The 131511-nt window shown below is 36.6% G+C and overlaps 22 protein-coding genes, 4 long non-coding RNA genes, 2 other non-coding genes and 7 pseudogenes across 48 annotated transcripts in view; 14 read left to right on the forward strand and 21 right to left on the reverse strand.

Moving 5' to 3' along the window:
• Window positions 1-633: 633 nt before the first annotated feature.
• On the forward strand, window positions 634-2720 carry LOC104699988 (putative F-box/LRR-repeat protein At3g58920). Its single transcript, XM_010415420.3, has 3 exons — window positions 634-1697; window positions 1914-2057; window positions 2134-2720. Exons 1-3 carry the CDS (start codon window positions 789-791, stop codon window positions 2461-2463), a joined length of 1383 nt encoding a protein of 460 aa, XP_010413722.1. The 5' UTR covers window positions 634-788; the 3' UTR covers window positions 2464-2720.
• Window positions 2721-3034: 314 nt separating this feature from the next.
• Window positions 3035-5416, forward strand: LOC104699990 (F-box/LRR-repeat protein At3g59250-like). Its single transcript, XM_010415421.3, has 4 exons — window positions 3035-3255; window positions 3568-4556; window positions 4665-4820; window positions 4914-5416. Exons 2-4 carry the CDS (start codon window positions 3615-3617, stop codon window positions 5235-5237), a joined length of 1422 nt encoding a protein of 473 aa, XP_010413723.1. The 5' UTR covers window positions 3035-3255; window positions 3568-3614; the 3' UTR covers window positions 5238-5416.
• A 497-nt stretch (window positions 5417-5913) lies between these two features.
• On the forward strand, window positions 5914-8027 carry LOC104704214 (putative F-box/FBD/LRR-repeat protein At3g59240). Its single transcript, XM_087458252.1, has 4 exons — window positions 5914-6840; window positions 7044-7133; window positions 7228-7489; window positions 7891-8027. The coding sequence occupies exons 1-4, from the start codon at window positions 5926-5928 to the stop codon at window positions 8025-8027; spliced, it is 1404 nt and encodes a 467-aa protein (XP_087314378.1). The 5' UTR covers window positions 5914-5925.
• Window positions 8028-9417: 1390 nt separating this feature from the next.
• On the forward strand, window positions 9418-10428 carry LOC109125562 (uncharacterized). Its single transcript, XR_002032667.2, has 3 exons — window positions 9418-9491; window positions 9555-9621; window positions 10329-10428. It is a non-coding gene; the product is annotated as an uncharacterized LOC109125562 (long non-coding RNA).
• A 268-nt stretch (window positions 10429-10696) lies between these two features.
• LOC104699991 (putative F-box/FBD/LRR-repeat protein At3g59240) lies at window positions 10697-12887 on the forward strand. The gene is made up of 4 exons (XM_010415422.3): window positions 10697-10901; window positions 11045-12024; window positions 12112-12252; window positions 12335-12887. Exons 2-4 carry the CDS (start codon window positions 11068-11070, stop codon window positions 12713-12715), a joined length of 1479 nt encoding a protein of 492 aa, XP_010413724.2. The 5' UTR covers window positions 10697-10901; window positions 11045-11067; the 3' UTR covers window positions 12716-12887.
• A 4524-nt stretch (window positions 12888-17411) lies between these two features.
• Window positions 17412-20668, forward strand: LOC104699992 (putative F-box/FBD/LRR-repeat protein At3g59240). 4 transcript variants are annotated; one of them, XM_087458108.1, is made up of 4 exons: window positions 17412-17611; window positions 17816-19796; window positions 19928-20068; window positions 20159-20668. In XM_087458108.1, exons 2-4 carry the CDS (start codon window positions 19758-19760, stop codon window positions 20477-20479), a joined length of 501 nt encoding a protein of 166 aa, XP_087314234.1. In that variant the 5' UTR covers window positions 17412-17611; window positions 17816-19757; the 3' UTR covers window positions 20480-20668. The 4 variants fall into 4 exon arrangements, 2 of the variants coding, with proteins under 2 accessions (XP_087314234.1, XP_087314233.1); XM_087458107.1 differs by having other exon boundaries at window positions 17424-17669; XR_015561814.1 differs by having other exon boundaries at window positions 17477-17611.
• A 312-nt stretch (window positions 20669-20980) lies between these two features.
• LOC104699993 (pirin-1) lies at window positions 20981-22753 on the reverse strand. Its single transcript, XM_010415427.2, has 6 exons — window positions 22351-22753; window positions 22194-22243; window positions 22061-22099; window positions 21881-21972; window positions 21692-21792; window positions 20981-21613 (listed from the first exon to the last, which is right to left on the reverse strand). Exons 1-6 carry the CDS (start codon window positions 22458-22460, stop codon window positions 21136-21138), a joined length of 870 nt encoding a protein of 289 aa, XP_010413729.1. The 5' UTR covers window positions 22461-22753; the 3' UTR covers window positions 20981-21135.
• A 2316-nt stretch (window positions 22754-25069) lies between these two features.
• On the reverse strand, window positions 25070-27268 carry LOC104699994 (F-box/LRR-repeat protein At3g59210-like; annotated as a pseudogene). The gene is made up of 3 exons (XR_015562082.1): window positions 26017-27268; window positions 25792-25932; window positions 25070-25720 (listed from the first exon to the last, which is right to left on the reverse strand). The product of XR_015562082.1 is annotated as an F-box/LRR-repeat protein At3g59210-like (transcript).
• A 950-nt stretch (window positions 27269-28218) lies between these two features.
• LOC104699995 (F-box/LRR-repeat protein At3g59200-like) lies at window positions 28219-29786 on the reverse strand. The gene is made up of 3 exons (XM_087458808.1): window positions 29649-29786; window positions 28463-29440; window positions 28219-28365 (listed from the first exon to the last, which is right to left on the reverse strand). Exons 2-3 carry the CDS (start codon window positions 29405-29407, stop codon window positions 28219-28221), a joined length of 1092 nt encoding a protein of 363 aa, XP_087314934.1. The 5' UTR covers window positions 29408-29440; window positions 29649-29786.
• Window positions 29787-33171: 3385 nt separating this feature from the next.
• Window positions 33172-35883, forward strand: LOC147940758 (uncharacterized). Its single transcript, XM_087457264.1, has 3 exons — window positions 33172-33352; window positions 33600-34541; window positions 34629-35883. The coding sequence occupies exons 1-3, from the start codon at window positions 33348-33350 to the stop codon at window positions 35695-35697; spliced, it is 2016 nt and encodes a 671-aa protein (XP_087313390.1). The 5' UTR covers window positions 33172-33347; the 3' UTR covers window positions 35698-35883.
• LOC147940759 (uncharacterized protein At4g04775-like) lies at window positions 35851-36543 on the reverse strand. Its single transcript, XM_087457265.1, has 2 exons — window positions 36333-36543; window positions 35851-36260 (listed from the first exon to the last, which is right to left on the reverse strand). Exons 1-2 carry the CDS (start codon window positions 36456-36458, stop codon window positions 35985-35987), a joined length of 402 nt encoding a protein of 133 aa, XP_087313391.1. The 5' UTR covers window positions 36459-36543; the 3' UTR covers window positions 35851-35984.
• A 1158-nt stretch (window positions 36544-37701) lies between these two features.
• LOC104699996 (F-box/LRR-repeat protein At3g59190) lies at window positions 37702-40105 on the reverse strand. The gene is made up of 4 exons (XM_010415436.3): window positions 39896-40105; window positions 38825-39805; window positions 38525-38668; window positions 37702-38431 (listed from the first exon to the last, which is right to left on the reverse strand). Exons 2-4 carry the CDS (start codon window positions 39794-39796, stop codon window positions 37982-37984), a joined length of 1566 nt encoding a protein of 521 aa, XP_010413738.1. The 5' UTR covers window positions 39797-39805; window positions 39896-40105; the 3' UTR covers window positions 37702-37981.
• Window positions 40106-40260: 155 nt separating this feature from the next.
• LOC104699997 (F-box/LRR-repeat protein At3g59190-like) lies at window positions 40261-42478 on the reverse strand (annotated as a pseudogene). The gene is made up of 4 exons (XR_015562554.1): window positions 42344-42478; window positions 41160-42101; window positions 40935-41075; window positions 40261-40844 (listed from the first exon to the last, which is right to left on the reverse strand). The product of XR_015562554.1 is annotated as an F-box/LRR-repeat protein At3g59190-like (transcript).
• Window positions 42479-42638: 160 nt separating this feature from the next.
• LOC104699998 (F-box/LRR-repeat protein At3g59190-like) lies at window positions 42639-45131 on the reverse strand (annotated as a pseudogene). Its single transcript, XR_015562553.1, has 4 exons — window positions 44992-45131; window positions 43805-44779; window positions 43449-43589; window positions 42639-43355 (listed from the first exon to the last, which is right to left on the reverse strand). The product of XR_015562553.1 is annotated as an F-box/LRR-repeat protein At3g59190-like (transcript).
• A 325-nt stretch (window positions 45132-45456) lies between these two features.
• LOC104699999 (F-box/LRR-repeat protein At4g14103-like) lies at window positions 45457-47731 on the reverse strand (annotated as a pseudogene). The gene is made up of 4 exons (XR_015562083.1): window positions 47625-47731; window positions 46462-47520; window positions 46173-46313; window positions 45457-46091 (listed from the first exon to the last, which is right to left on the reverse strand). The product of XR_015562083.1 is annotated as an F-box/LRR-repeat protein At4g14103-like (transcript).
• A 393-nt stretch (window positions 47732-48124) lies between these two features.
• Window positions 48125-50289, reverse strand: LOC104700000 (putative F-box/LRR-repeat protein At3g59170). Its single transcript, XM_010415440.3, has 4 exons — window positions 50157-50289; window positions 48980-50030; window positions 48717-48857; window positions 48125-48623 (listed from the first exon to the last, which is right to left on the reverse strand). The coding sequence occupies exons 2-4, from the start codon at window positions 49994-49996 to the stop codon at window positions 48366-48368; spliced, it is 1416 nt and encodes a 471-aa protein (XP_010413742.2). The 5' UTR covers window positions 49997-50030; window positions 50157-50289; the 3' UTR covers window positions 48125-48365.
• On the reverse strand, window positions 50246-52295 carry LOC104704217 (F-box protein At3g59150). 2 transcript variants are annotated; one of them, XM_019227392.2, is made up of 4 exons: window positions 51677-52143; window positions 51077-51457; window positions 50832-50987; window positions 50246-50754 (listed from the first exon to the last, which is right to left on the reverse strand). In XM_019227392.2, exons 1-4 carry the CDS (start codon window positions 52025-52027, stop codon window positions 50443-50445), a joined length of 1200 nt encoding a protein of 399 aa, XP_019082937.2. In that variant the 5' UTR covers window positions 52028-52143; the 3' UTR covers window positions 50246-50442. The 2 variants fall into 2 exon arrangements, with proteins under 2 accessions (XP_019082937.2, XP_010418642.3); XM_010420340.3 differs by having other exon boundaries at window positions 51077-52295.
• A 5809-nt stretch (window positions 52296-58104) lies between these two features.
• Window positions 58105-63931, forward strand: LOC104700002 (ABC transporter C family member 10). Its single transcript, XM_087458175.1, has 11 exons — window positions 58105-60613; window positions 60714-61034; window positions 61111-61197; window positions 61280-61855; window positions 61942-62106; window positions 62198-62492; window positions 62577-62791; window positions 62866-63171; window positions 63254-63317; window positions 63408-63647; window positions 63731-63931. Exons 1-11 carry the CDS (start codon window positions 58625-58627, stop codon window positions 63841-63843), a joined length of 4371 nt encoding a protein of 1456 aa, XP_087314301.1. The 5' UTR covers window positions 58105-58624; the 3' UTR covers window positions 63844-63931.
• Window positions 63876-67814, reverse strand: LOC104700001 (putative receptor-like protein kinase At2g42960). The gene is made up of 8 exons (XM_010415441.2): window positions 67133-67814; window positions 65875-66597; window positions 65677-65781; window positions 65427-65549; window positions 65156-65326; window positions 64949-65078; window positions 64662-64871; window positions 63876-64519 (listed from the first exon to the last, which is right to left on the reverse strand). The coding sequence occupies exons 2-8, from the start codon at window positions 66546-66548 to the stop codon at window positions 64388-64390; spliced, it is 1545 nt and encodes a 514-aa protein (XP_010413743.2). The 5' UTR covers window positions 66549-66597; window positions 67133-67814; the 3' UTR covers window positions 63876-64387.
• A 673-nt stretch (window positions 67815-68487) lies between these two features.
• Window positions 68488-79835, reverse strand: LOC104700003 (putative callose synthase 6). 4 transcript variants are annotated; one of them, XR_015560837.1, is made up of 42 exons: window positions 79364-79835; window positions 79099-79199; window positions 78896-79008; window positions 78714-78801; window positions 78498-78608; window positions 78246-78395; window positions 77752-77841; window positions 77570-77661; window positions 77328-77451; window positions 77074-77211; window positions 76901-76977; window positions 76735-76822; window positions 76358-76480; window positions 76157-76274; window positions 75714-76045; window positions 75559-75611; window positions 75394-75454; window positions 75158-75239; window positions 75026-75075; window positions 74853-74939; window positions 74607-74699; window positions 74375-74469; window positions 74186-74267; window positions 73754-73917; window positions 73526-73649; window positions 73315-73418; window positions 73096-73207; window positions 72879-73030; window positions 72595-72704; window positions 72401-72514; window positions 72240-72308; window positions 71953-72142; window positions 71771-71853; window positions 71408-71530; window positions 71210-71328; window positions 71015-71098; window positions 70777-70889; window positions 70439-70668; window positions 69494-70291; window positions 69341-69391; window positions 69065-69250; window positions 68488-68971 (listed from the first exon to the last, which is right to left on the reverse strand). XR_015560837.1 is itself a non-coding variant. In XM_087456613.1 (42 exons), the coding sequence occupies exons 1-42, from the start codon at window positions 79572-79574 to the stop codon at window positions 68726-68728; spliced, it is 5760 nt and encodes a 1919-aa protein (XP_087312739.1). In that variant the 5' UTR covers window positions 79575-79835; the 3' UTR covers window positions 68488-68725. The 4 variants fall into 4 exon arrangements, 3 of the variants coding, with proteins under 3 accessions (XP_087312739.1, XP_087312740.1, XP_087312741.1); XM_087456613.1 differs by having other exon boundaries at window positions 71771-71882; XM_087456614.1 differs by having other exon boundaries at window positions 71771-71882; window positions 77947-78395; window positions 79364-79706.
• Window positions 79836-80464: 629 nt separating this feature from the next.
• Window positions 80465-83979, reverse strand: LOC104700004 (tobamovirus multiplication protein 1). 5 transcript variants are annotated; one of them, XM_010415446.3, is made up of 13 exons: window positions 83649-83979; window positions 83121-83171; window positions 83000-83033; window positions 82819-82905; window positions 82670-82721; window positions 82377-82560; window positions 82192-82287; window positions 82016-82076; window positions 81757-81821; window positions 81583-81657; window positions 81419-81494; window positions 81170-81333; window positions 80465-80845 (listed from the first exon to the last, which is right to left on the reverse strand). In XM_010415446.3, exons 1-13 carry the CDS (start codon window positions 83775-83777, stop codon window positions 80822-80824), a joined length of 1098 nt encoding a protein of 365 aa, XP_010413748.2. In that variant the 5' UTR covers window positions 83778-83979; the 3' UTR covers window positions 80465-80821. The 5 variants fall into 5 exon arrangements, with proteins under 5 accessions (XP_010413748.2, XP_087315253.1, XP_010413749.1 ...); XM_087459127.1 differs by having other exon boundaries at window positions 80465-81072; XM_010415447.3 differs by having other exon boundaries at window positions 83121-83200; window positions 83649-83923.
• Window positions 83980-85167: 1188 nt separating this feature from the next.
• LOC104724981 (uncharacterized) lies at window positions 85168-86589 on the reverse strand. Of its 2 annotated transcripts, none has more exons than XR_015562699.1 (4): window positions 86282-86589; window positions 85878-85940; window positions 85685-85749; window positions 85168-85400 (listed from the first exon to the last, which is right to left on the reverse strand). It is a non-coding gene; the product is annotated as an uncharacterized LOC104724981 (long non-coding RNA). The 2 variants fall into 2 exon arrangements; XR_015562700.1 differs by having other exon boundaries at window positions 85168-85435; window positions 86282-86558.
• Window positions 86590-90526: 3937 nt separating this feature from the next.
• LOC109125561 (uncharacterized) lies at window positions 90527-91137 on the reverse strand. The gene is made up of 3 exons (XR_002032666.2): window positions 91020-91137; window positions 90778-90906; window positions 90527-90657 (listed from the first exon to the last, which is right to left on the reverse strand). It is a non-coding gene; the product is annotated as an uncharacterized LOC109125561 (long non-coding RNA).
• Window positions 91138-102610: 11473 nt separating this feature from the next.
• Window positions 102611-103512, forward strand: LOC104700006 (protein S40-1 pseudogene; annotated as a pseudogene). The gene has a single exon (XR_015562551.1). The product of XR_015562551.1 is annotated as a protein S40-1 pseudogene (transcript).
• A 1458-nt stretch (window positions 103513-104970) lies between these two features.
• Window positions 104971-105743, reverse strand: LOC104700008 (uncharacterized). Its single transcript, XM_010415451.3, has one exon. The coding sequence runs from the start codon at window positions 105610-105612 to the stop codon at window positions 105172-105174; it is 441 nt and encodes a 146-aa protein (XP_010413753.2). The 5' UTR covers window positions 105613-105743; the 3' UTR covers window positions 104971-105171.
• Window positions 105744-108139: 2396 nt separating this feature from the next.
• LOC104700009 (uncharacterized) lies at window positions 108140-109142 on the forward strand (annotated as a pseudogene). Its single transcript, XR_015561819.1, has 3 exons — window positions 108140-108294; window positions 108558-108698; window positions 108793-109142. The product of XR_015561819.1 is annotated as an uncharacterized LOC104700009 (transcript).
• LOC147940760 (uncharacterized) lies at window positions 108394-109331 on the reverse strand. Its single transcript, XR_015561820.1, has 2 exons — window positions 109236-109331; window positions 108394-108810 (listed from the first exon to the last, which is right to left on the reverse strand). It is a non-coding gene; the product is annotated as an uncharacterized LOC147940760 (long non-coding RNA).
• On the forward strand, window positions 109305-111508 carry LOC104700010 (uncharacterized). Of its 2 annotated transcripts, none has more exons than XM_010415456.3 (4): window positions 109305-109563; window positions 110029-110501; window positions 110581-110676; window positions 111248-111508. In XM_010415456.3, exons 1-3 carry the CDS (start codon window positions 109461-109463, stop codon window positions 110668-110670), a joined length of 666 nt encoding a protein of 221 aa, XP_010413758.1. In that variant the 5' UTR covers window positions 109305-109460; the 3' UTR covers window positions 110671-110676; window positions 111248-111508. The 2 variants fall into 2 exon arrangements, with proteins under 2 accessions (XP_010413758.1, XP_010413757.1); XM_010415455.3 differs by having other exon boundaries at window positions 111253-111508.
• On the forward strand, window positions 111500-115661 carry LOC104700011 (putative methyltransferase PMT25). Its single transcript, XM_010415457.3, has 8 exons — window positions 111500-111864; window positions 112287-113262; window positions 113566-113715; window positions 113812-114082; window positions 114165-114275; window positions 114374-114548; window positions 114632-115096; window positions 115197-115661. The coding sequence occupies exons 2-8, from the start codon at window positions 112324-112326 to the stop codon at window positions 115423-115425; spliced, it is 2340 nt and encodes a 779-aa protein (XP_010413759.2). The 5' UTR covers window positions 111500-111864; window positions 112287-112323; the 3' UTR covers window positions 115426-115661.
• A 1456-nt stretch (window positions 115662-117117) lies between these two features.
• On the forward strand, window positions 117118-118223 carry LOC109125560 (F-box protein At2g34280 pseudogene; annotated as a pseudogene).
• A 530-nt stretch (window positions 118224-118753) lies between these two features.
• LOC104700012 (WD repeat-containing protein 55) lies at window positions 118754-121711 on the reverse strand. The gene is made up of 14 exons (XM_087459607.1): window positions 121393-121711; window positions 121261-121293; window positions 121110-121174; window positions 120922-121009; window positions 120761-120833; window positions 120403-120509; window positions 120200-120299; window positions 119962-120038; window positions 119802-119850; window positions 119664-119710; window positions 119499-119569; window positions 119333-119388; window positions 119130-119259; window positions 118754-119026 (listed from the first exon to the last, which is right to left on the reverse strand). Exons 1-14 carry the CDS (start codon window positions 121485-121487, stop codon window positions 118956-118958), a joined length of 1062 nt encoding a protein of 353 aa, XP_087315733.1. The 5' UTR covers window positions 121488-121711; the 3' UTR covers window positions 118754-118955.
• A 3079-nt stretch (window positions 121712-124790) lies between these two features.
• On the reverse strand, window positions 124791-124875 carry LOC147940761 (small nucleolar RNA Z195/SNORD33/SNORD32 family). The gene has a single exon (XR_015563029.1). It is a non-coding gene; the product is annotated as a small nucleolar RNA Z195/SNORD33/SNORD32 family (small nucleolar RNA).
• A 65-nt stretch (window positions 124876-124940) lies between these two features.
• Window positions 124941-125028, reverse strand: LOC147940762 (small nucleolar RNA U31b). The gene has a single exon (XR_015563032.1). It is a non-coding gene; the product is annotated as a small nucleolar RNA U31b (small nucleolar RNA).
• A 321-nt stretch (window positions 125029-125349) lies between these two features.
• Window positions 125350-127893, reverse strand: LOC147940763 (uncharacterized). The gene is made up of 3 exons (XM_087458253.1): window positions 127866-127893; window positions 127505-127794; window positions 125350-125784 (listed from the first exon to the last, which is right to left on the reverse strand). The coding sequence occupies exons 1-3, from the start codon at window positions 127891-127893 to the stop codon at window positions 125425-125427; spliced, it is 678 nt and encodes a 225-aa protein (XP_087314379.1). The 3' UTR covers window positions 125350-125424.
• A 381-nt stretch (window positions 127894-128274) lies between these two features.
• Window positions 128275-131511, forward strand: part of LOC104700013 (uncharacterized) — a 5803-nt gene continuing 2566 nt past the window's right edge. The window contains exons 1-5 of one of the 2 annotated variants that reach the window (XM_010415461.3): window positions 128275-128890; window positions 129091-129134; window positions 129330-129447; window positions 129538-129652; window positions 130706-131253. In XM_010415461.3, the coding sequence (XP_010413763.1) occupies window positions 128671-128890; window positions 129091-129134; window positions 129330-129447; window positions 129538-129652; window positions 130706-131253 (1045 nt within the window). In that variant the 5' untranslated portion in view covers window positions 128275-128670. The remainder of the gene's footprint in view (window positions 128891-129090; window positions 129135-129329; window positions 129448-129537; window positions 129653-130705; window positions 131254-131511) is intronic. The other variant, XM_087456616.1, reaches the window with a different exon arrangement.

Consider the following 131511-nt stretch of genomic DNA (forward strand, 5'->3'; position numbering starts at 1 on the left):
CTAACAATAGATTCTGACAGTCATTTAGATGCGCTTGACGAGACATCCTGAGTATGTGATGTAGATACTGTTCACCATCAATAGTTAAGTCTCTTAAGGGTTGGGGAACACACTGACGCAGAGCTCCAACGGGGCCAATTTATACAATTTACGATCAACTACTCAAGCATAGGGCATTCAGATAGAAGCCGGGCAAAACTCCCACTATCAGGACCGAAGTAAATAGAATCAAGATGCAGAGTTCTAAGATTGGTAAAGATAAAACCTCTTAGAAATGAGAGACCAAGTCCACATCCAAGTTTCAGCTTAAGCAAGTTGCGGCTCTTGTCGAAGACTCTAGAAGGCAGTGAAGGTATTCGGGAAAGTAAGATCTGTTGCTCCACGTGTCAGAGCTATGCGTGTCCAATCCGTAACAAGATTTTTGTCAACCCCCCCCCCCCCCCTCTTGATGGTATATGAGAGATGTAAGCCAATTTATACATTTTAGCATATCATGAAGGAAAAGCCCATTACGGCTTAAAACAAAATTGAAAGCCCATTAAGGCTTAAAACAAAATTAAAAGCCCATGGCTTCGACTAGTCCAAGCGGTGCGTTTTTTTATCATAAGGGCCAAAACGTAGCGTTTTGTAGACACCAACCTAACCTTTGTTTAATCAAGAATGTTCAAGAAAAAAATGAAGCAGTTTCTTATTTTCTTCACTCTCCGTCTTCAGGATTAAATTCCAAAGTCGTGATCTCATCATCTTCGTTGAGTTTGTGGTTCGCTAGGGTTTTTAATTCGAAGAAGATGGATCGGATCAGCGGTCTACCAGATGAACTTATCATGCTAATCGTGAGTTTTCTTGCTGCAAAGGATGCTGCGTCTTTGATTACCTCAAGGAGGTTTAGGAATCTCTATACCATCATACCAGATCTTGAGTTCGATGACACAGCTCAGTTTCAGGGGAGGTTCACGGATCTTGTGAGTAGAGAAATGGCTGCTCGGCTGAAAACTACTACGCGCATAAGGAGATTCTCTTTGAAATCTAAAAGGGGTATTGATCCAGATCGTATCAACCCCTGGCTACGTGATGTGTTGAATCATCGTGGTGTCATGGATATTAAGATGGGCATATATGGTGATAATGGGTATACGTTGCCTTTGGAGATCTTCACTTGCAAGACACTCAAGAACCTGAAACTTGGGAGGGAAATTGAGATCAGTCTTGTCCCTGAGAATGCTTTGTTACCAAGCCTTGAGACTCTCGTTTTAGATGACTGCGTTAGGTTCTGTAATCCTGTTGATTGTGCGTTCAAGGCGTTTCTTTCGGCTTGCCCTGTGCTTAAGGAGCTAACCATTGATGGTATGTGCTGGGAAACTTGGGAATGGTCAGGGATCGTGTCTAGTCAAAGTCTTCAAAGACTTACAATTGGTCGTGAGCTTGTAGATTTTGAAGGGCCTAATCCACAGTACATTACTTTTGATACCCCAAGTCTTGCCTACTTAGAGTACGGTGATTTTGTCCCGGATGGGTATACAACTGTTAGTTTCGAGTCCCTTGTGGAAGCTAAGCTCAATCTTCTTGTGGTGGTAAATCGCCGATGGCATGGTCGGTTTGCAAATGATGGTGATGTCTTGTCTAGCGATGCAACAAACCTGATTCAAGGGATAAGAAATGTTCAGATCCTGGAATTATCATCTCCTTATACTTTTGAGGTAAGTGTGTTATTTTGTAGTTTGAGGTGTAATTACAGTTTGAGACAACAATAGAACATGAATATGTGAATCCAAGAGCGTGCATCTTAAGTTCCATAACATGTTGCAAACGTGTTTCCTTAGGCTTTGTTCCAAACATCTGAAGTTCCATAACATGTTGCAAATATGTGAATCAAGAGCGTGCATCTTAATTAGTTGATTTGATTTGATTTTCAGACGCTTTACTTCTTCCGTGAAGCAATTCCAGTATTAGAGAAGCTACATCATCTAACTATGATAAATGATGATATGGGTTTCTGTTGGAGGTTTCTTCCCTTTTTGCTAAACAAGGCTCCGAATTTGAAGACCCTTGGTATCGAGGTATGATAATAATGTATTTTGGACAAACCATTATTTCCAAAACATCCTTGTGTATATTCTCAACCTATTGCTGCAGGGTGGAGTGCACTGTCTTGAACCTGACGATGCTGAAGAAGAAGCTGACAATGTTGATGAAGAACCTGACTATGTGTGCGAGTGTTTGTCGGGATATTCTTGTCTATTGACATGTTCAGTAGAGGTCTTGGAGATAACTTTATGGTATGGCGGGACGACTGGTGAGTTGCAGCAAGCAAAACATTTCTTAGGAAAGTTGCCACGTCTGGAGCTGCTGAAAGTTCGTACTTGGAGAAGAATAAGCGATAGTGACAAGTTAAGAATCCACACGGATCTTCATATGTTTCCGAGAGCTTCATCCAACTGCAGGGTCCAGCTCAGTTTTGTTTGAAAAACAAACGTTGGTCCTCCCTAGTTGCTTAAGTCTGTTGGAACATGAATCGGTTTTTGTGCACATTCTTGGTCACTTTTATCTCCCTGTGATCTTTTATTAACTGGATTCTCCTAGTTATATTCAGTCTGATTCTATCTAGTTTCTAGGCATGATATATGATGTGTAACTCAGTGTGCTTCGATGGGCTCTTAGTTTATGTCTCAGATGATCAAATTGATTTTTTTTTTTAATATAAATTCTCCTAATTTTAAAAATTCACTTGGTCAATTGACCCACATACTCCTACACACTACACTACCCTGCCCCTGAATGGATAGGAATGAGATCATGGAAAGAAAAAAACGAGACCAATTGAGCATCCCAAAATTCATTGTTCATATAAATTGAAAATTAGTAAGATTCATAAAATTTTGTAAGTAAACTTCCTAAAAATAACACGTACTGTATATTCTAAACTCTTAAATACGTTTTCTTCATAATTGTTAAGGAAAATTTTCTTTTATATTTTTTGTTAAAATTACAAAAGTAGAGTATCAATATTAAAATATTAGGTAAGAAACTAAAAATTAGGAAGTGGGGGTTTTATCACAAAAACAAGAATACCACTTGAACGACAGCGTTTTTAGGAGCCCTCACTCATCTAGAATGAGAGAGTGTTCCCGTCCCGCCACAAAAACTATTTCAGAAAACCCTAATTTCTTCTGTGACCTACTACCAAGTAATAACATATGTGTCAGTAGCAACGTTTGTGTAATTTTGATGGACTCTGCGCTAAAACCCAAGTAAAAGGTTCCTCATTTCTTCTTTTTACTCTTTTAATTCTGTCGAATTTTAATTGTTTCTTCTGGCAATTTGTTTCTGTGTGTGTGTGTTTGAAACTGGTTTTGCAATGTGAGATTTATCATATATGAAAGAGCGTATTTGGAACCAAGTAAAGTTTCCTGTACTTTCTCTAGTGTCGAGTTTGAACTTTTTTTTTCTAGCAATTTTGATTTTCTGAAAGACAAGAGACTTTGAAACTGGTTTTGCAATTTGAGATTTGAGGAAGGCGTATTTGGAATGAAGCTTCTTGATTTCGATGATTTTTTTATATTTTTGTAGGTGTTGTAACTCTTTGTTGAGATAGATAGATACATAGATCTGTCACTATGAAATCGAAAGAGACGGACTTTGGTCCCAGTAGAGATATAATAAGTGGTCTACCAGAAGCTCTGCTTTGCCACATTTTGTCATTCCTTCCCATTGAAGACTCTGCTTTGACTTCAGTTCTCTCCAAAAAGTGGCGCTATCTCTTTGCTTTCAGACCAAATCTTGATTTCAATGGCACTGTATATCTAAAACATCCTGAAGTACTGGTTGACTACAACGACATTGATCGGAGTTTTATAGATTTCGTGAATAGAGTTTTGGAGTTGCAAGGGGATTCTACTGTCAACAAGTTCTCTCTTATGTGTGGACGTGGCGTTGTTCGTTCCGAATTTGTCATAGAATGGATATTAAACGTGCTGCGACGTGGTGTTACGGATCTTGATTTACGCGTTACTCTGGATGAGGGTCGTCTGCCTTCAAAGATCTTCGAGAGCAAGTCACTGGTTAGGCTGAGGATAGAATCTGGAAATGTTTATGGTATTGATTTTGAACATGTTTCTCTTCCGAAGCTTAAGACTCTCTACCTTAATAAAGTTATGATAGGAGACACTGGAGATTGTTTTCACAAGCTTACATCTGGTTGCCATGTCCTCGAGGAATTACTTCTCATTAGAGTTTACTCCGATTTGTGGAACCGCTCTCTGTCTTCCAATTCACTCAAGAGACTAACGCTACATCATTGTGGTGAAGAATATGACCATAATCCAGATACTGTTTCGTTTGATACACCAAATCTTGTTTATTTTGACTACTCTGATCATATTGCACGCAAGTATCCAAAAGTGGACTTTGGTTCCCTTGTTGAAGCTACTATCGATCTTGCAATGACATCTCATCAGTATGCACATGCAAACTATGGAAATTTGGTCGGCAATGCATCAGATTTTCTTAAGGGAATCTGCAATGTTCAGATCCTTTACTTATCTGCCAGCACTCTCGAGGTATGTTAGCTTAGCATCGATAAATTAAATGTTTATTTTGGGTTAATGATTGGATATAGATGAAGAATGATGATATCTCTCTCTATATATATATGGCTGCTGTTTCAGGTTCTTACTTTCTGCTGTAAACCAGTGCCGGTATTCAACAACTTGATTCATTTAACTGTGGAGACCCATAGAGTAGGATGGGAATCTGGAATCGGATGGGAATCACTGCCAACTCTACTCAAGAACTGCCCAATTCTAGAAACTCTTGTATTCGACGTACCAAACACATATCCTTTTAACTGCATCTGCTATAACTCACTTTTCAAACAAACTAGATTTTTTTTTTATGTTGTTTACTCTGTGTTTCAGGGACTCCTCCACAAATATACAATCAAATGCGGGGATGTTGACGGGTGCCTATGCAAATTTTCAGGGGAGGTTCCTACTTGCTTATCTTCAAGTCCAGTGAAGGCTTTAAAGGTACTGAGATTTGGTGAAACTGGTATAGAGAATCAGATAGAGCTGATCAAGCACTTCCTAGAGACAATGCCACGTCTTGAAAAACTGACAGTACACTACGATACATCCATAGATGATGATCTGATGAAAGTGTCAAGCCAACTTAACAACTTTGCAAGAGAAGCTTCACCAAACTGCGAGATCCATGTAATCTCTGATCGCCTCCTCAACTAAAACAAGATCCTCTTCTTTCTGCCTTTTGTTCTTTAGTTATTGTGACTTGTGTACGTGTCGGTTTATTTGTCATTTTGATTGGGAATACTCGGTTCTTAGCTCCAGTTTCGGTTCTTAGCTTGAGTAGCTAATTTGTCATACAATACGTAAAGAAAATATGTCTTATTAATTTTCTGAAACAGAGCATTCTTCTTTTAATCCAAAATTAAAGAACGCATCGCACACACACACAAAAAGAACACGCGGAGCACGTGGACACCGATAAACAGACGTGGAAACCCCAAAACCTCCGATTTCGTCACCGCCACGTCACAGTTAAGAATTTGTGTTGTAAAACAAACTGACCAAGGATTGCAAAAAAAAAACCCTAATCTACTCTTCCGCCTCACCTCTCGCTATCAATCTTCAGAGTTGTTGATTTTGATATCGTTGCCAAGTGAGGTTCACGATTTCTTCTAATGATGATTTTGTGATTCCTTAATTAGTTTCGAATTAATTTTATTGTTTATCTAGCAAATTTTGCTTTTATGCGGGTTGTCTCTGTTCCATTCGTAACTTTATTTGTTCGTCAAGCATGTGTGAAAGAAACCCTTTTACGTACTTACTCGAGATCTATCTATCGTATTATATATATATATATATATATATATATTTTTAATCAGGTTTGTCACTATTGAATTCAACAAAGATGGATATAGATACAATCAGTGATCTACCAGAAGCTCTGATTTGCCACATATTGTCGTTTCTTAACATAAAGGAAGCTGCTTTGACCTCACTTCTCTCCCAAAAGTGGCGCTATCTCTTTGCTTACAGACCAAATCTTGATTTCGAGGATTCCGTACCTTTCCATCCGATAATGGTTTACCGAGAGAGGAATGAGGTTCAAAGGGAATTTATGGATTTCGTGGATAGAGTATTGGGTTTGCAGGGGAACTCTACAATAGATAGGTTCTCTCTCAAGTGTAATGGTCATTATCCTCCAGTTCGCGTGTCTAGTTGGATATCAAATGTGATAGAACGTGGGGTATCGGATCTTGATTTACACGTTACTGTGGTTTCGAAACATTCCATGCCTTCAAGTGTCTTTGCGAGCAAGTCACTTGTTAGGCTGAGAATAGAAATTGTATGTGCTTTCGTCATTGATTCGGCACATGTTTTTCTTCCCAAGCTTAAGACTCTCCATCTCAAGTCTGTTGGAGATGTTGACAGTTTCCTCGTCAAGCTTATCTCTGGCTGTCATGTCCTTGAGGAGTTAGTTATGATTGATCTACATTGGCGTGGTTACTGGAACCGCTCTGTGTCTTCCAAAACTCTCAAGAGGCTAACGGTACACAGTGTAGCAGGCGTAGCAGGGGATGCAGGTCCTTATCGTATATCATTTGATACGCCGAATCTTGTCTACTTTGAATACGATGAATATGTTGCGGAAAAGTATGAAACAATGAATTTCGACTCACTTGTTGAAGCTAGAATCGGTCTTGTAATGACAAGTCGTCAGATTGCACATGCAAGCTATGAAGATTTGGTCGTTAATGCAACAAATCTATTTATGGGGATAAGCAATGTTCAGATCCTTCACTTGAGTTCCGACACTCTAGAGGTTTGTGTCTTAATCCCATTTTTCAGGTTTTCTTTTTTTTAATCATATCTTTCGGTTACCTAGAAATTTAAGGAAGACAAACAACCAACCAACCTAGTAATCTGAATACCCTTTGTTTTAGGTTTGTATTGATTTGGTTTTTGTTTCATCTGGTACTTACTTTCTGTTGTGAACCAATACCGGTTTTTAAAAACCTGATTCAGCTAACTGTTACGACTCACGAAGACTTGGGATGGGAATCATTGCCGGCTCTACTCAAGAACTGTCCGAAACTAGAAACCCTCGTCTTTGAAGTACCAAACACATATCCTTTTTACTGCATCTGCTAACAGAATTTTTCAAACAAAACTAAGATTATAAAAGTATTTTTTCATGACTATAATTTAGGGACTCTATCACAAAAGCACAATTAAATGTGAGGACGCTGACGGGTGCCTATGCAAATCTTCAGAGGTGGACATTCGTAGTTGCCTATCATCAAGTCCGGTGAAGGTTTTGAAGGTACTCGATTTTGGCTATCTTCCTTGTTACAGTGAAGAAAATGAAACGAGGAAGGTGCAGGTCAAGTATTTCCTGGAGACAATGCCGAATCTTGAACAAATGATACTGTTCCACCATTCTCTAATTGATGAAGATTTGAAAAGCCAAGGTTAGTTCCTAGAGGAGCTTCATCCAAGTGCAGAATCCAATTAATTAATAATGGATAACGACATCTCACCAACTTATCTTTACTCTTTGTTCTAGCTTTTAGCACAAAAGCATCTATGTTCCGTTAATGGTCCCTCATAACTCTTTCAGCTTCTTGACATGCGTTTTTCCCTCTCTTTTTTTTCGTGTGTTGTATACTTCGTGTTTTCGGGTTTTCAAGTTGTTTAATTAACATAGCTTTTGTTCTAGTTCGTAGTCCAAAATTATTTAGCGTCTCTGTTATGTAATATGTTCAGCTTCTCAGTATATGCATTTTCACTTTTCTTTATGTGTTGTATACACTTCATGTTCTTTCTCAACGCAAATAATTTATTAAGATGTGATTTTTTATCCATTTATTAGGTATTCAACAATCACTAACGTCAACCCGTAGTCTTGATTTTTTCGTTGCTGTTGTTGTTGTTGTTGTTGTTGTTATATTTGGCTTCTATAAAACCTATACAGTATTAGGAAAAGAGGTTTATATAAAGGACTACTAGAAGGAAGATATATACAACGAGAGCTACGTGAAGGAAGATACGACGAGAGATGTATATAGCTGAGTATCTTTGTTTCCACAGCTTGGACTTAACTTGGAGCCAGCAGTTGAGGTTCTCTAATGGCACAACGAGATTAAACTTTTGGGAAGCATCACGAAGACAAGAATAGAATAGAGAAAGAGTGTCAAACACTATCTATGCTCTTTGTATTGGTGAAGGTGAAATGATTTGTTTTTAAAATAATCAATTCACAGATTTGCCAATATTATGGTTGCTCATGTGTTTGATTTGATTCAAGTTTATCTTATCTCCTTCAACCAATGATCCTTCAACCAATATTATGGTTGCTCACGTGTTTGATTTGATTTGCCAATATTATGGTTGCTCATGTGTTTGATTTGATTCAAGTCCCAATTCTTACATGACAAGTGATCCTGGTGTTGTGACTTGTAAGGAACTACTTACTTCTTTTAGTATAGAGAAGAAGCTCAATCGTCAAGTCAGGCAAGTCAGACTCATTACTCACAATCACTCAAACATTCGTTTCAGTTCCCCATCCATATATATGTGAGACTGAGATTTCTTTTTTTTTCCTGCTTTTTGGTTTTCTTTTTCCTGCTTGTGCTTCTCTAGATGATGGATATATTATTAGGGATGATGCTGAACTCGTGGACCCAAATGATGGTAGAATCCTCTTCAATGTAAGTCATCTCAAAATCCTCTGATTTTCCTTATTTTCTTCTGTTTCAAGTTTATCTATCTCCCTCAACCAATGATCCTTTTGTTTTTTTTTTTTGTTGAATAACAAGGTACTACTGGGGAATTTGGCGACAAGGCACCAGAATTCTAAGCAAAACCCTTTTTAACAAAAATTCCCTTCCACAGGTAATAAACAATTGAGGTAATAAATAACTTCTTGGATGTTTGTTAGGATTAGATTCATCTCTTCACTTATATTTTTTTAGATTCATCTTGTAGTCAATGTAATTGTTAGTTTATAAAAAAAAACTCATCACTGGGGACAAGACGCAAAGGCTCCGTTACTGTTTTCGAACAAGTGAGGCAAGTTGTTCCATTACTAAAGAAAATCACTCATTGAGTTCGGTTCAGTTCCACATCCTTAAGTGAGACTGATATTTTTGGTTTTGTTGTTGCTTCTTGTGTAGACTTATATGGAGGTTCACTTTCTTCCCATTAATGTTAGGATGATGCTGAATTATGGTCCCAGTCGATGGAAAATAATCATCTTCTTATTGCTCTGTAAGTCATCTCAACATCCTCTCTGCTTTTCTTTATTTATTTATTTTTGTTTTGTTTCAAGTTTATCTATCTCCCTCAACCAGTAATCTTTTTGTTTTGTTTTTGTGTTTATTGAACAACAAGGCACCAGAATTGTCTCAAGCCAATGGAAGTAACCAGAAAAATGTATAAAGGTGATGGAAGTAATCAGAAAAATGTATAAAGGTAGTTGACACTCACGTGCCTCTTGTTATAGTTTTTCTTATGTGTTGATTCTTTTCACTGCAGGGAAACGACTGTTGAAAACGTAGCTAGCACTACCAATCTGACTCAGCAAAATCAAAGCCATCACAAGGTAGCTCACATCCTTAATTCACAACCGTTCTAATACCCAAATCTGGTTTCAAATTCCTCTTGTAATAGTTTTTTTTTGGCGCGTTCATTGCCTCACTGCAGGGAAACAAGTGTTAAAAACATAGCTAGCTCTACGAAACTGATTCAGGAAAATAAAGCCCTGACAAGGCAAAAGCTAGATGATGCAGAATCAAGATAGGTGAGCCAAATTGTTACAAAATCAGCATGATTCACTCGTAATCTCACTGCATAACTGAAACACACAAGTCTTAAAGCTCGACATGTGTAACAGCAATGAACAACAAGGCAATGCATCTAGTTTCACTGAGGTATAATTGTACTTCAAAAATTGAATACTAAACGAAACCAATGCCTTCTGTCATTGATGCAGGTTTTGGCGGCTCCAGCTTTCATCTGCATTATGTGATGGAAAAAATCATCTTCTGCTCTGTAAGTAATCTCCAAATCCGTTGCGTTTTCTTTATTTCGTTCTGTTTCAAGTTTATTTATCCCGCAACCAATGATCCTAGAATTGTAGACATCAACGAAGGTAATCTCAATCCAAAACCAACAACTCTGCTCCACGGTCATGTATGCCCTTCAGTCACTAAGTGCACTCGCGGAGGAGAATAGAAAAGTCGTTGTGCTTCACGGTTGCTTGTATAACTTTCTGTTAGTCTCTCTCAACTCTTGTCATCTCTTTTTCAGGTTTATGTCCGAGAGTAAATTGCACCTTACGTTTCAACGGCTGAATTTATGAAGAAGTTCCAAACAAACACCAGAGACTCTTTAACAAAAAAAACAGAACCATACAAGACCAGACAAAAAGATTAATTAAACAAAGGAAAGCTACAAAAAAAATGTTTGAAGAAAAAGAAAAGATCACAAGAGAAAGTACAGACAAAACCGAACAACACTACACATCAGATGATAAGAAGAACAAAAAGACAAGAGAAAGTACAGACAAAATAAGAACATCATTGACACGCTTGACACGTAGTCATGATGAGAACACGTGGAAGCCCCAAAAGACTCTTTGCCTTTACACGCGGACATGAGAAGAACACTTTTGAGTTGACACCCAAAGAGTGTTCGCCTTAACTCTCTAACCGACGTGACCCTCACAAATCTCAATTCAATTATACGAAAATCGGAATTCACCAAATATCTCGGCCACGATTTTAGAAAAATAAAAATAAGAACATCCTGATCATTCCCTCTCTCAATCAATCTCCCATTTATGCTCTTTTAAGTCAGATGGTCACTGATCCTAATTACCAAGTGAGTTCTCTGATTTTGTGGTTTCTTTTAGAGTCCAAAATTAATGACAATATGTCTTCTTTTCGAGGACGAAGATCGTACAAATGGCTTTACAATTGTTTTTGTGTTCTTTTGAGTCAAGATCATGTCTTTTTTTTTTTAAGGTTTGAGATCTCATTATGCCACTATGAATTCTAAAAAGATGGAAACATGGAGCAGGCGCAAAGATATAATCAGCGATCTACCAGAAGCTCTTCTTTGCCATATAGTGTCGTTTCTTTCCACAAAAGAAGCTGCGTTAACATCTCTTCTCTCTAAGAAATGGCGTTATCTCTTTGCTGCCAAACCAAATCTTGATTTCGATGATTCCGAATGCTCGCGTCCTGAACTGGTCAACCAACTAGAGACCAATGAGGTTCATATAACTTTTATGAGATTCGTAACGAGAGTTCTGGCTTCACAGGGGGATTCTACTATCAGAAGTTTCTCTCTTAAGTGTGGACATGGTATCTATCCAGTTTTTGTCTCTCGTTGGATATCAAATGTGATGCTACGTGGGATATCGGATCTTGATTTACGCGTTACTGTTGACTGGAAGGATTTGATGATGCCTGCACGTGTCTTTACGAGCAAGTCACTAGTTAGACTGAGAATTGAAACTGGAAATGGTACTATGATTGGTGGTATGCATATGGAACATGTTTTCCTTCCAAAGCTTAAGGCTCTCTATCTTGATACCATTACCTTTGGAGACGGTGATAATTACCTCGTCAAGCTTATCTCTGCCTGTCCTGTCCTTGAGGAGTTAGTTATGATCAATCTATGTTGGGATGGTTATTGGCACCGGTCTGTGTCTTCCAAAACCCTCAAGAGACTAACGCTACGTTGTCAAGGCTATGACCAGAATCCAGATAGTGTTACATTTGATACACCGAATCTTGTCTACTTTGAATACTCTGATCATGTTGCGCAAAAGTATGATATTGTGAAATTCGATTCACTTGTTGAAGCTAGTATCGGTCTTCGAATGACACGTGATCAGCATACACTTGCGAGCTACGGAGATTTGGTCGGTAACGCAACTGATCCTCTTACGAGGATAAGTAATGTTCAGATCCTTTACTTATATGCCAGCACTCTTGAGGTTTGTATCTTAGTACCTTCCCTTGTTTCAGTAAGTGCTACATGGGCTTGCAGCAAATGAAGTTGATCTGTTTTTTTTTTGTTTCAGGCTCTTACTTTCTGTTGTAAACCAATACCGGTATTCAAAAAACTGATTCATTTAACTGTCAAGACTCACCGGCAAGTAGGATGGGAATCATTGCCGGCTCTACTCAAGAAGTGTCCAAGTCTAGAAACCCTCGTTTTTGAAGTACCAACTCATATCCTTGGCCTAGAGCATAAAATATTCAAACAAAATTATAGGCTTTGAAGTTATTTCCTCTGTTATATAGGGACTCCATCACAAGAAAACAGTCAAGTGTGAGGATGGTGACGGGTGCCTATGCAAATCGTCGTCGGAGGACATTCGTAGTTGCCTATCATCAAGTCCGGTGAAGGTTTTAAAGATACTTAAGTTTGGCGAAATTTCTTTTTACTGCGATGACACGGAGAAGCAGAAGCAGATGGAGCAAGTCAAGCATTTCCTGGAGACAATGCCGAGTCTTGAACAAATGATTGTCTGCTACAATACACGAATTGATGAAGATTTGAAAGGCCAACTTGAGAGACTAGTTCCTAGAGGAGCTTCATCAAAGTGTAGTATCCAACTAATATGTGATCACGTACTCGCACCAGTTTATCCTTATTCCGGTGTCATCGACTATATCGAATAATTGGGACTTGCAGAGCTATGGTTCTAGTTTTTAGCACAGAAGTATATAGTTTGGTCTATGTTCTGTTATTGGTCCCTTCTTACTTTTTCACTTTTTTGTATGTGTTTGTTGTATACTTGATGTTTTCTCAAGGGTTTGAAGTTTTATATATATAACATAGCTTTTAGTTCTAGTTCGCAGTACAAAATATTCCTACTTGCCCATCACTAATCAAGTCCGGTGAAGGTTCTAAAGATATTGGAGTAGAAGAAGCATCAAGTAGCACCACTATGCATATTTTACCCGTTTCAATTCTGAGTGATTTCCTTTTTATTGTTGCTCGTTGAACGTTCCTTTTACCCGTATAACTCATCACCGATGAGCAAAAAAAAGTTTCAGTTGTTAGGATTGGTTTTCCGGCGATGATCACTTTCACTGGAATTGGGCTCTCGTGGCGGCGGAGGTTGGTGGAACAACACAGACTCTTGAGAGAGCGAGAGTCTGTGTTTAGTCCTTAAAAAAGGATGTATTTGGTTTCTCCTTAAAAAAGAATGTATTTGGGTTCTCCATATTAGAAGGTCTTTGTTTAGTCCTAAAGAAAATAAAATTAGAACACAGACTCTTGAGAGAGCGAGAGAGATAGAGAGTGTGAGAGATTCTAGTGGCGACGACGAGAGAGAAAGCGACGAGAGATGGAGAGTGTTCGATTCTACTGGCGGCGAGATCACGGTCGATTCTAATGGCGACGAGAGATACATGTGAACTAAGTCAGCGGAGGTAACTTTCCGTGTTCTTCAAAACCCTAATGATCGATATTTGTATCGGGGATTGCACAACTTAAACAAATAAAGATTTTGTGTGAAAGAGAAGCAAATTCTTTTATTAATCGGGGAAAACGTGAGATCGTCACTTAAAACAAGTCGGGATAAAGCTTGCTAGTTCGTTTGACGAACTGAAAATAGGAATGAATTATACGAAAGACAATAACAGTTTTTGATGCAAAGTATTGCTTTGTAGGTATTGTTCGCGGGTCAGGATGATCTTTCCAATAAATGTCTTGAACTATTTATAGCTGAGTGTAGAGTTAGGGCACTCTAGGGTTTCTGCGCGAAATCCCGAAATTGTCCTCTGCGGAGTGTTAATGGACTTTCTATCAATTTTGTCGGGCCGAAATCACAATTAACAAGTCTTGTTGGGCCGAGTGGCATATTGGGCGCAGCCCATATCCAACAATCGATTTGATTATTCGTGTGAATGTTTCGCTTTTGAAATTAAGAGTTTGCGCTTCGTATATAGGATCTTATTAGTTAAGGAATGGGTTTATTTGTTTCTTTTAGGTGAAACGAAACAGGTCTTTGTGTTCGTGTTCCAGCCAGGAAGGACTGATACAAAAAGGGTCGCCGGCTGTGTTCAAACTGATCGATGTAAAGGTAATCTAGGTCTTTGTCTTGTCTGCTTCCTCGAATTTTTTCTCACTTAGGCTGGTTGTTTTAACGAAGCTGCTTCTATGCAGATCGGAGATATGCTATTGTTTGAAGAATGAAGAAGATTCAAGATTCAGAACCAAACAATAACAAAACCTTCGCCTATACGGTAACAACGTCAATCTTGAGTTCTTTTCATTGTTTTATTTGTTGCTTCTCTTGATGATGAAGATACATATATAATATGGTTCACTCTCTTTCTTCGCATGTATAATTTTTGGGACGACCGGCCCAACAGCAAGTCACCTACAATGAGAAAATCCTCTGTAAGTAAACACTTTAAGATCCTTATCATCATGATATTATTACCATCTGTTTCAAGTTCTATGATCCCTCAACCAATAATAATATCTCTTATCTTTTTTATTCTCTACGCTCAGAATCCAAGATGAATAATGTCTGGTGGAAGTATTGTTTTCGTGCCTTTCTTTTTCACAAGAAACTCCACAACGACATAGAAAGGTAAATATTCTTGGGGCTTACTGTGTGTTTCTTCAACTCTCATCTGAATGTTTTGCTTTCTTAAACATGACGTTTGTTTTATATATAGGATCTTAATTAATGGGTTTGTTTATTTTGGAGATTCTGTGAAACAGCCTTCCACATAAAACAACTCGTCACCGGAGGAGAGAAGAAGCTCATTGATGTTTTCCAACAAGTCAGGCAAGTCGTCCCATTACTCAACCAAATCACTCAATACGTTCGCTTCAGTAGTTCCCCATCCATAAGTGAGTCTAAGATTTTTTTTGGTTTTCTTGTTTGCTGCTTCTCTAGATGATGGGGGACATATGGAGGTTCACTCTTTCTTCCTGTTAAAAACATTAGGGATGATGCTGAATTATGGACCCAAACGATGGAAAACAAATCCTCTTCTTATTGCTCTGTAAGTTATCTCAAATTCCTCTCTGCTTTTCTTTATTTTATTTTCTTCTGTTTCAAGTTTATCTATCTCCCTCAACCAGTAATCGTTTTGTTTTTGTGTTTGTTGAACAACAAGGTGCTACTGAAGTGGAACTCGACAATGCACCATAATTGCCTCAAGCCAAAGGCAGTAATCATAAAAATGTATAAAGGTATTTGCCATTATTTATTACTTTCCTGATACCCAATTTGCATAAAGGTAGTTGACATTCTTAATAACCATTCTGATAACCAAATGTGGTCTCACGTTCCTCTTGTTATAGTTTATTTTAATGTGTTGATTCCTTTCACTGCAGGTAAACGAGTGTTTAATACTTAGCTAGCACTACCAATCTGAGTCATCAAAATCAAAGCCATCACAAGGGAAAAGCTAGATGACAGGTGCGTCATTTATTGTTTCAAAATCAGCAAGCCCTTCACTCCACAACTCCAGCTTTTGCCTGCACCACAAAGAAGTACACCACGTCTGCCATAATTCAAGGTAAATACCTTCCATCAGAGATTATAGTCTTAATTAATAACGATTCTGATACCCGAATCTGGTTTCACGTTCCTTTTGTAATAGTTTTCCCCCCATTTATTGCCTCACTGCAGGAAATCATAGCTAGCTCTACCAAACTGATTCAGGAAAATAGAGCTCTCAAAAGGCAAAAGCTAGATGATGCAAAATCAGACAGGTGAGCCCAATTGTTACAAAAACAGCATTTTTCACTTGTAATCTCACTCTGCATAACAGAAACTCTTTCCTCCTCATCTGTAATTTATGTAGTTTCTCTCAACGACAACAACAAAACAAGTCAACAACAACAACGGATAAAACCTCTGTAAGTAAATTAAAGATCCTTATCATGATTTTATTTTCTTCTGTTTCAAGTTTATCCCTCAACCAAGCATTGTTGATGAGTAATATCTGGTGGAAGTACTGGCTTCGTGTCTTTGCAGGTGATGATCAGAAGAGGACGTTGTTTTCATGGCATTTCTTCAACTCTTATATGATTTGACGAGAAACTCCTTAACGTGAAAAAGGTAATTATTCTTGGTGTTTCTTCAACTCATCCGAATGTTTTGTTTCTTAAATGGGATCTTGATTGATGGGTTTGTTTCTTTTTGGAGATTCTGTGAAACAGCTCTCAACAACAACAACTCATCAGCAGGGAGAAGAAGCTCAATCGTCGGCCCCAAGACTCTGTGCTACTCGAACAAGTCAGGAATGTTGTTCCATTACTCACAATCACTCAATACGTTTGTTTCAGTTCCCTATCCATTAGTTAGACTGAGATTTTTGGTTTTGTTGGTTGCTGCTTCTATAGATGATGGTTTTCTTCCCATTATGATTATCATTAAGGAAGATGCTGAATTATGGAACCCAAACGTTGGAAAACAAATCCTCTTCTTATTGCTCTGTAATTCATCTCAAATTCCTCTCTGCTTTTCTTTATTTTTTCCTTTTTCAAGTTTATCTATCCCTCAACCAATAATCCTTTTCTTTTTGTTGAACAAAAATTTGCTACTGAAGTGGAACTCGACAAGGCTCCAAAGGCAGTAATCAGAAAAATGCATAAAGGTAGTTGACATTCTTTATAACTATTATGATACCCAAATGTGGTCTGACGTTCCTCTTGTTATAGTTTATTTTAATGTGTTGATTCCTTTCACTGCAGGGAATTTTTTTTTTTTAATGGTTATGGTCTGTGAATTAATTCATGTCAAGGTTATTCTGCTTCTATTTTTGGTTAGCTAACTAAATGTTATAGACGTTGCACTATGAGTCCTCTATCAAAAATTCAAAGAAAGTGATTAAATTTTGTATTTGAACTGCAGGGGAAAAACGGCTCAAGGTATCGATTTTGATGTCTTATGGAAGACTGGTTGTAATGTCCGGAGTAAGTGCAACTTCCAGGAAGAAGAAGAAGAAGAAAACCCCGCTCAAGGTTTTGTTTCAATATATCCATCACTATTTGTTTGAAAGGTCCAATTGCTTATAATCATTCTTATTGTTTGCAGGATAAAAGAACCGTTTTAGAACCATGTCTTATTCACAAAGGACGCCTCAGGAAAATAACAAGTTCCGAGGATGCAGAGGACAACAACAAGACTGCTTGTGATGATATGCTTCACGGTTGCTTTGTTATAACAATTTTAAGACACGAACGGACTCTATAACTTGTGGGACAGGAAAATAAATTACAAGTACAATACATTAAAATTTGATGATCTAATTAAAACAAAAAGCCAAATTAAGAAGAAAAATTGCGAGATGAGATCCAAGTAACTAATCTCTGAAAACCTCAGCTAAACCAATATATCTCCTCGGCTTGTACGATGTCGTTTCAGGGCTGAGACTTCTGTCTTGTTTCTTGCTTGAACCATCGTCCCCAAACAACATTGCAAACCTAACAAACTTTAGGGTTTTGGCCAAAGATTGCAAAATTCCAGTCTTTCCACGCTCCTCTCGCAATCAACCTCTGAGAAGTTGTCAGATTTGATGGGGTCTGTGCTCTGATACCCAATAGTGAGTCTCGTCGACACTGACACCCTCTTTTGCTGTTGACACTGCCCGTATTTTTTTAGTAAGCTTCTGAAGTTTATATCTTTCGCTCGAAATCATCATGTCATTTGCCTGATTAGAAATCCAGTGTTTTTGTTTTTGTATTATTACTGCAAGCATCTGACTTTTTTCCGGGTTTGTAACTGTTTGAGATCTGTCACTTTGTAGGGCACCCGACAAAGATATGGATATATGTTGCAAAGATATAATCAGCAATCTACCCGAAGCTCTGATTTGCCACATATTGTCGTTTCTCACCACAAAGGAAGCAGCTTTGACTTCACTTCTCACCCAAAAGTGGCGCTATCTCTTTGCTTGCAGACCAATTCTTGATTTCGATGACTCGGTATTACATGAAGTGCCTATCCTAGAATTGGATGCGAAACACAGCATGTTTATGGATTTCGTGGATAGAGTGCTGAGTTTGCAGGGTAATTCTACTATTAAAAGCTTCTCTCTTCAGTGTCAAGATGGTGTTTATCCAGATTGTGTCACTCGTTGGATAACTAGTGTCATGGAACGTGGAGTATCAGATCTTGATTTACGCGTTACTTTGAATTGGCATGATGATTCGATGCCTGCAAGTGTTTTTGTCAGCAACTCACTGGTTAGGTTGAGAGTGGAAGCTGGAAATGGTGTTATCATTCATGTGGGAGATGTTTTTCTTCCAAAGCTTAAGACTCTCTATCTTGATTTAGTTTTGTTAACATATTGTGGTTTCTTTGAGAACCAAATTCCTGATTAAATCTTCTTTCTTCTTCCTTTTATCCCTTATTTTATTATTGGAAGAAGAAGAAGAGGTAATTCGAGTGAGATTGTCATGGCGCAAAAGCAGATACTTTGGTACAGAATGGTTTCCAGATTCTGGTGCCTCCTCTCACATTACCAATTCTGCTCATCACCTCCAACAGTCACAACCTTATGTGGGATCCGACAGTGTGATGGTTGGGCCCCTGCTGAGTAGGGTCGGTATAGGTAACCATCGATATAGATCAGCGTAGTAAGCGGTTCCAAAAACTTTCTAGCAGCTTTTTTTCTCCTCTCCTTTCAGTCGCTCGTTGAGACCTCATCAACTAGTTAATGCTCGTCGAGACGCCAAGCTCTCGGTGGATTCGAACCACCAAACAAGCCACTTCCCCTTTTTTCGTGGTGTTGTTGACGTTGTTGAAAGCTACAGTTTTTGGTGGGCCAAGAGTCATAGTTAGTTGCTGTTTCCTAGGGAGACTCTCTCCTTATGGGCAAGGGAGGCAGATTTTGACGGGGAGAAGGATTCGGAATATAGTTACATAAGTTTCGGTAGGATGAATTTCATTTTATGTTTGACGCATCGCGATCTCGTTCCCACTGAAACCCCCTACTTCAAGGGGAATCGAAGAAGTGAAAGAGATAGTGAAACTGGGGCAAAAAGAACTTAAGGCTCAAAAGATTCAATTCTTGCTGCTGGTAGCCGGTCTGCCGGTCGATAAGCAGCAGCTACAGGACGAGAGCTAAGCTAGCCAGCCGCCAACCAAGCAAATGCGCTATCCCTATCCCTTCCCGATGCGATGTCGCTTACTTTGATTTGAATTAATGAGGAACGAAGGCGCATGCACATTGTCTATCTCGTAATCATTTGATTCCGTCTGACTCCTCCTACTCCTCCTTTCCGAAAAGATCATCCTTGGTCCTTTTTCTTTTTGATGCTGCGATTACATAAAAACATAAACTTTGAGGCTCAATAGCTAAATACATGGCAATTAAATCATGAGCCGAGATCATAAAGATAATGCCCTTGGAAAGCTTATCTCATCTTGTCCTGTGCTTGAGGAACTAGTCATGATCAATCTATCCTGGCAAGGTTATTGGAGGCGTCCTTTTTCTTCCAAAACCCTCAAGAGATTAACTTTCCACTGTCAAGTGATTGATAATAATCCGTTTACTGTTACATTTGATACGCCGAATCTTGTCTACTTGGAATACTCTGATCATATTGCTGACGAGTATAAAAAGTTGAATTTTGATTCACTTGTTGAAGCAAGTATCGGTCTTCAAATGACAAGTGTTCAGTATGCACATGCAACCAACGGGTATATGGTAGCTGATGCAACGGATCTTATTATGGGGATAAGCAATGTTAGGATCCTTCACTTATTTGGCAACACTCTTTAAGGTTTGTATCGTAATGGGATCCTCTTAAAAGTCAGTTTGTTGTCTTCTTACTAGCAACCTGTAATTTAAATACCCTTGTTTCAGTTAGTGTTTCATGGCTTGCAAATGAAGTTGATTTGGTTTTTGTTTCAGGTTCTTACTCTCTGCTGTGAACATATACCGATATTCAAGAACCTGAATCATTTAACTATTATGACTCACTGGGAAGTGGGATGGGAATCATTGCCGGCTCTACTCAAGAATTGTCCAAATCTTGAGACTCTCGTCTTTGAAGTACCATTACATATCCTCCTTTTACTGCATTTGTTAACATACACCTTCAAACAAATTTAAAACTTTGTAGCTGTTTCCTCTATGATTCAGGGACTCCATCACAAAAATACAATTAGATGTGAGGACTTTGACGGGTGCCTATGCAAATCTTCGGAGGACAGACCCACTTGCTTATCATCAAGCCCGGTAAAGATTCTGAAGATATTGAATTTTGGTGAGATTTGTGATTACTATGGTGATGACATGGAGAAGCAGATGGAGCAAGTAGAGTATTTCCTGGAGAAAATGCCGAATCTTGAACAAATGATATTGTACTACAATGCACCGATCAATGAAGATGTGGAAAGCCAACTTCAGAGGCTAGTAGCTTCAGCCAAGGCCAGTGTCCAAGTCCAACTAATCTCTGAATAACTTCACCGTATATACTAATCTTCCCTTCCTTGTCATGTAAATGGGAGATTATACTCTCTTTTTTAATCTCGGAGAAGATCAACAAAGCTTTTATTCTAGTTTGTTCGAGTTCTGTTATGTGTTTGTATGTACTTTATGGTTTCTCAAGACTGCCAAGATATATATTAATTATCAAAGCTATTGTTCTAGTTTGGTGTCTGTCTTGTTATATACTCTGTCGGCTTCTTAATATGCATTTTCACTTTTCACTTGATATGTCTTATTATACACAATGTTTTTCATAAGGTTTCCAAGTTGTTGATTTAATTCACTATGAGATGCATCTCTAAAAATTAAGATGTGATGATTAACTAACCAAGTTACATCAAAGCTCACTCTCCATCTTAATTATGTTGACACTGAAAACAGAATGTTTGCAAAGCTTCTTTCTGGATGTGACGAGCTTTTTTTTATGTTAATCGTTGCTCAGAAAAATAAAAAGAACAACCAAAACAATTTCAGTTTGTTGTCAAATTCGAAATACTATTTGAAGAGTAATCAACTTTCTCAAACAGAGCATCGTTATTATTGCTCCTTACATTGATTTGAATGTGAAATAAAGAAAACAAACCCCAAAAATTCAAATGGTTTTTGTTTACACTATTCACTATGACCTTTTAACACTTGGCCATTTCAAACCCATTCTTAGCATTCTGATAATCGTCAAAAGCCAAATCGATCTCCGCCTGTGAGTTCATCACAAACGGACCACACTGAACCACAGGCTCACCTATTGGTTCCCCTGCAATCAACAGAAACCTCAACGACCTCGATGTTGACTTGTTCCACACGCTAACTAAACCCCCTGGTCCAAACACTACAACATGATGTGCCGATATAGCGGAAGAGTTCAAGGAACCGAACACACCCTCGTCGCCTTCAATAATGTAGGCGAAAGTGGTCCATGATTCTGGAACGGTCTTGTGGGTTTGAGATCCTGGCTTGAGGGTAAAGTCAAGGAACATAGTTGGTGTTCTAGTGTAGACTGGAGTTTTGATTCCCATGGATTCTCCGGCTATTACTTTGACCTCAACTCCGTTTTCTTCTGCTCGCGGGATGTCAAAACTCGATACCTCTTTATATTTTGGTTCGATCCTGTCAAAATCAAAGAAGAGAGAGATTCAAAAACTGTGAACTCTTTTATGAGATGAAAGTAAAGAAATCATCTTTTACATTTTGTCAGTGGAAGGCAGATTGATCCAAAGCTGTAAACCATTGTTGACTTCTTCTTCCGGGAACTCGGAGTGAATGATTCCTCTTCCTGCTGTCATCCACTGTCAGATCAAAGACTCAAAATTGAGTGAAACCAGTCTCGGAGAGGATTCTATGTTTTTCTTTGGGTGTTCTGTTTCTTGTTATTACCTGAACATCTCCGGCTTGGATTGTACCTTTATGACCTTTGGGATCTTTATGAATGATTCCTCCCTGTAGCATGTATGTAACACTCTCAAAACCTGCACCACAGTTGACCAATTATACATTAGAGACAACATTTCAAAACATATTTATTCGTGTGTAAGAGAAGGTATAGATGATATTGACCTCTGTGAGGATGATCTGGGAATCCAGCTGAGAGTGAAACTGATCAAGAAACAGAGAAAGGTTTGGATTAGCCTATAACATACATAGAATCAGACATATTTAATATACAGATTTGACGAAGGAAGGAACTTACAGGAAAAATCAACTAGCAACACGAACGGGTCTAATAACTTCTGGTCAATCCTGAATCAACCCAAAAAAATAAGAAAAATATATATGAGACTTGAAGGTGAAGCCATAGGATCACTTTCTTGAGAAAAAAGAAGAAGAAGAAGAAGAAGAAGACTCACTCTGTGATCCCGTTTCTAATGACAGCGCTTTCACCTTCCTTTTGAAGCTTTGCTAGAACTTTCTTGATCACAAGTCTCGGTACCCTACTGTTGTCGGAAGGAACAGGCATGGCGATGATGATTCTGTTACTGACCTTCTCCTTCTTCCTAAAATCTTTTTTGGTTGTTAATGGAGGAAGTGAGTTCTTTGTATTTGGGTTAGTGGCGTGCGTGTGTATAAATAATATATATAGCGAGAGAGCAATGCAGAGGATCGACTACTGCAACTGGAGAAGTTGTAAGTGAGTGGGTCCTTTGTGTGGACGTCCAAACGTGATTGTTGGTCAATAATTTGATTACATTACGGATTGATTCATTAGCCTGATTAGATTACGAATTTATATAAAAAGTTATTAAGATTGCTAAAAGTTTCCGTTTGTTGTTTAATCTTTAAGAGACGTTGGCAAATCAAAAACATAATTGCGTTCACACCATATAAGGAAGTTCTCATGCCACGTATATACGCATAGGCCTAGAAATCTTGACAAGTGAAAACAAGTGCATGTAGTAGACATTGATGTAAATAAATACACAACACAGAATTTTTAAGTCATACGAGTGTGAATATGTAATCGTATGCTTGCAGATTTGATATTTTAATATTCGCTTCGATATTCAATACAGATTTTCGAAATCTAAAGAGAATCCCCTAATTAAAATTAACATGATCGCAATATTTTCCTTTAAAAAACAAAAATGAAATGATAAGAATATAACTTGGCAAAAATAGCATCTTCATTTTTCTCGGTCTGTTTCATAATTCATATCATGTAGCCATGATTTGGCCATTACTATTTTTAATGAGATAATGAAAGTAACAAATCTCTTCCTCTCTGTCTAATGACAAACGAAGGCCTTCAAAAATATATTAAGTCGACGGCCTTGTAAAATAGTTGTTATCCATCTGGTTATTCATGTTACTTTGCAATTCAACTGGGGTGTTGATACTAAAATTCTAAATTATGTTGCGGAATAACGACGATTCATTCACATCTTATTTGTTTTACCACTCTAAGCAATTCATCTGTGTGAAATTAGTTCTTTTATATATCGGTTTAGATCCATATTGTAAAAGAAATATTCATAACAAGGAAACGGAAATTGAGTAATACTACCATAAACTTATAAATGTGAAATCTCATTATCATACTCATGATGTCTTAACTCTCGAGTGCCGACAATGTTTGAACCACTATTAAATGTATCTTCATTGGGTGTTCACACTCTACCTCTAATTATTTACTATATAAATATAAGACAATGTTTGTCAAACCTAACTTTTTGATTAATTAAAAGGCTTTTCTGTTCGTTGTCGTGCTACGTTCAATAATAATAAAATGGCTGCTTAAGCAGCTAATAAAGACAAATTTAATATTCTTCATTAACCAGGTCATATATTAATTGTATATACGACAACAAAATATTACTATTGAATGTTAAAATATTTACAATTCATCAACCACATGTTGCAGTTGTTGTATATAAAAATACGGCTGATGATTTTGATGTCCGCTCCTAGTATGAACGTCCGCGTTTTCATTAAGGGGGATACGAAACATAAACAATAAATTCCAAGATACATGCATATAGTAGAATGAGGCGAAAGATCTTTTGAGTTTCTCCATGTTGATCTCTAGGCTACTTGTGGTTTCTAATAGGAGATAGAAATGGGCAAAGATCTGCTCTGGCAAGATTATATAGGATTTGAAAAATATTGGGGGCGTTTCGTGTTCATATTGAAAGTTGAAACTACTCAAAAGAACAAAACTTTTGGATATATACCAATACCCGACATTACAAGATCCATTCTTTAAAATGAACAATATCCCAATAACAATGTGCCAGTCTAGAAAGAAAAAATATGGTTTTTAGAACAGTAAAAACAAGCAATAATATACTACTGCTCAAAACGGTTGATTTGGCCATGAGTTTTAGTGGCTATATATTGACAATTTGTAGTCCGTAGGTGTTCATGAATCATGATGATTTGGCCATCAGATAACTAATAACACATATTTTATTATATTGTGGCTAATTAGTGAATAAGAAAATAGTTTTTGAATATTTGTTGATTCTGTTTGTGTACTTTGTGTGGAAAGGTGAGAACAAAAGAAGATTTCACTTTTTAGTTTAATAGAACGTTCCAAATTCCAAAACTTTTTAGAATCTCTTTTGATGGTGCTTCCACCATTTACTACGGCTGTGGGGTTCTTCTATCCCCCCACCAGTCTATCACACGCACCCATTATCTCAACAATACACATACGCATTAAGATAGAAAGATATACATATCTATATAGAGAGGGTAAGATGTGTATATCTAAAGAAGATGTGAACATAGTTTTGTATTCATTTGACTTTTATTTAACATTTCTGTAAATCCAAAATGGCTTCAAAGGTCCACCATTTCCACTTGTTTCTCTTGTTTTGGCCTAAGTACTCTAACCCAACATTGTTTGGTTTCTCACCAATGTGGTTCGTGATTTACTTAACTTTTTGAGACGAAAAAGAGAAGTCATTCATTCACACCATTTAGAGAATGCAGCATCACAAGAAGGATCCTATGAATTGAACCAGTTTGAGAGAGCAACAGGAATTTTGTTTAGTTTCTTCTCCATTCAATTAAGAAGAGTATTAAGATAACAAAAAAATGTCTATGGCAAGTTAAGTCTCATGTTAGTTTCTTTCTATACTCAAACAATTTAACACACCAAAAGAAAGAAACTCAAACTACAACTCAAGTTTCTCACAACAAAAGCATAAATTTACAAGGATGAGAGATCTTTAATCAGCAAAGTACAAACAACAGAAATAAGATAATCTTGATTTGAGTTTAAAGGTATTGTTTAGTAACTACAGATACTTGTAGCCAAGAGACACATCCATATATAGCTTCCAAATGGTATATGAGACATGACCGCATTATTGATTCCACAAAACCAGTAAGGTTCTTCTATAGGTGCAATCCATATTTCATCGACAAGGAAATGGGCAAAGTGGATGACAAGCTAAGGTTTTCAGAGATTACTTGAATCTTGCACTTGAGTGAAGCTACTGCGGGAACCATCTGAAGTTGGCTTGCCACTTCAACTAGATCATACTCGGTTGATGTATTGTAGTATATTATGAGTTGTTCAAGATTTGGTGTTTTCTCCAAGAAATTCTCTATCTGCTCTATCTCTTTCTCCATATCGTCACCATTATTGGTTTCTCCAAATTTCAATATCTTTAGAAGCTTCACCGGACTTGAAGATAAGCAAGATGGACTATTCTCCAAACCTTGGCACAAGCACACATCCCCACATCTGTCTGTTGCTTTGTGAAGGAGTCCCTACAACATAAAAAGAAACATCTCAAACATGTAAAATTAGTAAACAGAGTTATTTTCAAGGCTTTGCTCACTTGGAAGATAAGGGTTTCAAGATTTGGACAATTTTTTAGCACATTTGGCAGTGATTCCCATCCTAGTTCCGGATGACTCTCAATAGTTAGATGAGTCAAACTGTTGAATACCGGTATCGCTTGACAGCAAAAATTTAGTGTCTAAGACAAAACAAACGATTAGCACTCACTTCCAGATACACTTTAACACAAAAAAAACCTCGACTAATGTTATACTTAACATACCTCAAGAGTGTCACAAGATAAGTAAAGGGTCTTCACAGTGCATATTCCCATAAGAAGATTCATTGCATTGCCAACCATCTCTGTTTCCTCATCAACATCTGATACGTATCTCACATTTGCTTTCTGATCATTCGTCATACGAATACAGATACTAGCTTCAACCAGCGAATCAAAATTCACTTTCGGATACTTTAGCGCAATATTATCAGAATATTCAAAGTAGACAACAGTTGGAGTATCAAATGATACACTCTTTGGATTTCCGGCATAGTGTGCACAACAAAGCGTTAGTCTCTTGAGGATTTTGGAAGACATAGCAAGAACCCCAATGATCCCAAGCAAGATTAAGCAAACTTAATTCCTCAAGCAGGGGACAACCAGAAAGAAGCTTTGCAAACCCAATCTCACTCTCTTCAAACACAACTGAATCTAGATTTAGTGTCTTAAGCTTTGGAAGACAAACATTTCTCAGTTTAATTCTGGGACCATCTTTAGGTCCTATTTTCAGCCTAACCAGTGTCTTACTCGCAAAAACCTTTGAAGGCAGCCAATAAACCAATGAGGGAGAGACATGTAGAGCAAGATCTGATACACCATGTCTCAAAGCATTTAATATCCAAGGGAAGACGTCTTCATCTTCAATACCATCTCCACATTTTAGAGAAAACTTGTTGATATGATCTTTCCCTCGCAATTTCAATACTCTATCCACAAAATCTATAAAACTCGTCTGGTCTTGCATTTCAATCTCGGGATGCAGAGAAGAAAAGACATCAAAATCAAGATTTGGTACAAGAGCAAACAGATACCGCCATCTTTTTGAGAGAAGTGATGTCAAAGCAGCCTCTTTAGTAGACAGATTTGACAAGATTTGGCAAAGAAGACTATCTGGTAAACAATTGATTACAGCTTTGGATCTATCATCCATGCTTCTTTCAAAGACAGATCAGCACTCTCAAAACCACAGATTAGCACTTACGAAACCTAACCAAGAAGATTTCAGAAGCTGAAGTCACGGTACAAAAATACACGGTCCTAACTCCAAACCAGTTTCAAGGTCTAATCCTTACAAAATCGAGGATAAACTCAAACCAGTCAAAAAAAAAAAAAAAACAGATCTTATAGGAGGAACACAAGGTCAAAAGCAGAGAATAGAAAACTTACCTTTGTTGAGTGTAAAAGCAGAGCCCATCAAAATCACCATACAGCTTCAAACAGACGGTGAGGGTTCATAAGGTATTAAACAATGTCTGGACCAAAAGAGCTGCAGCAACTTGGTACTATTAAACAATGTCTTGGAAACATGAAGGAGCAAGTAAAGTCTATCCGTCATTCAATTATTGGACTATCTTGTTAATTAATAATTTAATCTGATATAGACATATAGTATTAGCCAAGTCGTATGATCTTGTTAACGACCAGTAGAAAAATCTAAAGATATATGCGTTCACACTATAAAAGAGAACTTCTTACAAGGCACGTGCAAGCATGTTTTGAAGTTGGAACAACCAGTTTTAACATAACAGAAAAAAGGGGAAACAAACATCACATAAAGTTTTAACATTCTCAGTTTCAAAAAGGACAAAAGCCAGAGTGAAAAAGTACAAAACGACAGAAACAGAGGAAATCTTTAATTGTTTTGAGTTTAGATCAAAGCCTAGTTGAACCAGTAATCTTCGTCTTCTGGAGAAGAACAATACATAAGCATGGGATCTTTTATCTCGGTAGGAGGAGGAGACTCAGGCCAGCGATGTTCTTCTTCGGGAGGAAGAGCAGACCATTTTGTTGTTAAGAAAGAAGGAACAGTGCATGACAAACTAAGATTCTCAGAGACTACCTGGATCTTGCACTTTGGTGAAGCTACTTTAGGAATCTTCTGAAGCTTCTTGGATAAGTCTAACACAGCAGGGTCATAATCAACTGTTCAAGACGCGGCATTTTCTCCAAGAAATACCTAATCTGCAGTATTTCTGACCCGTCTTCTTCATCATTGTCATCAAACAGAAAAATCTTAAGCACCTTCACCGGAGAAGATGAAAGGCAAGAAGGATGCTTCGGACGTTTACAACAGCACACGTTCCCACATGCCTTGTTATACTTGTGGATAAGACGCTGAAGAAGTATAAAAGAAAGGTTTCATAGTTAAGTTGTATTTGTTTTTGTGACTGATAAACAAAAAGATATGCTTTAATGGGTTTTGTTCTATACCTTTAAAACAAGGGTTTCGAGATTTGCACAATTCTTGAGTAGACCTGGCAGAGAATCCCATCCAATTTCCGAGTGACTCTCAATCGTTAACTGAATCAGGTTGTTGAACACCGGGATTGGCTCACAGCAGAAAGTAAGTACCTAAAACCAAAAAAAATGAATCAATAACTATCTCATCACACACTTGTGAACATCAACTCAAGCTATATTAACCAATGGGATTGATTGAAATACAAACCTCAATAGCTTTGGCAGATAAGTAAAGGATCTGAACATTGCTTATTCCCTTGAAAAAATCTGTTGCATTAGCGGTCATCTGTCTTTCCTCATCATCTTCCGGGAAATAGTCGTCGTCTTCTGAAAAGTTTGCAGCTGCAGTCTGATCATCAGTCAGTCGAAGACCGATATGAGCTTCAACAAGCGAACTGAAGTTCACTTTTGGATACTGTCCCGCAACAGCGTCAGAGTAGTCTAGGTAAACAAGATTTGGAGTAACAAACGACACGCTCTTTGGATTCTCATCAGTGTACTCCTCCTCACGGAAAAACGTCAGCGTCTTGAGAGATTTAAGAGACACAGTGCAAAACATCCAATACTCCCATCCGATATTCATCAGAACTAGTTCCTCGAGCACAGGACAGCCAGAGAGAAGCTTCACAAAACCAAAACCACGCTCTTCAACCAAAACAGAATCAAGAAAGAGAGTCTTAAGCTTTGGAAGAAAAACATCTTTCCTATCAAGGGTGAGACAGAGATCCTCTCCTGGTCCTAATTCCAGCCTAACCAGCGTCTTACTCACAAAGATCTCAGAAGGCAAGGTATACTCCAAGAGGCTTAGATCAAGATCAGATACACCGCGTCCCAACACATTTAATATCCAACCAGTGACACGATCAAGATCAGTATCAAAACTACTACAGTCTAGAGAGAATCTGTTCACGGTAAGATTGCCTTGCAAAGCCAACACTCTGTCCACAAAGTCCATAAAACTTGTACTGATTTCAGCATCGCTTCTTCCTATATCATTCTGATAGTCGGAGTCGTCAAAATCAAGATTTGTTACAAACGCGAACAAGTAACGCCATTTCTTCGAGAGAACAGATGTTGAAGCTGCTTCTTTCGTTGGAAGGAAAGACAAGATGTGTGAGATTAGAGGATTTGGTAGATTGCTGATCAAATCCATTTTCGAACGGAGAAGATCAACAACACTTGCAACCTAAGACAGTTGGAAGAGGAAACAGGATTGTCAGAGCGGAAACTCGAAACCTAACACACCCCCAAAATACGACAATTTCTCAAACTAGAAAACAGTTCCCAAGTTCTTGTCTTTCTTTTGACACACAACTCCTAACTGGAAACAAAGAAAGCTGGTAGACACTGAGTCAGAACAAGTATCAGAAGAAGAAAGAAATGAGGAAACTTACTTGAACCCATAAAAATCGCCAGAGTCGGGAGGTATTGTGTGTGGGATCAGAGCCGCAAAATGAAAATTAGGGTTTTTTTGTCAATCTTTGCCGTCAGTGAGATAGGTGGGCGATGTGGCGGGATGGTGTGAATTCCAATGCTGGAACCACTAAACGACGACGTTTTTTTAGTGAATCACCAAGAATTGCTTTCCAATTTTGTTTGCTTCTTAATGTAAGATTATCTTATTATATAATTTGATGTGAGATTTACTGGTTAACAAGATCGTACACGTGTCAAATATATTAACTAGATCCTGACACATATCAAAAGTTTTTATTAATTTTTATTTGTATTTTCAATTCTTACTAAAATATAGATTTGATATGATGTATTAATTATATAAATATAAAATATTTATTTCTATGCATTTAGATGAAATGTATAATTAAACTTAAAATATGGTTTATTATGTTGGTATAGAATATAGCTATTTAAATGGTACTCTCTGTCCAATAATAGTTTTGGGTAAAAACACAAAGATTAATAAACAATAAATATTATGTATTTTATAATACTTCAACCAATAGGAAAATATACTTTATAGTTCAAATAGTCATAAATTGTTATAATAATAAAAATTGTACATAGAAATTTGAAAAAATATTATAAAATATAGAGCAAAAAAAGTCTTAAAACTTTTATATAATGGAACTGAGAAAGTATTAAAATGAAATATGAGAGGTTCATATTCAATATTAAAATATTACAAGATAAAATCTAAAAGCATGTATATTACTATTTAATTATTCTTTATTTTTTTTAGCCGCGTAATAACGCGGACCTTATCATAGTTATTATTATACAAGTCAATCCTGAATTTACTCCTAATTTTCTGCTATTATTATTATAATAAACTTCTCTGATAAACTTGTCTGAGATGAAGAAGAGGAATCCATTAGTCGATGAGGAAGAGTGCACAGTAGATGAGTGGCTGATGTTATCAGAGGTTACTTGCAGCAATTAGTGATGCTCTAAGTAGAGAGCAAGCTGTAACAGAGTATCGATTGGTTAAGAAAGAAAGATTCACAGTTTCGATCTTAACACACAATATGGAGAATAACAAAGGACCAATATATTGATTCCCTCTACTAATATATATGATTAAACTAGATTTTAACCCGCAATACACCGAGGAACAATATTTTTACAAAAAAAAAAAAAAATTAAAAAACTGTATTTGTTTGTTAATTTTGTTTAGTGTTTAAGATTGTATAGTTGTATTTTAATTGTTAATTATAAAATTTGATCAGCTGTATACCGCAGACACGTGATAATTATTTAGTTTTATTTATACTAATGCTACATTTGTACCGTATCGAATTTCTTATGGTTATAAAAATAGAAATTTTTACTGCTTTTTAGATTTAACCCGTGAAAAAATTATTCTTACATTATTATACTTTAAATTTTTAGTGTTTTTAAATTTAATCCGTAAGTTTAAAGTTATTTAGATTTAACTTGTGAAAGAATTATATCCATAAAAGTTGTTATGCAGTATACCGCATATTAATTTATATTATAAATACTCCAATTTATTAGATTTAACCGGTGAAATAATTATTTTTGCATTTTTTATCAGCATATTAATAACCATTAAAGTTTTAATTGTTCATATGAAACAATATAGTTATTACTGAATATTAGAGTTTTTAAAAGAAGAAAATATTGTATAGATATTTTTGGCATATGTTATTAAGTGTAACAAATTTCTTAATATATAAATTGTTTTAGGAAATTATAAACCAAATTTGTAGAGACATTTTAGGAATCTAATTGATTCTGTTTGTATGTGCAACTTTTTTTCAACCAAACATTAAATAAAACTAAAACAGAACTCCAAGATTGGTAGTCCAAACCGGAGGTATGTGCAATTTTTTAAGGATTAACTTTGTAAATAAGTATGACTTAAAGGACATCAAATGTACTTCAATTTATAGAAATACCACGTAATAATTATTTAGTTTTATTTATTATAATGTGAGAAATCTGAGGAATCAATCCCTAAGTACCTCAAATCAAGTAATGTAGATGACTAAATCTACATTTTACAATCAAAATATGTAAAGCAAAAATTTCTATAGAAAGTCTATACAAACAAAATCTATAAAGATAGTTTTGGTGATTTTATGGGATTAAAATTTTAATGGGTAAAACTGTTTTTGGAAAAATCGGAATGTATAGATATTGTTAAGATTTTATGACAATAAATGTAAAAAATGTTGTCGATTTAAGAAAATTAAGTATTTGAGCTTTTCTACAATGTTATTTATGGAATTTTTTTAGAGATTAATGTTGTAAATAAAAATTTAAATAAACAAAACTTAAAGGACATAACAAAAAAACGTACTTCAAAAATGTTATATAGATGTATCGGCTTTATCCAAGTGATCAAGAAGAAATTTAAAGAGAGAGAGAACGACGCAAACAGTAAATAAGCAGCAACAACTTGGCATATTACAGATTATAGGAAATAATTCATCAAATTCATACATAATTGATCTATGGATTGGGGGGGGGGGGGGGGTTAGTACAGAACTATAGATAGAAAAGAAAGAGATTGAAAAGTTAAAAGAACAAAAACAAGATAGCCTTCTTCTAGTCTTTTGGGCGGTGAAGAACTCTGCATCCTGCAGTGCTTCAGTCTGTTTTTTTAGGAGTCTTTGAACGTACTCCACCTGTGTAAAAAAAGAAACAAAAATAAATAAAAAAGGAGGTGATTGATAGATAGCCAAACAAGCACAATCAGAATCCATTTAACGAGAAACATATATATATAACCAAAAAAAAAAAACTTATATATAAAAATGCTCTCACTTCATATCCAAGAGCCCGCACCCAATAGCCATGGTAACTAGCACCACGAGCAGCTACGTCCTTATATGTCAAAAGTACTGAAGTAGTTTTACATGAAAGAATGAATTGAATGTAAAAATCAGTAGAGGAGGTATAGTAATAGATCAAACATTGCTACACAGCAGTACAGAGCAAGTAAAAAAAAGATGGGGTCGTACACATTTTTGTGGATTCAAACACGGATTTGCCAAGTGCCTCAAGCTTTCAGGATTTGCTAAGTGCCTCAAGCTTTCTGGATGTGTCTGCAGCCATGTCCAGGTAGTATTTCTCATCTTTTGCATACTCTTCAATCGACTGAGAGAGATGACCGACCGTAGTGAACCATTATTGAGAAAGGCAGACACAATATACGGGAAAAGGGTATATTTCTACCCGTACTATTTGTAAAGTGTATATTTCTACCTAAACAAAAGAGAAGTGTATTATCCAACCGGAACGCCAATAAAATTCAAAATTACTACCCAAACTTTGAAGCGTTATCGATAATACTACATTGACACAAAAACTGTTAGTCAACCGTTAAATATGAGTGATTCGTATGACACATAAGCAATGATGTGGCAAGAGGTTTTGGAATCAAACTCAAAACGACGTCGTTTTGATTTGGGGGAAAAACTTCAATTAGGGTTTTTTTTTTTTTTTGATTTCACGATTCATTTCTCTCTTTCTCTTTCTCTTTCTCTGCGAAGTCGAAAATGAAGAACGAGGATTGAAGTTAATTGCGAGGGATAAGTGTAGAGGAAACAAGGCGTGAATCGTGGGAGTTGTTAGCATTACCCATAATCGTTTCTACAGAAGCGAAAATGAGGTATTTTTAGTTCGTATTTTGTCGTATTTTTGGTATTAAATCTTGTATTTTTGGTAATACACAATCGATTTTTGGTATTAAATCTTGTATTTTGTCTTGTTTTTGTTTAATAGTTGCATAATGTAGATATTTGGAGACAATAATTTGAAGTTTTATCTTTAAAGAGTCGTATTTGTTTACTGCACACTAAGTGTTTGATTAAATGCTTGAGTGTTTGAAACTTTGTATAATTTTTTTTTGTTGACAGCAATCCGGATCATGTGACATTCCTTGTGTATTTTGGAGGGTATTGGGTGAAGAATCATGTAGGAGATGTTGCTTATCTCAATGGTAAAGATATAGCTATAGAATGTAAACCAGAAGAGTTTTTCATCAAGTTGTCGGCGGAGTTGGGGGAGGGATTATATGGCCAAAACATGTGGTATAAGTACCCTTTTGAAGAGCATAATGAAAGAAAGAGATTGAGGTCTGCGGATTTGAGTTTTAAGAGGATGTGTGATGCAGGCAGATGGACTGGAGTGATGAATGTTTTTTTGGTGAACTCAACAGAGCATCCTAATGATATCGAGTCATCTGAGCCATGTGAAGAAGAGATCCGGGTTGAAAGAAATGTGGCTTCTTTTGTTGATGAGGATGAGGATTTCGATTATCATAACACACCTCCTAACTCTGATGGTGAAGAAGAAGAGGAGCATTTGGTTAGATACAAACGAGGTAGTGGTCAGCTAGAGATAGAACAAGTATTTGATAGTCTAGAGGAGTTCAGAGAAGCTTTAGTAGCTTATGCATTAAAAGAGGGTTGTAACATAAAGATAAGTAGATGGGGGAAAGACAAGTCAGCGGCTGTGTGTGGGACTAAAGAGCCTTGTCCATGGTATATCTACTGTTCTTATGAGGAGTGCGTTGGCAAGTGGAAAGTGAAAACTTTTGAAGATCAGCACAGTTGCACAAATGATAACTATTGTAAGATATTGAAAGCACCTGTGATTTGCAAGATGTTTTTGGATGAGATCAGAACTGATCCTGATTATGGACCAAAAAGGATGCAACAAGAGATTGAGAAGAACTACAATCTGATAGTAAGCATAGACAAATGTAAAAATGCTAAGAAAAAAGCTGTAGAGATCATCGACCGTGAGCACAAGGAGCAATTTTCTAGGCTGAAAGATTACCGTTTAGCACTTCTTCAGTAAGTTCTTCTTTCATTACTGAAATTTTAAATTTAACAAGTGTTTTCCAATCTGTTAACTAGGTTTCCATTTTGATATTTTGCTAGATCTAACCCTGAGTCAACAGTAGTGCTAGACACAGTGCTTGATGATGATGGATCAGAGATCTTCCATAGACACATCTATGGGAACCTAAAGAAGATATTTCCCCATCAAGGTGACATGAAAAAGCTCTTTTGGCAAGTAGCGGAAAGTTATACCACGAAAGAGTATGAAGCAAATTTGGAATTGGTAAAGAGCTATGATATGCGTGTTTATGAAGCCATGATGGAGAAGAACCCAAAGAATTGCAGCCTTGCTTTTTTCACGCCAACATCCTCCTGCGTAGATGTTCATAACAACATCTCTGAATCTTTCAACAATGCAATAGATCCTGCAAGGTATATGCCAATGGTAGAGATGTTGGAGACGATAAGGAGAAGAACCATGGTGCGTATTGATATGAGGAAGACAAAAGCTGACAAGGATCTAAGCAGAGTACCTCCTAGAATAAAAGAAATGATAGCGTTGGAGCAGAAAAGGCTTAAGTTCTGCAAGGTTATCCCTGGATCAGACGGTAGAAATGAAGTCCGTGAGTCAGGTACATCTTACTCTGTGAACATTACAATGAAGACATGTGCCTGCAGGAGATGGAAAATGAGTGGAGTTCCATGTCGGCATGCATTACGCATCATCGCAGAAAAGAAGCTAAATCATGAAGATTACATCTCTAGTTGGCTTCTCAATGGAAGGCAACAACAAATTTATAGGGACTCAATTCGGCCAGTAAATGGTATGTGTTTCTGGGATAACTCCGGTTCTGTGATATTGCCACCTCCAAATCTGGTTGAAGAACTTGAAAACAGAAAAGGAAGAAAGCCAAAGCCAAAAAGGAAGAAAGGGAAGAATGAGTCTCCAAAAAAGAAAAAGGCTAGTAGAGAGAGGAGAATCATGCATTGTCGTCGTTGCAGTTTAACTGGACACAATGCAGCTAAATGTCCAAATATGGAAGTGGAAAGGTCTATGCCACCTAAGAAGAAGAAGAAGACTAAACCATCGGCAGATGGAGGAGGACCAAGTAAACCAACACAAGACACATTTTCAAGTCAACCAACACAAGACACATTTGAAGTATGAAGCGGTTTAGGACTATTTCTTTTTCTCTTTTTGATGTCATGGTCTGTTTTTGGGGACATGTAACAACACAATGTCTTTTGATTTCATGGTCTGTTTTGTGACATGTACCACAACCAAATGTCTCGGTCTATTTTGGATTCTATCACAGTTGGATTGGGTTTGAGCAATGTCATATGTCTTGTTCTTTTTCCATTACCTTTCATACAAACAAACAGTCTTACAAGCCATATTTTTCTCTAAACATCCAAACTAGTTACTCTCATACAACCACTTTTTAACTCACATATTCAATACATACACATGAAAAACAAAACCATAGCCATAACAAAGCCAACAATGTTCTTCAAGCTTCTTAGTTGCATTTTCATCTCTTCGACCTCCTTCTCAACCACACCCAAATGCACACGAGTCTCCATGGCGAGAGTATCAATCTGAGATTCGCAAGCATTGACACCCTTCTGCAATGTCATTGCAGCTCCATCAATGTTCTCCACTTTCTCAATCAAGTCCTCGATCTCTTCGACCATAGACGTATCGGTCCATTTAAATGTATGATACCAATTCTATAACATTTACAGACTTTTAGTTGCAGACACAGCCAAACTATACAACAAAATTTAGAGAATCACACTTACCCCATCCCTTCCAAACGGACACCCATGAAACAATCTTCCAGGATTTTTAGCAGTTGTCGATGTCTTCAAAACAACAGGTTCTCCACATTGACATCTCTTGGGGAAACCTCTTCTTTGATTATCCATTTGATTTCTTCGAAGAGAAAGAACCCTAATTGAAGAACGCCTTCGCAGAGAAAGAGAAAGAGAAAGAGAGAAATGAATCGTGAAATCAAAAAAAAAAAAAAAACCCTAATTAAAGTTTTTCCCCCAAATCAAAACGACGTCGTTTTGAGTTTGATTCCAAAAACTCTTGCCACATCATTGCTTATGTGTCATACGAATCACTCATATTTAACGGTTGACTAACAGTTTTTGTGTCAATGTAGTATTATCGATAACGCTTCAAAGTTTGGGTAATAATTTTGAATTTTATTGGCATTCCGGTTGGATAATACACTTCTCTTTTGTTTAGGTAAAAATATACACTTTACAAATAGTACGGGTAGAAATATACCCTTTTCCCCACAATATACTAACCAGTATAAAAGACTTTGCTCTAAAAAAAAATGGATTCTCAAATAGCCATATATATATATATATATAGTTAAATTTCAAAAAAAGATATAAACAACATTATTGTACCTTGTTAAATAAGTCTATAATTTTTTGAAGATCTCTAATCTGCTTCTTGGGATTGCCCGAGTTGAAGAAACCCGTTCCTCTCCGACCATAACAAATTTTGCATCCAACCAACTAAAAAAAGAAAAAAAAATCAAAACTTTGACCCAATCAAATCAATCAATCTGTCTGAAAAAAAAGTTAGGGTTTTTTTTTTTTTGGCAAACAAAAATTAGGGTTTTTATATGGTTCCATCTCTATATATAACTACACAAATCCAAAGACCAAAGTAAATCACAAAACCCTTACATATGCTGAAGCAATTTAGATCTGAGCCTGGATGGGAGTGTTCTGAAAGAAGGTACATAATCATCAAGAGAAGGGCTTCTTCTTGTTTCCTCCATCGGTTATGATTTCCTACTAATCCCACCACTAAATGATCAAAGAAAGAGAGAGAGAAGTTATAGTTATTCCGGAAAAAGAAGTTATATTTAAGCAGAATTTTTATAATTCTCAAAATAAAAAATGTCAACTATTTTTATTTTGGAAAATAAGCTACATCATTGTTTTCTTCACTTTTTCCTGTTTTCCAAAAATATGTTTTGAAGAAGAAGTTATAGAAAAAATAAATAAATATAATCTTTGTTTTCCTTATAAGTCTTTATTAATTTGAGCAAATATATAGTATATATCAAACACTCTACTAAGCACATCGGTTAACTAAGAGTTGCTTGGAGCAACTTTAACACTGAAGCCTTACGAAAATATGTGAACCAAAAAGTAGAATGCATATTTTAGAAGCTTAAACAGTAAGACAGAGCATAAATACAACAAGTCTTTCAATGACAAAAACAGAAGAAGCTTGCTTAGAGTTTTAGCAAACTATACAAAAAAAACTTTCTTCTAGGCAAGACAAGTCCCATGGTTTACGCATATCACCAACATGGATAACCAGAAAATGAACATCGACAAGCTGAAAGGGCAGAGACAAGACAGGAAATAACTACCAATGCTTTGATAAACTTCTCTGAGACAAAGCATGATGATCTTCAAACCGGGAAGGTGTTTTTGAAGAAGACGAGTCCACTTGTAGATGATGAAGAGTGCACAGTAAATGAGTAGCTGATGTTATCAGAGATTATTTGGATCTCGCATTTGGTTGAGGCTACTTTTTTAAGCATCTGAAGGTCGGTTGATACTATTTTCAGATCATCATCAAATGGAGTGTCATAGTATAATATCACTTGTTCAAGATTTGGCATTGCCTCCAAAAAGTGCTTGATAAGATCCGTCTGCCTATCCATGTCATCTTTGTAATTAGAGATTTCTCCAAACTTCAGTACCTTCAGTATCTTCACTGGACTTGATGATAGCCAAAGTGGAGTGCCGTACCATGGTTTGCACTGACACGTGTCACCTTGATCGCTAAAACATTCGTTTGTGTCCTTGAAGCGGTAATCCGTGTCAAAACATTGATTTAAATCTCCGTAATGGAGTCCCTGAAGTATATATAACAAAGAAAATGATTTTTCTAGAAGTGTGTTTGAAAAGAAATGTGTCAGCTGATGCAAGAAAAAGATATGTGATGTTACTTTGAAGACGAGGGTTTCTAGATTTGGAGAGTTCTCAAGTATTTTCGGCATTGATTCCCAGTCCACCATTTGGTCAGTTTCAATTGTTAAATGAATCAGGTTGTTGAAGACTGGTATTGCCTTTTTACAGCAAAAAGTAAGGACCTGAAAGAAAGAAAAAAAGATCATCAGTATTCAATTCATTTGCAATCATCAACTCGAATATAACTAATGGAACTACTGGTTCGAAAATAGGCTTCATTCAGAGGTTTAATTAAAGAAATACAAATATGAAGATAAAGATGGGATTCATATGCAAACCTCAAGAGCCTCGGACGATAAGTAAAGGATTTTAACATTGCATATTCCCTTGAAAAAAACGGCTGCATTTGCGCCCTTACATCTTTTATAACCACGATGACTATGTACAAAATCTCTTGCGTCCCAGACCTGATCATCTGTCATTCGAATGCCTACGCTAGCTTCGACAAGCGAATCAAAATTGGCTTCTGGATACTTGGCCGCAACAGTATCAGTAAACTCTAAATAGACAAGGTTTGGAGTGTTGAATGATACACTCTTTGGATTCTCATCAATGTTCTGGCAATCAATTGTTACCCTCTTGAGGGATGGGTTGGAGACAGAGCAATATTCCCAGTAATCCCACATCATTTTAATCATAACTAACTCCTCAAGGGCGTGACAACCAGAAATCATCTTGGCAAATTTAGGACCACCCTCATCACCGAACGAAACATCACTAAAATGCAAAGTCTTAAGCTTTGGAAGAGAAACCTCACCAACATCAATAGTGAACTCATCTGTACCTGCTAGTTTAAGCGAAACCAATGTCTTGCTCATCAAGACCTTTGGAGGCAACGGATACTCATATTCCGAAGCTATGAACAGATCAAGCTCTTGGACACCACGGTCCAACACATTGAGTACCCAACCATTGACACGAGATGGATCAGAACCAATTTTACACTTGAGAGAGAACTTTTTTAACGGAGCTGTCCCTTGCAAAGCCAACACTCTATCCACAAAAAGCTTGAAACTTTTACGCATCTCAAGCCTTTTTCGTCTACCCATTGTGGGACGGTCGTCATAGATGGTGTTATCAAAATCAAGATTAGGCACAAAAGCTAAAAGATACCTCCACCTTTTTGCGAGAACCGATGTGGAAGCAGCCTCTGTTGTGGGAAGGAAGGACAAGACATGACAAAGAAGAGCGTCTGGTAGATTGCTGATCAAATCTTTGGAACCAATGTCCATCTTTTTCGAATTCATCATATATTTCACCTGGACGATGATTAGTCAGAAGCTAACACACAACTAATTTTGGGAAAACGAAGGCACAGGTTTGACAGGAAGAAGAAATTGGGAACTTACTCGGGAATAAAAGCCAGCAGTAAGGATTTAGAATCAGATGTTGAGTGGTAGAGGTAACACTGGAAGAGCAGATTAGGGTTTACACTTTTTGGAACCGTCGCCGAGACCCGAGAGTGAGTACTGTGGCGGGACGGGTGAGTTCCGATGCTGACAAGTGATAATTTTCTCTAATTTTTATTATTTTTGGCCAATCAATCACTAATTTGTTGTGTTCTTTTAGGCTAATAAATTCATTATATCTTTTCCTAATGGGCTACGATTGTTACAAAGTATGGGCCTGAGTTTATGTCTTTTTCTTAATGGGCTATGATTAGTCTCACTCACCAACATCCTGATTAAATTGGTAAATGAGGGCATATGAAAAATTCAGAAAGACTGTTAGATAAAAACAGAACCGAGACCAAACTACTACATACCACCTGTTATTGTTGTTTTAAGCTAAAACTTAAACAAACCAAAGCTTTGCTAATCTTCTCTGAGATGGAAAGAGGAACAATAATTAGACCGGAAAGGTATTTTTAAGGAAGAAGAGTCCACTTTTTGAGGAGGAAGAGTGCAGAGTAGATGAGAAGCTAATGTTATCAGAGATTACTTGGATCTTGCATTTAGGGGAGGCTAGGTTTTCAAGCAGTTGAAGTACGCCTGATACCATACTCACATCTTCATCATATGGAGTATTATAGTATAATATCACTTGTTCGAGATTCGGCATTATCTCCAAGAAGTACTTGATCACCTCCAGTTGTCTATCTATGTCATCTTCGTAACTAAACATTTCTCCAAACTTGAGTACCTTTAGCATCTTCACCGGACTTAATGAGAGGCAAGTAGGAGTGCCTTCCCAAGGTGTTCCAACGCAATTGCCCTCATGGTTCTCCCAACATTTGTTTCCATCTTTGAAACAGTATCTCACATCCTCACTCTGATTTGTATCTTTGTAATGGAGTCCCTGAATTATAATAAACGAAATGAGAATTTTAGAATATAATTGTGTTGGAAAAAAATTGTGTTAATGCAAACGAAGGATAAATGTATGTACTTCGAAGACAAGGGTCTCAAGATTTGGACAGTTTACGAGTAGATTCGGCAAAATTTCCCATCCTACTTTTCGGTCAGTCTCGATGGTTAAATGAATCAAGTTCTTGAAGACCGGTATTACTTTGCAGCAGATAGTAAGTACCTTAAACAAAACAAAAACCAAATCACTCTTTTGCGATCCTTAACTCAACAATATATCTTTAAGCAGTGTTTTACACCAACATACCTCAAAAGTGGCAGCAGATAAGGAAAGGATCTCAACATTGCCTATTCCCATAAAGAAACCTGTTGCATCGGATGAATCTCCTGCTGGCTCGTTCTGATACAGTGTGGTTCGAAGATCGACACTAGCTTCAACAAGCGAGTCCAAATTCACTTTTGGATACTTGATCGCAACAGTATTAGTAAATTCAAAGTAGACAAGACTTGGAGTATCAAATGAAACACTCTTTGGAATTCTCTTCAATGTAATCACAACAGAGTTTTAGTCTCTTGAGGGTTGGGCTAGACAAAGAGCAAGAATCCCATATCACACCAATCATGACTAACTCCTCTAGCAACTGACAGCCAGAAATTAGCTTTGAAAAGACAGCACCACTACCTTCGAATGTAACATCATCAAGATACAAAGTCTTGAGCTTTGGAAGAAAAAACTCTCCCACATCAGGGGTGAAGTAGTCTGTACCTTCTACTTTCAGCCGAACCAATGTCTTGCTGATCAAGACCTTTGAAGGCAGGGGATAACCATAGTCTGGAGAGATGTATAGATCAAGATCAACAACACCAAGCTCCAACGCATTGGTTATCCAGCCATCAACACTAGATGGATCAGAATCAGTTTCACAAATTAGAGAGAATTTGTTTAACGGAGCATTCCCTTGCAAAGCCATTATTCTATCAACAAAAACCTTAAAACTTTGACGCATCTGTAGCCTTTTTCTTCTACCCATTTCAAGATTGTCATAGATGGAGTTATCAAAATCCAGATTTGGCACAAAAGCCAACAGATACCTCCACCTTCTCGAGAGAACTGAAGTCAAAGCAGCATCTCTTGTGGAAAGGAAGGACAAAACATGGCAGAGAAGAGCGTCTGGTAGACTACTGACTAAATCTTTGAAACCAATATCCATCTTTTTCGACGTCATTGAGACACGTCAGTAGTTAAGACCTAAAAGATGATGTTAAAAAAAATTGTGTATAAGTTGACTTAATCAGAGGTTTTTCAGAAGCAAAACTCAAAAGACAACAAACAAATACAATGTTATCAATGGCAAACCAGTCGCAAGGGTTATAGTGTTTTTGCACAGTCAAGAGGTTTCAATTCAAGCAAGAACCCTCAAAAAAAAACTACTAGAGAAAACCCAAATAAGACATTCCAAAAGCACAAATAAGAAATACTATGAAACTTACCCGAGAATCTGAGAACTGAGAACTTCCAGTGCCTCGGATTCGAGATTAAATGCTTAGAGGGAAGTGGAAGGGTCCGGTCCATGCAATCGTCATCGGGAGTGAGGTAGTAATTAGTAGTATTGGGGCGGATGGGTGAGTCCCGATGATGTCATTAATGATTAATATAACAAAATCCATCTTGGTTATTAAATTTGTTACCAATGGAACGCCGAAATACTATTCTCTGATATACTCGAGGATTACTTATACGTCATTTAATTTAAGCAATATAAAGCACATGGGACACAGGGACAGCTTGTTACCAAGTCGAAAATGCATACTATTAAGAAGTTTGAGCCAAAGACGAAGCATTTAACACAAGTCTTTAAAAATACGACCAAATACAAGAGAAGCTATGCTTGCAATAAAGTATACAACTTGGACGCATACGGATAAACACATGCAACCTACGAACCTGATGAAAGGGCACATGGCACAAATTAACAGAACAGAGACCAAACAACTCACATGCCACAGTTTTTTAAGCTAAAACTAGCAACCAAAGCTTCGCTAAACTTCTCCTGGATGAAACAATATGATCTTTAAACCGGAAAACCGTTAGTAAAGAAGACGGGTCCACCTGTTAATGAGGAAGAGTGCACAGTAGATGAGAAGCTGATATTATCAGAGATAACTTGGATCTTGCATTTGGGTGAGGCTACTTTTCCAAGAGTCTGAAGTTCTGTTGATAGTATACTCAGATCATTATCAAATGGAGTGTCAAAGTATAACGTCACTTGTTCACGATTTGGCATTGTCTCCAAGAAGTACTTAATCACCTCCGTCTGCCTATCCATGTCATCTTTGTACCTAAGGATTTCTCCAAACTTCAATACCTCTAGGATAGACCAATAGGAGTCCATTCCCAAGGTTTGCAGACACACCTTTCCGCATCCTCTTCAAAACATTTGTTTGCGTCTTTAAAGCGGTATCCCTCGTCCCAACATTGATTTGTATCTCTGTAATGAAGTCCCTGAAGTAGAATAAAGGAAGTACTTTTTTTAGAATTTACATGTGTATGAAAATAATGTGGCAGCTGATGAAGGAAAGAGATATGTGCTGGTACTTTGAAGACAATGGTTTCCAGATTTGGACAGTTCTCGAGTAGATTCGGCAATGATCCCCATCTTACATCTCTGTCAGTCTCAATAGTTAAGTGAGTCAAATTGTTGAAGACCGGTATTGTTTTGCAGCAGAAATTAAGCACCTGCAGCAAAAATGAAATCAACTAGAATATCACTCAATTGCAATAATTAACTCAATATACATGATGGAACTAAACATGGTTCGAATATAGGCCACAGTAAATAGTTTGATTCTTGCAAATTACCAAACTGAACAAAGGAATCTAAGGTCTGTTTGCCTTTGTTTACTTTCGGAGAAACAAAAATATGAAGATAAAGATGGGACTGATATGCAAACCTCAAGAGTGTTGGATGATAAGTACAGGATCTTAACATTGCTGATACCCATAAGAAAATCAGTTGCATTTCCCACCATTTCTTCTTCCACACCATCTACTGAATCTCTTGCCTTAATGCTTTGATAAGGTGTCAGTCGAAGACCGAGCCTGGCTTCAACAAGCGAATCCAAATTCACTTTTGGATACTTGATCGCAACAACATCAGTAAATTCCAAGTATACAAGATTTGGAGTATCAAATGATACACTCAGCGGATTCTGATCAATTACCTCGCAACAAATTGTTGCGCTCTTGAGGGTTGGGTTAGAGACAGAGCAAAAGTCCCCACATCAAATCAATCATAACTAACTCCTCAAGGACATGACAACCAGAAATGAGCTTGGCACACGCAACACCACTATCTTCAAACAAAACGAAACCATGAAGAAACAAAGTCTTAAGCTTCGGAAGAAGAACTTCTTGCACATCAATGATCAACTCACCTTCACCTCCTAGTCCTACTTTCATTCCTAGTTTCAGCCTAACCAATGTCTTGCTCGTGAAGACCTTTGAAGGCAGCTTATAATCACATTCCGAAGAGATGTTAAGATCAAGATCTAGAACACCACGATCCAACACATTGAAAATCCAACGATCGACACAAGCTGAATCACAGCGAACTTTGCACTTAAGAGAGAATTTGTTTAACGGAGCATTCCCTTGCAAAGCCATTACTCTATCAACAAACACCTTAAATCTTTTATGTATCCATTCCCTTTTCGTTTCTCCACTTTACGACGCTTGAAGATGGAGCTATCAAAATCCAGATTTGGTACAAAACCCAACAAAAAGCGCCACCTTTTGGAGAGAACTGGAGTCAAAGCAGCGTCCTTTGTGGAAAGAAAAGACAATATGTGGCAAACAAGAGCATCCGGTAGGTTGCTGATCAAATCAGTCGAACCCATATCCATCTTTTTCGAATTCATGAATACCTCCTGCACAATGATGTGAGCAAGCTTGCGTAAGTAATTCAATCAAGAATTTTTTCGAAGCTAAAACTCAAAACACAACAAATGCAATGTCCTCAATCAATATTTCAAAGTATCACCAACAAAGATAATAATCAAACAGGAACCCACAAAAACAAAAAACAAAAAATCAGACACTGCAAAGCACAGAGAATTAGATGAAGAACTGGGAAACTTACTCCAGAATAAAAGCAGAAATTAGGAACATTCAGCACTAAGGATTCCCAGATGTTGAATGCTAGAGAAGGAAGTGGAAAAGTAAATTAGGGCTCATGCAATCGTCGCCGTGAGAGTGAGTGATGTAGTAGGATAAGTGAGTCACGGCACGGCGGCGTTTGTTCTTAATAAAATTTGTTTTTTCGTCGAACTGTTCTAATTACTTTTAGTTACGGCGAGTGAACTTAAATGGGCTATGATCTGTTACAAATTATGGGCCTGGCTTTACTATCTCTTTGTCCGCATGGGCTATGATGCTAGCTAGGATTATTGATTGAGATTACTCTCTCTTCTTTAATTTATTTTATTTATTAAAAACACAATACAAAAATCAATTAGATTATCCACTCAATTTTAATCTGTGTAATATTCTTAATCCTTCCATGTGATCATCAATAGATAACTCATTAAGGTAACTACAATGACAATTGACAAAGCTAGGTCGGTCTCATGTTTACATTTCTTTTCCAAAAAAACTGTTTAACATAACATACGAACTGAAACGAACAAAACATGGAGTTAAACATTGTCAGCCAAAAAGGACAAATCCTAAAACAGAAACACATGTCTTTAGAACAAAATAAAGCCGAAACAAGAGAAGTTCAAATTAGCAACTATATAGGTTACTCCCAAAGCTTTGTTAATCTTCTCTAAGATAAAGGAGGATACTCTTTAAACCGGAAAGGGACTCCTAAAGAAGAGGAGCCCATTTGCCGATAAGGTGGATGACAAGCTGAGGTTGTCAGAGATTACTTGAACTATGCACTTGGATGAAGCTATTTTAGAAACTAGCCTCTCAAGTCCACTTGAAACTTCAATCACATCTTCATCAACTGGTGTATCGTAGTACAATATCATCTGTTCAAGATTTGGCATTGTCTCCAAGAAATACTTGATCTGCCTTATCTCTATGCCATCATAGTAATGACCAATTTTCACCAAAATTCAGTATCTTTAGAACCTTCACCGTACTTGAAGATAAGCAACTAGGAATCCCCTCCTCATCACAAGGTTTGCACAAGCACACGTCTCCACATCTATCCATGGCTTTATGGACGAGTCCCTGAAACATAGTGGACACATCTCAAAACTTTCAAAAAAGGAGTCAAGTGAACAGATGCTTTTAAAGAGTTTGTTTTCATACTTGGAAGACAAGCGTTTCCAGATTTGGGGAATTCTTGAGCAAGGCCGGTAATGACTGCCATCCTACTTCTGGATTACTCTCAATAGTTAAATGAGTCAGGTTGTTGAAAAGCGGTATCGCTTCACAACTGTAAGTAAGTACCTGAAACAAAACCATATTAACTACATCATTATCACTCCACTGCAATCACTAACTCAAATCCTTACGCAATGTTAAAAAGATTCGAGGCTATTTGTCTTCTTCTAAGTAGCATTAATTTAAAGACTAGAAGGAAGAATGAAATACTAACCCGAAGAGTATTGGCAGACAAAGAAAGGATCTTCACATTGCATATTCCCATTATAAACTCTGTTGCATTGCCAATCAAATCATTTTCCCCATAACCCTCAGAGTAATGTATCTGTAAATCTGCAAAAGTTGCCTCCTCTAAAAAATCTGTCAAACCCATCTGCTCTTCTGACATCCGCAGATCAATATCAGCTTCAACAAGCGAATTAAAATTCACTTTTGGATACTTGTCCGCAATAGTATCAGTAAACTTCAAGTAGACAAGATTGGGAGTATCCAAGGACACACTCTTTGGATTCTCATCTCGCTCTTCCCAGAAAAACCTTAGTCTCTTTAGTGTAGTGGTAGACACAGAAGCAAAATCCCATATAAACCAAGATATATCATCCAGAACTAGATCCTCAAGTACGTGACAACCAGAAAGAAGCTTGCTAAGCCCAATACCATGCTTTTCAAAGTGGACTGGGTGAATATAGAGAGTCTGAAGCTTAGGGAGATGAACATCTTCAACATCCAAGGTGGGACTATATCCAAAATTTAATTTCAGCTTAACCAGTGTCTTGCTCAAGAAGATCTTGGAAGTAAGCAGAAATTCTGATTCCAACCAAATGTCTAGATCAAGATCGGACACACCGCGTTCCAACACATTGTCTATCCAAGAATTGATATGGACTGGATCAACACCATCTCTGACCTTTAGAGAGAACTTGTGTAGTGGAGAATTGCCTTGCAATGACAATACTCTGTCCACAAAATCCATAAAACTTGTAGAAACCTTATTCGTTCTTTCATCAAACATTTCCATGACTTTGTCTCTAGGACTAGTAGGAAATTTTCTCTCTTCCCTAGGATTCACATAGACAGAGTCATCGAAATCAAGATTAGGGACATTAGCAAAGAGATACCGCCATTTTTTGGAGAGAACCGAAGTAGAAGCAGCTTCTTTAGTGGGAAGGAAAGACAAGATGTGGCAACAAAGAGCTTCTGGTAAACCGCTGATTACATCTCTAGGACCACCACGACTCATCTTTTTCAACAGCAACACTGAGTGAGTGACAACCTGAAAACCAAAAACACGAGAGCTCGATTTAATAGCAAATTTAAACAGAAGAATCAAAAGAATATATTGGAACGTAGTTGGAGATAAAATAAAGCAAAGCCTACCAAAATCACTCTCAACTGTTGTAGAGATTTAGGGTTTCGGCGACTGTCTTGGTACTTGGTAGGCAAGAGGGAAGAAAAAAGAGTGAGTTCTTTAAGAAGTCTTTTCAAGTGACATGTCAAGAAGTCTAAAAAGACTTTGTAAGATATTTTGAATCCCGTTATTTAGATTAAACTATAATTTACTTACAAAAGTTTTTGACAACTGTTGTTGACTCATCTTAATGGTTAATTTATTATTATTATAAAGAAGGTTTTGTTTTCACTTGGAAACACTCCAAATGATTTCATTATGAAACATATTGAAACATATGCTGAATAAATGCAAGTCATTATCTATCAAGATTTGTGATCTCATCATAGTTCTCGTAGAAGAAAACGACTGGTGAGATTACTTATGGCAAGGTAGGTCTTTTTGTTTTACTTTTGTTTTTCCCCTGCACTAGAACTAAATTAGCAATACAGAGGAAAAAACTGAAACAAGCAAAATACGAAAGTTATCATTGTCGGCCAAAACTAAAACATGTATTTAGAAACTTTGATGCTAAAACGAAAGAAGGAAGAACCTGTACTAGTCTTGGTAAGAGTATATATATCTTTCAGCAAGTGTATATGAAGAACTTGTAGACACATCCATATATGGTTTTGATATAACCACAAAGTCAGAAACTATAAATGTTCTCCTAAAGAAGAGGACCTCCCTCATTTCGTCAATACCCAAGTGGCAACTGTAGATGATACGAATCAGAGGTTACTAGGGATAAGGTGGATCTTGCACTTTGGTGAAGCTAACCTACTAAGCATCTGAAGTTGCGATGACACTTTCACTCCATAGTATAAAACCAGTTGTTGAACATTTGGCATTGTCTCCAAAAACAGCTTGACCTTCTCTATTTTCTTTTCTATTTTTTCAGCATCACTGATGAATATCTTTAGCACTTTCACCGAACTTGATGATATAGCAACGTCCTCCTCCTCCTCTGTCTCTATGTGAAGGAGGTCCTGAAACATAAAAAGGATAGGTTTCAACGTTAAGTTGCATTAGTCATTGTGTTTGTTTGCACGATGCTTTAAAGTGTTTTAGCTCACTCATACTTGGAAGACGAGAGTTTCGAGTTTTGGAGAATTCTTGAGCAGCTTTGGTAATGGTTTCAGACCAACTTTGGGGTTACTCTCGATAGTTAAATGAGTCAGGTTGTTGAATACTGGTATTGGTTTGCAACAATACGTGAGTACCTGAAACCAAAACCACCATCTCATTATCAGCTAAGTTATCATCACTCAGTAGCAATCATAGGGTCAAATCCTTATAAAGAATGAGAAAGATTAAAGAAAGATGAGAACTGAATAATACACACCTCGAGAGAGTCGGAAGATAGGTAGAGGACTCGAACATTGCTGATACCAACTAGAAAAGCTGCTGCATTGCCAACCATATAGTTTTCCTCATTGTCTACGAAACCTACTGCTTCTATCTGATCATCTGTCATCCAAATATCGATTTTGGCTTCAACAAGCGAATCAAAATTCACTTTCGGATACGTGGTGGCTATGGCTTCAGCATATTCCAAGTAGACAAGATTTGGAGTATCAAAAGACGCACTATTTGGATTTTCACCGTGGGGATCCCAAAACTTGACGTTCTCGCAACAACTCGTCAGCCTCTTGAGAGTGGAGACAGAAACAGAGCAAGAATCCCAAAGACACGACCATATATGATCGAGAACAAGTTCTTCAAGGATGTAGCAACCAGAAAGAAGTTTGCTGAACCCAATTTCCCTATCATCAAACATAACTGACTTGAGAGAGAGAGTCTTAAGCTTTGGAAGATGAAAATCTTTCACATTAATGCAAGGGCCATCTCTAATTTCAATAGTCAGCTTAACCAGTGTCTCGCTCAAGAAGATCTTTTCAGGAAGCCGAGATCTCCAATCCTTCAAATCCACGACTAGTCGAAAATCCGATAAACCACGTACCAAGAACTTGTGAATCCAACGAATGACACTATCTCGATCAACAGGGTCATGATGATCTACCACCTTTAGAGAGAACTTGTCTAGACGAGAGTTGCCTTGTAAATCCAAGATCCTATCCACGAAATCCACAAAGCTTGTAGAAAGCTTCAACCTTTTGTTGTTAACCACGTAAACGAAACCAAACAAACCAGCCTCATGTAGAGGATTCTTAACCCTTTTACCAGGATGCAGAAAGACCGAGTCATCAAACTCAAGGTTTGGAACAAACGCAAGTAGGTTACGCCATCTTCTCGAGAGAATCGAGGTTGAAGCAGATTCTTTCGTAGTGAGGAACGACAGAACATGGCAAAGAAGTTCGTCCGGCAAATCGTTGATCATATCTTTCGAAACAGAATCCATGATTGCACCGTGAAAGATCGATACTTTTAAGAGCCTGCGCAACAGAACACACAAAAAAAGATTCCAGATTTCAATTTTGGCAATCTCAAATCGTATGGCACACACTACTACTGTACTAATCTACAAGATCAGAGAAGAAGGAATGATTACGGAAACTTACTTTATCGAATCCGACGACGATTGAGAGATTCCAAGAGCCGAATTCAGAAACTATTATCTTGCGGGAGAATTAAAAATTTTAGGGCGAGATTTTATTTGCCGAATTTTCCCAGTAATTTTGTTATTTAAATATGTAGGGTTTTAGTGTATCCCACTTATGTAGCTCTTATCTCAAAAGTTATGTAGAGATAAGACATGTAAAATATAAATGTCGAGACTATGCTTAGATAAATGTACCGATTGCTAAGATTTGTCCACCAGCTATATTTATATACAGACAACTAAATTCAAACAGTTTCCTTCATGAATTGGATCTTGCATTTGGAAGCTTTGGGAAGAAGCAAAACATCTTTCATGAGGCGACTTTTTTCTTCATCATTCACTGCTTTATGATGAACCTTAACCATTTGAAGACGCGATAATTTCCCCAAAAAATGCTTCATTTTGTTAACTTCTTGACAAGTTCCTTTATACCTTGTAATCTCTAACACCTCCACTGCAGATGATGAGAAAGAAGCAGACACATCGTCCCAGGAAAAGCAGAGACGGGAAATTGGTCTCAAATCTTCCCATCCTTTAGCAACATAGTGCACTAGACCCTGCCAAATCACGTTGGAGAAAATCTCATTGTAGATACAGAGTTAGCATACATGTATACTTCTTTTGCATAATATACCTTGATGATGAGAGTTTCCAGATTAGGAGAGTTGTTGAGCATAGATGGAAGCAATTTCCAGAAGATGAATGTTGAACCATGAGGTTTATCGCTTCCTAGAGATAAAGAACGCAAATTGTTGAACACCGGTATCATTTTACCGCGGTAATAGAGCGCCTGAAACACATGACCAAAAAATCAAATCTTTTGTAGTGTTTACTGATGACCAACAACCACAATTAAAAAAAAAAAGCAAGAAGACTGACCTCTAAAGCATCCGGAGATAAGCAGAGGATCTTGACATTTCTGATCGCCTTGAAAAAGGTTGTGACATCACCAGAAACAAAACCACTGCTATTTGGTTTGCGCATGATTTGAAAAGCTGTCAAATTAAAATCAATCTTAGCTTCAACAAGGCTGTCCAATTTCAGATTTTCATACTTGTCCGCAACCACATCAGTATACTCCAAGTAAACAAGACTCGGAGTATCAAACGAAACACAAGGCTTAGGAGCACAGCAATCAGAATCCCTTCTATATACAAGACTCTTGAGCGTTCGAGTAGAAGAAGCAGACCCATTCCAAAACTTCCACTCGTTCGATTCATGAATCCGCAGGCTTTGAAGCGAAGGAAAAGCTAATAGAATCTGTTTAAACCCATCCTTATCATCATCACGAAACTCAACTAAATCAAGAACAAGGGAATTAAGCGTTGGAGAAACAACATCTGAAGGAAACTGAGCAAGACGGATCATTGTTCCGATTCTAAGGTTTACCAAAGTCTTGCTCCTAAAGACATTAAACGGCAATTGAAAGATTCCAAAATCAATGCGTAGAGAAAGATCCAAGACACCAAGATCCCTTACAGTTGTTAGTATCCACTTGGTTATGCAATCTGGTGCAACACCTCCTTGACGACACTTGAGAGACACTCTTTGAACAGGGGATGAAGTCTCGACTCGTAGAGACAGTAACCTATCCACGAAAGCCTTGAAAAAAACATTTTTTCGTCGACCCTTTTGGGGATTCAGAAACACGGTGTCGTCGAAATCGAATATAGGTATTGATAGAAGCAGATAAGACCAGCGCTTTGAGAGAACCGATGTTAAAGCAGCCTCCTTTGTCGAAAGGGAAGATAAGATTCGGCAGAGAAGATCGTCTGGTAAATTGCTAATCGCATCTCCACAACTTGGTTTCGCTTTTTTAGTAGCTTCCATGAGAATGAGATTAGGGTTTTCGAAACCCCCGAGAAGTTGACAATTGGATCCGATCACAGAATTCGCAATTCTTGAGAGAGAGGGGAGGAGACGATGAACAAACAATTCAGCAATTCTCGGATTAAACCGGTTCTCATAAGAATCGGTAGAAATGGGTCTGAGCCCGTTTCTTTGGGCCTATAAGGTAATTGATCTTTAACCAAATTCGAAAAGTTGACCCAAGAAAGAAAAAGATTCTTCGTTAAGATTGCTCTTGGATACAATCTTAAACTAATTTGTGTTTTGTTGGTTTTTCACGTCAGAAACTTTCACTATAAAGAGAGAACTATTATGGCTTGGGCTTGGCATGTAATTGTTAATCTTTCTTATGCATTTTTTCTAATTGAAAGCCTTTTTTGATAATTAATTAATTGAAAAGCCATTTTACAACAAAAGAAAAGAAGAATAAATACAAATAAAAAAAACTAAAGACAACAAACAACACACGAGATAATAAGAAAAGGAAAGAAAAAGCAAAATTTCCAAAACAGGAGGGATAAATAGTGGAGTCGAAAAAGGTGACGTGTAGCAAATGCAAGAGAAACAGCCAAAGAAATTAGTAACTTTTTGAAAAATAGTGGTAACCAAACCAGACATCTGTCATTTTGCGTTGTAGAAAGCAAAGTGCACTTTCTTGGAAAACCAAAAGCTCAAAATCCTCTCGTCCGCTGCTTTTTTATTTCCACTCTTGTGATAGTAGCAGGTGCAAAATCGCAAACCGTTTAATTTATTTATTTCGAACTGAAAAATAATAATAAATCGAACTAGCTATATATAACTTTTTATCGTTGTTTAAAAAAAGATTCGTCGAATTTTAACGTATTTATAAGATGAGTAATATTAATAGACAGCACAAATATTAAGTAAAATAAAGAAAATATCACAACAACATTTTTTTATAAGAAAATATCATATGACCACTTTTTTTTGAGTAAAAAGACATAAACACTATTTTTTGTTTTAATGTTAGATAGAAAAAGTGAAAGATTTGGTAAGATTTTTTAAAAATAGCATGTAATATTTATATTTTACATGTTATATTTAAACTAAATAGAGTTAAATTGTAAACTCAAACCGACATGTAATTTCGTTCTAATTTCAAAATTTAAATCCTAACCATCTCATTTGTGAACCCAAACCGATATATAATTTCGTTCTAATTGTAAAATCTAAACTCTAATCATCTCATTTGTGAACTCAAATCGACATATAATTTTGTTCTAATTGTAAAATCTAAACCCTAACCATCTCATTTGTGAATCCAAACCGACATATAATTTTGTTCTAATTGTAAAATTTAAACCCTAATCATTTCATTTGTGAACCCAAACAAATATATAATTTTTTTTTTTTAAAATAACATAATATTTAAACAAATAATATGTAATATATGAAATGGGTATAAGTGTAATTGTATTTGAGGAGAGAGAATACTCTCTCTAACAACCACTATATAATTATGTTATTTTCTTAATTATGTTCTGTTTTTGTGTTATTTAGTGCGTATTCCCTTATGAGATTCTGGTTTTTAAGTTTGATCAAACAAAACGTGCACATGCGAAAGTGTTACAATAACACAAATGATAATATTGAATAATTGACGAATTTTTGTCTTACGTTCCTAATGTTCTATCCTCTCTCCTCAGAGTTGAGGTTATTGAAAACGTCAAAGTTTTCAATCAAACAACATATAAATATATTATGTGGAGATTTTTTACATGATAATATACGTATATATAAGAGACGGAGAGGAATTTGAATACTAAGTAGTAGGACAACAAGAGTGAAGACAAAGAAATATTTATATTCAAAAGAGTGAAGACAGATCTATTTCTGGCAGGAGTGAACTAGGATGAAGCCACCGGGAACGTCTCTCGGGGCTTCAGACTAGGTTCACTCCCAATCCAGTATCTTGGTCTGCCTCTGATGTACAGGAAATTAAGGATTTGTGATTACAGGCCTTTGCTTAACAAAATCTCTTCCAGATTCACAAGCTGGTCAGCTCGCGCCTTATCTTATACCGGACGTAGAGAATTGATCGCTACTGTAATCTACGGAACAGTCAACTTTTGGGCCTCTGCTTTCATTCTTCCAAAAAGGTGTGTGAGAAAGATTGAAAGTATGTGTTCTCGGTTTCTTTGGTGTGGGGACATTACTAAGAAACCAAATGCGAAAGTTGCCTGGAAAGCGCTGTGTTTGCCAAAGGAGGAAGGAGGACTCGGTTTCAGATGCATTGCGCAATGGAACAGAACACTTTGCTTAAAACTCATTTGGAGGTTGTACACCGCTACAGACTCTCTCTGGGTTGACTGGATAAAAAACAATAAGATAAAAGATGGTATCTTCTAGCAAATTGATGAGAAAAAGCAAACGTCGTGGACCTGGAAAACACTTCTTCATCTTCGACCCCTAGCAAGGAGATTTCTTCGTGCCGAGGTAGGGAATGGCCAAAGGTTATCTTTCTGGTTCGACTGGTGGACTCCGTTTGGTCCATTGATTGATTTCCTAGGGCCTACGGGTCCCTCCCAAACAGGTGTCTCGCTAGTGAGCACGGTATCACAAGTGTGTACTACTCCCGGGTGGCAACTCAGACCTGCACGCTCTCCTCAAGCAGAACTGCTGCTCATTCATCTCACTACACAGCAGGTTCCCTCTTTATGCAATGAGTCGGATCAGTTCTTCTGGAAAGTCGAAGAAGAGGAACTGGCTCACTTCAACACAAAGAAGACCTGGGAAGTTATCAGACCGCGTCAACCACCACCCAGGTGGACAAATCAGGTATGGTTCAAAGGCGCAATTCCGAGGCATGCTTTCATGTTATGGATCACACACCTAGACTGGCTTCCAACAAGATCGAGATTGGCCAGCTGGGGAATGCATGTTGAAGACAGCTGTTGTATCTGCAATCTTCATCCTGAAACTCGAGATCATCTCTTTCTGCACTGTCAACTAAGTGAGGATCTCTGGCTTCTAATTACTAAGCGACTTGGGTACAGGCCATTTGTTTTTCACACGTGGAATGCTTTCTCAAGTTGGTTGGACATACCAGACGGAACTTGCACTCAGACACTTCGAAGACTTGTGGCTCAGGCAACTATATACACCATCTGGACTGAGCGGAATGCTCGACTGCACAACAACACGGCAACTCCCCCTCACATCCTCTTCAAGCTTCTGGATAGACAGATTCGAGATGCCATTCTTGCTAAAAGCCATCGCAAAAATTATAAACGGCTCCTGCAAGACTGGCTCAAAAATGCTTATTGAGATCAGAGGAAGTCAACGTTTCTTTGAGTTACTCTCCGGACTTAATACCCTTTGTCTTTTATTTTTATTTTTTGTGGCAAAAGCTATTCCTAGTACTAAAGCTATTGTAATCACTACAATTGAATTTCTTTAAATGAAAATTCACAATTTTACAAAAAAAAATGAACGACGTCGACGTGAGCCATGACGAAAATATACACTTACGACACATTTTATATCGACAAAGGACAACAACAAGGTTATCTACACGAAAATATACACGACACATATATAACGGCTTTATAACCCCACTGTACTTAAAATTTATAAAGAGCATAAAGAGCATGATCGACCAAAGTTTGATTAGTTATACGAATTTATGATGACCGGGTGACGGTTCTATAGTTTTTTACTCAATAAATATATAGAATTAGTAGGCCTGGGCATTCGGTTAACCATTCGGTTTCGGTTCGGTTGTATTCGGTTTCGGTTATTTTGGATATAGTAATATAGTAACCATTTGGATATTTTTGAAATTTCGGTTCGGTTCGGTTCGGTTTCTTTCGGTTCGGTTTCGGTTTGGTTATTTAAATAAATAACCATAACTAACATAAATTATATTAACATTAACCAAATAAACCAAATATAACCAAAACTAACCGAATATAACCAAAATTAACCAAATATACAATAACAAAAATACAAAAAAGGGAAAAATATGGATTCAATTTTACAAAATAGTATTTAACTTTGTAAATTCAAAATAATAACATTTACATATATTGATTATTTAAAATATTTAATTGTTTTGAATCTAGAAATAATTTATATTTTAAGTTTATTTTATAGTTTTGCATAATATTAAGTATATAATATTTGATATCTTCTAGGTTTTCGGATATTTCGGTTAACCATTTAATTGTCGGTTCGGTTCGGTTCGGTTTCAGTTAGTTTGGATATAGATTTTTACTAACCATTCGGGTATTTGAAGAATTTCGGTTCGGTTCGGTTTGGTTTTTTTCGGTTCGGTTTCGGTCGGTTATTTGGTTATCGGTTATTTTGCCCAGCCCTAAGAATTAGAATTCAATTCCCAGTATATCGCGGGATAATTTTTTTTATTTTGCATCAAGATCATTTTGTTGTTGCATTTAATGATGTTATATTTTTAGTGTTTTATAAATCTATATTATTTAAATTATAATATTTTAATTTGTAGTGTTTTAAAATAAAACAAAGGATTAGATGAATATAAAGTTGATTGTTCTTTGTTGTGTTTCGAGATAAAGTTAATTATGTGAAATATGATTATTATATAGTTTTAATTTTTATACAAAAAATAATTTCATATAATGTGACTACTGAGGAATTGATGTCTGGCTTATTGAGTTTCTTTATTTGTTCACGTGATGAGCCTCTAATTTTTTTTTTTTTTTTTTTTTTTTTGTCAAAAGCTTTTTATTGCGAATGCGTCCTTTTAAGATCTCACAGGTTTAAAATTTTAAATAATATACAAAGTTGTAATGAACTGGCCGGCCAGTGGTGGATAAATTAATAATGAGATTATATATAACTTTACATGGAAATATCCCCTTTCCATTCGTAACTAGTAGTATATTTTAGAATAAAACATACGCTAATTTGGAACACAAGTGAATCGGTGATCTCATTTTTATTTAATTTTTCCACCAAATCTAGAATTTGATCTCAAAACTAGTCTACAGTCTTAATCTCACTGGGCCACGTGTACATAGAAAATCAAACCTTCTTGTTATTTAACTATAAGAAGTTTTCGACTTTGTTATATAAATTTTGTTTTATCTTGGCCACTAACAAAAACAAACTAAAGTCAAAATTTACCACTTCACCTAACTTTTCCCTACTTAACAAAAAAAAAAAAAGGCAATACCACTTCACCTAATATATCATAACTAACAGTAAATGTTATTTTTCACTAAATGTAATCCTTGTGAGTTACTTACTAGCTAGTCACACCATTACGAAGTCTCTTCGAGACATCATAAAAAGAAATGTCCACCAACGAAAAGGCAATGGTTGGCAAGAAACGACATAAGGTACGGTAGGTAGGTAATCTTTAAATACTAGAAATTAAATAAAATAGTCGGAAATAAATATTTGTGAAGAAGTTTAAGTTCAATTTGGATCCGACTCCCGTGGGTGTCGCTGTCCCACTGTCACGTGTTATAATATAATATCAAGCTTAACATATAATGAAACTGAGCTCCGAAAATATACATATAATTATATCCCATTGCATAATGTTTTTTTTGTATTGTTATTTTCGTATTTTATATTTACGTTTTATATATTCCCTCCGTTTCAAAATATAAGATATTTTAACTAAAGCATGTAGATTAAAAAATCTTTATTTAAGTTCAACTAATCAGAAATAATACTACATAATATAAAATACTAAACTAATTTAAAAATTGCATCAAAATTTAAAAAATATATGATCATATATGCCAATTGAGATGCAAACAAGAACATATCGCCAACCATCATGTTATAGTAATAAATACATATCGCGCGCCAATCCCTAATTTATTGACCTTAGATTTCGCCAATCCCAAATTTATATAATCGCACCATTTTCTTATACTGAAGACTAAACCAATCACACCTTCATTCTCTCAATAACCACACATTCACGCTTCTACTAAAATACTATTAACTAATTTATACGTTTAATAAGAAATATGTAACAGTCAATTATTTTTTATACAAATACATTATATAAGTCATGTGGTGTGTACTCTTTTCAGAGTTTATTTGTCTTTTCTTTTTGTATGTATTAGATGTCTAGTAGAGGACTGATAAGTAAAAGTAAAATGAAATCTACAAATCTAATGAGGGGGAATATATCATTGGAAATGTGTGAAAGAGAAACCTCCTACTTTTCAGTAATAGGGTAAAGCGATAAAACCTCCAAAATAATTAGAGAAATCAACTAATGTAATAATGCGGTTAAGAGAATCCAAACAAAATAATAAGTATATTTTTCCCCTAAAAGATAAATTCGAGTTCTGAGAAGGCAGAGAAGTTGAGTACTTCTTCCATTTTTCTTTCGTGTTTTACATCTTCATAGAGACTAACCAATTTCTTCTTCTTCTTCTTCTCTCTCGAATCGATCTTTCGTTTCCCGCTCTTACATATTTTTTTTTCTTCGGTTCAATCTCCATTCTTGTTTGAATGTCCAGAGAAATTACACGGGAAAAAAGGGGAAGTGAGTACGAAAATATTTCCTGATTTTCTTTTAAGGAGAGGAGAAACCAAAAATAAGAAGAAAAAAAAATGATAGAAATTTTTTGGACTTGGTTCTGCGAGAATCATCACCAGACATCATCAAACTGCACTCTTCGACTTCTTCAGATATGTTTCGGTATCACACTCTCAGCCCTAACTCTCTGTATTTCCTTGTTTCTCAAGGAATCCCCCAAGCATAATTATAGATTCCATTGTCTACGAATCGTGTCTCCTGTTTTCAACGTCATCATCGGATCTCTCGATTTGATTTTAGCGATTTGGATTTTACGAGAGAATCACGATAAGCCCTTAATCTTCTGGCTGGTCGTTCTGATTCAAGGGTTTACATGGTTGTTAATAAACCTAGTCGTTTGCGTCAGAGGAACAAAGATTCGAAAGTCTTCATTGAGGTTGTTATCTATTTTCTCCTTCTTCTATGCTTTGGTCTCGAGTTGTTTGGCTGTGAACAATGCTCTTTCTGGAGAGGAAGTGTCGATTAGGACGATTCTTGATGTTTTGTTACTCCCTGGCTCAGTTTTATTACTCTTGAGTGCTTACCAAGGCTATAGATTTGAAGAATCTGGTGAGAGTAGTTTGTATGAGCCTCTTAATGTTGGTGATCATTCAAATGGTTTCAATGAAAAATCCGATTTTGATCACCGGGTCAGCCAGTTTGCTAAAGCGGGGTTGTTCAGTAAGTTATCATTCTGGTGGTTGAATTCTCTGATGAAGAGAGGCAATGTGAAGGACTTGGAGGAAGAAGATATACCCGAGCTTCGCAAGGACGAGCGTGCTGAGACGTGTTATTCCTTGTTTGAGGAGAATCTCAATGAGCAGAAGAGAAGATTAGGGAGTTCTTGTCGTAGGCCTTCGATCTTGAAAGTGACTGTTAGTTGTGTCTCGAAAGAGCTTTTGATCTCTGGTTGCTTTGCTTTTATGAAGATTGTTGCTGTTTCAGCGGGTCCTTTGCTTCTGAATGCTTTCATTTTGGTTGCTGAAGGCAATGCAAGCTTTAGATATGAAGGGCTTGTGTTGGCTGTGTTGCTGTTCTTCTCAAAGATGATAGAGTCTTTGTCACAGAGACAGTGGTATTTCAGATGTAGGCTTGTTGGTTTACGAGTGAGGTCTCTACTAACTGCAGCTATAAACAAGAAACAGCTGAGATTGAACAACTCTTCAAGACTGATCCATTCGGGCAGCGAGATTATGAACTACGCAACTGTTGATGCTTACAGAATTGGGGAGTTTCCATATTGGTTTCACCAGCTTTGGACGACAAGCTTTCAGCTACTAATAGCGCTTGGGATTCTCTTTCACTCTGTGGGAGTTGCTACGTTTTCAGCCCTAGCTGTGATAATACTTACTGTTCTATGCAATGCTCCCATCGCGAAACTTCAGAACAAGTTCCAAAGCGAACTCATGACCTCTCAGGACGAGCGGCTCAAGGCCTGCAATGAGTCTCTTGTCAACATGAAGGTTTTGAAGCTCTACGCGTGGGAATCACATTTCAAGAAGGTTATTGAGAAGCTAAGGAACACAGAGTTGAAATCTTTGAAGGCAGTTCAGATGAGAAAGGCTTACAATGCGGTTCTGTTCTGGTCATCACCGGTCTTTGTCTCTGCTGCAACTTTTGCAACTTGCTATTTCCTAAACATTCCACTGAGAGCAAGTAACGTTTTCACTTTTGTGGCAACGCTGCGTCTGGTACAAGATCCAGTAAGAATGATCCCTGATGTTATTGGAGTGACTATTCAGGCTAAAGTTGCCTTCAGTCGCATTGCAACATTTCTAGAAGCTCCTGAGCTTAAAGGTGGGGAGACTAGGAGAAAGCAGCGATCAGAAGGCGAGCAGAACGCTATTGTTATTAAATCTGCGAGCTTTTCCTGGGAGGAGAAAGGTTCAACAAAACCGAACTTGAGAAATGTGAGTCTTGAGGTCAAGTTTGGGGAGAAAGTGGCTGTTTGTGGTGAAGTTGGCTCAGGCAAGTCAACACTTTTAGCTGCTATTCTTGGTGAAACTCCATGTGTCTCAGGAACGGTGAGCCAATTGTTCCATCTCTCCTCTTAGCTTTGGATTTTAACAAATTTATATATCTGAAAACTATGTTTCTGATCTTTATTTGAATCATCCAAAACAGATAGATTTTTATGGTACCATCGCCTATGTTTCACAAACAGCCTGGATCCAAACAGGGACAATAAGAGATAACATCCTCTTTGGAGGTGTGTTGGATGAAAAACTTTACCGTGAGACAATTCAAAAGTCTAGCCTAGACAAAGATCTTGAGCTCTTACCTGATGGAGACCAGACTGAGATTGGTGAAAGAGGTGTAAATTTAAGTGGAGGACAGAAACAGAGGATTCAACTCGCTCGTGCGCTTTATCAAGATGCAGATATATATCTCCTTGATGATCCATTCAGTGCTGTTGATGCACACACTGCTTCGAGTTTGTTCCAAGTAAGTACTTACTAAATAGAATCTTCGCATTGCCATTTACTTGGAAACACGGAAGCTAATGAGCGTGATTTTTCAGGAATATGTTATGGACGCTCTCGCGGGAAAAGCTGTGTTATTGGTTACACACCAAGTTGATTTCTTGCCTGCTTTTGATTCTGTCTTGGTAACTTGATCTTGAAATCAGAATTGATTCTTTGGTTGTTGTTATGTTTCATAAGCCTTATTGTACTTCTTTCTTTCTCTAGTTAATGTCAGATGGAGAAATCATTGAAGCCGATACATACCAAGAACTCCTAGCTAGAAGCGAAGACTTTCAAGATCTAGTGAACGCTCACAGAGAAACAGCTGGTTCCGAAAGAGTGTTGACAGTAGACAGCCCTAGCAAACCGGTGAAGGAAATCAACAGAGTTCTTTCTTCTCAATCCAAGGTCTTGAAACCGAGTCGTTTGATCAAACAGGAAGAGCGAGAGAAGGGAGACACGGGGTTGAGACCGTACATACAGTACATGAATCAGAACAAAGGTTACATATTCTTCTTCATCGCGAGCTTATCTCAGGTAACATTTGCAGTTGGACAGATTCTTCAGAACTCTTGGATGGCTGCAAACGTAGATAACCCTCAAGTTAGCACTTTGAAGTTGATCTTGGTCTACTTGTTGATTGGGTTGTGCTCAGTTCTCTGCTTGATGGTTAGATCCATCTGTGTGGTGATTATGTGCATGAAGTCATCAGCTTCTTTGTTTTCTCAGCTTCTTAACTCTCTTTTTAGAGCTCCTATGTCGTTTTATGACTCTACACCTCTTGGAAGGATTCTTAGCAGGGTAAATGCTAATGAACTTTATGAATATCTCATGTTTATTGTCTGGAAGTTCAACTTCTTTAACTGTAAAATTCTTGGTAATTGCAGGTCTCATCTGACTTGAGCATTGTAGATCTTGACGTTCCTTTCGGTCTGATCTTTGTGGTTGCATCTACAGTAAACACAGGTTGTAGTCTTGGAGTGTTAGCAATCGTTACTTGGCAAGTCTTGTTCGTGTCTGTTCCCATGGTTTATCTAGCATTTCGTTTACAGGTCAGATTCTTTTTCTTGAATTCCTCTTTGTGTTTTCTTGAAAACGAACTAACAAGAGTTTTTGTTTTTTTTTCCTTTGATCGGTTTACAGAAGTACTACTTCCAAACAGCGAAAGAGTTGATGCGGATCAATGGCACGACAAGATCTTATGTGGCGAATCATTTAGCAGAATCAGTAGCAGGAGCAATAACGATACGAGCATTTGATGAAGAAGAGAGGTTTTTCAAGAAAAGTCTCACACTCATCGATACAAATGCTAGTCCTTTCTTTCACAGCTTTGCAGCTAATGAATGGCTGATTCAGCGGCTTGAAACCGTCAGCGCTATCGTTCTTGCTTCCACTGCTTTCTGCATGGTTTTGCTTCCTACAGGAACATTTAGCTCTGGTGAGTCATCATCACTGAAAATAGAAGTTCCTTGCGATGTGATTCACTGTTGTGCTTATTAATGGTGTTTGTTTCTTGTGTCAGGGTTCATCGGTATGGCGCTATCTTACGGTTTGTCATTGAATATGGGACTTGTTTACTCCGTACAGAACCAATGCTACTTAGCTAACTGGATCATTTCGGTTGAGAGGCTTAAGCAGTACACAAATTTAACACCTGAGGCTCCTGAAGTAATAGAAGAGACTCGACCACCGGTAAATTGGCCGGTCACAGGCCGAGTCGAAATCTCTGATTTGCAGGTAAGTTTGATTAACACACACTAACTGATTCAGAAAATGAGAGTTTGTTGATCTTATAATGTTCATATATACAGATAAGATACAGACGAGAATCACCATTGGTTTTAAAAGGAATCAGCTGCACATTTGAAGGAGGGCACAAGATTGGAATTGTTGGCCGGACCGGTAGTGGAAAGACAACTCTGATCAGTGCTTTGTTCAGACTTGTTGAGCCTGTTGGAGGAAAGATCGTTGTCGACGGTGTTGACATCTCCAGAATCGGAGTTCATGATCTGAGATCAAGATTTGGGATTATACCTCAAGATCCAACTCTGTTCAATGGAACAGTGAGATTTAATATGGATCCTTTGTGTCAGCATTCAGATGCTGAGATTTGGGAGGTATGTCTACCTTAATAAACAATTTGAAAGACTAAGAATCTTAGGAAGAACTTGCCCAAAATAAACCATTTTTCAAATGCAGGTTCTTGGAAAGTGTCAACTAAGAGAGGTGGTTCAAGAAAAAGAAAACGGCTTAGATTCATTAGGTAAGATTTCTGAGTTTCATTAAAAGAGACAGCTGTTCTTGTTAGGTAGATGTTTTATGTGGCTCAAAGTTGGGTTATTGTTTTCGATAGTTGTGGAAGATGGATCAAACTGGAGCATGGGACAGAGACAGTTGTTCTGTTTGGGGAGAGCAGTTTTGAGAAGAAGCAGAATATTAGTCCTCGACGAAGCCACAGCATCAATAGATAATGCAACAGATTTGATACTTCAGAAAACAATAAGGCGTGAATTTGCAGACTGTACCGTCATTACAGTTGCTCACCGTATCCCCACCGTTATGGATTGTACAATGGTTCTCTCCATAAGCGACGGTGAGTGTTGTATTTGCATAATCTTAATTGCTTTCTCTGCATCTGTTTGATAAGATATTTGATGGGTTTTGACTGAATTGTAGGACGAATTGTGGAGTATGATGAACCAATGAAGTTGATGAATGATGAAAACTCCTTGTTTGGAAAGCTTGTGAAAGAGTATTGGTCTCACTACAACTCGGCTGACTCACGTTAAGATATCGAAAATGTAATAGGCGATCTTAGAAAGAAAAAACAAACTGTAATTGTTTGATATATTCTTGAATAAAAATCTGATTACACAATAATTAATACATCAAAAGCTACGATATAGAAAGGCCTCTTCGTTTCCTTCTTGCAAAAACAGTAATGCTCTCACATCTGTCACAAGACTCACAACATGATTATATACATGTCCCAATCAAGAGAGAGAGGATGACATATAAATTCAATTCATAGTACAACAACAAATGTACTCTGGCTAAGACTGTAGAAGAACCAAAAATCACAGAGATCAAGAGACAAATGCTCCTCAATCATAAAAATATTGGCTCCCAAGATTGCATCATTAGATACCTGGAGGGATGTTAGAAATAACTGGAACAGCTCTTTTGATCTGAACTGGGATTAGGAGTCTTCTTTAACCCGATTTGTTTTGTTTCTTGACAAGCATGATAAAACTCATGCATCATCAATTAGTAGAGCATTTGAGGGTGTGAAGTTACTTAGCTGAGTTTTTCACTGGGTCTGCGACATATTTTCTATACACCAGTCTTCTCAGGTTCTGTAGTGTGGTTCTCTGAGTGACCAGGCCGTTTGCTTGTGTCAGCTGATTCCTCTGTGGTCTCGACAATCTCCATACTCGCTGTTCTACTCCTTCTGTTCCTCCGCTCCTGCAAAAAAACATACTAGTTTGTTGATATATGTACAAAACACAAATAAAAATTACTGTAGAATTGGACCACTTGTTACAGTATGATAAAGTTGAATATTTCCAGAGAATTCGTCTAAAAGCGGTGAATTAAGTATGCATACCTCACGAAAAGGGTGCTCATCGGATTCAAGCATCCGCACAACCTGGCTCATTTTAGGTCGTTTCTCTGCTTCAGGATCCACACATCTCAGGGCAACGAGAAGTGCACGTTTCAGAGCACGTGTAGCGGGTTTGGGCTCAATTCTTGGATCAGCAACTTCTTCAGCTCTTCTTGTTCCAACCATCATCTTTAGCCATTCAACCAGATTCACCTGCCAACAAGAAAGCATGTTTCAACACCAAATTAACATATGCCTGGATACATTGACAACGCAGACATTTAGCTTACCTCATTAGCTGGACGTTCATAGTCAACTGGATCTCTTCCAGTTATTGTTTCTAGCAGTAGGACACCAAAGCTATAAATGTCGCTCTTCTCATTCAATAGACCTGTATTGGCATATTCGGGTGCTACATAGCTGAAGCACATACACATGACCTTTATTAGATGAAAAAAACCCATCATCGATAAAGAGGGTACATATTTCAGACTTACCCAAAGGTTCCCATGACTCTAGTTGTAATGTGACTCTCACCCGAGTCTAAGAGCTTGGCTAACCCAAAATCGGAAAGCTTTGCATTGAAGTCATCATCAATCAGGATATTGCTTGCTTTAATGTCTCTGTGGACTACTTTTGGTTCTATTGCTTCATGCAAATAGGCTAGCCTGTGAATTGTAGTGCAGAGCATGTCAATTCATGTCAATAAGTTATAATTTAAACTTCAAGTAAGAGGCCCAACAACAGTCTACAGTTTAAGCAACTTACGCTTGTGCAGTACCGACAAGAATCTTCATGCGGGCCTCCCAAGTGAGAGTGCTATCTTTCCCCAAGGCTCCATGTAACCATTGTTCTAAGTTACCACTATTCACATACTCATAAACAAGCATCCTGCAATACGTCCAAATAAAAATTGGTTCAAGGGTCTAGTTCTACTCAGAGCATTAACGGTTATTCATTTGGCTGTAATTAATGATTAGTAGCATATTCAGGCTGATAAGAAGCAAGCAAGACCCACCTATTAACACCCTCTATGCAATATCCTAGAAGCCTTACAAGGTTCTTGTGCCGTACATGACCAATAGCCTCAACTTCAACCCGGAACTCCTTCTCAGCCTGTCCCCTGTTGACAAAATTGTGATAGGATTACTAAACAAGTAAAAAGGAATCCAATACAGGGTTCACAAAGCTTTGACAATCCCAAACAAAAACTTACAGATTGTTGAGAAGCTTCTTCACAGCAACATCATTACCGTTAATGAGTCTACCCTTATAAACTACTCCATAACCACCCTCACCAATTACATTTTCAGCAGAAAAACGGTTGGTGGCTAGCTGAAGATCCCTAAGAGTAAACCAGTGTCCCCAACCAAGATGAGATATCTCTGGCAAACCAACCAAAGGAGATGCTGTTACAAGTCCACCCTGCGAAAGGGAAGCTTGTCTCCAAGCGTTTCCAAAGCTTCCTTCTTCACCGGAGTGAGAACTACAAGCTCTTTCATGATGATGCACAGAGCTACATTGACTTATACTATCATTATCACTAGACTTGGTTCTTCCCAAGTAAGACATCATCTTTCCCGAGTTTCTGTCACTAGATTTGTCAGCAGTTGTGAAACCCAAATTTTCATTATGATTTTGAAACCCACCAACTCTATCATCAACCCTGATATCTTTGGCCACGTGTGGTATTTGACTGAAAGGTAATAGCTTGTGAGATGATCTCCGGGACTTTCGTCGGAATGCAATCCATAGAGAGAGGATACAGAGAACCAAAACTACAAATGTGCAAACTACCAAACAAATCAATACCCACAGTTTCATACCCGTCAAACCTAAAAACGAGACTTTCTTAGACATTCCAGCACTCAAAGAACTCTCAGAAGACATATCTTTGGTCCTGTCTTCCCCTTTTTGCTCACAACTTCACAATTCCCACCTAGTAAACAAGAAAACATTCAACTTTTAAAAACCTTTCCGTTACATACATCAAGAGGACTAAGAAGAAGACATCTCTGACTTTCACAAATCTTACAAGCAAAAAGGAAGAATTTTTTTTCCTTCTTCTAAAAATAAAAAGTAGGATTGAATCTAAAAATTGGTAAGAAAAGATGCCGACTCAGAAGTTTGCATTAACCAGTTGGACCAAAAAAAAGCTGATACAACATATATAGTAGAAGAAGAAGAAGAAACAAGATTCAAAAAAGCACGCGCAATTTCAGCAATTAATTGCGGCATATCAACAAACAAGTTATGTGCATTAACTTCCCAACATTTGTCACCAAATCAAAACTTGAAGACAATAAACAAAAAAAAAAAAAAAAAAAAAAAGGAAACCCGGCTGGCTCTTAAACCCATTGGAAAGGAATCACTTACGATTGAAGCAAAGAGACATTATCACAAAAGAATCATATAATGCTACCGGAAAAGAAAAAAAAAAGTAGTTCTTTTTTTGTGAGTTCCATGAATGTTACCTTAGAACGTTGGCCTTTTCGATTTCTTATCTATCTTCTGCTCAAAGGTTTCCGCTTTGCTTTGATTTTGAAGCAAACCAAAGAGAAAGTGAAATAAAGAAGAGAAGGCAATTAGCATATATGCTGCTTAATTAATGATTGAATTGCAATTGCAATTGAAGTTTCTCTCCAGCCCACCAAATAAACCCCAGAAAGAAAGGGAAAAAAAAAATTGGTTTTAGGTAAATTCCAACAAGGAATCAGAAGAAAGATTGAAACTTTTTACTCTCTCAACTATTGAATAATGTATGTAAGGAGGATTCAAGAGAGAGAGTTAGGGTTTGTAGATTTTAGGATTTTAGTAGTGTGAAGCTGCAAGGGTTAAATGAGGGAAGAAAAAAAAAAAGTTGGGTGAGAGAGAGAGAGTGTTCTAAAGCTGGAAAGAAAGCTTTGATTTGCAATTTGAGGAAAACAATATCAAGAGAGAGAGAGAGAGAGCAGTGAAGGGAAAGCAAAGATAGTGAACTTTGACAACTGTGTCATTTATAGCTGGATCATCATATAAATAATAATTATTATTATAACAACTATTTTTTTTTTTTTAAAAATTTATTAAGAAGGTTGAAAATAAATTAAAATTGTAGAAAAAAAAACTGAAGTGGATAGAGAGCAACAACAAGGGAAAGTACAAAAGAGAGAATTCTCAGATGCAGGCTTTGGAAATTTTGGTCTTATCTTCTCATTTGCTCAGTTCAATAAACTTCTTGTTTGACTTCAATATAGAAACTAATTTGATCTTTATAAAACAAGAAACTACACTTTATTGGAGTCTAATAAGTTTCTAATGTTGTAATAAAGTTTTTTTTTTGAACAAAGAGTTTCTAATATTGTAATAAAGATATTTTCTCGATTTAAGTTTGATTTTTTTTTTACTTAGGAGGGCTGAGTTAAAAAAAAAAAACTCACACTTATTAGAGCACATTGTCTGCTTTATGATTTTTTATTTTTTATTTTTTTTTTTATAGAATTGCTTTTCAATGGATCCCCTTTTTCCTGGCTAAGTGTAGCATTATTTTTATTATTTTGTTTTTATCTCTTTATACAATACAATCTTTTATCACATGCAAGACAAAGCCAAAGAATAAAGAAATTGAAGTTTCATCATATATGCCTCGGACATTAAATTGGTGTGTCGAGCAATAATAACTAGAAGAAGAAGATGTATTAATACTATTATAATCATATCCATAAACAAGTCAAAAAGAATCATAAAAATTTCATGATGATGTGCATTCAAGAATTTAGGGTCTAATTAAAATATTGTTTTTCATCGACTTTTCCCGCAATTATTGTAAATATTAAATCAAAAACCAAAAGAAATCAATTGAGCTATAATTAAAGAGCATATGTCAAAATCATCGTGATAAGTACAACACATGAGTGTGATGAGTGTGTGAGGTGTCCAACTCCAACGAAACTACTATCATCCCTATAACTTAACTCTCATATATATAGACAACTACTAAAGTACTGAACTACTTTAAACGACACCGTTCTGTGGAAGGAGGTTATTGCTTAAGCCACAAGAAACCAGGGAACAGAGAATATTCATGGTTACTTGTGCGAAGAAGTTGCTTTGTCTTTCCGACCAGCAAGGATCATGGAGATTTGGAGGCCTCTGCTAAACGCTTGATTGAAAAGCAGACGAGCTTGGAACTCGGAAACAATAGGGAACCAAGACAGAACAGCGATTGGTGCAAAGATTACAAGTCCCATTATCTTTTCATATGCTCTTCCTAACTCTTTCACCGAGTCCCAAATCCCTAAAGCCTTGATTGGCGACCTCAGTACTTGCCCAATCTGACAAATAAATATAAAAACCAATCGTTGTTTAAAGAACATGATGCAAGTGTCGATAATATGATTCTGAAGGGGGTTTTGATGGCTATTTACCAGAAGAATCGCCCACCCGGTTGGAAGAAAAGCAAGAATGGAAGCAAAGAGATCGGTGAGTGTGAGTTGGCACACTACAAATAATATAGTCATGACTGACAAGAAGCCGAGGAAGAGAAGTGCTTTAAGAATCCTGAACATTAGCTGAAAATCCGTACCAAATCTTCTTCTGCCCATAGATACCATCTGACATTCAGAAAGGATCAAACTCAAGTGAGTAAAGGTTATATAAGCGATTCATGATCATATGTGTAAAGAATGAAGGATTTGTGAAACCTTTAGAACAAGTAATGATGTGAGCAAGACCACCCAAGAGAGCCCATAAACCTACAAAGAGGAAGTAAAAAGAGATTTGAGGTTATAGGATCATAGACCCATAATCTAACATTAAAAACCGAAAGTTGCAAGAAAAGTGATGAACATTTTTACCAAAAAGCTCTTGCTGTTCTGTGAGATATTGAGCTGGTAAACAATTCCGTATTGATATATGAAAAAGCGGAGAGCAAGTGCGATTTCCATAACTCTCCCTCTAATATTTGTATGTTTGAGGTGTTCTTGCTCTACATTCCACCACGATTCCCAACTCTTTTCAACCGGGATGCCTATACCACCCCGATCTCCAAGCCACCGTTTCCAATCAGTCCAATCGTCAACCGTCTTTTGCCACTCAAAACCTGAAGGGTTAAATATAAACGGTGCGAACAACCACGAGCCAACCATGAACCACATCGAGACTGTGATATACAGATAAAGGCTTGAACTCCGGTATGAACTCCCATAGACTTGGTAAACAACTAGCAATGCAAGCAGCTCTAATCCCTTCACAAAGTGACTTCTCGAGTATAGCCTGTAATTTTCCGCAAACTTCGCATGGAAAACAACAAATCCACGCCCTGTCGGTCTATATTTGGAACCACCATGTAAAATTGTTCTCCCGTAATAATGTGACTTTGTCCCAAGCTGGAATGTAAAGAAAACAGAGGCTAGCTGCAGCTGCATTATAAAAAAGTCGACAATAGCAGTGCGAAATCCGTGTTCCAAGCCAATTTCCATTACCATCGGTAGCACCATCAAGAAACCTAGCTGAAATATGGACTGAGTAGCCAGAGCCTGCTCAAGAGCCGCAAGTTGATTTGGCGTTGCGAGTCGCATAATCTCTTTCTCCAATCCACTCATAACCATGTACATACGTCCATACAGGAATGCATATACAGTAAGCACTGTGAGCTGAAAAAAGGACAAGTCATAACCTTAAGCCATGTTGATCACTTAAGTAGAAAGTGGGATGCATTAAGTATAACATATTTTTACCAATATCAATTGAAATCATAAAAAGAAAATAAGCAAACTCGAGATATAAATTTTTGAGCATACCATGCTACTAAAATAGAATCCAATGGTCGTAAAATAGAATGAGAGCATCCTGTAAAAGTCAAACCGATGCCCCAAACGGTAAACATCACGGCTCAACGTTTGTTCCCCATTTCCATTTGCTACTTTAGCTTCAAAAATTGAGATTGGGTTCAATCCCACATCCCGTCCCTTTCCAACTTGGATATACTCGTGATGTGTAACATATCCCCCGCGGAGAGTTGAATTGAAGCCTATATACATTGACAAACAAATCAACAGCTGCTTTAGTTTTGCTTGGAACGAACTATCGGTCCTCTATCGTAGAATTGTTAACATTTAGAGAACAACGAAGCCATTACCTCCGAAAATATCCTCACTCAAATTTATTACTTTCGAAGCTTTGCTCACACCGCCCCTTGTTATGTGAAAGATTCTGTCAAATATATCAGGATGGCCATAATGGAAACGGACCCTGCACCCATAAAGAAGAAAAGAGTTAAACAAGCAAATCAAGAAGGATATAACTAAACAACTAAGTAAACCACTAAGTAAACCAAGAGTAGTAAATGAAAAAGTTTAAGTCGTTAAGAAAAATACCTCAGAGGGTTTGCCAAAATTCTTTGGCCAATTGTCACAAAACTACTCTCCTGATTGGACATGAACCAGGCTAATGACGAAACACTATACCAAGAGAGGGAAAGAAGTAAGAATATGCCAACATGTAGTTGCTATTCAGTCAAATTTCTTAAGCAGAAAATGTTAAAAAACTGATATCGTGCTAGGTGGATGTACCTTCCAGTAAAAATATGCTCTCTCAGACCCAAAATCGTTGGCTTGCGTCTGCCAACACGCTCCTTATTGAATTCCTCCAATACATTTCTTAGTTTGAAAGCTTCTTCAAAGTAATTGTCCTGCACAGAGACTAACCATGAGGACGTGACATTCGATTTATGGTTTTGACTTATGAGAATGAAGAAAAAAAATACATACTTGATTCATATCTATAGTTTGTAGTGCTTCACCACGTGTAAATATGATAGCATGATTTTGATTTTCAGGCTTTCCTTCACCTATCTCAGCTGGAGGACCAGGAAGCTTGATGCGGTAAATTTCCTAATAATGAAAGACCATTCACGTTAAGAAGGATGACATATATAGAAATCGAATCTGCATTATGGAAAACAACATATAAATAAGAGAAACTGCTAAAGAAGCGGAGAAGCAAAATTATTAGGACTTGAGGTACAATCTAAACATAGTTTATGGAACTCTGATTAGTGAAATCATTATAGAGTATATCAGTATATGCATCCCTTTTAGTAAAGTCAACCATTTTCCGGGAAATCCTTGTACCTCATCAAACTTGTCGCCTCCTTTTAGAAGTACAGAGTAAAAGAGCTTAGGAGATTTTGCGTCTGCTGTCTCCTCCCTCTCATCTACGTAAGCAACCCGTAATGATGGATATCTTAAAAAATGACAAGGTTAGGCAAATAGATATTGATATACCATCAAAATTTAATCTAAATTTAACGTACTTCAGCATGAGCTGCAGAATATTCGTGTAGCAACTACGGTTGTGGGTATCACTGGACTTTTTCTGATTTCCGTAGACCTGACAAGAAACAACATAAGTGAACTTCAGATCTGCAAGAGCTTTGGCACGTTCCAGGAAAGCCTTCTGATTATCATCATTGGATGCCATGGCCCGAAAGACACTAAACTCGGCTGCAAGAAGTAGCGAAATAGTAAACTAAGAATCTCAGGTTTTGGTTCCAAAAGCATTGAAAGAAGCATTCAAGTTACTGGCTCAAAAAATACAAACCTTGTTCCCCTGCAACTTCCTGGTAGCATTGAAGCTCCAGCGCCTGCCTATAGTACATCATACCCCTAACTGGCAGACATAACCAGCGAGACACAGATGAATATGCATAAAGGCAAGGTAATATCTATGAACAATTATGATTTTCATATAATCATTCTTACCTGTTCTGGCTAGCGTCTGACCTCTGTAGGATACCCACTCTCGAAGGAACTCTGACTTGTCTTTCTCAGTAAGCTTAGGATTATTTACGCGATCCAAGAAATTGGTCCACTCATCTAGTTCACGTAAAGATCAACTCAGTAAACTTGACTGTATAAGAAAATACCGCTGGTCCTGATAAGCATCAAGAACGTACCAGGATAAATCTTTTGTAGGTAGAACAGTATGGATATCCCATCTTCATTTTCTTTGTTAAGGTCCTCCTCCGAATATAGAACATCTTCTTTGTAATAAGGAGTTAAAACACTGAACATGAAAAAAGGGGTATAATTCAGATACAAAAAGGTTGACTATAAACTGGTAAATAAAAGATATTGTAAACAAATCACATGGACTTCATCAGGTGACTAATATCCAGTATGTAGTCAAGGGGAAAATCACTAAACCCTTTAAATAAAGACAAAAAGATTGGTACTTCACCTGAAAGATAGCATATCCCGTATTTTTGGAGCATTAGGCATATTCATAAACAGAGAATTAGCAAAGAAAGTGATGCGGCGGCGGGCGTCCAAGTTTTGAGGAACATTTATTGCAGATTCTTTGACCGACAAGAGCAAATGAAGCCGAATAACCTACAAACAAGAGTCAGACATAAAGCAAGATGAATTAAACACAAATTCTTCGCATGAAGAGTTACCTTTTCCCGCCAGCATCTATCCCGTACGAGGTGAATGTTAATTTTCTCAAACCTCTGTTCCTTTTTTTCATTTTTGATGTCAGGAGACTGAACACGAGCCCTTTCAAGAATTCTACAACAAGAATACATGAGAGGAAGTCAGATACTACTTCCGATGACATATGTTTTTAGGAATAGAATGCATATCTCCTATCTGCTGAAGGGATTTGCTATACTTACTCATGCCCATTAACCAAGAGATCTTGAGTGATTATTTCGATAACATCCTGGAAGACATTAATTAACTGAGACTTGTATGTGCCCTGGTCTTCATAGTCACTTAACTGTTTACATTAAGAACGTAAGCACACAAAAAAAAGGTTCTAAGCATTAGTTCCTGTATAAGGCCTTATGTTGTACTTAATGAGTGGACTACACATTTTGATATTACCAATATACTTAGAAACTTCTCCAGCTTATCATTAAGGAGCGGCAATCCACTCATCCGGAATTCATATATGAATCTCTGTTGCTGTATGCTCATGTCCACTTCTAAGAAAACCTGATTCATGACTCTAATTCAAAGAGAAAAAATAAATGGTTTATGAAACAGGGCTCAAAATGTATAATATGATAGGTAAATTTCACCATTGGAAAAAATAGCATGAAGCTGGTATACCTTCTATCTGCTTCATCTTCCAGTAGAGCATAAATTATTTTCTTCAGTGTCTCATAACTCTCAATAACAGCAGAATTCATGTAGCTATCGCTTTTAATCTTTCTAAACAGTTCAGCATCCTCTTTTCCCTTGAAATCTTTAGCCATTTTCACAGCGATAGGAATCTATATTGTTGAAAAACATTAAGTTACTGTCAACGAATTTGGTGAGTTCAAATTTCTAAGTACTGGCACATATGGCTGGAAGGGAGTTTGAAAAATATGAACCGTGCTGATTAAAACAATCACATATGCGTATTCAGCCTGGTTCAGTAAGGGAATGAGATAATCCAGTGATAGAAGATCTTAATGGAAATTACGCATTTTGACCAATGAATCATTATTTGCTTCTAGAATGGAAAGAAGTCCTCCAAAAACACCAACAATTTATTACCTTACTGGCAAGCAAGAAAGGTGGCCACTGGATTACAGACACATCACCCGAAGAAGATGGTACAAGCAGCAAATCCCTATCTCTGAATTACATCACAGATAAAAAGTCACAAGACATATATGCTTTGCTAAAATGAACACCAGGACAACAATGACAAAAGTGTTTTCTAAAATAAGAGAGTCCTCCTACCTGTCACTGATCTTATCCTCGCTTCTCATAGAGTAAATGAACTCGTTCCACACCTGGGAGAAATTTTTGATGTTGTTCTGGTTCACAAAGTCATCCTGTATTCCACAGTGAGAATCAATCAATGACAAAACAGGGGAAGTGAAAAGTGTGATCCATTCTTCTACAATTATCAAAGTACTTATTTATAAATCTGAGTTATGTGAGTACACTGAACTATACAAAAACACAGTACCGCATGTTTTCCATCTTCTGATGGCATGAGGGTTTGGCTGAAGGCGATTGGTATTGACTCAAACCTAGACCGCAACATCCCAAGAGTCCGTATCTATGAAAACCCAAACGTGTCAAGAAGTAACCATCACTATATCCAAAAAAAGTTACATTTGAAGTTCCGTAAAGGGTAATCCCATCTACTAGGTTTCACAGTAAACAACAGTGTTTATTCTTTTGGTATTTTTGATTGTACAAAATCACTTACTTCTCCCAAATGACTGAAGGCCCCATGTATGCCTCCAAACAAAGTAGAAAAAATGGCATACCATATTTGAGTATCCATCAGGTAAACCTATTCACAATATAACACACGCAAATATGTAAGCCATATATAACAAAATCTGTTTTCTTCTTGGGAGCTCTTTGATTTCTACTTACCAGTACAATTGGAGCCCATATAGCAATAACTACTCCAATATTGTTATTCGCTATATAAAATAATAAATTAGAAAAGGCAAGTGTAACCAAATGTGATTGCAAACAAAAAAGGATGTTAACTTGAAAATTTACCGTGGGGGAAAAATTCATGCCACTGATACTTTTTAATGTGAAAATTCATGATCATCTTTGTTGGCGTAATAAGGGGTACTATCTGTTTCCAAGAGAAAATAATAGTCATCGATGCTTAAAGTAAAACCACAGTAGGAAGAAGACTCCATTACAGAAGAGACTATGTATCTAGATAGCCTACATTGGAGTAACTCTAAGTGAGTTAAAGAAAGTAAGATAAAGGCAAAAAACCAGACCTCCACATAATAGTTGAAAGCAAGCTTGCTGATCAGTAGCATAATCCAGAAGGAGGTATACCTGACCATTTTAAGTTGGGCTATATGAGAACAGGCTAGTATATAAGAGTTCAAAAGAAATACCCATGAAGTTAGATAATGGTGGAAAATGTGGTAATCACTTACTTGAATAGAGAGAACATGTCCTCATGCATACCTCTTCCAACATATAGTTTTGGCTACAAGATGGAAAAGCATAAAAAACAAAGATCACAAAAAGAAAAAGAAAAAAAAGTGAATATCAGTATACTTAAGAACGACAAGTAAAGTTTAATACTTGCCTGAGCCCACCACATTATAACCTTGATAATTCGCATGTCTGAACACTCCATGACTCTCCGAAATGGTGGAACGAGGAAAAACACAGCTGCCAGTATGTTTGGTATTACATAAAATGAAACAGCGTACGTATAAAAAGACTGATCCTTCCAGTCCCCAGTCCAAGTGCTAAAGAACTTTACAAGTCCAGTCGGGCGTTGGACAGACTTCGAGTAAGCAATTGGAAGTAGCACTGCCCACATAGCTGCTACCGCGAACTTCAGCAGGTACCGCAATATCTGGGAGAACTTGAAATTCTTCCAGGCATTGAAATTAAGGATAATATCCAGTGCAGCTATATAAAGAATCGTGAGGGAAAAAGAGGAAAAGGAACACCATTACAATTAGATATTGAATAAGAAAAACTTGTCAATTAATAAGCAAGAAATTACAAAGGAATCACAACCTTGTAAAAGAGTCAGATACGCCGAAGTAATAAAAATAGTTAACACCGTTTTGAATACATCTTTGTCAAAGATATCGCCTAGGGACCCAGAACCATGCCATCCAACTATTACCATAGCCTACAAATGATAAGGATAAGTCTGATTATATAACTTATATAATTTTCAGAACTAATACAATCCTTTTAAAACACTAAATTTACCTGAAAAGCCATGACAAGAAATATCCACATTCGATCAAAGTCTCTGAAGAGGTGCCAGAATGTGCGGACTTCAACAAAGTTGGTCTTAGGCTTGCTTTTCCCGTAAGTGACTTGATTCAGCCTCTGCAATACTTAGACCTACACGATCATGTTTCTGAACAGGACGGCTTACAGAGAGATCAAACTGTTCATCTATCATACTTTGGGATTGTTTTCCGCTAACTTGATATGAACTACAACTTAAGGAACACCTTGAAGGACTGTGAAAACATAAGACTGCTTTTTAAAACTAAACGCACATAACTTCAACAACTACAAAGTCTCGTACCTTACTAAATTTAACCAAGATTACAGCTACAGAAGCAAATTAAATATACCTCGTTTTGTGGGGTTATCTCGTCGGAGTTTAGGAAAAAGTCTGCTTTAAGGTCAAGAGGCCATCCTATCTTGAAGCATTTCCTAGACCTTTAAATAAATAAAGACGGCGGCAGTCAGAAACTACATCAAGTAGGCATGTGTCAATAATATAGTGAAGACAGTCACCAAAAGTATTCATTCAAATCATCATAATTTCTCCATTGTGAATGGCTTGCTGTGCCCCCCTTGTTCCTTCTGGCTTCCTTCAAGGTAAGTACAATCATTTTCAGTCAAAATACAGTGTACACTGTACAGTTCTTGATAAGAAAATACAACATTAATGACCTTGATATACTTACCTTGCGTATGACCTGATAGATTGGAGTTATAACATTTCTCAAAAACGATTCTTCATCAATAACTTCTTCTGTTTCATATGTCTCACCACTTACAGCTTCAACATTGCTAAACAGAATTCCATAGACGTCATTTGCCATCTTAAGAATAACAAAATAACACAGACAAGAAAAGAATTTCAGACTATTCAGATTTCAGAACCTGAAGAAAGTTATGGAAAATATGCACATCTAATTCTACACCTGAGAGAACTTACATTATGGAAAATAAAGCAGATACATTCGGGCATAAATCTAACATTTGAGGCTTCACCCCATATTAAAAGGTACAGGGAAATGTAGATAAGCTGCAGCTGCTCTTCATCACAAACGTCTGGAAACCTTTTAATAATCAAGATGAAGCATCCAACATCAGATATGTGACCCCAAAGACAAGAACATAATGCAAAAATAAAAATATTGGATGTCACCACATAATCTCGATCAAGATATAACATACCTGATATTAGACTTACAGTGCAAATATTTACACCATGAGCAATAACTTTTAAAAGTTTTGTCCATCAACTCAGTGACTGTGCTAGGTTTCAACTGCAAGAAACTTACAGCATTACTAACGATAAGGGGTAACAAGAAGATGTGTAGGAGAAATATCGAGAGCTTTCATACAACAATGCTCACCTCATCATATTCTTCATCATTTCTCTTTCGAATATCAGCATTAGCAAGAAGCAGTATTATGTGCTCCCTCTGATTAGCCACGTTCCCTCTCTTTAATCACCAAATGAAGTGAAACAACAATGAATATACAGCGCTTTGCATAAAAAGAAGGTGCAGAAAAGAATTGCAAGAAAAACTAAGTAAATATTGCCTAACCATATGAAGATTTGCTGAAAGAAACTTAACCATGCGACACTCAACGTCAGACTTGATTCATGTGATTACTCAGAGTTGACATGATTATCTCTTGTATTTAATTTTGACAGACACTGTAAAAGCTAGTGGTATGGTTCTCTATATACCAGTCTACAGAATAGTGTTAGTAAGTAACAAAGTATATTACAAAATTTACTTGTTTAAGAAGGGTCACAAAACGCAAACACTACATGAGCCTAGCAAATCATCATAACCACAATAGGAGTTGTACAAAATAGGAGCACATAAAGACAGATTACCTGAAACCCGAACTCAGAAGCAAGCCATTCAAGTATGTCATTAAGTTTGGTTCTAGCCTTGCGCATTTCACTGGGAGCATTAGATGGCAAGTGAACTCTTCGTCGAGGAAGATTGCGTACATTACGAACAGCACTGAATGCAGCCTTGACCTATATTGCCACACAGCACATAACATTGACACGAAAAATAGCAAGTGTAAATATTTCTCTAGCATATTAAATTAGTAGTAGTCACCCTGTGTTCAAACGCACCTCAGGAAGTTCCACAATTGCAGGTTTAGTTCCTACAGCATATAAAGGAAGAATATTGTAGTGCTCATATCTATCCCTTTTCCTTTCAACTTCTTCAGCATATCTACGGGTCTATAATAACAAGAAGAAAGAAACAAGCTTAAAAAAACAAGGCTTCACAGAGAAAATCAAATCAAAGTACTTTTACAGGAATTGAAATACTCATATATATGGAACCTCGTAATCCACTTTTGGAGAAGGTACAACAGTCTTCAGTACATCATACAACACCGAGGCAATTTGGTAAAGCCTAGCCATCTCCTCCCTTGCAGCAAAAAAAAAAAAAAAAACAAAAGATCGAAACATAAGAGTGCCGCTTATTGAATATATGCCAGAAGGATGTAGGAAAGTGGCCTCACGGTTTTCTTGAAGTTTCTCCTTCTTTGATATATTTCTCATAGAAGTTCTGGTAATATGCCTGAATTTCTCTAGGATCGTTCTTGGCCAGCTGAGGCTTGGTTTCCTCTTCTTCCTAAAAAAATATATAGAATACATGAGCACAAAGCAAGTAAAAGGGGAAATCTTGTTTTTTACCAACTTAGATTACACCAAGCAAGTATACCTTCTCCAGTCTATGTAACAGATAGGTCTTGAACTGACGAACACCTCGTCCACTAGAGGTAGCATCCATCCTATGAGCCTTCTCAAAAGCATGAAACCGGCCTGATGCAGTAAAAAAAAACAAACCATACTCGTTATGCTAAGAACTCTGCATCTATATTTAATAAAAAAGCTGATGACTAAAGCAAACAAAGACTTAAATCCTCACAAACAAGGACTTGTGTAATTTAGCTAAGCAAATTAAAAATAGAAATAAAAAGACTTACAGAGATAAGCAACGCGAGGATTATCCTTTTCGATTTCATTAGCAACGCGAAGAATGGGAGCAATAGAAGCAAGAGAGGAAGGAACAAGCTCGCTATCCATAGCGCTAGCATCTTCATTGGGTCTATCAATCATCATAGTAGTGGCACGAGACGGAGCTCTCCGTGAAAGAGAACGCGGCAACTCCGCAGTTCCACTCGAACTAGCTTCCATAGCCGCCGTGAATCGAAACTAGCAACAATTACCACCGACGCGTCTCCTCCTCCAATAACAATTACAAAACCCCAATAATAATTGATGCTTCGTCTTCGTCAAATCAAAGTTGTCACTGAAATCAAAGTAATTGATTATCATATTTGATCTCCTGCTTTTATATATATACCCACACACTTTCTAGGAAAGAAAAAAAAAGAGAGATTGATAAAAGAAAGCGAAAAAAGGGTTTCCTTCGAGAGATTGGTTTATTCTATATTTATATATATATATATATATATATATATATATTTATCTGCTTTTGCTCCTTCCTCCTCCGTCTAAGCTTTTGATCTTTCTTTTTTTTCTTTCTTTCGCTTTTTGCTTTTTTCTCTCTCTCTCTCTCTTTGGGCATAGTACGAAGCTCTCTCTTAATTCTTTTGCTTAGCGAGGAAGGTGACAGTGGAGAAAGACGAAAACCCAACACAAATATCCCAAAAAAGTTCACAAACGGCTCTTTTACTAAGGATTTTCTAATTTCCTTTCTTTTTAAGGGTTTTATTATTATTTTCTTTTTTTTTTTTTGTTCAACGGATTTTTATTAGTTATAATCTCAAATTTCCTATTTGTTTACCCAGATCCATCAATTTCACAATAGCATCCCAAACACGACGCCGTTTCGTGATCCCAAATAAAAAAACATGGCGCTACGTTGACCAAAGAGTCTCGCGCTATATAAAATTTCGAAATAGGAAGTAATACGACACCGTATTAGTGATCGACTTCTCAATACGCGTCGTTTGATGTTTGATCTCAACGCTGATGATATTCAGAAGTCAGAGAAGGATACGACGCCGTTTTGTAAATAATTATAAGAAAGCAGGTTAAACGACGCCGTTTAGGAGGATCAATGAGAAGTGAGAACACATATTATATCCCACAAGTCTTGTCTGATGAAGAAGAACTCTCAACACATGATAGAAGCACCTAAAACTAGAAAACTGCAATCAAAAAAAGTGTTTATATTTACATAGCTTCCATTTTCTATCTTATGAACACTTTTTTTTTTTTTTTAATATCCTTCCAAGGCGACACAGAGAGAAGAAGAACACGAGCTTGTTTCCCACTTTCATTCACTTCAGCACAACACACCACCACATTCCGGTGACTACGAACCACTCCGCAGCTTTTTCCCCGGTGACTAGAGAAGAGAATTGGCGGATTTTCGCTTCTGGCCAACAACTTAATAATATAATGATTTCTCTGCTTCATATAGGACTTGCCTTAGAAACCTACACCATTGTGTGTTTGTCCCCAACCATAAAAAACATGTTAAGTGACCTCCTTAAATAATCTATGCTCGACAAAGTAGATAATACTCTGAAACAATCTCACAGTCACTATCTAACCTGAGGTTTTTCCTTAAGTGTTTCAGACCACGGTTTTTTTTCCAAACCTTTCTTAAATGCTCTCAACATTGCGTAAGCAATCGGTTTCAGTTGTTGTTAGCTTAAAAGAGCTATAGATAAATATTGCGGTTTATGTTCCCACCCCTGATATATATATATGATGCTAATGACTTCCTAATGTGGATGATTAACAAGAGACTTGTGTACCTGATTTTTCGACACTGTTGTTGAGGCCCAGTGCTGGGGAGGCTGCCTTGCAGTTTCATAGTTGACATAAGTAATTCTTCTAGGTTCTTCTTGTCTACTCACCATGTTTTGAGGAGGTAACTCCCGCAAAACCCATAGAACGAAAGCCAATGGTACTGTGGAACCTGTCAAAAAGCCTTCTTATCAGTAATAATAATATACTACATTTGAGGTCTTTAGGACCACAACTGAAAGAAAAAAATCTTTCACCTATAAAATAGTATATGATCAGAAGAACCAATGCTTTGATGCCGTGCAATTTGCTTGGGTTCCAATGATAGAAGAACTGAGATCAGTAAAATATATTTTGGTTAAGCATATCGAGGAAGGTTAGGTTTCCGTTTACAAGTATACTTTGGGAAATCATGTTTTACCGGTATGTGTGTGAGAAGAGCGATTAAAGAGCTAACGGTGAAGCAAACAACTGAAACGCCTGCTAAACCCGATACCTAAAAATGGTTAAAATTGCACTTTCAGTATAAGGATTCGACTAAAATGTGCAATGCAATTAAAAAAAACTTCATGAGCCAATAAGAGTCATTAGTTACCTTTCGCATCTCCGATGAAACCTGTTCAGACCGCACCTTCCTTAGATTAAAGAGCAGACGCAGGCCTAAAAAGTGCATAAAAGATTTTGTATTAAGGCTGCTTGGTCAAGTTTAATGGTGGTCTCATTATGGAAAAATCAATTGAATAAAAAAGATCATAGCAATAAGCCTGTTGACCAGTGACCAAAGCATCTTAACGAAATGCTACAAGAAAAATTCGAATAGCTGAAACCAGAAAAGAACTGATGCAATTACTTACCATAGAAGCATATTCCTCCTCCCGTAATTATGATTATTGCAGCAAAAATATCAACATACACCTACACCACAAGTGAATTTGTCAGAACACCAGAAAAAAGTAATAACCAGAGTCTCTTCTATTTCACGAGGAAAAGAACTTTTATGAATATCACTGTGTAGAGAAATACCACAAACCTGAGCCAACACTGAAGCATTGATAGGATTCTTTCCGGAAGCAATCCAGATAAGGATTGCAAACGCTATCATTAAGATGAACACAAGAACAACCGCCTAGCAAAAAAAAAGATAAAACATTTTTGAAAAGACCATAGAATTGAAATGGCTAGTGGTTAATGCATAAAACCGGAAGTATCCTTTACCGCAACAACAAACTTCTGCCGGGTGCCAACATGAATACCATGAAAAGAGCAACACTTTCTACGATCACTTGCATTCGAAGAACCTGGCTTGCTCTTGCTTTTTTCAAGTAACACTTGCTGGATGCTATTTTCTTCATCATCATCATCATCATCATCTCCATTTCCCTGATGGCAAACATCTACCCTATAAACATTAAAAAGCATCATTGTCTTACCTCAGATCATTATTATTCAGATAAAATAATGAGATACTACTACACGATAGAATCAGAGTATTGAGAGAACATACGTACCAGAAAGAGAGAAGCAGAAGAAAAGTTGCCAGAAACAGAATTTTGGGAAAGGCTGCAAAGTACAAATTCAATTCATCAGGGACAAACCTATAGACGTAACTAAGAAACATAAACAAACCCTTAACTAGTCTAGGGAATGGAAGTTTTACCCATAAGTAGAAAACCTAATGCGTTGGACCAATGATGCCACCTTGTACAAGTCGCTACAATCGCAGCCACAAAATAAATGACAGAACCTGCCAATGGATAAGAATAGCGACCTTACTCATTAACTACAACTTTCCCCAACTAATCTATGTTCCTAAATAACAAATGCTTCAGAGGATTTACCTGTGTTTGAAGAGCCAATCATAAGATGAAGCACCTGCAATTTACATTGATGGATATGTCATATGCACACCATGAACCTAAACTTGAATCAAAAAAACAGAAAGCTGAGAAGAAGAAATACTTTTTGCCGTGTCCACCCAACTTGTTTATTCCGCCTGTGAAATCGAGATAACTGAAAGCAGGAGGCAGACAAGATAAAATCTTATAAGCCCAACCCAACGAAAACAGAAGAAGAGAATAAGATTCTACTTACATAGAAGCCACCAATTGAAAAGAAAAGATTCTACTTTTAATACTAAAATCATATCTTGGATTCAGATTCCTTGAATCAAATCTCTCACTGTACACAAACAACACACTTGAGCTCTGTAAGTTATTCATAGAGTTGACCTAAAACTCAATAGTCAACCACATCAACAACAGACACACAGCTCTCTATAAGACTAAAAACAAACCAATTCATCAAATTCAACACCACGAACCAATAACAGTCTCAAATCAAATCTAATCGAATCTTAAAAAGACGAAATTCACAGCACAATGTCTTAACAGACACACAATCTAGCATTCAGAAAAAAAAAATTAAAAAAAAAATCGTTCCTTTTTGTCTGTTCAAAGAGAAAACGAAACCTAAGAAGAAATCAGAAACCTGAAGGAATGCGATGAAAGCAAGTGCGGCATCGATAAAAGCGAGACAGAGATTGAAAGCGATAAAGCTTGGAGCATAACATTTATTATTATGCTTCGTTGATTCTAATAGCGTAGCTACGATCGTCATCACGAATCGAATGAATCTTCTCTTCTCTCTAGATCCCTTACCACCTGAGATCGAATGCCCGAGATTTTAGGTTTGTTGGAGAGAGAGAGAGAGGGGATCAAAGAACACCCACCGAGACAGATGGTTGTAGGAGATGGGTTGGGTCTGGTCTGAGAAAAATAAAAAAAAACATTAAATATAAAGTTAATTTTTTATATAACATATTTTCTGGACAGCACAAAAAAAAAGTATTAAATTTGATTGCTACAAGTGGTACGGCACACTTTAGATACTACCTAATTTTTACTCCCCAAAAATTTGGAAGGATTACTATACTAGGTGGTAAATCTTTGTTTATTATTAAAATGAGGATAAGGAGGTTTGATTCTAAATGGTAAAGTCGCCCTTCGAGAAATGTGTAACGAAAAAAATAATTACGAAACATGCCATTGTAATTAAAATCTACATAGGAAAGAAAGTGTTAAAAGGGAACTGTGTTTGGAGGGAAAATATCCTGCTAATCCATAAGTCTATCATTGTAGTCACGGTAAAGTTAGATGAGGTTGGTAGAGTTAGTGAATAGATTTATGGATTTTCAGAGAGTAATGCGGTAGATTGAAGTAGAGTGATGGTAGAGATATAGTTATATGAGAGAGTTAAAACATTAGTAGAGTTAAGCGACATAAATATAAATAGTTATGGTAGAGTTAGTAAAACTCGTAGAGTTATGAGGTAGAGTAAGCATCAGCCGTAGACTTAACTTCAGTGGTCGTAGAGTAAGCAAGAAAAAGATTCTTAGAGTTATAGGCGAAATAGAGATATGTGATAGACTTAATTGTAGTGGTGGTAGAATAAGAAGGTAGAATTGAGTTATATGGCATACTAATAAATAGTGACAGTAGAGTTATTGTTGATGATAGAGTTACTGTTGAGAATAGAGTTTTTGAATTATGTTGTGGCAGAGCTAACGCTTACTAAAATAGGTTAAAATTTGTAGACTTAGTATTTCGTGTGGTGATAGAGTTAGTAGATTAGAAAAATAATTTTTAGGTTAAATGAGATTGCCTAAATGGTGAAAAGACAAAATTGCCCTAAACGAAAAATACTGAATTTGTAGTAAGTTAGATATGTATTTGCTGGTAAAGTGCTGATGGAGATCACTATAATTGCAAATTTTTGTATGGCCTAAGATGGGCTAAGAGAGTTAACTTATACTTATCTAGTTATCTTCATGATCTAAAAACAAATCATGTTGTTTTCATTTGCCTCCTTGGTATGTACATGTTATAATAAAATTTGAGGCAATTGAGTTGGGTTTATAAATGTGATCAAGCCAATTGGATATATGCACAATAAAGCTAATGGTGGTATGAATTGCATATAAGTGGTATGAAGCTACTCAAAGAGTCGATGAAGAACAAAATAATAATTTCATAAATTTCAAAACAAGACAATATCCCAAGTTGTATTAATTTGTATTTATCCAAACATAAAGAATAGAGGTACACAGTAAGCCTATATAATTCACTGGAGATAACATAACACCATGTCGTTTCTTCTTACAATATGATTACTAAAGACTAAACATAAACACCATGTCGTAGCTCTTTGTTCTGCCAGTGTTGAAGTTGGTTATGAGCTCATCTACAACCAAAACGTGAAACTTTAAAAACAAGAACCTGCATTTCAAAAACCAAAACCAAAACCTGTAATTTAAACTAGAACCTGCAGTTTTTGAAAAACCAGAACCTGCATTTTGAAAACCAAAACCAGAACCTACAGTTTTTGAAAACCAAAACCAGAACCTGCATTTTAAACTAGAACCAACAACCATAATAGCACCCTAGAGATTTGAGAACAACAAGATAAGTAGATATAGCTTGTAACCACTGATCATATAGAGGCAAATTCAATTTTATTTTACATACCTGTCCTGGCGGAATAATATATATCTTTAATCACAATCCTTAAACACACTTCACATGTGTATCATCTAAAAAGTAAAGAAAAGGAAGCAACAAGATGAAAGCAAAAATATGGTTTAGAAAGCAACAAGATGAACGCAAAAATAGAAACTTGTAACACTCAAGGAAGGGAAAAGACGTAATGGTTCTCTCTTACCATGTCATATGTGTCTAACCATATGTTGTTTTCAGTCCCGTTATACCACAAAGGCACAAAGTGCTGCAGGGACACGAACAGAAACACAAAATGCATCAAAACATCATATCATGAGGAAATAACCAAGAGGTCAATTCAAACATGAAACATCAGATCGCATGACAACAACATTCCTCTATTTTTGAAGTCATGATTACAGAGCAAACATTTCACTAATCAAATTCATCACATCTAATCCATACAAAAAATAAAAAATCGAGCTCAGTCCGTTCATCGTGGATCAAATAACATAGAAGATTTGAATCCGGATCAATACATTAATCCAAATAAATCAATCATGAATTCAGATAAGAGGTATTTTTTAAAAAAACGAGATATGAATCGAGAGGAAAGAGGATCGAGACCTTGACACCATCGACGGAAAGGAAACCACTGAGGATACACTCATTGAGACCGGTGACGAGAACGATAACCTCGTACTCTTCATCCATGGCTGATTCTGAAAGGTTCGTAGAGCAGAAGAGAGAAAGAGATCGGACAGAGAATTTTTTTTTCGGCCATCGCCGGCCATCAGAGAATTTTTTTTCTTGACGGCTAGGGCGAAGAGTTTTTGTTTTCGAGAGAAAGAAGAGTTTTTGTTTTTTTTCTCCCAAAAATAATTTTAATGACACTTATGTAAATACAAGATTATAAAAGTGGTTTAAAGTCTTTTGGCAACAAATTAGTACTATTCTAGTAAGTTAAAGAAAACAGATACTAGTCTAGTAATAAACCACGATTTATGCACTAGTATAGTAATTCTTTCATTTTTTGTGGTTTAAATTAAATTAATTACTACAAGTGTCAATTGTAAAAAGTGTTTACGTTAAATATTAAATTTTTGATACAATGTCGTCGTTTAACTAAAATCTTTACCTAAAAAAATGTGTCGTCAATTTGATTTTCTGTAAATAAACATAACTAAAATCTATAGTTTCCCTTTTCAAATGAACATTAATTATACTCAGTGGAAACTTTTAATTCTGAAAGCTATATGGACCCTGTATTTGTGATTAAAAATTAAAAATAATAATTAATTAGTTTTATTTTTTATTTTCTATTTAACTGAGTTAATTATGCAGATAACGACATACTATATTATCATAGTCTATGATTCATATATATATATATATTAGATAAGGGCCCGCACGATGTGCGGATTTAAAAATTGTTGAAGAAAATAAATTCTAAACCTTAAACAATTTTTTAAAAATATATAAAGAAATTTTATTTTCTAAAGTAAATATATAAATAATTTAAGTTAGAGAATATTTGTATCTACCTTCATACATTTATTTATATTTATATATTTTTAATATATTATAACAAATATTACAATAATCGAAAGCTAAATTATATCCTACTAAAACTTTTGTCAAATACTCATCTTTAAAATTTTATTATTGTCAAATTTCAAAAACGTTTTATAACTTATTTACAAAATATTTTACATGCAACAAATTCATCAAAGCAACATCTAATAAGTAACCACGTACAATTTTACTCTATATTTTACCATTAAAAATATGTTCTTACACCCAAAATTATTTTATTGTTAAAATATGCTTTTTATTACCGCCTATAAAATGTCTTCTAAACAAATTAAACAAATTTTATGTTGCTTTACTTTCATTTTAGCATAATTATAATTCTTATAATTACTAAAATTGTTTTGTGACATAATTTCTTTAACCATGAAGATTTTTTACTCCAAAGATATTTTGGATGAACAACTGGTGAAAATTATCTACTCGATTATAATGATTTTATGACTAACCCAATAAAAGTTGAGAAATTGAAAGAAAATTAATATAATATAATAAAAATAAAACTTTGAAAATTATAATCAGAATGGTATATAGAAGTCTTAGATAATTCAGATATACAAAATATAAACTTTATATACAATCCAAAATATGACATATGTCATAATCACGTTAAGGATCAACGACCTATTTACTCTTCAGAAGTATCCAAATGTACCAAAACAATTTAAAACTATGACCTATCTCAAATATTCTCGAATCATAAATTCTCAACTTATTTTTACCCGAATCAAAAGTTCTCATATATTTCTCCATATATCTGGTTTAAACGGTTTACGAACCTAATCCGATAGAAAACCACATAAATCCGGTTTGAAACCAATTTTAGAATGGTATACCATTCCAACTTCCCAAATTTGAAACCGCTTCTCAATTACTCGATCAAGCAGCTCTTGTTTCAGTACCAGAATCATCAACATTATTCAGAAAAGACAACTCTAAATTTTGACTAGAAACATCAACCACCGATTTATCTTCTAAACTTATAATGCTACTAACTGTAGTATCACTTTTGGAACCTCCATCAGTGTCTCCATCCTCGATTAAATTAACGGGCATTATATACTTCGATATCATTTTATTGCATCTGATAGCTTCCATTGAAAAACCCGCACGAATTAAAGACCCACACAATAGATCGGCAAAATTATACCAGGAAAAAAAATCAAAGATCAAAGCTTTCGATATAAACCTATAATGTTATGTAGATATAATGTTATTTTCTTAATTAGCTGTCCTATTATGTTTCAAAAAAAATAATTCTTTTGACATAACTTATGTTATTCTTTTTAAATTTTTTATTCACTATTTATTTATTAATAATAATATGCATGCTTAGTGAATTACTTTTTTGTTTATACATGTCAAAATCTTATTGAGAAAACACGTACAATGGAAAATAGATTAGTTTTGTTAGTTTTCTTTATTTATTTAGAATTTTTTTTTAGATATAAACATGTAAATTTTATTTAGATTTAATGTTATTTTCTTAATTATCTGTTTCGTAAAATAATAATTTTTGACACGTATTAACATCTCATCAGTGTATTTGACACATGTCATGATCATGTTAATAGCTAATTTAAAAACCCAACTTTATATAATAAGATATATGTTTGTGATGAGAAATATGTACGTACATATATAATAGGAAGTATACATTTTAATTTGTAATTAATCTACCGATTTATCTTAACTTTTGGTCTACGAGCGTACATCAAAACTGATTTTCACTACTCTATGTATAACGAAAAAAGACCAGTCGTAGACATCATCATTTTAATATACCTACTAATTCTAATTTTATTTAGATATATATACTTACTAGCTAGTTCCTTTCTCCAGCTAGCTAAGTATTTCGTATTTCTATATGATAAAAGAGCAGAAACTGTCCAATACAAGAATTAATATCTTATTCCCCAAGTCTTAACGAGGTCTTATACCTTCATAATCCCAACGGCCGTCCCACCATAGTCGGAGAAGTTACGGACAGAGCGGTGACCACAATAGCCGTATTAAAGAAAAGTCTGACAGTGGCCGGAGAAGAACATGAACAAACACATCATAGCCAGCGGAGGCTTTTCGATCACTCCTGACGCAGCCATCCATATCCCACAAACCATTGCACCAGCTAGCCCCACGAATATAACCAACCATGGTCCACCAAAGAAGCGACCACTACCGCTTTTGCTGCTTGCAACCGCGGTGTAGAAGAGTCCGGAGAGGATGCCTACATTTTTTTTTTCTTAAAATTTCTGGTATTATCACTTAAGGTTTTTGATTACATAGATACATAGGTGCCTGCAGCAGCAACAATAAAATCTTGCTGCAACAATAAAATCCGGGGTGAACAAGCCCGGTACTAGGATAATAAGTTACACAGTAACATAGACTAGATAGGGGGGAGGGGGAGGTTCGAAACCACAGAAGAAGCAGGTCTTGAAGCTTCGGGTTGCAGTGCCTAGCAGAGCAAGTGTTTTGAATACGACGGTTCAGCTGAGAAAAGAGTCTTTCCACCCGCATTCGTGTGCCGTTGAAGATGCGAGCGTTTCTCTCGTGCCAAATAGAGTAGATTACGGCGTGGGCTGCAATGAGCTACAGAGGATTCATTTTTTCTTCGTTTGATGGCCTCTGAAGCCAGAAGAGGAACCGGTCCCAGGTGTTGAATCACGTGAAAGGAATCTGCAACCTAGCAAGGCACCATCTCCAACATCTCCACAGGTCGTAGCTATATGGACATCTCAAGAAGAGGTGATCTCTTGTCTCAAAATAGATCTCACAAAGATGGCAAGTATCATCCTCCAAAATTCCCCAGTTTTTAAGCCTTGAAAGAGTTGGCAATCTGTCTAGAAAACATAGCCACATTAAAAAAGAGTGCTTAGGGATAGAACCTGTGAACCAAACTTGTTTGTGCCAAGATACTGCTTGAGCCGACGTTCTGCAGATTTCTAGAGTTTCAGAGAAATGAAACCGATCCTTGGGGTCACCATTTGGTCTAGCCCACAAGTGTTGGAAGTTGATCCTTTGCTCAATAAGGAACAAGAGACAATGAAGGAAGAAGATGCTGAGGTGATTAGGAGCAGAGAGATTCATAAGCAGATGTAGAAGAAGGAAGAAGAAGAGACGAAGGAAGGAGAAGAAGATCGTAGGGAGAAGAAGAAGGTAAAGCAAAGAAGGCCATTAAGGCCATGTAATCAATTAGGCCCAATTATGTGTAATGGGCTCAGTAATATTTTGTGGTTTAGGACAAATGACAATTAACCTAAAACCTAGTAGTATAAATATGTAAGGAGATGGTAAAAACAAGATAAGGTTGTTGTGTAATAGTAAGTTTTCTAAGCGGCTAAGACTCCTTCAAGCACAAATCAACATGGTATCAGAGCTAGATGGTCTTGGTGGCCTTGAAGCTTGAAGATCTGCACAAAGAAATCAAAGGCACAAGCTGGTTCATTAGAACACAGCAGAAAGGAAGAAAAGAGAAAGAAAAGAAAAGGTAACATCAAAAACCAGTCTTTAAGTAGAAATGCAGAACTCACTAGTGGTTCCAGTGTGTGATGGGAACAACTATAGCTTATGGGTCATTAAGATGAAGGCAATCCTTAAGTCTAAGGGGTTGTGGAAGATAGTAACTGAGGGAATTCCAGAATCACCTAAGCTAGCTACACCTGTACAAGATGAGAGAAAGAAATTAGGGGAGTGGGAGGAACTTGAAATGAAAGACCAAACAGCCTTGCAACTACTGTTCAGTGCTGTTACTGAAGAAATTTTCAGCACTTACCTGTCGGTGACTGAAACGTCAAGAGAAGCATGGGAAGTGTTGAAGCTAAGGTTTCAAGGAGACTCAAAAGGTTCCATGATAATGCTGCATAGACTAAGGGCTAACTTTTACAACCTGAAACAAGATGAGAGAGAGAGACAATTGTAGAGTTCACTAAGAAAGTAGTGGAGCTGGGAAATGAAATGAGAACTTATGGAAAAGTGTTACATGAGAGCATGATTGTCTCCAAGATATTGTGCTCCTTGCAAGAGAGGTTTGACTCATATGTGGGTGTTATAGAGCAGACAAAAGACCTTTCAACCATAACAGTGGCTGAGATAGTCAATGCATTACAAGGTCAAGAGAAAAGATTAGATGATGGGAACAGTGGGAGTGCTGAGGGAGCGTTTGCAGCAAGGTTTCAGAAGTTTAAGAATGTTCAACATACACAAGACACATTCAGACCAGAATCTTCTCAATCAAAGTGGTGCAACATATGTAAGAAAAACAATCACAATGAGGAAGAATGCTACTACAACAAAAACAAGACAACAACCACACAACAAAACATGCAATTCAAACCTAGAGGAGGTTGTTTTGTGTGTGGAAGGCTGGGACACTATGCTAGAGACTGTAGACTCAAGCACAACTAAACTCAGATGCAAGCTCAAGCTGAACAACAAGGTTAAGTACCAATAAACAAACAAGACCATGAAGAAGACGACCAACAAGAAGGATTGTTTACAGCAATTCATGACCAAATCACAAGCAATGAAAATATGTGGTTGATCGATAATGGAGCTACATGTCGCATGGCTAGAGAAGAAAGTTGGTTCTCACAGTTAAACAAAAGCACTAAGAAAAAGGTGGGCTTATGCACTGGTGATGTTATTCAAGCAAAAGGAAAGGGTATAGTCACAGTGATGACTGAAACGGGAAAAAGAGCAATAAGGGATGTTCTCTTTGTACCTAGCCTGGCACACAACTATCTAAGTGTCCCTCAGCTAATGAACAGCGGCTATGGGATCATGTTCAATGAATCAGGATGCATAATCACTAATCAAGAAGGGAAGAAGTTATTTGAAGCACCCATGACAGATGGATGCTATTCAATTGAGTTCCAAAAATTGAAAAAAGAAAAGCAGCAAGGAGAGACATCGGAGAGGAAGGTAGAAACTGGACCTGAAGGTCATGGTGAAGTATATGGAAATGCTGAAACTGAGAGCCTGCAGAAAAAAGAAGAACGATTGTCACATTGTGTGATTAAAAGAGTAACAATCCCCACAATGAACCAGGATATCCAAGTAGGGGAATCAAGTCATATGCAGCAATGCAACAATCACAGTGAATGGTTTCAAAGATTTCAAAGGATGACATACCACCAACCTATTGAACAACCGATGAAAGAGAATGAAGGTGAAGTTGGATGCTTAGAGCCTGCAACCACTAAACAAAGTGAGAAAGTTGAAAGAACCAAGGGGATAAGCCTGAAAGCAGAGAACCATAACACAATGCTGAAAGATGAAGAAAAACCAACAGACGAAAACTTAGCTGAGAGTCTCAAGCCATTGTCTGAAGAGGATACTAACCATAGGAAGAACATCTCACCAAGTATGGAGACTACAAGCAAAAGTTTATAAGCAGTTATGGGAGAGGTTGGAGATGTTACGAAAGCAGAATTGGGAAAGTTCTTACTGAAAAAGGATAGAGAACCTGAGGTGAGGGAGCCTCTCTTCAGCGATGTCAAAAATCTCTTTTCTCACAAAGAAAAACATGAAGCTGGAATTCAAAAGACGGTTGATGTCAAACACTGTAAGAGTAACGATCAAAAGAATACAAGAAAAATGTTGGTGTGTGGTAAAGTGAATATCATTGAACCGGATGAGGGAGATAGAGGTCCGACATATGTCTCAGCTAAAAGGTACCTGCAAGAGAGAGAACTGAATCATTTCAAAAGAGAGAAGAAAAAGTTAAAGAATATGGAGAGGAATCGGATTCAAAGAGCAAATAAAAAGGAAAGCAAGAGGAAGACTTAAGCTATGAAAGCCAAAGAAAAGAGGGAGATAAGAAAGAAGAACTCAAACTTACTATACTTGGAGAATGATGATTCACCTTGCAATGAGACAAACATGGAGAAGAAGAAGCCTCAAATTGCAGAAACTCATGACAAGAACAAGGGATCAGTCATGATGAGAAACAGATCAGAAACTGGGTCAAACTCAATCAAGATTACTAAGGTAAGAATGAAACAATGAGGGAGAAAGATAACTTACATGTGAGTTTTGTAGATGTTGTAGAAGGGATCGACGACCTGCAGTACTTGCAAGCGTACCTGCAGAACAAGAACAAGCATCAGGTTTCAGTCAAGGTTGAAGAGAACGTAAGAGAAATCAAGCCAATAGCCAGAACCGGAACAATGAAGAATCATATCAAATCTGATGAGATTGGAAAGATAAAGATGATGAGGGAGCAAGAGAACCTACCGGTGAGTTATGCTGATGTTCTGAGAGGCATAAGACCATGAATTAAGAACCAAATCAAAGAAGTTTCAGAAACAAAGGGAATCAATTTCTTAGGTCAGATTTTGGGGATTGAGCAAAAGGATCAAGAAGGAGTGTTGGAAGTTGATCCTTTGCTCAATAAGGAACAAGAGACAATGAAGGAAGAAGATGCTGAGGTGATTAGGAGCAGAGAGATTCATAAGCATATGTAGAAGAAGGAAGAAGAAGAGACGAAGGAAGGAGAAAAAGAAGGTGAAGCAAAGAAGGTCATTAAGGCCATGTAATCAATTAGGCCCAATTATGTGTAATGAGCTCAGTAATATTTTGTGGTTTAGGACAAATGACAATTAACCTAAAACCTAGTAGTATAAATATGTAAGGAGATGGTAAAAACAAGATAAGGTTGTTGTGTAATAGTAAGTTTTCTAAGCGGCTAAGACTCCTTCAAGCACAAATCAACAACAAGTAAATGTCCTTTCTGTTCTCAATGATGTTTATCTCAGTGAGATGGGTTAGGAGAAGTTCTTCATTAAGGCCGAGCACCTCTGAAAATCCATCCGTTCTCAGTATGAGCCTTTGCCACTATGGAGTCAAGAAGGAGACCAATTCTATGATGGACATCTGCTCCTAGGAAGGTGATCATATCCCCGAAAGGAATCCAGTTATCATACCAGAAAGAGCATTTTGTCCTGTCACCCAGTTAGCAAGAGAGGAATGTTTTAGTTGTGGGACGCAACTTTAGCATTTGCTTCCACATCGAGGAACCTTTACTTTTACGAGAGAGGTGCCAAAAACATTTCCTTCTCAGCTTACGTTTGCTCTGATGTCTTTGCAAACGGAGACGGTGTCAAGTTTAGACTGGTCATAATTAAGATTGAGATGTTTTGAGAAGAGAGGAATAGATTCCAAAGGTGTTGCTTGCTCTGGTAAAGCTTTGTATCCATATACTCGTTGCCGCGGCCACCCAATCCGTTTTGCAAACTCCATCTCTTTCTCTTTTCTCTCCTTCTCTGATGTAGCAACATCTTCTTATTCTTTTGTTGGACTTTACTCTATATTTATTTTATTAGTTTTGTTGGGCTTTATTATTTATTATTGGGTTTCTTTTAAGTCGGTGTAGTTGTTGCTTGCTCGACAAGTTCCGACGAGGGTTTTGTGTTTGCGGAGACATATAAGTACTCTTTTTCTTGTAACGTGAATGACAGCTGTTTTAAGAATTTTAATAAAACAGAAGTTTTTCTTGTTCCAAGTCTTCGAATTCTCTTACTCTTTGATCCATTGATACAAAGATAATAGAACTCAAAGCTGCGACCTGTTCTTCGAGAATCCATTGATCTCCGGAGTTCGTGTCGTACTATCACCCTGCATTAGTTGGTATCAGAGACGAAGATCCTAATCATGCCTCCAAAGAAAAATCTTCAAACCCAGCTCGATGAACATAACGATGAATTTCAGAAGATGATGGCTGAGATGCAACATAATTTTCGAGATACCATGCGAACCACTGTTGAATCTGCAGTACGAGCTATCTTCCAAGCTCAACGTGATGTTTCGGGTGTGCGGCGACAAGAAGAGCCAGTCTTCGATGAGGTTGACGACGAGGAGGACGTTGAAGATAACCCTTTTGCACCACTTGGTGACTTACCAGATCGGAGGCATCAACATCGTGACATCATCGCAGCTCCACGTTTTGAAGATAGGCGGTGGGAATCAGGTTTTCGACTTGAGATACCTGAATTTACTGGAGGGTTACAATCAGATGAGTTTCTCGATTTTCTTAACACAACGGAAGAATTGCTGGCGTTCAAAGAAGTTCCTGATAAGATGTGTGTATCTCTTGTGGCGACACGGTTCCGAGGCAGAGCATCGGTGTGGTGGAAGCAAACTAAGGAAGGGCAGGCAAGGATCGTATTGCTTTGTGGGAAAAGCTGAAAAGGCTGATGAGAAAGGCCTTGTTGCCTTATAATTAAACACGCACCTTGTACACACGACTTCACAATTTGCGACAAAGTTCGAAGTCCGTTGATGAGTATGCATTAGATTTTTTTTTCTTTAATGGCCAGAAATTCATTAACAGAGAACGAAGAGCAGAGAGTGTCGCGTTTTATTGGCGGTCTTCGCTTACAAATTCAGAACACTCTACTACAGTTTAATCCCATGACGGTTTCGGAAGCACATCAGCGTGCTTTATTAATTGAGCAGCAAGCTCGTGGGCAATCATCTTCTTGGAATTCATCTCGTTTGTGTTTGGGTTCTTCCACTGAAACAGGGGCAATCAAAACTAGTGAACCTGTGCGACACAACGATTTTCACGAGAATAGTGGTATGTCAGGACAGACGTGAACACCGGTTTCTAAGTGTTTTAAGTGTGGGAAACAAGGTCATCCTCAAGCGAGTTGTCCCACTCTCCAACGTCGCGGCCTGTTCGCAAGTGATGCACCTGTTTATGATGATTATTTAGATGACAATGAGCCTGATGAGACTACGGAAGAAGTACTTGGTGATACAGGGACTTGGTGATTCGGAGAAATTTCATGATTCCACACGGTGTTGAAGAATCATGGCTTCGTACTAACATTTTTCACTCTACTTGTACCATTCAGGGAAAAGTTTGTAGAATAATCATTGACTCTAGCAGCTGCACCAACGTGATTTCCGAGGAAGCAGTGACAAAATTGGGCTTGTTTACAGAGTCTCATCCTACTCTGTATCAAATTGCATGGCTTACGTCTAAATCCGACATGCGCGTGTCTAAACGATGTCGTGTTCCTTTTTCCATGGGTTCAAACTATAAAGACTTGGTGTTGTGTGATGTTGTTCCTATGGATGTGTGTCATCTCTTGTTAGGGAGACCTTGGCAGTATGATCGTCGAACGATACATGATGGATTTGCTAATACACATTCTTTTACCTATGAGGGAAAGCGTATTACTTTGGTACTGTCACGGTCTGCCTCCGAACCTCTTGTTGCTAGTCACGATATTGAGCAATCCACGAATCCATCTACTACTCCTAAGGCCACGTTATTGGTTTGAAAAGCTCATATTTTCTATGAAGTTGAACATGCTGAATTAACGTATCTTCTGATTTTGAAACCAGACTCTCCATCGGTGACGGAGACTACACCTATTGCGTTTCATGCTTTCCTGAACGAGTTCAAGAATGTTTCCCTAGTGAGTTACCAGAGGGATTGCCACCAATGTGTGATATCCAGCATTGTATTGACTTGGTGCCCAATACGGTTTTGCCGAATCGACCTCACTATCGTATGAGCCCGATGGAGCATGATGAACTTCGCAAGCAAGTAGAGGACCTTCTTGCTAAAGGTTATTTGCGATAAAGCCTTAGTCCGTGTGCAGTGCCAGCCTTGGTTATTCCCAAGAAAGATGGTACTTGGCGTATGTGTGTGGATAGTCGGGCGATTAATAAAATTACGGTGAGGTATCGGTTTCCAATTCCTCGTTTGGATGATCTCCTTGACCAAATTGGTTCTGCTTCTATATTTACCAAGTTAGATCTCAAGAGTGGCTATCACCAAATCTATATTCGCCCTGGTGATGAGTGGAAGACTGCTTTTAAGACTAAAGAGGGTCTTTTTGAATGGCTCGTTATGCCCTTCGGTTTGTCAAATGCTCCAAGCACTTTCATGCGTGTTATGAATCAAGCCTTGTGACCTTTTATTGGACGGTTTGTTGTCGTTTATTTTGATGATATACTGATTTTTAGTTCGACTCTTTCAGAACATCTTGACCATTTACGTGACGTTCTACTTGTGCTCCGCCATGAGAAATTATTTGTTGCGCCTAAGAAGTGTTCTTTTGTCGTGTCGGAAGTGCTTTTCCTTGGTTATATCATGTCTAGCAGCGTTTTGAAAGTTGATCCATCTAAGGTCAGTGCGATACAATCTTGGCCATCACCAAACACAGTTACTGATGTACTAAGCTTCCATGGACTTGCCTCCTTTTACCGACGTTTTATTAAGAATTTTAGAGGTATCATGGCCCCAATAACGAACTGTATGCGGTCAAGCCAGTTCATATGGACGGATGAAGCGAAAGTTGCTTTCCGTGAGATCAAGATGAAGTTGTCTTCAGCCCCAGTTTTGGTACTTCCCAATTTTTCTTTGGCATTTGAACTCCATTGTTACGCTTCCAAAACAGGCATAGGAGCGGTGTTAAGCCGGCTGGGCAAACCTGTTGCCTTTTTTAATGAAAAAATAGCGGGCTCGCGTGGGCGTTATAGTACGTATGACGTTGAATTATATGTTGTGGTCCAAGCCATTAAGCACTGCCGTCACTATCTTTTTCACAAAGAATTTGTGCTTTTTACTGATCACGATGCACTTAAGCATATGGGGGTTCAAGATAAAGTTTCTTCACGACATGCTTCGTGGTTTGCCTATTTGCAACAATTTACGTTTGTGATTAAGCACAAGGCGGGATCGCTTAATAAAGTGGCTGACGCTCTTAGTTGACGGCATTCACTTCTCACGACGTCTCATGCGTCTATCACCGGTTTTGCGATGTTACCGGAGTTGTATCCTACGAATCCTTTTTTGGGAAAATTTGGAGTGACATTGAGCTGGACCGTAGCTCTGATTATTTGGTGGTCGATGGATTTTTGTTTCGTGGAACAAAGCTTTGTATTCCTGATTGTAGTCTTCGACTTCAAGTTAGTCGGGAACTGCATGGCGAAGGTCACATTGGACGAGATCGGACATTGAAGTTGGTGGCTGACTCGTATTTTTGGCCAACATTGAGAAGGGATGTTGAGCGGTTTATTGTTAGATGCGGAGTTTGTCAAGCTTCGAAGGGTAAAGCCTCTAATGCGGGTTTGTATTTGCCTTTGCCAATCCCGACGCAACCATGGACTGATATTCGTATGGACTTTGTTCTTGGCTTACCGCGAACACAACTTGGTAATGATTCTATCTTTGTGGTTGTTGATCATTTTTCTAAGATGGTTCACTTCATTCCTTGCAAAAAAACGACGGATGCGTCCCAAGTTGCTGCTTTGTTTTTCCGAAAGATTTATCGATTTTGAGCCACTTTTGGCGCTCTTTGTGGAAATTATTACGCACTAGTCTGGATATGAGTTCTGCCTATCATCCTCAATCGGACGACCAAATTGAGGTGACTAATCGATCATTAGGTGATCTTTTGCGGTGTTTGGTTGGTGACAATATTCGTTCTTGAGAATAAGGTTCTTTGTCAAGCAGAGTTTGCGCATAATCATGCGGTGAATCGTAGCACTGGATTTAGTCCATTTCATGTGATGTATGGTTTTGTTCCCCGCGGTCCACTTGACTTAAGTGTAGCTCCGGATCGTACACGTTTTCATGGGAGGGCTTGTGATGTTGTTGAAGAGTTTCAATCTGTTCATGACCTGGTCAAAGCTAATTTGGAGACTGCCACCGTGAAGTATAAAGCTGCTGTTGATATTCACAAATACACTTCGACGTTGGTGATTTGGTCTGGGCTGTTGTGACAAAGGATAGATTTCTTAAATCCACTTACAACAAGCTCAAGGCTCGTAAGATTGGTCCTTTAGAGGTTCTCGAGAAGATTAATAATAATGCTTATAGACTTCGTTTGCCTCCTCACATGCTTACAGCCGATGTTTTTAACGTTAAGCACATATTCCCGTATGTTAGTGATGATGACAACGTCAATTCGAGGGCGAATTCTTCTTCACCCCGGCGACCTGATGTAGCGACATCTTCTTATTCTTTTGCTGGACTTTACTCTATATTTATTTTATTAGTTTTGTTGGGCTTTATTATTTATTATTGGGTTTCTTTTAAGTCGGTGTAGTTGTTGCTTGCTCGACAAGTTCCGACGAGGGTTTTCTGTTTGCGGAGACATATAAGTACTCTTTTTCTTGTAACCTGAATGGCAGCTGTTTTAAGAATTTTAATAAAAGAGAAGTTTCTCTTGTTCCAAGTCTTCGAATTCTCTTACTATTTGATCCATTGATACAAAGATAATAGAACTCAAAGCTGCGACTTGTTCTTCGAAAATCCATTGATCTCGGGAGTTCGTGTCGTACTATCACCGTGCATTATTCTCTATAGCTAACTCTATCTGCATCGATCAAAATGAGCAAAACGTTGTCTTAAAATGAAAATAAAGTCAACTTTAAATTTAAATGTTTGTATCATCGTGGGCATTCTTGGTTTGGTTAGACCAACGATAAACCGGATTAATTGGAGCTCCCCCACTTGCACTCCAAGTCTCCAACTAGACTAAACCATATTTAACCGATATCAGAAACCCATAACTATCGTTGTTCATTGGTTTTGGTTTTCCTAAACCAGGGTACCTGAATCGAATATGGGTTAATTCAAAACCAAATCTGAAACGTCCACAATGTGAAACGAGGAAGTCCATTAATCAATTATTTTTTACAAGTGTAGCTGTAATGCTGTATAGAGGAGAGATCAATTTATGGATAGTCTATGCATTATTTACTCAATTTATATACATGAGTTTAATTAAACGTTACCTTTTTTTTGTTAGATGAATTACACTTCGTACATGACAAGTCGTTCCTCCATCATATATTTTAATGTGACTATAAAAACGAGACTTAGCTGCTTTGTATAAAAGTCTTCGCAAATCGCTGACAACTAACTCGATAGGCAAATCTTTCAGCAGCAACACACAATCAAATAATAACTCAAGTATATATTTCTTTACATTATTTGCCAAATACAGGAAACGAAACTACTCTAATGATAGTAACATGTTGCCAGGAAATGATCTCAGCCGGTTACGTACCTTGCTCTTGGACTAAACCAACTCATCATCCTTTCGTGAAATGTAATTATGTTGCTGCATTTAATCACCATAATAGGTAAACAACGGGAGGCTGGATCATCAAGGATCTAAGAAATTTTGGACTGCTGCAAAAATACCTCATGCGGAAACACCCTTGGAGGCGGAAGAAAAAACTCTTTTGGAAGCTTTGCAAGATACTTGGTATAAAGGGCTACACGTCAGTTAGTTTTGAAGGTGACTGTCAAATACTCACAAAATATTATTCAGGGTTCAGTAATAGATGTTTCCATCCGAAGCTTGATGCAAGATATATTTTACTGGTCGATGAAATTTGATAATTTTCAATATCGCTACACAAAACGTGATTGTAATGAGGCTGCTCATTTACAGCAAAATTTGGTTGTAGTGGTTTGTGTATTCGATTGAGTTCTGTAATTCCACCAGATTGGCTTGTCCAACAACTATGTATTGATTCTTTCTGATTAATAAAAATGTTATTTGACGGAAGAAAAAAAAAACAGAAAACGAAACTACTTTATAGCATCTGCCGAGCATTTGATTGGGGTCGGATGAATTTTGGAATGCATGGGTACACTTGATGCTATTGGATATTATCCAAGCATACGTACGTTGCTTAATTAAACACACAAAATTCAAGAATCTGAAAGAAACGTTGGCCAAAGCCAATTATATATTTGCGAAACTAAATCTCTAAAGTCGTGAACTTATCTATATTTCCATGTGTATTTATGTACGTGTAGAATTAAACCAAATTGTAAGCAACGGATTGTAGGACAAACCCGTTTGTGGTTCGTTCTGTAGCCTGATGCGTCTGTACAACCATATATGAAACACACAAGTACACACACGGATAACCTTTTTGAAAAAATATATACATACGCATAAATAATTCAATTTCAATTGTAAAAATTTATGGTATAAATTGTACTTCGTTTAAGGTTTCATAAGTTGTAAAAATTCATCTAATGTTAATAAATGGATTTATATTCTAATACCCACTAACATTAAAATACAATACCAAAAATATTAAAAAGAGTACGCGTGGGCCGAAAGCAACGGAGCCCTGATGCGTCTGTACACGCAGACGTTTAGATTCCTTTTCAAGTAAAACACACAAAATGTGTTGTTTTCCCAACTTCCCCATATTTTAGCTTACTTAGAAATTTAACCTAGTTATCAGTATTTTAATTAGTGTATAAGATTCTAACTTATCACATAGTATTAAAATTGTGAAAGAGAGCAAAAGTAACTAGATGATTACATACTTGTTTTCTTCTATTCACAATTTCAAATCACGATCAACTATATAACAAACTGTTGTTTTTCTTTATAAAATAGATTTTAGAGTTTTTTTTTTTTAAATATAGTTTTGTATTGCATGGTATTTTGGTTTTCTTTATAAACTGTTGTTTCCTCGACCATGTAGTTTTGTGTGCCAAACTGCAGTTACTTGTCACATAGAAAACAAAAGTAGCATACATTATTTGACAAGTCTGTCTTGGTCCAGTCAAGTTTCCAGTGTTAGTATGTTTTTGCAAAATCGAAAAATCAGGCTCTTGATTCTTGATTCTTGATTCTTGATTCTTGATTCTTGATTCTTGAATCTTGATCAGGTTCTGGTAAGACTGAAAGTCCGCAATATTATCACGATCATACATAGTATTTTCGCTGTATTCACCGAATTTACTTATATAAATGTAAAACATTTTTTCCAAAAAAAGAGAGGAACATATATCATTATTTGTATACAATGGATGAGAAAAAGTCACGAGACACAAATTACGAAATATGACAAATTCACGTGTTTTCATGTCATTTAAAAAAAGAAAAGAAAATATCATTAGTTGATTTAAACTTAGAATCAGTACAAACTGATAATGACTTGATATAAAAAATTCATCATTTAATTTCTTACAACAAGTCAACAACCAAAATAAGATAAACGTCGATTTAAGGGTCATATAATTTCTTTAAACAGGGAATAATAAAAACGTCGATTTGGTTCTTGATATTTTTTGCTGGTCCTGTAAGCTATAACATACAGTATTCACATATAATCGATTTTTGAACATTCACAGATTAGACTAATTGTACAGTGACAGAAAAAGAAAAGGGACGATCCAATCGGGCTCCCCAGTCTGCAATATTATCACAGACACATAAAGGATAAGATAACTCCAACACATATCATAAAGTATCTTGCTTTATAAACTTTTTTTAATTTAACGAATTATTAAACAAAGTGTATAAGTGTACAGATATAGAAAGTAAGCGGGGTCCGCACTCAATGCAATGAATCCATGATCATGATATGACCTCATCTGATCTCAATAAAACACACAACACAAAACCCCAAAAGCAAACTCTTCTTCTTCTTCTTGTGACTCTTTACGTTTCCTTCTTCTTCTTCTTCTCTTCCCTATACACAATATATAACCCTACCATTTTATGTATAGAGACTAAGATCATTTCGAGTCTATCTTCTCTCCAAAACCTAATATCGAGATATTTATTCAATATAACATTACCAACAAAAACCTCCTCAAATGGCGGAGGAGTACGATGAATCTGAGGTACTATTCTCCAATAATGGTTTCAGCTCTGTTCACCAACTAGATGAAAAAAACAAGAATCTTCTGTTCGGTTCCTATGGAGATCAGTGGAACAAGACAAGACGTATCAAGAAGACGACGGAGGACAAGGCCTTATCGAGCTCTCTCCCGGTGAATATTCCGGAGAACATGTTTCGTAGGTACGTTGAGAAAGAGGAGGAACATTTTGACGGTGGAGAAGAGATAGTGCCGCCGCATATTATGGTCGGACGGAGGATCCAAGGAGGAGGACAAATGGCGTTTTCCGTTTGTTCAGGTAGTGGAAGGACTCTTAAGGGAAGAGATCTGAGACGGGTTCGTAATTCGGTTCTTAGGTTAACCGGTTTTTTGGAGGCTTGAATCGTTACCGGTTTGCCATTTTCTATCATAATTTCTCGTTTTTTTTTTGTTTTTGCATATTACGGAAAATTCCAGTGTTCCCGTGTTGTTTTTATCTTTAAGTAAAGGTGGGGAAAATGTGAAACAAATATTTATTTATCCCCTTCGTTCCTATTTTTTTCATATTCTTTAAATTTTCCCTAAGTTGTAATAGGAAACATAAGAAAATTTGTGGTTAATTTTGAGAAAATAACAATAATTGCTAATGTGTTAGGATTTATAATGCAATGCTTGCAAGTGTTTATCACTTGGTTGGAATTATGAAAATGTGATTGAAAATATTTTGAGTTGGATTTAATCGTAGTGCAAATGTGGACAAAAAAACTAGCCTAACCATAAAAGAGCTGTTCTGTTGTTATTGATTGTGACTTTGTCAGAGACAGATAGAGCAGAATTTGTTGCCTGTGACATCTATCAAATCAAGGTGAGAAATGTACAACATATCTGTTTACTTTATCAAAAATTTATAATCTGATCACAGTAGTAGTTATTCACTAAAATACAAAAATTACTAATTATTTTAATATTTCTATTACTGTCTAGAACAGGAATTTATTTATATAAACACATTACGGGAAACCCTAGTTTGATTTGGACCTTTTAGGCTGCAAACACGATTGAAGAGATTGAATAGGTTAAATGAATAATTTTCATCATTTGCATTGAACTCGTTCAACTTAAAAAGTTGAAAAAATAAATTAATTATACAGAAAAAATGTTCAACTTATTCAAATGAATTGAATATTATTCAACCCAATTTTACTGAACTCATTTTTTCAATTTTGAGCATCCAAATAAACCATTTGGAGCCTTAATTAACGTCTTTATAATGGTCACAATTATAATGGTCACAATTATAATGGTCACAAGAAGACATTGCCATTTTCTTCAAGGTCTTTTGATAAGGCCCAGTAAGAGATAGCTAAGCCCACTAAGGAACCCATATTGTTTTCCCTCAGAAGAACAAAACAGGGGACCTTCGAATTTGAAACCAAAACACAAAAGTCACTCTCTGTCTCTGTCTCACATACATTGGTAACTGTGCTCTATGCACAGAACTGTAAGCACGCGTTCAACAAAGATCATTACTTTACTTAAAGACACTCTTAAGTTAATTCTCTCTCTCTCTCTCCCTCTTAGGGTTTAACAACCTTGTCCTTCTCCTACCGCTAATACTGTGTAACCACGGCCCATGGCTTCACTTCTTTCCAGCTGCTCCTACAACACCGTTCCAGATTTTTCTTTTCCAATGAGTAAGATTTGCTCTGCTACTCTTCATTTTTTAGTTTCTTCTTTCCGCAATGTGGGTCTTAATAACTTCAATAACTTTAGAGCTTCAACATAAAATTTTCTTGAATTTCATTATGGTCTTGTTCCTTGTGAGAATAGAAGCTTTTCAATTTTTTTTTTTTTTTAATTGCTATTTCATTGCCTCCGTTTTTTTTTTTAGGTCCTGATACAATGGAGATGCTGCCAAGAAATGGTTGGAGGATAGTTACCTGGCTTCTTACTCCAAACTTTGTATCAACCCAATGGGTGAATAGATTTGCCTAAGATTGGGGGTTTAGGGAATGAAGCAACTTGGTCCGTGCTTTTAGGATAGATGTAGTATAAAGATTCAATGTCTATCTTCTTGTTTCTAATATTATTTGGATTCTTGAAATTGCAATCCTTTTGTTGATGATTCTAATATTATATTTAATTAACCCCATTACTACAAAATTCATCATATGTATCAATCTTGTTTTAACTTTTTCAATGACCACAATATGCAAACACACAGATTGATATTGCTAGAGAAGTATCTCGCGTAATATAAAATATCTTAGTGTAGGAGCTCTCAATGTCAATGTACATTGAGACTTGATAGAGCATAGAAATATCAAGGAATGAATGCGCTTGTGCTGTCTCTACTACGTGCATCGTGATCTTGAGGGACTTCCTGTGTGTTGTTGTTGTTGTTGTTGTTACCCTTGCCTTGACCTAGCCATGACATTGTGAGTCTTGATGGGAAAACTTTCTTGTTTGATTCTTTGTTTGGGACCTTCTTCTGGTCACTGACTGCGTGCGAGAAGCTCCTGAGTTCGTTAAGCCGCTTCATCTTCTCTTTCTTCTGCTTCTTTTTATGGAAGGAGAGGAAGAACAAAGCCACCACTTTGGTGACCTTGTTCCCTGAAGAAGCTGAAGAAGAAGGAGATGCTTTCTTGAGTTTCAAATGCCGGTTATGGCGTCGGGGACAGCTCTTGCTGATTCTGATTAGGAGTTTCCTACATGGCCGGAGAATCTTGTGGTTTAAGGTAACCAACGACTCGGCTCCTCGCATCTCTTTGGTTAGTTTTTGCTCTGTCTGTAGCAAAAGCAGAGAGAATTAAAAGGAAAAAATTATAAAATAGGCAGAGACAAAAAGGTTTGGGCTAATGTATGTGTCTCTGGGATTGTGTTGGCTTGTCTTTTGTAACCATGTCATTTGTAGTTTGTATGTCCCAGGTGGGTTTCACGTTTTGTTGTGTTAAAAGAGTCACTTAGTTTGTGGTACACCATGATTCTAAATTAGAGATTGTGAAGACTTTGTCTTCTCTCAGCTGACTAAGTCTTCTCTACTTAATGTTAGATTTTTTTGGCCATTTTCTTTTTTTTTCCTCAAGAAGCCAAGTCTTCAAAGTCAAAACACCAAATGCACATATTACCGTAGCTTGCCTATGTAAGATGAGATTAGATTTAAAGATCTCACATAGATCTAATCTAACATATGTAACTTGGTGTGATTCTAAACGGACGATAGGGATCATGCCACGTTAAAAGTTGACTTTATACAACACATCGCATCAGCCTGATGAAATGTCAATCTGTGTTCATCCTAGGTTCGATTCTGTCCTACTCGGCCGATTCTAGACAACATAGGTCTCATCAGATGGAAGAGTTTTAGATCTGAAAAATATATATTTTGGATTTCTTAGGCCGGACTAGTCTACACTACAGTCTATTTAAAAGTACAGTATTTGTAGTTGAAGGTTTGTACTTTCTGGTTTTAGTTTTTGAAAATAACTATCTTTAATAGCCATTTTGTGTTTTGGTGCACAGAAAAAAAAAACAAATAGCCATTCAAATTTTCTTTGTATAGTTTCCTTCAAATTATCCCCTATACAACATGGATAAGTTTTAAACAACTAATTTGGTTAGTTATGCAGCAATTATGTGAGAAATCAACAATACCAATGAAAATTTTCACAATACCAATACCAACGAAATTTTTCACAATACCAATAACAAGTTGTTGTTAGATGACATTTCTACCTGAAATTGAAAGACAATGTTAATATTGGTCAGGTTGTGATATACGTTTTCTCTAATTTTATATAATAAACTTACATATTGTAGAATATATATAATTATATGACTAGCTAGCTAGTAATTGGTTTTAGGTCGACATCTTCTAGTGTTTGTGTATGGTTGTGATTAAAAAACGTGTAAAAATCAATACGTTATATAAACCGGCTATGTAACATTCATGACAATAATATTAATAATATATTGGATGTTGTGCATTCGTCATTTATTTAATCACATACGTTAAGTTTTAGAGGCTGAATATTAATTACTTAGAGATACATTTCAATATGTGTAACTTAGTTCATCCATTTTAAAAATTTGGATTTTTTTTCAGAGGCATTCTCATTGCAACGAATTATGCCATCATCACAGAGTGTATACTTTTCCATAGATTTGAGGGTTTTGATAGGAATGTATCTTTCTTAATATAAGACAATATATATGATAACTCATGGTATTTGTATTGTACACTGCTATACAAAATGTAGGGAATTAATGATTATGAGCGTATAATATTAGCAATGCTTTTGATGTGTCTTGTAACATCCTCGATTTATTTAGAGGACATCACATCACATGCACTTCCACAACATATATTATAGTATAACTATTCTAAATTAATGAGTCACTTCAACAGATATTTCAGAACAAATCCGTTATTCCGAGTTACCGACTGTTATGTTAAAAAAGTTATTACGATTATGTTTAACATCATACTTATCAATTGACCATAATCATGTGATTTGTCCAAACTACAGTATAATTGTTTAAGACCATCAAAAGCGATGTCGCATGGAAAATTTAAAGGATGGATCAGAAGGAGTTCCTTGGTCGACTAACAGGCTAAGAACTACCAAAGTCAATCCCCAAAGAGTCGTCTTGGCTTTTCTGTTTCGTTTACCGTTTCTACTTCTACTCAATTAAGTGCGCAAATCAATCTCACTTTCACAAATATAAATTAACTCTAGTGTCACATATACAAATACCACTAGTTTTATTTAATTTTATGTCCTTTTTTTATATAGAATTGAAATGTTATCTATATCTCATAAAATGGTGTTTCTTTATGTTTCCAATATCATTCTCTTTATACTTTTCGTTAATCAGTTGATTTTTTTTTTGTTGAATGATGAAAAAATAATTAAATTGATCTCTCTTGTAAATTAAAATGGATTTTAGTTAAGAAAGTAATTTTAATGCTATATTGTTATTTTTCTAAAACATTAGTGACAAGGTGAAACTATAAATGGAGAAAGAGAGAGCTCATTTTACTTGTATATAATATGCTTTGTTACGTCGATTAACTTGTGCATTCCTTCTTCTTATGTTATTCACTTGTATATATGATTGTTTTGTAGATTAACTTGTTCATTGATCATCCTTCTTTTGTTCTTTACAAACAAAAGGATAAGAAAGCTCGTGAGTTTTTCTTTTGATATACAGTCTACCAATTTAATTTCTTCCAATTTCTTCATTCTTCTTTTCAAAAGATATATATAACTTTTTCTTATGTACAACATATGGGTACGTGCATGCAGGAATTATTGGTGATCAGAATATGGCTGATCAGGACTTGCCCTCCGTTATAAACGTAGTTCTTGTAGTCAAGCTTCTAGACCATGTTGCAGCTATTCAAACCCAAAACACTGGGAAATCGTATACTCACCAGATAAAGGTGAAATAGTGTTTTGATGTACATTCAAATAATCAAATATGAAGTGGTCTCTCGTATGCTTTGCCTTCAGCTGATCATACGATCGAGTATCGACGATGAACACTAAAAGATATATTTTTTTATTTTCTTAAATAATTTTCATAGTTTTAAATGTATTATACATATATATAGATTACTATACTCATACACGTTCACGTTGTCCGTACCAAACTATTGTAAATGTTAATAGAATTTAAAATATTGCAAATCATTTGGGTTCTCAGGAAGAAAATGATAAATTTATGGAGAAAGAAACGAAGATGGAAGAATCTAATAACCTTGCAGAAGCAGAGTTAATAATAGCGATGAAAGAGAAGTCACGGATGGAGCATGAGCATACCATGAATATGATGACAACACACAACGTAAATTTGTATTCAAAAACCTCGTATAGGTTTGTTCTTCACTTCACAACATGTGATTGATTTTAATAATCTCTGGTTGATCGATCTTTTTCAGGTGGAGGTGGAGCATGCGCTAAAACAAAAAGAGGAAACACATGAACAAGAGATGATGAAGCATTATGTGATTGATGTCTCCGACTCTGCTACTGATCATAATAAAGTACTAATAAAAGATCAACCACATAGATTCGGTGTGATTGTTGCAAAACTTTCAAATTATCATTTACTTTTATTTTGTGTGTTTTATTGTTTTTGCTTTTTTTACTTTTGCATTTTCCCAACTCTATTGTAGTAAATGTTAGTGTCAAGGATGTCTCCATACCATACATGTACAAAACCTTGTTTACCCAAATAAAATGTATCTATTAAATCATACTAATAAATATGAACAAAATTGTGAGTTAATTAGAAAGTGATCAAGATGCATATTTTCAAACTAGTTTTATATTCCTTAATTGTAAAAGAATACTAACAAATAAAGAACCAAACGAACCGTACGTAGTAGATTTGGAGCCGGACCGACACACACGTTTAATAAATGGGATCCGCCTTATCTTGTGCCTCTTTGACTGTTAGTGTGACATTTGATTTTCCCCAACACATACAAACAAAAAGAAGAAACCTCAACTCCACCCTACATCACACAACCCAACAAAAAAGCTCAAGAAAATCTTTAGAGTGAGAGAACGAACCAATACCAAACCTTTCTTGTTTCCAGTGATCATGCCTCCTGGGTCGAAGAAAAGAAAGGCCTTGAAGAAGAAGCAGCAAGAGGAACAGGAATCCATTGGAGCTGGTGCCAACAACAAAGGCTTCAATGGTCATGGTAGGTACTCTCTCTTGGTTACTGTTTTGCTTTTAATTCAGGATTTTTAGTTGTTGGGATCGATATTAATTTTGGTGGGTTTAGTTGGGTTTTAGGGGAATTATGTATCTTCTCTCTCTTAAACAGATTTGGTGTTAGGTAAAGTTTCTTCCTTTGTCTTTTCGAATGGCTCTGAAACTTTTCGTATTACACACAAGACGGAGTGAAATGATGCTTTGATCCTACTTTATAGCGAATCTTTTGAGGATTTTTATGAAGAATCTGTACATGTATTGAGATTTAGCTAATCTCTGGTTAATTATTGCTCCAAAGTTTGTGACTTTTCTTTAATCAATATGATTCGTGTTTAGTTGTCTGTGTGTTGTCTTCTTGATTCTTGCAATTTTTGTTCTATCCTTTTCCAGTAATGTTCCCAAGAGAGTCTTTTATTGCGCCTTTAGCAGTTTCTTTGATCTTTATGTGAAGGGAACATTTCTGGACTTGATGAACATGGAAGTCAAGATGATAGAGAAAGTGATGGCAACCTGAGTTCTCCTGGTTCTCAGGGAAATGATGATATTGGGACAAGAGACCCATCTCCTTCACCTCCTTCATCATCTGGTCTGGGGAAAGTCACTGTTAAAGAGCAAACAGACAGTACTCGGGCACAAGGAGTGAAAGAGGCTGGTGGTACTTCAACTTTGGAAATTGCACCTGCTGTTGATTCTGACAAGCCTGTGGGTTCTTCTTCTGCCTCAAAGGTTGTGATGTCTGACAAAAATGAGCAAGTTGAGAGCTCGACAGACTCGGATTCTGTCCAACAGAAGTCTGGTGAAACCGAAGAAAAGCATAGACTAAAAGAAGCGAAAGAAGTTAACATTCCAGGATCTGCTGCGGAGGCAAGCAAAGAAATCAAGAGAGGGAAAGAATCTGAAGTGCCAGAATGTTCGGAAGAAAGGGTACCTTTTTCGTTCTTTCCTCCTCTACTTGAGCTAATTCTATCAGTTTCCTGAATCATTTGCCATATGTAATATGCAGAGTCTTATGCCTTCTGGTCCACCAGTTGTTCGAACCTCATGGTTGAGTTGCTGCGGTTTGTTTGATATGATCGCAGGATCTGAAAGATAATTTCAGGTTAGTCTAAGACTCTTTAGTTTAGCCTGTTTAGGAATCTAAGAAGCTGTATCTTTTATAGATTAAATTCTCTAAAACTGGATAACTTAAGACTCTCAGCATCTGAACATCCTAGATTCCTAGTAAGATTAGTAAGAGGGTTCGTTGACTTGAGCGAGAATTTTGGATAGGGGATGGCTCCGTAAGTAGAGTACTGCTTCCTAAGAGTTTCAACCATTTTCTATATTAACACTTACGGTTAAACACTTCTTCAGAAGTATTTTTTTTCTACTTTTTCCGGTCATGTTCTTGCTTTGAAGTGATTTAAAATTGGTTAGAAGTTAGAAACAATGAAAAATATTCAAGTTTATCTAAAAACAACACTAATTTGGGGCTACCAGTGATATATATATAGCACATTAGCACTGTAGGATTCTAGTCTCTGATACTTTGTTTGGTTTACTCGATAGCTACCTCGATGCTGTTTAAGTGTTCTCTCTCCATTCTTATCTAGGGATAAGTCCATCTTTTTTCACTTATGTGTCCTAATCTTTCTTTTGGTGTCATCAATATCTTTGGTGTGATGATGAAGAGCAGGAGGAGGAAAAATCAGCAAACAGTGGGCAGCAGAAAAGCTCAAATGAACAGCCAACAAAGACATCATGATTCATGGGTCGTATATTCTTCTCTGTACATTCAAGCATTAATGTCTTTTATATGACTGTTTATTTTAGCAACATACAAACAAAGAACATATAATCTTGTGTTCATGTTTTGGAATTTTAGATTCATGAGAACTGAACACATCTCCTTTTTTAATGGACTTACCAGATACGGCCTTTTTGAGACGAAAGAATGGGCCGTATGAGTCCGCTAGCTGTTTACTTTAAGACAGCAACGTTTAACGAAGCCGCTGACATTTTTATGTTCTTGAGATCTGTCAGTGTCGGTGATCGACGCGGCGGCAGAGAGAATAAATAAATAAAATCTTCGAAAACACGAAAAATTAATTGTTTATTTAAAAAAGCTCCCCTTTTTTTTTTTTTTGACAACGGGATTTTTGGCGTTTTTAAGGCCGTAAGCTTGCTCATTCGAATCAAACCCACTAGTAGCTCCTTTTACTAGATCCGATCCCAAAATATCCTACTTTCCTTGTTCACAAAGTTGCAATCTTTTGAGGATCTTAGACTCAACCCATAATTTCCTCTGGTAAGATTTGCCTCAATCTTTTTTACCAGTAAGCCTCATTGCTTCCGGGTACTGCTTTGATGTTTGATTCGACGCTGCTCATTGAATCTGTTTTACTTATTTATTAGTAGATGATGTTTGTACTGAATTGTGATTTGTTTTGGTGTTAAATTTGATTGGATCCTTGTTTAAAATTTTTTTAACTTTTCATTGAGTGTTAAGATCCGAGGTATGTTTTAGTTTGGTCATCTAGATCTGTGCAGCTATGTGTTTCTTGCTTTGTTTTTCATATATATGCAGAGTTATCTTGTCCTCTGTGACAAGTTTAGAAATTTTTGAGCCTAAAAGCTAATAAACATATGAGTATGGCTGCATCGTGTTGTACTTTTTTGTTTTTGGTTTATTGCGCCGTTGAAAACTTTTGCTTTGTGATTGGTTTTCAGGTGAATGTGAGTAAAGGTTGCATTTGGCTCGAGGAACATGGCGATGGGGAAGTACTCCCGTGTAGACGGGAAGAAATCATCAAGCTATGGTTTAACCGTTACTATTGTTCTGGTTATTTCCTTATGTTTAGTTGGGGCGTGGATGTTCACGTCTTCCTGGTCTGCCCCGGCTGATTCTGTTGACTATTCCTCAAGTGATATTGCAAAGGATGTGGAACCTGTTACTAAGAATGACTTGAAGAAAGAAGAAGGCGATCGTGATCAGAAGAACTTTTCTGATGAAAAGAACGAGGAAAAAGAGGTTGTGACTGAGAACAATGAAGTGAATACTGAGACAGAGAAATCTGCTGAGGGAAACCAGGTCGATGAGAGCTCTGGCGAGACAACTGAGGCAGTCGAGGAAAAAAAGGTGTCTGATGACAGCAATATTGATGGAGATGGGGAGAAAGAGAAGAAGAATGTAAAAGAAGTAGAATCTGAAAGTGATGAAGCAAGTCAGAAAGAGAAAACGCAACTGGAAGAGAGCACGGAAGAAAACAAATCTGAGGATGGTAACGGAAACGAAGAAAAGTCTGAAGAAAAACCAGAAGAGAATGCTAGTGAAACTGAAGAAAGCAGCACGGAGAAGAGTAACAAGGACGTCTTTCCAGCTGGTGACCAGGCTGAAATCACAAAAGAGTCGAGCACTAGAGATGGAGCTTGGTCGACCCAATTGGTTGAGTCACAGAACGAGAAGAAAGTACAAGAGTCATCGATATCTAAGGACCAAAGTAGCTATGGATGGAAAACTTGCAATGTGACTGCTGGGCCAGACTACATCCCTTGCCTTGACAACTGGCAAGTTATCAAGAAGCTTCAATCTACAATGCATTATGAACACCGTGAGCGTCATTGTCCTGAGGAATCTCCTCATTGTCTTGTGACTCTTCCTGATGGTTATAAGCGGTCCATCAAGTGGCCAAAGAGTAGAGAAAAGGTAAACTTCTTGACGAGAGAAAGCTCTTACTCTTAACCAATGATGAAACTAAGGTCCTAGACAGTTTCAGTATCCTCCAACAAATCCCCTAGCTCTCCTTTAAACCTTTAGCTACCAACAGACCTACGTAAGGTCTGTTGCTGAGCTGGAAAAGCTACAATTCCCTGCTTTACCCCTGGGCTAGTTACAAATACAATAGGACTGCGCCATAATTAACAAGAAGACTTTATCAATATGTAGAGAAAAACTGCTTGCGCTCCTTTAAATGATCTGTCGTGACAGCTATTTGTTATGTAATCGCAGATCTGGTACAACAATGTTCCCCACACCAAGCTTGCAGAGATCAAGGGACATCAAAATTGGGTGAAGATGAGTGGTGAACATCTCACTTTCCCTGGTGGTGGTACTCAGTTTAAGAATGGAGCCCTTCACTACATTGATTTCATCCAACAGGTAATTTTTTTTATAATGGCTAGTTGGCTACATAATAAGCATCTCATTACTAAGCATGATAAATTGATAAGTATTGAATTAACTATATTGTTTCAGTCACATCCTCCTATTGCTTGGGGAAATAGAACCCGTGTTATATTGGATGTTGGGTGTGGAGTTGCTAGCTTTGGGGGTTTCCTTTTTGAAAGAGACGTGCTTGCTTTATCATTTGCTCCCAAAGATGAGCATGAGGCGCAAGTGCAATTCGCGCTGGAACGTGGTATTCCTGCAATGTTAAATGTTATGGGAACCAAAAGATTACCCTTTCCTGGTTCTGTTTTTGACCTTATCCATTGTGCTCGTTGTAGAGTCCCTTGGCATATTGAAGGTAAAAGTGTGTCCCATTGTATTCTTTTGCCTTATTTTTGTTCTTTTTCCCTTACTTTTTTTTGTTGTTGTCTGAAATGAAGGTGGTAAACTCCTTTTGGAATTGAATCGTGCTTTGAGGCCGGGTGGTTTCTTTGTCTGGTCAGCAACTCCAGTCTATAGGAAGAACGAGGAAGATTCTGGTATATGGAAAGGTTAGAAACTTGATCTTTCTTCTGTGTTTGCTCCTTGCCTCAAAATAGGCTTTTGAAATATGATTTCTAACTTTGGAGAGGCCTTCTTTGTGCTGTAGCAATGTCGGAGCTCACAAAGGCAATGTGCTGGAAGCTGGTGACAATTAAGAAAGACAAATTGAATGAAGTTGGGGCTGCCATATACCAAAAGCCAACTTCAAATAAATGTTACAACAAAAGACTTCAAAATGAGCCACCTCTCTGCAAGGATTCCGATGATCAAAATGCAGCCTGGTATAGTGACCTAAAATCCTGCGTAAATTTACTATTAGTAAACCAATGCAGTCTGATGCTCATATGTTGAATTTGTGGTTTAGGAATGTTCCACTTGAGGCATGTATGCATAAAGTGACAGAAGATTCATCGAAGCGAGGAGCGGTGTGGCCAAACATGTGGCCAGAAAGGCTCGAGACTGCGCCTGAGTGGTTGGATTCAAAGGAAGGTGTTTATGGAAAACCTGCACAAGAGGATTTCACAGCGGACCAAGAGCAATGGAAAACTATTGTCTCAAAGTCATACCTTAGTGGCATGGAAATCGATTGGTCGAATGTGAGAAATGTGATGGACATGAGAGCAGTCTATGGAGGATTTGCTGCTGCATTGAAGGATCTGAAACTATGGGTGATGAACGTGGTTCCTGTAGACGCGCCAGATACACTGCCGATCATATATGAACGTGGTTTATTTGGAATCTATCATGACTGGTGTGAATCATTCAACACTTATCCCAGAACTTATGACCTTCTCCATGCCGATCATCTTTTCTCTACCCTGAGGAAGAGGTAGATAGCATCACCGATTCTTTTTATTCTCTCTCAAATGCAGAGCTTGATGATCTGATATGATTTGATGAATATCAAACCCTTTTCTTTTGCATTACAGGTGCAGTTTGGTGTCGGTAATGGCTGAAATTGATCGAATTCTTAGGCCACAGGGAACTTTCATCATTAGAGACGACATGGAAACAATAGGAGAAGTTGAGAAAATGGTGAAATCCATGAAATGGAACGTTAAAATGACGCAGTCCAAAGATAATGAAGGCTTGCTTTCCATTCAAAAGTCATGGTGGCGTCCTGCAGAAACTGAGACAATCAAATCTGCAATAGGTTAAACTAGTCAAAAAGAAAAAGTAAAGCATCACTTGAATATAGTTTTCAGTAAAGTTGGTTCTTTCAGGCCTTGAGAGATGTTGTATACGTAAAACTTTACAACATAAGATTGTTTTACCGTGTTAGCTCTCAAAAGGTATATACAAGATGAGTTTTCTTTTGTTTTTCTGAAATTTTGTGACTCTGAGACTCTTCCCGTATATGATAATGAATATATAAAGGTTAGACATTAAATCAACATTAAATAGTTTGGATATTACCAATATAACATGGAGAAGTTACTTTAGCAACAAAGTTATCTTATACAAACAGAGTGTTCTTCTTATTAGCTTACAGTTAGTGGCGATGAATCTTTACCGACCTGTTTTGACAAAAGGAGAGTTGACTCAAATAATTTCTGAGCTTCTTTATGTGAAATTTGTACTAATTTATAATTCATTCAGATTTGTTGCATCGTTTTCGAACTCAACTGAAATAAAAGAGAAAGATTGAACTCGAAGCAGCTATTCTTTTTGTACTGTTTTTGCAAACTCCATTCAAAGACAAGACAAAACAGGAATTCAGTTATCAAACTAATCCAAACAAAACCGTAATTCAATTATCCGAAGTCAAAATTTATAAGGATCCAAACGGTTTTAAAAATTCTATACCGTAAAAATTCTATACCAGATTAGCCGAACAAAACCAAACGGAACCTGAATTTTGTGTAACTGAAATGTGTTAAACCAAATTCTATTAAAAAATACTAATTTATAAAAAACGAACCAAGCCAAAACTGAACCTGTAACAAGCCAAAATTTTGATATCTATATCAACATTCGAAATACATCTGCAATGTATCCTTTCAGTTATACTTAATTACATGGAATCTTTAGAAAAAAATATTTTCAAAATTTATCCAATTTCTATAAATCTCTCTACCTAATTCAAACATAAATATATGATTCTCTTTTCATTTTTATTTGATCTTATATTTAAATTATTTTGAATTACTATATAATACATTTACTTAATAAAATTTGTGATTTTTTTTTTTGCATATGATGTGATTCAAATTATTTTAAATGGACATATATTACTCAATCGAAGAATAGACAAAATATGCATATAATGTCCCACATTTCAATCGAAGAATAGAAAAAATATGCATACAATGTCCCACATTGCTTGGAAAAATAGAGCAATGGTTTATAGTCATACTATAAAAGAAACAAAAATGATTCCGAATACGAATGAGCAGAGATCGATTTATCAGACATTCAAATTTATAAATTTTATTTGGTTTACTTTGGTTCTTTATCTTCAAGAATTTTCAACTTTTAAAAAGTTAAAATATCATTAAATCAATGCTACACAAATAAAACATCATTTCATTATTTTGTTAACACTATTAATATTAGAATAATAGACATAATTAAGTTGATTAAATTAATATAAACAAATAAAGTGTCTCGCGGTATGCAGCGGGTTAAATCATAAAATTAACAAACAAATACAACTTACAATTTAAATTGTTTAGTTACAAATCAAATAATTTATCCCTACCACGAGTTAAAATATATTTAGTCTAAACAACAATTCGTTTTTTTTTCTTCCAGTTTACTAGTTGGATTGGGATGATGATTCTGTGTATAAATAAAGGATATATTGACTCCCTTCTTTTCATAATTCAGATTCAAAGACAGAGAGATAATATGGACTTGCTACCCAATGATGTTGTGGAGCATATTCTGAAGAGAGTTGATGTGAAATCCTTGCTCAAATTCAAGTCTGTATCGAAAATGGAAATCCAAAATCCAATGTCGTGCTTTCCAAGTAAGACAACTGATGAATCGTAGGCAATCAGGTAATCCAGATGTTCTTTTCGTATCCGTATGTGATGAATCATATCTTTTTGATACAGTGTATGAATGTATGAGAACGTTGGCATTGGGGTCATCAGTTTCTGTTAAGATCCCTACTCCTTGGGCAAAAAAAGTCTTGTACAAAGTTTGCAAGAGTAGCTGTGATGGTCTGATATGCCTCTACGATGTCAATGTTCCAAATATTGTTGTCAATCCCACCACTCGATGGCATCAAACTTTCCCTCTTTCTACCTATCAACTACTCAAAGATCATGAAGACAAGGTCAGTTCAACTCCATGGGCTAATCTTGGATTCGGTAAAGACAAAATCAATGGCACATTCAAGCCAGTTTGCTTATATAATTCTGCTGAATTTGGCGGCCTTTACAACGATGACAACAACACTACTATTTGTGAAGTTTTTGATTTTACCACCAATGCTTGGAGGTACGTTGTCCCTGCGTCCCCCTACCCGATTCTTCCTTATCAAGATCCTATATATGTAGATGGGTCACTTCATTGGCTCACTGAGGGTGAAACCACACATGTTTTGTCTTTTGATCTGCATACCGAAACTTTCCAAGTCATGTCTAAAGCTCCCTTTCTCCATCACCACCACCACTCTAATAGAGAGTTGGTCATGTGCAACCTTGATGATCGTTTGTGCGTATCCGAAAAAATGTGGCCCAACCAAGTGATATGGTCGTTTGATTCAGACCGGGGGACATGGACGGAAATATATTCCATAGATCTCAATATAGCTACCTCTTGGTTAGGGAAGCACAGATTCTCACTTTGTGGACAAGGACAAGTTATTGTTTTGTGAACCTCTAACTGGGGATCTATTGCTAACACTTGATCCCAAAACCAAATCTTATGAAATTAGTTACGAATTTTTGTATCGTACTCGTGTGTTTCCTCTTTGTTATTTCCAGAGTTTAATCACTATTCTTTAAAGGAGCTTATTATTTTCCGAAACATTGTAATTTCAATTTTAATAATAAATTTTGTCAATATTGGTTTGGTTGTGGTCTTGTGGATACTAGTCTACTACTAAATCTGCATGCTACATGTTTGTTTACGTAAGATTATTCTTACTTAATTATATGGTTTTGTTTTTCCTTGACCATCTTCTCTAGTTTCCGAAGCCGAGGAGGTTCCTACTATTGAAATGACCCGTTTTCTTGATGCAGTTGGATTTGTGTAATGCAGATTCCACAATTGATTCTATTGTATTCGCTTGCTCTCGTCTTAGTCATATCATCTTGGGTGGAGCTGATGGTTCAAATTAATTGTTCCTTTTGATAGTTTAATATTTGTATCCATTGGCATTGAGAAAAGTTGTGTACATAAAAACTCTAGAACATAGTAAGATCGCTTAACAATTAGCTCCAAAGATATATTGAAGATAATTTTGCTCTGTTCTCATGAAAGAAAATAATATTCTTCTTTGACCTTATATATGATCTTAAGTATGACTTGGTGATTGTTAGAATAAACTATATAAGAATTGCCTCATAAACAGAATTCTCTATGGAGTTTGATAATCTTACAGTGATGAATAAATACTAGTAGTAATAGTAAAGAGATTCTGAGAAAAGATGTAGTCGGTTAACAAAACTGTCAGAATCAAGTAGACAATTCAAGTATGAAACTGAAATACTATCCAAACTTCTCTGAAACAAAATCTACAAGTCTGCGAAGAAATTATTTGTAGAGTCCAGAGTAGTCGATTTACTTTTTGTTTTCCTCTTGGTGCCTGTAAAGCAAGAAAAACTCGAGATCAGATCATGTGATAGTTATCATCTCAAGGAAATGTTTAAGATGTTCCAAAAAGTTCAGTAGGTTTCTCTTTAGTTTACCTTTGGAAGACTTGGAAGGATCATTGTCAACGTCCATCCCATCGTTGTCACTGTCACTGTCTCCTGCAGCTCCAGATGCGTTCCCCGAGTTCCCATTAGAACCTTCTAGAATCTCTTCTAGGTTCCACAACTATATCACCAAAAACACAAAACATGTAAATCATAACTCTAAGGGCTTGAGTTTAGAGAGGATAAAATGATACCTTCAGCATACTATCGTGAGCTGTGCTACCGAGAAACTTGTTATCATGAGAGAGAGCTGCAAGAGAGATTTTAACAGAAAAAAAATTAGAGGTTCGTTCAAGACCGAGTACAATAGTCAAAAAAAGATAAAATGTTCTTAGACAGAGAGAATAGAATTCTAAATACCGAGATCTTCAATAGGGAAGTCGTGAGCCCCAATAGGCTGTATGATTCTGTTGGGCAGTATTCCAACGAGGCTACAGAAAAAAATGTATATAAAACTTGATTGAGTGAAGTGAAGATAAAGAGTAAAGAGCTTTCTCCCATGGAAGCAGAGTATTTTTCTGTTACCTAAGTATTCCATTATCACATCCAGTGATAACTCTGTCCTCATCAAGCTACAGCATAAATCCACAAGGCTTCCATCAGTAAAAGGGCCCCTAATGCTACAGTAACCATGTGCTTTAATAAAGTGTATCAGCATCTCACCTTTAATAGAGTATCAACTGAATTTGGAGATAGATCAACAAACCGATCGCTGTAGACAAAACAAACGTTTCAGACAGTTAGGTATCAATACTCTCTTATTTAAAATTTTCCAATGCCTTAAAACCTTTAACATAGGTACTGTCAGAGATATATGAGTTACCTGCAATCCTTGAAAAATCCCCATGAATACAACAAGAGATTACCATTCTGAGTTCCACTGATAACTTTACGGCCATTCTGAAATCAATCAGGTAAGAAGCAAACGATAACACATACATTAGATAAGTGGAAACGGTTTGGAGAGAGAAGAGCTTGGGATGACGCATCCTGGCTACAAATACTTTTCTGTTTGATAGATATATTAGTGAATAAATTACACAGGAATATACTGGAATTACCTTCATTATCACAACAGAAAGTAGTTCGTCTTCAGAAAATTCAGACTGAGATTGGAGCTTACTAGTTCTGAGATTACAGACAGACAGAGTCCCATCTCCACTAAACGGTGTCAAAGAAACAAAAATAAATGATATAAGCAGAAAAGTCTTATATGAAAATTCAAAAGAATTAACTGAATCAGATGACTACAAAAAAGCCAAACCTTGTTGCCACTAGTTTCATTGAATCAGATGCAAAGGTCATGTCAGAAATGTAATCCTCATGTGCATTAAATTCATGAGAGCAAGAGCGCTGTCTCGTATCCCAAACCTGAGGAGATGATTATACATTATCGTAAGTTATGATTTCCAACACAAGCACATAATTGCACTCCAAAAAAGTAATGATGCCCCAAATGAATTGGGCAAAACTTTAGACAGGGAATACTAAGTTCTTGAGGCAGAAGACACACACACAACTAAAATGCTAAGGACCACAAATCCTAATTCTTCTCTCACAAAAAAATTACAGAGAGACCATCAGAGTAGTTGGAATAAAGACGAAAAGGGAATGTAACAGACCTTAACGCAGCCATTATCATCTCCTGAAGCGATAGTTGTCTCAGTAACATTAATCAAAGTATTAATAGCATCCCTACAAGACCAATGCGAAAAATTCTCAATTACCAGTCAGCTAAAAATTGTATCCAAAATAAGAAAGGAAAGGGGAATTAGTTACATACTCGTGAGCATTCTCAAGATGTGCAACACTAGTACCAGTCTCCACATCAGTAGCTAGAATAGAGCAATCAGCTGAAGCAGTGACAACTCCTAAAACCCCCCAACAAAAAAGAAACATGTAATTTAAAGCAGAACTCAAGCATTGCTAAGATATGAGCTCAAATATAGTTCGAAGGTTAAAGAAACAAACTTTGGCCATCATCAATGAAACGAACAGCTCTGCAAGACTCCTTATGTGCACGAACTTTACGTTCCCTAGATCACCAAACACAAACTCAGCAAACACCCACAACGAAAGAGAGGAACTTTGCAGATAAAAAAGAGAGCTTTTTAAAAAATACCTGACAAGTGAAGAATCTGAGTCGTATCGGTATCTGCAAAAGAGAAAGGTTGGAGATTTTTACATAATTGGTCTCTCTGATTATTGTGAATTGGAAAAACGAAGGAAGAGGAAAAGAGAAAGGGAATTTTACAGATGCAAGTGGCCATCGATGAGACCAGCAGCCACTAGATTTTGAGATGGATGGAAGTCGATACCGAACGCGTTAGCTCCCAAATCGATCTCCATATCACTCCTACCCCGACCGAGAATCTTAATTACAAAAACTGCTCCCCCCACAAGTACAGAGACAAGAAGACTAGTGACTAAACTAAAGAAGGCCGTCGCGCCGAAGTGAGTAGGGTTTAAGGTTTTTTTTTTTTTTTGTATCGAGAGATCCTCTGTTTTCTAATTTTGCAATTAGGTCCCTCGGATCTTTGGGGTTCTTTTTTTCTCTGTTTGCTGACTTTTACAATTAGGACCCGTTTCTTTTCTAAAATCTTATATTTACCGATTTTTTTTGCTAATGGATTTTATAAGGAATTTGTGATGCTCATAAGACTCATAACGACTAATTTAAGTTTCACCAACTTTGGTATTTTTAATTTTCTGCATTTCCGATCAATCATGCTCTTTAATTGTTAGCTTGTTTTGTCAAAGTTTATTATAACTAAGGTGAGCTATTATTAGAGTTCGCACTATCTTTGTTCATCTTCTTCTTGGTTTTTATAGGAGCCAGGTTCTCACGATTATGTTGACAATGATTGGTTATTTTTGGTCCATCTTGTGCCTTGTCAGAGTTCTCTTTTTTTTTTTGTTAAGGTTGTCTATACTTGTGAGTGTGAAAACTGCTCAATCTTGATTATTCGTATTGACGACCATGAGGTATTTGTGCAAAATGATCTTTATACAACTGCCATTAAGACAGGATATTACTTAGAAATAAGATTCCTGATTATGATACTGACTTGTAAATCTATATAATAATAACAATCCGAATAAATGCGATCAACAGTTGTGTTTTTTCAATCGTACCTTTTGGATATTTTCTGAAAAGTCATGATGGATCATTAAAACGGTTATTTATGAAAAGTTACAAATGTTCACTGTAAAATTATATTGATTAGAGAACATTCATATTTTTGAAATCTTTATAAATTTGTCTGTTTGAACTGTTTTCATTTTTTTGCCATGATACAAAATCATCTAAAAATATAATTTCAACGGTTTATACATTTTTTCTAAATTATTTTCTAGCATTCATTCTTTTAATAAAAGATTTTTGGAATGATGAATATTATTTACATCTTTTAATTAATTTCAAATATAAAAGTTTAATGAAAATACCTAGAGTGTTTTTCCAAGAGTTAGATGGATTACATAGTGAGTTTTTGGATTTGACTTTTCAATATGGTAATAAAGATGCTTTCATATATAAAAATTTAATGAAAATACCTATATATAATAACAATCCGAATAAATGCCACCAAAAGTTGTGTTTTTTCGATCGTACTTTTTGGATAATTTTCCAAAAAAATCTGTAGAAAATTTAAATTGTTTACAAAAAGTTGTGATTGTTCATTGTAACGGTTTTTTGTAAAGTTGTGATTGTTCATTGTAACGGTTTTTTGTAAAGTTGCAACTGTTCATTGTAGAGTTGTATCTATTTGAATATTTGTATATTTTGAAATTTATATATATTTGTCTGTTTGAACTGTTTTCATTTTTTTTGCCATGACACCAAATAATATAAAATTTCAATCTCAACGGTTTTTAAAGCTCTCTAAATTATTCTCTAACATTCATTCTTTTAAGAGTAAAGAGATTCCTCCACTTCTTGATTTAACAAAAAATTTTGGAATGATGAATCTAATTTACAACTTTTAGTTAATTTTATATCTAGAGTCTTTTTCCAAGAGTTAGATGGATTATATAATGAGCTTTTGGATTTGACTTTTGAATATAGTAATAAAGATGCGTTTTATTTAAAAGCAGTTTATATGAGTTTGTAGGTATAATCAATTGCAGACACAACAGTTGCGATTTTTCGATGTACCTTTTCGTAAAAAAATGTTTTTTTTTTGTTTTTTTTTAATTCAAACGGTTGTATATGTTCATTGTAGAATTGTGTCTTTTTACTATATTTTATTTATATTTTTTCATCACAACTTTTCGTTCTAATAGGTGTGTCTATTTAAATAGTCATGCATTTTGAACTCTCTTTATATTTGTCTCTTCATCACTAACTAACAAGTTCGTTGAAACAAATTTTCCATTTTATGTTGAATCTAGATAATTGAATATAATCTATAATCTAGCTAAAATTTTAGAAATAATTATAGCAATAGAGAAAAATACAACTAAATATTGAATTTACAGTTGTGTCTATTCATCTTTAACTTTCCGTTTAAAAAATATAATGACAATCTGAATAAATGAGAACAACAGTTGCAACTTTTCGTAGTACATTTTTGTAAAAAGTTTTGTTTTATTTGTTCTTTAAAAAAAAACTCAAACAGTTGTATTTGTTCATTGTAGATTTGTGTCTTTTCACTATATTTTATTCATATTTTTTCATCACAATTTTTCGTTCTAATAGGTGTGTCTATTTAAATAGTCATATCTTTTGAACTCTCTATATATTTGTCTCTTCATCAAAAACTTACAAATCATTGTTCGTTGAAACAAATTTTTCATTTTATGTTAAATCTAAATAATTTGAATATTAATATCTAATACTTAATGTTATTCTATAATCTAACTAAAATTTTAGAAATGATTATAGTAGTATAATAAAACTTAATATAGAATTTACAGTTGCATCTATTAAGCATAACTTTTCGTTAAAAACTATTTTAATATTTAAAATTTATTTTATTTTGTTCTTAAGAGTTGTGTATTTTAATTTATTTTTTTTGTTGATACTGTTTCACTCATTATTAAATATATTTTTAATTATAGTTCTTCAATAGAAAATTACATTACTCATTATATCCATTAGTTCAATATTCTCAGTAATGATCACTTTTACATAATGATTTTTTTAATATTAGGTCTTTACTATAATTCTTCATAAAAATATCTTATATTTATAATATTTTAAACAATATGTTTTGCAAAGCTGCTATTGTATATAATATTTTTTGTTATAAGTTTTCATTTTGATGATTGTGTTTTTAGTAACAGTTTATGTATTCAAACTATTCTATTACATTCAAATAATTTCATAATGTATAGTTTTAAATTTTAAATTTAGTTTTTTTTTCTAAAATACTTCTCCCGCGATATCGTCTGAGTCCTAGTTCTAATTAATAAGGCACCAACTTAAGAAGAGTAAAACCAAAGATTTGGGATGGGATATATAAACAGGGGTACAGTAACAGTTAGCTTATTATGATAAAGCTACCAGTGTCGCAAAACGTGTTTTAAAGTTCAATTTATGCCCTGAATTACGAAATGTCCAACTACATTTATAAAATTGGACATCAGATACCAAAGGCATTATATATGCAATATTACCTCATAGATGGAGATTTAATAAGTTGGGTTAAGAAGAGGTCAGATGGTAGTGCATGTCATTGATTCAACACTATTGGTTCAGATTTATAGACTTTGGATAATTATCCTCATTCCTCTTCTCTTCTTTGTTAAGAAAATGATGTGACTATATATAGTAGATGGAAAAAAAACGAGAAAACTCAAAAATCAGATAATGAAGTCAATCATCATATTGAATCCATCGTAATGAATGCAAATAAGACTGGGGCGACAATTACATATCATCACTTTTTTTATTTGTCCAACATACAGCTAATAATAAAAAGGACAAAAGACTAAGACCATCCACAATGGTGTGGGACTTTTTTTGGTCCCCCACATTTAATACTAATATTTTGAGGGTTTCTTATTTTTAGTAGGAGCATTGGTGTGTATTTGGGTTTGGTCCCCCAAATAAAATAATATTATTTTGAAAGTTTAAAGATTAATTATTTAAAGAAAGAAAATACAAAAACATACAATTTAGAAATTAATAACATTAAAAATATAACATAAAAACATCAAAACCAAAACAAACATTTTATTCAACTCATAGAAATTTTAAAATCAAACTTCATTATCCGGAAGATGTCCAAAGTTTGTCCAAATATGCTCAATCAAATCATGTTTTAGTTGATCATGAGCTTGTTTATCCCGAAGTCTTGTTTGACGAGTAATCGTACTGCTGATATTTGAACCCACACCGGCGGCACCAATACTGGGACACTATCTTGTTCATGATGATTTCTTCACTCGCACTCAAGGGTTCTTTTTTGGCTAGGAGAGTGTCTAGGATGGCCAGCTTCTGTAGTTTCTCCTTTTCAGCTAATTCCTCTTTCTTGACATCCCACATGCTCTTATACTCAGCAAGAGTCTTCACGTTTGTGGACTGAGCATTGTTCCTCTTCGCCTTGGCAGCCTTGATCCCTTCTGGCCTCTTCTCAGACTCCTCAACACTGCAGCTTGATGACTGCGAACCTTCACCAGCTTGTTTCCTCTTTGTTGCAGGCTGAGCTGGGGTCGTGTTAATAGTGTTAAGGGATAGAAATTTCTGCTCAAACCTTAAACGAAACCAACAATGTTCAAGGTTGAATCTCTTGTTATGGGCAGCGAAGTAGATATCATGTGCATTCTTCATGATATCATTTTCAGAATGACCAGAGCTGTTCTGTCTCTCCGCAGCTGCGAATGCGGCACAGAACTTGTTAGTATGGTCATTTATCTTGTGCCAACGCTGCTTGCAATGTGTCACCAGCATCTGTTCCCCACCGTTTCTAGCGTGAGGAGTGTCACAATAGTATTTTTGAATCCTGCTCCAGAAGCTTCCTCCCTTTTGTTGATTTGCAACGATGGGATCTTTTGAAGTGTTGAGCCATGCGGAGATCAAGACTTCATCATCAGCAGGTGTCCATGTCTTTCTCTCCTTGCGCTCTTTTGGTGTTTCTTGCGAGCTGTGAGGAGAAGGTTGGGAGCTGTGAGGAGAAGGTTGGGAGCTGTGAGGAGAAGGTTGTGAGCTCTGTCCAGAAGGTGGATAACTTTCCCAATGAAAGTTATCATTTAAACCACCTTCTTCTTGACTGTTAAGCAAGTTGAAGTAAGAAGAAGACTGAAAGAAGGGATTATTAGAATCCATAGGAAGAAACGGATAAGGAAGAGAAGGAATGCGAGGAGAAGAGAAGATAAGAGCAGAGAAGAGAAGCGGGTATAGAAGATGATCAATGCGAAGAGAAGAGAAGAGAAAAGCAGAGATTAGAAGCGGGTATAGAAGAGAAGGAATGCGAAGATAAGAGATGCGAGTATAGAAGAGAAGTGAATATCATTTACAAGTGAGAAAGGGAAGATAAATGAAAGAGATTTATGGTTTAAAACCTTACTTGCAATAACTATCAAAACTTAAAGACCAAACAACAAATGTCTAATCACAATTTATGACAAGTACACATTACAACTACCAAATTAAACAAGAAACTATGAACAAACAACACTAAAATTAAATACAACCAACTACACAACAATGCTACCAATTTATTACAAGTAAACATTACAACTACCAAATGAGAAACCTAAAAAAAAACACAACCATACGAATCAATGCGAGACATCATACGAATGACATTGTTAAAAAAATTTATCCAAAAATCATACGAATGACAATGACTATCTTAATCAACCAAAAGTTGTATCAAAATCAATGTCAAAAACATTTTACCAACCATACCAATGACACAACAATCACCAAATTGAAAACCTTGATAAAAAAAAATTTAACCTATCTCAATGTTAAAAAAATAGACCGAGACACAAAGATGATGATCCTTTAACATTTAAGAAAAAAAAACCAAAGTTTAACGATACTCAATGTTTTAAAAAAATTTTGACCAAGACACAAACATGTTTATAAGATCAACAACTACAGCAAAGGACAAACGACACAGACACAACTCGATCTTCACACAGAGACATAACGATCCATCGAACAAATGAAAAAAACAAAAAAAACACCAAAGAAACATAACCTAAATCATTTACCCTAATTCAATATCCCTAAATCAATAACCCTAATTCAATAACCCCAATTAATTAACCCTAATTGAATAACCCTAATTCAATTACCCTAATTCGCAAACCCTAATTATCTAACCCTAATTCGATAATCCCAAATCCCTAACCCTAATTCGATAATCGGCGCCAATCAAGGTTAAATCTCATGTAGTGGGAAGAAGACTAACCTTATTTAGACGGATATCATCGGGAGAGAAGCTCGAACCGCCGGACAAGCTTCGGGTGACAGGGACAGATCGCTTCGGGAGAGAAGATCGAACCGCTGGACGTCTTAGGTATTGAAGATCGGACCGGCTTCGGATGCGACAGAAGATCGGCTTCGTTAATCTGGCAAGATTTTCCGGTGAAAAGAACAGAACGTCGTGGAGGATCGAATCGCCTTCGTGGTCGCCGTCAAGAGGGAGAAGAAAGAACTCGGGATGATTTTGTCTCCCGAATACATTTTTTTTAGACCTAGCTTATTCGAGAACAAATCACACGGCTACACGTGGCGAAGAGGACGGTAAAAAAACGTCCCCAAATAAGAACCGTTTTTCAGATATTGGGCTTTTTTCATTTAAATTTAAATCCAATAAATATTGGGGACGGGCCAAATCCACGCCATTGTGGATGGTCTAAAGCAGACCAATGACGATATTAAGACAGAAGTACGGAAGAAAAAACCTTAAACTGGGGAAACGGGTGGTACATCTTATAGACGCATGTGATTTTAAGGTTGTGAAGCCTCCTCCTAACCAATTTATATATAACTCAGTCAAACAAGAATGCTTTAGTTTAGGGTTTCTCTTTAAAGCAAACGTCGCCGTTTGGTTTATCATGGGCCTCTTTGTCTTGTTGATTGATTGATGATGAGGCCCATATAGGCTTAAGAGTAAGGCAAAGGCAGTTAGTTCTTTGGTTAGGCTAAGAAGATGTGATTAGTTTACCAACACTCTCTGTTTGACCAGACAAAAGTGTGTATTATACATCCTTATGGGCGGTTTGATCAAAAGAAAATACATCCTTATGGTCGAATCGAATGTATAAACAGACTTGGATAATACTATTGAATTCGAACACAAAAATGATTATTTATGACAGTAAGTAAAAAAAGTCTTATAACGATTTACGAGTTAAAAAAAACAACAAAAAAAAAAACATATGTTGTTTCGTTTCTGCTTAAAACCTTTTTTACTTGATGGTCGTCATCTTCGTCTTCTCTCCTCTTTGGTCGTCTTCGCAAACATTGAAGACAACAAGCGGAGCGGTTTCGTTTTTCTTCTTCAGATCTGATTAGGGAGAGAGAGAGAGAGAGAGAGAGAGAGAGAGAGTGATTGAGCTCACGACGGAGAAAATGAGCGGCAACAAGATCATCGTCGGCGATGATGGTGGTGGTAGGAGCAGTGTCGGAGTCAGGAAAAGCTCAAACGGGATTTCTGATATCCCGTCTGGGTCGAAGAAGATGGTTCAAAGTTTGAAAGAAATTGTAAACTGCCCTGAGGCTGAGATCTATGCCGTGCTCAAGGACTGTAACATGGACCCTAACGAAGCCGTCACTCGCCTCCTCTCCCAAGGTCTCTCCTTTTCTTCTTTTGAGCTAGTTTAGGGTCAATTCGGCTAATAAGCTAATGTCTTTTTTCCATGATTCTGTCTTAGGGGTTTATAACTAACTAAATACACACGAAAGTTTCTGTCTTTCCAGCATTTAGTCCTCCTCATTGAAAAGCTAATGTCTTTTTCCATGATTCTGATTCTGATTCTTTTCACAATTCAGATCCTTTTCACGAGGTGAAGAGCAAAAAAGAAAAGAAGAAAGAGGTATAGATCATATGTTCTTTTCCAGTGCTGTGTTGGCATTTCATATTTGAAAAAACCAGTTTGCACCTCTGTTTTCAAGCGTTATGCTCACTCCCAGAATACTTGATCGTAGCTATTGTTTAGGTTTTAGGGTAGTTTTTATCTCATTTTATTGTAATGTTGGAGGGCTTATATGTTTGTTTACTTGCTGTTCAGATTAGGGATATACCGGATTCCCGTTCACGAGGCTATAATAACACTTACAACCGTGGTAGTAGAGGTGGTTCTGATCGTTATACTGGACGCAGTGGAGCTACCCCTTTCACCTCTAGTGGTATATATATATACATTACTTTCTTTTGGCTTTAGAAAAACTTACTTATCACTAGCTGTGCATCCCTGTTTTCATGTTTCTGTTGTTCAGAGTCAGGAAGCGTCAAAGTAAAAACTACAAACAAGAGGGAGAGCGGGATGCAGTCTTATGCAGGTTCTTATTCTTCTACATCTGGCATATCGAGCCACCATCAGATACCACACAGGTTTCCCTTTGAATGATCATTTCATCATCTTTCTTGTCTGCATAGCTGCATGATGCAGCAAGCGTAATTAAGAGCATAGGATAGTATCAAAATCCATTAATGAACCAAGAGAAGGATATACCTTAGGACTGTCCGAAAAAACACACACGAATAAGTCTATATGCTGATTATAATCAGATTCTTTCTTTTTGTTTAGTGCCTCAACAATATTCTGTAGCTGCTTGTCTTGAGAAGGATGCTATTTCTCTGCAGGGATGCGAGTTTTCTTGTTCCCTCCTTCATATTTGGCAGAGAAATGGCCTCTGAAAACAAGCAGCACCAGATGGCAGATACTCCTCTGCAGTAGACTTAGCTTGTGGCACAGCAAACCTCATAGTTGAGGGCCTTGAGAGTTGAGGCACTAAGCAATGAATCTGATTAGGATTAGCAACTGTGTGTTTATGGAAAATAACTTCTTCTACTGATCTAATGGATTCTGATACTATCCTGTGTTCCTTTTTTTTTCTTTTTTTTTTCTTACTAGTTGAATGCAACCGGACAAGTCAGTAGCCTGCCCTAAATGAATAATTGATTGTGGGCTTATCGACCTATATATGAAAGATTGAGTTGTAGGATTTAGTTAATAGGCTTTCAGACCAACTACTGAGTGGCTACACTAATAATCTGAGCCTTAATTAATTCCGACTCTGAGTGGCTTGAAGAAGTTTTTAGGTGGCTTATGGCTCTGTGGTAGATGTACATAATAATCTTAGGGTATCATCTCGAGTATTGTGCTGATGCTAAGCAATCTTCCATGTACAGTTGATGTTTGATTTGATAGAAATATATTTTTTAACAAAGTAAGAATGTTGTACTAGTATATAGAGTATTTATGACAAAATCTTGTACCTCTAGTGAAAAGGTGTCAAGACCTTACTTTGCCATATTTTTCACTTTTCCATAATTTAGTTTTCCATAATCTTGTACCTAGTTCTGCATCTTTGAGAATTATAGTTTTGTTCATCTGTACATTTGTGTCCCAGGTTGCTCATGTATGTTGTATATATTCTGCAGTGATTTTGTTGCTAAAGACAGTAAAACGCCAACTGTTACCTCGGGGGGTGAATTATCATCATCACATTCTGTTACTGGACATCAAACAGCATGGTTTGGAGCTTTAGGTCAGATGTCTATGGCTGACATTGTGAAGATGGGTAGACCTCATAGCCAGACAAGAAACTCTCAGAAAGATGTCGATATGCGTTCTGAGGTAATTCAGGAGCATGAAATTGCTGCAAATCAGTATGTACCTGTGAAAGATGAATGGCCCTCAATGGAGAAGCCAGTGGCTGCTAGCACTTCTTTTGTATCAGTGGCACCAACTGAAGAGATATGCAATGGTGCAGCAGATTTACAATCCAGTAGAAGAGATCAACATCCGAAGGGCCAGTTGGAAGACACACATTTAGCAGAAAATGGTCTCTTTGGGAATCTTGGAAGAGATCATGTGCAACCTGACACTGTAGCTGGTGGAGCTGAGGAAGATGACTCTGTAGTTTCATCTGAGTATGATGATAATCCGCACAGATACCAAACGCAGAACAACCCTGAGCACCAGAAAGGTAAGTATATTTTACAACATGTCTATTAAAAGAATGCTGTATTCTTATCATAATTGCACATACTTTGGCAGATGCTTGTGTGATTTTTCTTTTGATGATAATTCACACCTCATTGGATGTGTGTCATGAATAACCATGTGTCTCTGCAACTTGATCATTTTAGGTGTCGGGGGTAGTAAAAGGATCTTGCCTATTCTTTTGGTGTCAGATTTAACATTAAGGTTGACTAGCGACTATATTTGTTTGCTCTTGATGTTG

This window comes from Camelina sativa, chromosome 7, assembly GCF_030686135.1.
Source record: "Camelina sativa cultivar CO46 ecotype springtype chromosome 7, ASM3068613v1".
Taxonomy (NCBI): domain Eukaryota; kingdom Viridiplantae; phylum Streptophyta; class Magnoliopsida; order Brassicales; family Brassicaceae; genus Camelina; species Camelina sativa.

What these genes read in the sequence shown, in the direction of transcription:
- LOC104699990 (XM_010415421.3), top strand. Translation starts at nt 3,615, where the DNA reads ATGAAATCGAAAGAGACGGACTTTGGTCCCAGTAGAGATATAATAAGT. An exon ending in TATCTGCCAGCACTCTCGAG is followed by an intron (nt 4,557 to 4,664) that starts GTATGTTAGCTT and finishes CTGCTGTTTCAG; the next exon opens with GTTCTTACTTTCTGCTGTAA. An exon ending in TAGAAACTCTTGTATTCGAC is followed by an intron (nt 4,821 to 4,913) that starts GTACCAAACACA and finishes TCTGTGTTTCAG; the next exon opens with GGACTCCTCCACAAATATAC.
- LOC147940759 (XM_087457265.1), bottom strand. Translation starts at nt 36,458, where the DNA reads ATGGATAATCAAAGAAGAGGTTTCCCCAAGAGATGTCAATGTGGAGAA. An exon ending in GTCCGTTTGGAAGGGATGGG is followed by an intron (nt 36,261 to 36,332) that starts GTAAGTGTGATT and finishes TAAATGTTATAG; the next exon opens with AATTGGTATCATACATTTAA.
- LOC104699988 (XM_010415420.3), top strand. Translation starts at nt 789, where the DNA reads ATGGATCGGATCAGCGGTCTACCAGATGAACTTATCATGCTAATCGTG. An exon ending in CATCTCCTTATACTTTTGAG is followed by an intron (nt 1,698 to 1,913) that starts GTAAGTGTGTTA and finishes TTTGATTTTCAG; the next exon opens with ACGCTTTACTTCTTCCGTGA. An exon ending in TGAAGACCCTTGGTATCGAG is followed by an intron (nt 2,058 to 2,133) that starts GTATGATAATAA and finishes CTATTGCTGCAG; the next exon opens with GGTGGAGTGCACTGTCTTGA.
- LOC104704214 (XM_087458252.1), top strand. Translation starts at nt 5,926, where the DNA reads ATGGATATAGATACAATCAGTGATCTACCAGAAGCTCTGATTTGCCAC. An exon ending in TGAGTTCCGACACTCTAGAG is followed by an intron (nt 6,841 to 7,043) that starts GTTTGTGTCTTA and finishes AACCTGATTCAG; the next exon opens with CTAACTGTTACGACTCACGA. An exon ending in TAGAAACCCTCGTCTTTGAA is followed by an intron (nt 7,134 to 7,227) that starts GTACCAAACACA and finishes ACTATAATTTAG; the next exon opens with GGACTCTATCACAAAAGCAC.
- LOC104700000 (XM_010415440.3), bottom strand. Translation starts at nt 49,996, where the DNA reads ATGGATTCTGTTTCGAAAGATATGATCAACGATTTGCCGGACGAACTT. An exon ending in TATCTTCCGACTCTCTCGAG is followed by an intron (nt 48,858 to 48,979) that starts GTGTGTATTATT and finishes TTTTGGTTTCAG; the next exon opens with GTACTCACGTATTGTTGCAA. An exon ending in TCGAAACTCTCGTCTTCCAA is followed by an intron (nt 48,624 to 48,716) that starts GTATGAGTGAGC and finishes TTTATGTTTCAG; the next exon opens with GACCTCCTTCACATAGAGAC.
- LOC104700008 (XM_010415451.3), bottom strand. Translation starts at nt 105,612, where the DNA reads ATGCGAGGAGCCGAGTCGTTGGTTACCTTAAACCACAAGATTCTCCGG.
- LOC104699995 (XM_087458808.1), bottom strand. Translation starts at nt 29,407, where the DNA reads ATGGATTTGATCAGCAATCTACCAAATCCTCTAATCTCACACATCTTG. An exon ending in TATCTGCCAAAGCTATTGAG is followed by an intron (nt 28,366 to 28,462) that starts GTTTGTATTTCA and finishes TTTTGGTTTTAG; the next exon opens with GTACTTACTTTCTGCTGTGA.
- LOC104700012 (XM_087459607.1), bottom strand. Translation starts at nt 121,487, where the DNA reads ATGGAGATCGATTTGGGAGCTAACGCGTTCGGTATCGACTTCCATCCA. An exon ending in ATCGATGGCCACTTGCATCT is followed by an intron (nt 121,294 to 121,392) that starts GTAAAATTCCCT and finishes TCTCTTTTGCAG; the next exon opens with ATACCGATACGACTCAGATT. An exon ending in CTTCCCTATTGAAGATCTCG is followed by an intron (nt 119,389 to 119,498) that starts GTATTTAGAATT and finishes TCTCTCTTGCAG; the next exon opens with CTCTCTCTCATGATAACAAG.
- LOC104700003 (XM_087456613.1), bottom strand. Translation starts at nt 79,574, where the DNA reads ATGGAAGCTAGTTCGAGTGGAACTGCGGAGTTGCCGCGTTCTCTTTCA. An exon ending in TCCTCGCGTTGCTTATCTCT is followed by an intron (nt 79,200 to 79,363) that starts GTAAGTCTTTTT and finishes TTACTGCATCAG; the next exon opens with GCCGGTTTCATGCTTTTGAG. An exon ending in CTTTCAACTATTATGTGGAG is followed by an intron (nt 75,240 to 75,393) that starts GTCTGGTTTTTT and finishes TCTTGGAAACAG; the next exon opens with ATAGTACCCCTTATTACGCC.
- LOC104704217 (XM_010420340.3), bottom strand. Translation starts at nt 52,027, where the DNA reads ATGGAAGCTACTAAAAAAGCGAAACCAAGTTGTGGAGATGCGATTAGC. An exon ending in TATCTCCGGATGCTTTAGAG is followed by an intron (nt 50,988 to 51,076) that starts GTCAGTCTTCTT and finishes CATGTGTTTCAG; the next exon opens with GCGCTCTATTACCGCGGTAA. An exon ending in TGGAAACTCTCATCATCAAG is followed by an intron (nt 50,755 to 50,831) that starts GTATATTATGCA and finishes GTGATTTGGCAG; the next exon opens with GGTCTAGTGCACTATGTTGC.
- LOC147940763 (XM_087458253.1), bottom strand. Translation starts at nt 127,893, where the DNA reads ATGAAAAAAGCCCAATATCTGAAAAACG. An exon ending in AGCCCAATATCTGAAAAACG is followed by an intron (nt 127,795 to 127,865) that starts GTTCTTATTTGG and finishes TTCTCGAATAAG; the next exon opens with CTAGGTCTAAAAAAAATGTA. An exon ending in ATGATATCCGTCTAAATAAG is followed by an intron (nt 125,785 to 127,504) that starts GTTAGTCTTCTT and finishes ACCCCAGCTCAG; the next exon opens with CCTGCAACAAAGAGGAAACA.
- LOC104700011 (XM_010415457.3), top strand. Translation starts at nt 112,324, where the DNA reads ATGGCGATGGGGAAGTACTCCCGTGTAGACGGGAAGAAATCATCAAGC. An exon ending in ACATTGATTTCATCCAACAG is followed by an intron (nt 113,716 to 113,811) that starts GTAATTTTTTTT and finishes ATATTGTTTCAG; the next exon opens with TCACATCCTCCTATTGCTTG. An exon ending in TTCTCTACCCTGAGGAAGAG is followed by an intron (nt 115,097 to 115,196) that starts GTAGATAGCATC and finishes TTTGCATTACAG; the next exon opens with GTGCAGTTTGGTGTCGGTAA.
- LOC104699996 (XM_010415436.3), bottom strand. Translation starts at nt 39,796, where the DNA reads ATGATGAATTCGAAAAAGATGGACATTGGTTCCAAAGATTTGATCAGC. An exon ending in TATCGTCCGAGGCTCTTGAG is followed by an intron (nt 38,669 to 38,824) that starts GTTTGCATATGA and finishes TCTTTCTTTCAG; the next exon opens with GTCCTTACTTTTTGCTGTAA. An exon ending in TAGAAACCCTCGTCTTCAAA is followed by an intron (nt 38,432 to 38,524) that starts GTAACATCACAT and finishes TATATACTTCAG; the next exon opens with GGACTCCATTACGGAGATTT.
- LOC104699992 (XM_087458108.1), top strand. Translation starts at nt 19,758, where the DNA reads ATGTTAGGATCCTTCACTTATTTGGCAACACTCTTTAAG. An exon ending in ATTTGGCAACACTCTTTAAG is followed by an intron (nt 19,797 to 19,927) that starts GTTTGTATCGTA and finishes TTTTTGTTTCAG; the next exon opens with GTTCTTACTCTCTGCTGTGA. An exon ending in TTGAGACTCTCGTCTTTGAA is followed by an intron (nt 20,069 to 20,158) that starts GTACCATTACAT and finishes TCTATGATTCAG; the next exon opens with GGACTCCATCACAAAAATAC.
- LOC104700001 (XM_010415441.2), bottom strand. Translation starts at nt 66,548, where the DNA reads ATGTCTTCTGAGAGTTCTTTGAGTGCTGGAATGTCTAAGAAAGTCTCG. An exon ending in AGAGTCATGGGAACCTTTGG is followed by an intron (nt 65,079 to 65,155) that starts GTAAGTCTGAAA and finishes TATGTGCTTCAG; the next exon opens with CTATGTAGCACCCGAATATG. An exon ending in ATGAACGTCCAGCTAATGAG is followed by an intron (nt 64,872 to 64,948) that starts GTAAGCTAAATG and finishes TCTTGTTGGCAG; the next exon opens with GTGAATCTGGTTGAATGGCT.
- LOC104699991 (XM_010415422.3), top strand. Translation starts at nt 11,068, where the DNA reads ATGAATTCTAAAAAGATGGAAACATGGAGCAGGCGCAAAGATATAATC. An exon ending in TATATGCCAGCACTCTTGAG is followed by an intron (nt 12,025 to 12,111) that starts GTTTGTATCTTA and finishes TTTTTGTTTCAG; the next exon opens with GCTCTTACTTTCTGTTGTAA. An exon ending in TAGAAACCCTCGTTTTTGAA is followed by an intron (nt 12,253 to 12,334) that starts GTACCAACTCAT and finishes TCTGTTATATAG; the next exon opens with GGACTCCATCACAAGAAAAC.
- LOC104700002 (XM_087458175.1), top strand. Translation starts at nt 58,625, where the DNA reads ATGATAGAAATTTTTTGGACTTGGTTCTGCGAGAATCATCACCAGACA. An exon ending in CTCCATGTGTCTCAGGAACG is followed by an intron (nt 60,614 to 60,713) that starts GTGAGCCAATTG and finishes CATCCAAAACAG; the next exon opens with ATAGATTTTTATGGTACCAT. An exon ending in TTGGAAGGATTCTTAGCAGG is followed by an intron (nt 61,856 to 61,941) that starts GTAAATGCTAAT and finishes TGGTAATTGCAG; the next exon opens with GTCTCATCTGACTTGAGCAT.
- LOC104699993 (XM_010415427.2), bottom strand. Translation starts at nt 22,460, where the DNA reads ATGCCTGTTCCTTCCGACAACAGTAGGGTACCGAGACTTGTGATCAAG. An exon ending in GTTGCTAGTTGATTTTTCCT is followed by an intron (nt 22,100 to 22,193) that starts GTAAGTTCCTTC and finishes TTTCTTGATCAG; the next exon opens with TTTCACTCTCAGCTGGATTC. An exon ending in CTGCCTTCCACTGACAAAAT is followed by an intron (nt 21,614 to 21,691) that starts GTAAAAGATGAT and finishes TGATTTTGACAG; the next exon opens with GATCGAACCAAAATATAAAG.
- LOC104700004 (XM_010415446.3), bottom strand. Translation starts at nt 83,777, where the DNA reads ATGACGATCGTAGCTACGCTATTAGAATCAACGAAGCATAATAATAAA. An exon ending in TTGGGTGGACACGGCAAAAA is followed by an intron (nt 83,034 to 83,120) that starts GTATTTCTTCTT and finishes TGTAAATTGCAG; the next exon opens with GTGCTTCATCTTATGATTGG. An exon ending in CAACAGTGTCGAAAAATCAG is followed by an intron (nt 80,846 to 81,169) that starts GTACACAAGTCT and finishes ACAATGGTGTAG; the next exon opens with GTTTCTAAGGCAAGTCCTAT.
- LOC147940758 (XM_087457264.1), top strand. An exon ending in TACCGTTTAGCACTTCTTCA is followed by an intron (nt 34,542 to 34,628) that starts GTAAGTTCTTCT and finishes ATATTTTGCTAG; the next exon opens with ATCTAACCCTGAGTCAACAG.
- LOC104700010 (XM_010415456.3), top strand. Translation starts at nt 109,461, where the DNA reads ATGCCTCCTGGGTCGAAGAAAAGAAAGGCCTTGAAGAAGAAGCAGCAA. An exon ending in CAAAGGCTTCAATGGTCATG is followed by an intron (nt 109,564 to 110,028) that starts GTAGGTACTCTC and finishes CTTTATGTGAAG; the next exon opens with GGAACATTTCTGGACTTGAT. An exon ending in CAGAATGTTCGGAAGAAAGG is followed by an intron (nt 110,502 to 110,580) that starts GTACCTTTTTCG and finishes TGTAATATGCAG; the next exon opens with AGTCTTATGCCTTCTGGTCC.